The sequence below is a fragment of the Pseudorasbora parva genome, chromosome 2, assembly GCF_024679245.1.
Source record: "Pseudorasbora parva isolate DD20220531a chromosome 2, ASM2467924v1, whole genome shotgun sequence".
NCBI lineage: Eukaryota > Metazoa > Chordata > Actinopteri > Cypriniformes > Gobionidae > Pseudorasbora > Pseudorasbora parva.
The window spans coordinates 22,075,041-22,196,936 of record NC_090173.1 but is presented as its reverse complement, the minus strand read 5'-3'; the positions used below and the strand labels follow the sequence as shown (position 1 = coordinate 22,196,936).

The window sequence follows — 121,896 nt, the reverse complement described above, 5'->3', positions numbered from 1 at the left end:
ACATTTGCAAAGACATTAAGTTATTGTTACTTAATTATATTTAACTTAGCAGGTTGTATTTATTAAAAGTAATCAAGTAAATTTAATTTTAAAAGGTGACATGCTTCATGCCACAATGCATTCTGGGAGAAATGTATGAGTATAGCATGATGCACCCAGAATGCATTGTGGCATGAAGCATGTCGCCACTGTTGAGATTCATAGGATGATTCTTGATGCCTGTGTGTGAGAAAAACTTGCAGGAGTTCAAATTGCTTAGTGTACAGTCTTTTACAAAACGTATTCAACTTTTCTGGTTAAAACCGTGCTGGATCTTTTCTAGAATAAAACCAGGCTAATAGTATATTGCTCATACTCAGGTATAAGATTGGTGAATTAAGCCACTACACAATGATCATATTCTGATCATCAAGCGGCCAACAGCATCTGATCGTGTTTTCTCTGCTTTTCTTGCCATAACAAACCCAGATACAGGAGTGAGAGAAACACTAACATTAAAAAGTCATCAGCTGCCCAACTTAAGAAAACACTGATCACCCTAATGGTGACATAAAAATACTCTCAAATATTCTCAATAAGAGCTTATGTAGCTTTAGCTACCGTTAGTGTGATTAAAACTCAGGCTCAGTTAAAAGTCAAAACTTATTGAGATTAAGTCAGCCACATAAAAGCAACATCCCAAAATGACCGTCTCTGCCACCACTGAACAAGTGGGATATTTTTGTAAAACATAAAAAACCTGTGCACATTTTCAAATGCACTTTGCTTTTCAAATTAAAATGTACTTAATATTTTTAGGTGAATGTACTGTGACTATAAAACATTAAATAGTATTTGTAAATATATTATAAAATGTACTTTCTGCTCAGTTAATTTATTACATGAATAAATTGTGTAAATGTTACATAAGATATATAGTTCCAACTTAATCTTGATTTTACAATGTATAAATTGTAATGAATTAATGTAATAGATTTGACCATACCACAAAGTCATTATTTTCTGTCTCATTGTTGAAAACAGCTGATGGTGGAAAGTGTCTCATTATTTTTTTTGTGACCCCAATCTTTTGAATGGTAGTGAATCTAGTTGTATTTAATTTTAAATGAATAACTGTTTAAATGTACTATAATTACAACATGGGACTTTATTTGTTTAAAACTACTACGGTCCCAGAGGATCAGTTTAAGCATAGAATGCATTTATTTTAAAGCTTTTATAACAACTTAAGTAGCGGTTACAAAATTAACTGAGAATCTCAACATGTGAAATTGAGATAAATAAAGATGAAATATGTGTTAAGTAATAATATACACTTTCTCTGCCATGTAACATTTGTCAATTTTGAATAATTAAAATATTACGTCAAAGAAACAAATGCAATCAGAGAGGCATGTAATCAGAATCAGTTTTATATATATTTTTCCTTATAGTTGCAATTGATACATTAATTATTTACATAATTCATTCTCATTTCGCTAACAAGGGAAAAGCATTAGTACATCACAAAGTCAAACTCACAGTTAAGGAACTGTTTCATGTTGCAGGGCGTTCTAGAAGAGAGACAGACTTAAAAGTCAAACAACCTAATCAAGCAACCTAACAGTACTGTCATATCAAAAATATGATGTCCTAGACCAGAATATATTCTCTCTCACTTAAGAGAAATCAACTGCATTAAAATGATAGCACATGCAAAACCCCCGGAACTGTACTTGGGCCCATCTGAGAAAGTAAAACTTTGCTAACGGAGTAATTGTTTGGGGGGTTAATCACTCAGTAGAGGTCTAAGTGTAGTCTGCTTTTCCAAGAATAAAATGCATTATAAATGTACATGGACACAGTATAGTAAAGGCTGCCAGTTTGGTTGTGTTTAGCATGCTGTGGGAAACTACATATATATTTAAAGGGATGGATTTCAATAGATTGTTGCACTCTCATGAAAACTAATCTGAGCATAGATAGAACCATGGTGTCAAAAATGGGTGAATATTATCCCATTCCTCTTCTCCAGATCTGTACTGGGCAGCTTCATCCTGTTGCATATGAAGACACCAGTGACCACAGTATCCCCGGTAAAGAGAAGGACATTTGTAACAGTATCGAGGGACACTTTGAGCAGAGGCTGGTGTGGAACTGCTGTCTAAGCATTATGAGTGAAATTACAACAAAAAGTAGGTTTCTGTCTTGTTGAAAATTCAGGATTACAGAACAGATGTCTCTTTTGACACTCAACAGCTTCACAATTAGAGACAGACTTAAGTTCACCAAACGAAACAAACTCAAAAGGCAACCTTTCCCACTAGTGTTTGCCAGGCTGCCGATACTTACACCAGTTCAATAGCATTTTAAGAACATTGAACATTAAAATAAAACTTCTCTATATAATATGTACATTTCTTTAAAGTTGCATCCGTTTCTCTTGCTCTTATAGTATGGTTTTCAATTCATTATGAATTTGTATCAATTTAAGACCATATTCATTTTTTAAATGATTTCCATAATGAAAAACAAACATTTGATTAGGTGTTTTAATAAGGAAACAGTGGAACAAAAAGAAATGTGTGCATTTGCAAGTAAACCGGGTTGTTTTAAGAGTGATTTTATTATTATAATGAATTATTTGACTTCATATGATTTTTTTTTAGGTTTATCTCTACAATGGATGCAGCAGGAGACAGAGAAATATGGACTCAAAAGGTAGAGGCTGTGTTGACCTGCTAAGGAGCCGGCGTATACATCTCGGTCACTTACAAATGTACACACGCACACATACATCTATATGCAAGGCCCTCATTCCCCTTCCTGCCTGAACCTCTTCTCCTTCAGGGAAAAAAATTGACAGCAAAACAAGAGGCAGCCTTTGGCCAGCACACAAAGAGCAAGAGCAAAAATATTAACCAATCGGAAGAGACAGAAACTCTTTTCCCCGAGAGCAGATTTTCCAGGTTTTTTCCGGCTCTTCTTGCATCTGTGCTCGCTTGAGGAGTCCGGAGCTGCAGGTAAAGGGAAACGGTCTAACCTTTGCTTGCGTCGTACCCCTAGAGGGCACTCTAAGGCTGTGAGCTGCCCTGACTGTCTGGGTCGGTACCAGACGAGCTGGTGTCCGAATCAGAGTCACCATCGTTGTCCTCTGGCGGGCACTTTTCCCGCAATCGTCTCTGGATGGCTCTGAGACGGGTCAATAGACCCTGGTAGTCAAAACGGCCTCTCTTCTCTCCAAAAGGGTCCTGCAAGAAATACAAACATTAAACGGGGAACAAAAAGGAAATAACAAAATGTTTAGTATATTGATCTCCACAAAGGTACAAACTGTAAAGTTGTAAAACAGAAAAAAATTTTTTTGCTAAGACAAACCAGTGACAATTTAACCAAATTAATGTACAACTATATATACAGGTCCTTGTCAAAAAATGTGCATATTGTGATAGTTAATTATTTTCCATAATGTAATGATAAAAATTAAACTTTCATATATTTTAGATTCATTGCACACCAATTGAAATATTTCAGGTCTTTTATTGTTTTAATACGGATAATTTTGGCATACAGGGGCCGTTCTTCGTACCTCGCTTAATACATCCGAGATGATTTGACAGATCCCAGATCCTTTAATCGTGATAACTGATATCTGGCTAATTTGGTTCTTCTAACGAATTTGCGGATTGGATTAAAATATCTGGATTAAGTTATCGGAGATCACTGCTCGTGCCTGTGTTCCCTGAAGAGGACAGATGCATCGATACGCGAAACCACGATCAGCAATGCAGCGATTGGCTGGCGTCAAGACAACGTAATGACATCATATAATTAAAAAAGCCACCTGGCAAAAAACTTGTCAAAGAAAAAAAAAAAAAAAACTTTATAAGGAAACAGACAAACAAACAAACCAACATAAAAGTTAGATAAATTAAATATGGACTGTTTTGATGAACATTATTCATAATTATTTATATTCACGATTTTATAATACTGGTACACATTTTACATTTTTATTTTAATGTTGTAATTTAATTTTTAATTCAATTTGAAGCAGATGTGTTATGTGACAATATTAATTTAAGTTTCTTAACAGTCAAGATCAAATTATCTGCATCTCTTGCACTGCATCAAGCCACTCCCATAATATCCGTCATCACCCAAATTAATGCACGACGAAGATGCACAATTGGAATAATAGATGAATTCAATATAAAAATAAATCTCTCTTCTATAATAACTGGTTTGAAAACAACATTGTTTTAGTTAAACAACTTTTAAATTCAAACTATATTTTATTATCTTATAGTGAATTATTGGATAAATTTGGGTTTCCAGTTACACCAAAAGAGTATGCTGTTGTATTTGGTGCCATACCTCAACAAGTTATACAATTTGTAAGAGTGTGTGAAGTGATTCTTCTGAGGCAGTATATGTTCAAGACAGCATGTTATTCGGAGACTTTGACATTCTGAAACACAGTTGTACTAATAAACATATTAGGGCTAGTATAACAGGTGGAACAGCTACTCATAAAAGTTTATTGTGGAACAGTGTATTTAGGAATATAAACTGGAATAAAGCTTGGTGTATTTCAGAAGCATACTGCTTAAATAATAAAGTAAAAGAAGTTACACTTAATTTTACATCCAGCTAATAATGTATTAGAGAGGTTTCATTTAGATATTGATTATTAATGTGATTTTTGTTCAATAGAAAAATAATCTATTATTCATAGAAAGATACTCAAAGACTTGTAATATTCTTAAAGAATATAATTTTTTAATTTATCAAGGTTTGTATACTCTGGCATTTTTTTTTGTTTCATTGTTCTTTTTTATTTATTTATTTTATTTTTTGTTGTATATGTGTATTAATATATTTTCTTTGCTGTATTTTACATGTTTAAAAAAAAAAAAAAAAAAAAATTAACTGCACATTGTGTGTAAACCTCCAATACATATATAAAGTAACCATTCTATCACAATTCACAAATAAATCTCTCAATCAAGTGACTGTGTCTATAGAATTATACACAAATTTCACACAACATTAAAATATTATTTTCAAATAAACTTTTATATTTATTATTATTTTAAATTATAATTGCCCCTGGTTCAGTAATGAACTCTTGTAATAAAGTAGCAGTGGCTGGGACAGATTTTAAGTATCACCTCAAGATGCGATGTAATCCTGTTTACATGAAATAAGCAGGTTTAAGCTAACGGACCTGTTGCTACAACTACAAGTCCAGGATGAGCTTCAAAGAACCAAACAATCCGAGATCAAGCCAAATCGTCAACAATCAAATCCAGCTAACTGAGTTAGCCACGTACGAAGAACGGCCCCCAGCTCATGAAAACCAGCATATTTCATCCGACCAATAAAAGAAAAGTGTTTTTAATACAAAAAAAGTCAACCTTCAAATAATTATGTTCAGTTATGCACTCAATACTTGGTGGGGAATCCTTTTGCAGAAATGACTGCTCCAATGCGGCGTGGCATGGAGGTGATCAGCCTGTGGCACTGCTGAGGTGTTATGGAGGCCCAGGATGCTTCGATAGCGGCCTTAAGCTCATCCAGAGTGTTGGGTCTTGCGTCTCTCAGCTTTCTCTTCACAATATCCCACAGATTCTCTATGGGGTTCAGGTCAGGAGAGTTGGCAGGCCAAATGAGCACAGTAATACCATGGTCAGTAAACCATTTACCAGTGGTTTTGGCACTGTGAGCAGGTGCCAGGTCGTGCTGAAAAACCAAATCTTCATCTCCATAAAGCTTTTCAGCAGATGGAAGCATGAAGTGCCCCAAAATCTCCTGATAGCTAGCTGCATTGACCCTGCCCTTGATAAAACACAGTGGACCAACACCAGCAGCTGACATGGCACCCCAGACCATCACTGACTGTGGGTACTTGACACTGGACTTCAGGCATTTTGGCATTTCCTTCTCCCTAGTCTTCCTCCAGACTCTGGCACCTTGATTTCCGAATGACATGCAAAATTTGCTTTCATCCGAAAAAAGTACTTTGGACCACTGAGCAACAGTCCAGTGCTGCTTCTCTGTAGCCCAAAGTGGCTTAACCTGGGGAATGCGGCACCTGTAGCCCATTTCCTGCACACGCCTGCACACGGTGGCTCTGGATGTTTCTACTCCAGACTCAGTCCACTGCCTCCGCAGGTCCCCCAAGGTCTGGAATCGGTCCTTCTCCACAATCTTCCTCAGGGTCCGGTCATCTCTTCTCGTCGTGCAGCGTGTTTTGCCACACTTTTTCCTTTCCACTGAGGTGCCTTGATACAGCACTCTGGGAACAGCCTATTCGTTCAGAAATGTCTTTCTGTGTCTTACCCTCTCGCTTGAGGGTGTCAATGATGGCCTTCTGGACAGCAGTCAGGTCGGCAGTCTCACCCATGATTGCGGTTTTGAGTAATGAACCAGGCTGGGAGTTTTTAAAAGCCTCAGGAATCTTTTGCAGGTGTTTAGAGTTAATCAGTTGATTCAGATGATTAGGTAAATAATCATCTGTCACTGTACGATGCCACTATACTGTCAAAAGAGCACCGTCTTTCGGATGAGACGTTAAACCGAGGTCCTGACTCTCTGTGGTCATTAAAAATCCCCGAAATGTCTTTCGGAAAAAAGAGTAGGGGTGTAACCCCGGCATCCTGGCCAAATTTGCCCATTGGCCTCTGTCCATCATTGCCTCCTAATAATCCCCATATCCTCATTGGCTTCATCACTCGGTCTCCTCTCCACCAATCAGCTGGTGTGTGGTGGGCGTTCTGGCTCAATATGGCTGCCGTCGCATCATCCAGGTGGATGCTGCACATTGGTGGTGGTGGTTGAGGAGATTCCCCCCTTCTATGTAAAGCGCTTTGAGTGCCTTGAAAAGCGCTATATAAATTGAACGCATTATTAAATAGCTCATTTAGAGAACCTTTTCATGATATGCTAATTTTTTTAGATAGCTTGAGCAGTCATTTCTGCAAAAGGATTCCCGACCAAGTATTGAGTGCATAACTGAACATAATTATTTGAAGGTTGACTTTTTTTTGTATTAAAAACACTTTTATTGGTCGGATGAAATATGCTAATTTTTTGAGATAGCTGTATGCCAAAATCATCAGTATTAAAACAATAAAAGACCTGAAATATTTCAGTTGGCGTGCAATGAATCTAAAATATATGAAAGTTTAATTTTTATCATTACATTATGGAAAATAATAAACTTTATCACAATATGGTAATTTTATAGAAGGACCTGTACAAACTATAAATTATTCAAAAGTTTGGGGTCAGTACTCATATTTGGGAAAGAAATTCAATTATACTTATCAAGGATGCATTAATGTGATCAAAAGTGACATAAAAGACATTTATAATTTTACCAATACATTCAAATAAATCAGTTTTTTGTTTTTGTAAACATTCCATTCAAATAAATCAATAAAATCACACACATTACTTTTCTTACCAATCCCAAACTTTTGAACATACCATGTATTAATGAAAACTATTAAGATTTTATAAAAATTATACTGTGTAAATATTATGCTGTGTAAACACACACACATGTACGTCTGGTTCAATATCTTTGTGGAGACTCTCCATAGACGTAATGGTTTTTATACTGTACAAACTGTATTTTCTATCCCTTTACTCTGCCCCTGCCCCTAACCTACTCATCACAGGAAACATTCTGCATTTTTACTTTCTAAAAACTCATCCTGTATGATTTATAAGCATTTTGAAAAGTGGGGACCGCTGGCTGGTTCCCACAATGTAGGTAATCTCAGGTTTTACTATCCTTATGGGGACATTTGGTTCCCACAATGTAATATAACAAAGGCACGCGCGCACGCACGCACGCACGCACGCACGCACAATAGATAAAGTGAGCACAAAGATGATACAATTTAACCACAGTCTGATCAACAGTTCCCTTAACCATGTGTGACCTGACTACGAAATGCCTGAATACTGATTCATAGCAGGACTTGAGGACAATAACAACTCTGGAAATAGCTCAGAAATGGCTGTAGGCGAATGGAAACTGTACTCAGTGATTCAGCGAAACTCTAGTACTCTTTACTAGAAGGTATGGTAGTATGTCAGATTCTTTGTTCTTGCTGGCCTTTTGTAAATGCTGACATGAATGACTCACAGTTAAAAAGAACATTTGTAATATCACAATGCGAAATGTTTGCACAAGGCAGTATATGTAATGTTATGATGACAATCGAAATGACTAAATAAATTCACATAGCATAACGTTAGAAAAGCAAATTCGCAAACAGTTATTACCTGCATGTTCTGCCCTTGGAGATGCAGACGTTCTTTGCATACCCCCTCATAAAAATCATAGTACTCCATGAAGGATTTCTCCATCACGCTCCTAGGAACAGAAAAACAATGATCTTAAAAGGGTGTTTAATAGGCAAGGCAAGTTTATCTTCATATAATAAATAGTTGATTGGTCTGTGTTTTAGCATCATGCAAGCTTCCTTGGCTATTTTCATAGTGAATATATATATATATATATATATAAAAAGCAATGAAAAACAACAAAAATAAAATACAAATTTAAAATGTTTGTTTTAGAGAACTGCAAAATGCACTCAGGGTTGCCTATTAAAACATTTTTGTTTTTGATGAGTAATATATTTCCTAAGAAAATTGAACCATTTAATAAATGGCAATACTAATAGTTCAGTACAGGCAACAAGCCTTTAACAAAAAAAAACAAAAAACATGATTATGGAAATGGCTGAGGGATCATCACTCACCACAAAGCCTCCGGACACGGCACTTTACCCTCTAGCATATCGCACACAGCAACTCGCATGGTCTCGTGGCGAATACACTCGTTGTAGTTTTTGCTGTCACCTGGGTGTCTTTCCTAGCAAACAGACGAATAAACTATAACATTCACTGTTAACCAAATAAAACACAAATTACAGGAAGACCCCACAGGGACCTTCTAAACAAAGAATGTGGGAATAGTAGTACCTGCTCAAAGCCTGGCTCATTGTGGTAAGGGTTCTCCGTCATTAGGGACTGTATAGATATGAGAACAGAGGAGATGCTCTGAGCGGGGCTCCACGCTGGACCAGTCCAAGTGCTGTAGAAAGAAACATCTGAGTAAAAGCCCATTCATACCAAGAACACTAACTACACTGAACAAATTTATAAACGCAACACTATTGTTTATGCCATTTATCATGAGCCGAACTCAAAGATCGAAGACTTTCTATGTACACAAAAGTACATAGATACATATGTACTCTTAAATATTGTTCACAGATCTGTCTAAATCTGTGTTAGTGAGCACTTCTCCTTTGCCGAGATAATCCATCCACCTCGCGGGTGTGGCATATCAAGATGCTGATTAGACAGCATGATTATTTGACAGGTGTGCCTTAGGCTGGCCACAATAAAAGGCCACTCTAAAATGTGCAGTTATCATTCATCACACCGCACAATGCCACAGATGTTGCAAGTTTTGAGGGAGCGTGCAATTGGTATGCTGACTGCAGGAATGTCCACCAGAGCTGTTGCCTGTGAATTAAATGGTAATTTCTTTACCATAAGCCAAAGACGTTTCAGAGAAATTGGCATTACATCCATCCAGCCTCACAATAGCAGACCATGTGTTACCACACCAGCCAAGGACCCCCACACCCAGCATCTTCACCTCCAAGGTTGTCTGAGACCAGCCACCCGTACATTTGCTGCAACAATCAGTTTGCATAACCAAGAATTTCAGCAAAAACTGTCATGGATGAATCCCGGTTTTTACCGTACAGGGCAGATGGCAGGCAGCGTGTATGGCGTAGTGTGTGTGAGCAGTTTGCTAATGTCAACATTGTGGATCGAGTGGCCCACGGTGAGGGTGGGATTATGGTATGAGCAGGCGTATATTATGGACAACAAACACAGATGCATTTTATATGCACAAAGATACCGTGACGAGATCCTGAAGCCCACTCTTGCGCCATTCATCCTCAATTTTCACCTCATGTTGCAGCATGATAATGCACGGTCCCATGTCGCAAGGATCTGTACAAAATTCCTGGAAGCTGAAAACATCAGAGTTCTTGCATGGCCAGTACTCACCGCAAATGTCACCCATTGACCATGTTTGGGATGCTCTAGATCAGCATATATGACAACGTGTTCCAGTTCCTACCAATATCCAGCAACTTCGCACAGCCATTGAAGAGGAGTGGACCAACATTCCACAGGCCACAATCAACAACCCAATCAACTCTATGAGCAGGTGATGTGTTGCACTGCGTGAGGCAAATAGTGCACACACCAGATACTGACAGGTTTTCGACTGGATTAAGTTAACAGCATCTAAGTCCATCATGATTCCTCGATTAAATTTTAGTAGTTCATTTAAAAAAGAAATCCTCGATTGTGATTTGCCCATGTTTACATACTGCAGGTTGCACGTTTCTTCCAGCATCTCAGAACTGCCCCGTTCACATTTGGGTACGCTTATAACATTCATCCAGGAACGCAACGTGCGCCATTTCACCAGACTTGTAACATAAATAATTTATAAACTTAGGCCAACACAGGAGAATGCATCAGTACGTTTCTAAAGAAGTGAATTGTTGTTTGTCACGATTTCAAAATAAAAGTTTAAATGCTCGCTCTGAATTTGTATGCTTTGATGTCCACATGTTCTCGTTCAAGAAAGAAATGCGACAGTCACTGTCATATCATAAAGTGGTCAAATATTAAAGATTAAGTGGACATTTGAATTAAATGCTGTTTGGCTAATATTAAACAAGAATTTGATCATGCTGTATATGATGACACTAATAATCACCAGGCCGCTGGCGCCCCCTGCAGGCATTTATTTTAATATATAATGTATCTATTGTTTAAATTATGTAAATTGCATTATGTATTTTAAGTGTTGTTTCAGTAAAACCACATGATTACTTGCTTTTGATGCCTTATTTGAACCAATTGTTATTGCCTCATTGTTAATATAACCATCTATTTTAAGTAACTTTAATGGTTATTTGTGGTTTTTACCAAAAATAAAAATCAAGATTACTTGATTAAACGTCAAAATAATCAACAGATTATGCGATTACCGAAATAACTCTTAGCAACAACCCTTAACATCTTTATTTTGGTCATTTTTTTTATTTTTATTTTTTTATTGGAGTACCTCGTTTTTGTTGTTTCCTAATAAGGATTTATAAGCTGTTTTAAGATTATTGAGCTCATCTGTGACATTGTTGTTGCGGTAGTCCCAATTGGGAATGACATTTGGCATTACTAAGTTAATTAAAATGTTACTGGTTGTGTAAAAAAAGCACATAATATAGACCCCTGAATCTAATCAAATTGTAATCGTATAACAGATTTTTTTAGGCCCTGTCCCAAATGGCACCCTAAACCCTCCTCTGAGTCCGCACTTTCACGACGTAATGCCGCTTTGACTGCCGGGAAGAAGTCCGCTGCGTAACATGCACCAGTGCGGGCTCGGCTGAAGTGCGCATCGAGGGCGCATATCAACCTCAAAGAGGGCATTCGCGAGAACCCTTCTGAGACTTAAAATGACAAATGGGACACCTTACAGTCTCGTGGACTTAACGGACACGTGCAAGCAGTGGCCATTGTAAGTCCACAAGACCGAAAGTACACATTAGGTGTGCCATTTGGGACAGGGACTAAGTTTTGCAAATATCATACAGCTGGTCCAGAGAATCGATATCAGATCATATTTTGACAATTTATACTATATAAAATGTTTATCAGCTGGAAAGATATTCCTCTGAAATTGATTTCAACGATAACTAGATTTAGCATCCACACCACACTGCGGTCTACCGCAAATGCTTAAAATGCTGCAGCTCTACCAAGGTGGGTGGGTGGATTATGGCCACGTTAACACATAGACGGGTTTTTAGAGAAACTAATATTTACATAAACCCGCATAAATACGCCATCAGGCGCCATCATAACTATGCCACACCTATGGGCGGCACCGTAGGGATAAGGATAAAGCCATGCAAGCCAATCAGAATCCTCAAAATCAACAACAACGAATAGCACGAGCAACTTCCTGTTCCTTTCAAAACAACAGATGATGCGAGGTTCGTTTGTGTGGTTGGACAGCGAAGTGGAGTTAAAAGTGTGTGCACAAATGTATAAATGAGTACCACCTTAACAGCATCCATGATCAAACAAACTCTTAACATAGGGCACTCACATGACGTAAGCATTTTCTGGCACATAATGTTACGTTTGAGAACCTAAAACCCCATTTCTCCTAGTTCACACGGTAACACATAACTGCCGTTTTCAGAAATCAGAATATAGAATTTCAGAATATAGTTGTGGTGTGGACTTTACTATTCTCTAATAATTATTATTATTATATAGAATGATTATTAAAACTTTAGTTACTGTTATAGTTCAAGATATTGTCCTTGTTGTGAATGGGTCTTAACTCAGGAACTAAAAGTGACCAAGTAATATGATCTGTTAGAATCTAATCAAAGCCAAATGAAGAAATGACTCTTACCCGAGGATGCTCAGGCAAACTTTGCCGTTGCGGTAGAAGTTGGGGTTGAAACGAACGGTGTTCTGCCCTGTAGTGATGAGTTTGACGCGTGGAGGGTGGATGGGATAGTCAGGGGGACAGCGAAACAAGAAAAGGAAGAAGCCACCCTCATATGGTGTGTCGAAAGGGCCGGTGATGAGGGCGTGAATCTGTGGAGACAGGAGGAGGAGGAGGTGGAAGAGGAGGGTTTATTTGGAATAATATCCAGACACATACATTCAGTATAGCATATACTTTTACAGCATTTATTAATTTAGGACCATTTCTAATATACTTTTGTTCACTATTAATTCATGCTTGTACATAATACTTTAACAATGCATATACATATATTCACATACTACAGTTTAAATGTATGGGTTCTGTAAGTCTATTTAAAAGTTTTTTTTTGTTTTTTTATAATCTTATGCTCATCAAAGCTGCATTTATTTCACCAAAATACAGCAATATACACTCAACTAAAGGATTATTAGGAACACCATACTAATACTGTGTTTGACGTCCTTTCACCTTCAGAACTGCCTTAATTCTACGTGGCATTGATAGACTGCTAGGCTAGCCGAATACTGGATGTTTTTTTTTACTGAAAATTCTTTGTAAACCCTAGAAATGGTTGTGCGTGAAGATCCCAGTAACTGAGCAGATTGTGAAATACTCAGACCGGCCTGTCTGGCACCAACAACCATGGCACGCTCAAAATTGCTTAAATCCCCTTTCTTTCCCATTCTGACATTCATTTTGGAGTTCAGGAGATTGTCTTGATCAGGACTCCACCCCTAAATGCATTGAAGCAACCGCCATGTGATTGTTTGATTAGATAATTGCATAAATAAGAAATTTAACAGGTGTTCCTAATAATCCTTTAGGTGCGTGTATATAAACATCTTAATTTAAAACTTTTTTTTCTATTTTAATATATTTTATAATGTAATTTATTAATGTGATGCAAAACTGATTTTTTAGCATTATTACTCCAGTCTTCAGTGATCCTTGTGAAAATATTCAAACTGATATACAAATATACTGATGTGATGCTCAAGAAACATTTCTTATCATCACTGTTGAAAACAGCTGCTTAATGTTTCTGCGGAAATTTTCATGCATTTCTCTCAAGATTGTTTGATGAATATAAAGTTTATATTTATTTGGAATGTATAATCTTTTATAAAAATGTTAAAGTATTTAGTGTTAATTTAATGCATCCTTGCTGAATAAAAGTATTAAAAATCAAAACAAACCTTTGAACACTAGTGTATATGTAAAAATTAACAATAACCTAGAACTAATAGATGCTGTAAAATAATTGTTCATTGTTAGTTTATGAAACCTAATGCATTAACTGTGCATGTGCAATCAAAGACTTCTTTGTTTACCATAGTAATAATATAACAAAAGAAGGAAGGATGGAGGGAGGGAGGGAACACAGAAGAGATAGTGATATGCTGAAATATCACCATAATCATGGGGAAAATGTCTGCTGACGCTTACCTTGGTCATGTCGTGAGGATCAGGAACCACAAACATACCCGGAGGAGGCTCTTTGTAGATGGACATTATGTCTCTGAATGGAAGATATATATGGACAGAATTATTAAAAACAAAGAGGCATCACTCACATGAAGAACTATCAGTGGCAGTGTGCACCATTTTTGTCAAAGCACGAGGAGGAAGCAGAAGCCCTATACACACCCTGCCAAGAAAACCATCAGATCACTGAATGTCTGAGCCAAACTAAACAAACATAACTGACTCATTGTAACCGAGTGCTTTCATTTTCGTCTCCACATTTCCATCATTAGGCCTCCGGGGACATCTGATCAAATTATGCCAAGGCCAAAGTCCCTTCAGTGCCAAGTGATAATTCCCTAGAGTGGCAATATTGTGCCTTATAAATGCACACTTGTAACATTTGGCTGGAAAATGTGTCAGAATGCTAGGCTAGTAGAGATGACCTGGTCATTGGTTTGAGCAATACATGTTAACCGATATTTAATAACTACTTGAAAAGTTCTCAGTTCTACTGATAAATGCCATAAATTGGTGGATGTCTAAAGGATGACACCCAAACTACACAATCACAGCACTGTGCATTCATCAGAAAATAATAATGCTCACAGGTGAGTAAAGCATATTGTTAAAATAAATAGCACAATTTTGTATGCTTAATTTTCACCCAAAAAGTTATGTGTCGTCATAATTTACTCACCCTCAAGTTCTAACCCAGTATGTTTTTTTTTCTCGTCCCCCCCACAATAGATAGATAGATAGATAGATAGATAGATAGATAGATAGATAGATAGATAGATAGATAGATAGATAGATAGAAAGAAAGAAAGAAAGAAAGAAAGAAAGAAAGACTATGGGTAACCAAACCGTTGCTGGTCTCCATTGACTTCTATTGGGGGTGGGGGGAAAATGATGGAAGTCAATGGGGACCAGAAACCAAAATTCTTCTAATATCTTCTTTTGTGGTCAGCAGAAAATATAAACTCGTAACATGGTTAGAACAACTTGAGGGTCAGTAAATGATGACTGAATTGTAATTTTTGGGTGAACTATCCCTATAATTCCCAAGCAAAACATGCATACATAAGATGAAAATAAAAAACCTAAACAAATTTGCATTATTATTTTTGTTGTTGTCAAATTTATATTTGTTACTGTATTAAAAACAAAAGAAAAAACATAAAATCGTAATATATAAATCGGAAGTTCATTCGGCATTCTGACATATTTCCTTTCACCATCTTTGGATTAGGAAGTAAATATTCAAATAACACACAGAAGCTAACTTCTTTAAAAGTTGCCTTAACGTACACTTCCCAAAACATATGCAGACCCTTATGATAGATTAATATTACCTTTTTATCCGGAGAATACACTGCTGAGACGCCTTCTCGTTATCCCAGTCGGTGCTTAACGTGGGATCCCAGGAGGTGGCGTGAATTTGGGACAGGAGGCCCGCTCCGGCCGGGACTCCTGATACAATACCGGTCGGCAGGGATGGAGGAAGGGCCACGGGGAGAGTGGAGTCGAGGGCATGGGTCAGCACACCGAGTCCACTCTCCACGGCCGGAGTGATGGCATGCGCGATCCCGGGAGCCACCACAGACAGTCCGGTCTGTGACGGAGGCGGGGAGGCTGATGAATGCCCCGGTATAGAATTACCCAAACTCGCTGAGAACTGCGCTCCGTGGCCCTGTGCCGTCCCCACCGTACCGTTGGCCTCCTCCCCAACGCTATCCGCCATTATCAACGAGACCGTAGAATCCGCGAACTGTTTGACCAGCTGTCAGACCAATCGGTTTCTTTTGCAGTTTCTGTTTCTCCTCTCTCGGAGGCAAGTGGAGGAGGGCAGGAAGAGACAAATGACTCCTACATATTCTCCCTTTCCCCTCTTCCGACCTCAACTATAACACCCTATGTCGAGTGCAGCGCTGATTTTAATGTATTTTCCGATTTAGCAAAGCATTTAACATTCACATGAACGAGTAACGGAGTTTAAGGTCTAAACGCACATAAACGTAGTATCTCCTCGTCCGGCCTGGCCTGTTTATCAATGTTGTTTCATTTCTCTCCACTTCCTCCTCATTTAGAAGGGAATAGTGCCATCTAGCGGTGCACTCCTGGACGAGATTCAAGCTAAACGCCAGTTGGAAGGAATTTAAACGATTCTGATTCAATTAAAGATTATTTTAGTACATTTATTGCAATTCCTATTACATTATCCGGTCCTAAAGAAATCCAAAATGTGTTCAGCTGGCGAGGCGTAGAACTGGTAATTTGACATTTTGGTCGCGCTTGTTTGTTTTTCATTCGCTAAAATGAATCGGTTCATAAGAGTCATTCGTAAGGGAGTTGGAATCATCACGCTGCATATTTTTGATTCACTAAAAAAGAAAGAACCGACTCATAAGAGTCAATAATCGGTCAGACTCATTTTGGAGTCACTGCATGGCTCTCTGGACGCCATGCAATGGACCTAGCACAGCTCCACCTCTGTAGATTTACCGTTTCGAAAATATAAATTGTTAGTAAAGTAAGTTTTACTACCAAAACACATGGTTATTATTGTAATTAAACATTTGAAATCACAAATTAAACATGGTTTTGCTATACTAACCATAATATTTGTAGTAAAACAAAGCTGGACTTCACAGATGGCGGTGCAATGAGTAGACTTTCAATTACTGGCCTCCCAATTAAACCACATGTGCACCAGCTTGGCCAGTCAGTAATTGCTTTTGAAAGTTCAAAACAACCCAAGAGGCTGCTTTAACCACTTCAGCTCTGAAGCATATTTTGAATGATTATGACAATGCAATTGTGGACCCACAGGTGGGGCACAGTTGAATTGGTTAAACCATTATGTTCCCCCTAGCAGTCAGTAGAGCTGATAGAAAGGAAATGTGCAATTTATGTTAGTGTTCTGAAAGATGAACAATGAATGCACCTGCTGTGAACTTTACTACTTTAATTTTCGTTGAGATGTCAATGAATGGAACTTATTTAAGAGAACCATTTTATTAAACAAGGATATTTTAACTTTTTAACATAAGTGCACCACAAACTAAGTAAACTTGCCTGTGTCTCAATGCATACAATATGTAGATTCATAACAAGCTAGTAAATAAGGGAATAAAACAAATTGAAATGGGGTACAGTTAAATGGATGTTCAAGTGCAGTGCAAAACTCTAAACAAGTCAGAGCATACAGATTGAGTGCCTTTTGGGCAGCCAATAAGAGACAGTATGGAGGTTGAGAGTAAGTTAGCCAAGCCAAACTGTATCTGCATCTTCCGTCAACAGACTACACTTACAGCAGAAACAAAACACAAAAGCAAATGGATTTCAACCATTTATTCAGATGGTCTTATGTGAAGTGAGTTCTTACATAAAACGTTCAGATAGAGAAAAACAGTACAGGGGAACATAAAAAGGGGAGAGTTTCTTTTAGTTTTGTTGGAATGGCGATGCCACGGCCTAAGCTGCGTGTCTGACTTTCAATCTCCAGATCAAGGGAGCCGAACTGCTTTGAAGAAAAGACATCCAAGTTACATGGCGAACAGGATGAGGAACGCCACCATCAGACAGAACAGACCCATGGCCTCAGACAAAGCGAAGCCCAAAATGGCGTAGGAAAAGAGCTGCTGTTTCAGGGAGGGATTCCTGCAAATTAAGAAAAAGAGATTAGGCACAAGCTACATGCACAAAAAAAAGTTTAAAAGCCTAATTTCAAAGCTTGATTACCTGGCATAGCCAATAATAAGGCTGCCGAACACTGTCCCGATTCCAGCTCCGGATCCGGCCACACCCACTGTGGCAGCCCCAGCACCAATGAACTTGGCTGCTGTGTCGATATCTCTGGATACAGCGCTGGTCTGGAAGCCCCGGGTTACATTAAGAAGGGTCGCGTCGCTGATTGGCAACAGAGCTGCCTGAAAGGAAGGCCAAGAAATGCAAGCATGTGCAAGAGAAACAGCAGAAGTACTTCACAGCATTTACATAGAAGTCACTTTTTTTTACCTGTTCAGTTCTCGCTTCAGGTCTGTTGAACACAACTGAAACAGGCCGGGCCAAAACCCTGGATCCTCCACGGACCTGGAGAAAAAGTAAAGAACAAACTTTCAGAATGAGCTAAATGAACATCTATAGAATGCATAATGGTTCCTATTACCATGTTTCAATTCAAAATAATCTTAAAAGGTGCACCATGTATTTTGCAGTAAAATATCCAAAAACCACCAGGCAAGTGTTATATATTTTGTTCAGTTGAGTTTACAATATCCCAAATATTTCCCACCATTTGTAAATTGTGAGACAAATTGCCATTTTAAACCAAGGAGCCAGGATGTCTGACAGCGTCGCCTGTCAATTGTGTCATATCAGCGTTACCCTCGGTTTCCAGTTTTATTCTGCAGAAGCGCTTTACTCCTAGCAGCGTGAACAAGTGTCACAGCAGCCGCCAAGCAAACGCACAGTCAATTTTAAATGCACTCAAATGCATCTTGTATGATAAACCGAGCTGCGTTACTTCATACTCATGACTCATTGCGTAACAATTGCTCCCGCAACCGTGCTCAGCTCCACAACACTCGGTCCTGCTCTGCTTCATACTAGTTACATTAATAAAATCACATTCATGAACATGGATTTCTGTTCGAGTCCCATCCCGATTCTTTTCCACCGGCTGTGAGGAAGACCACATGTCCCAAGATTCTGAGCTCAAAACTGCCATCATCAAACTACGCCCATTTTGAATAGGCACTCTCTGGCGGACAGAAAAAATACATTGTGCAGCTTTAACCCAATCTTCCTCTGCTCTAGCTGCCAAATTAATCTGGCATTGCATACTATAAATAGTTTTGGCTTTGCATGAGGAGTTGCTTATGGTCCTATGTTCTAAATTATTTTGGATAAGTCTGCTAAAAGCATACATGTAAATTAAATAGAAGCATTTAAATAAATGATTATAAACATGGTTAAAACTAATATAGCCAATCATTTCTGTGAAAGAAAGAAAATACAAGACATTCTGAAACTGTCAATGGAATGTGACAGTATTTGAGCTTGAATACGTACCACAGCAGGTGAGGTGACAAACTTAGCACATGCGTACATGTTTGAAGCCTGTGGAGAAGAGATGTGAGAGGTGAAAAAAAGCACCAGTATCATCAAAATAGGATCACATCCCTAAAATGAAAGCCCATACAGTTAAGCACTGTAGGCAACAAAACCATGCCCAAACGAGAGCTTTATGCAACCTTGAGTGATCAAAGATGATTACAAATCACCTGCCATCAGTTCACTGTCAACACTCCACAAAACGGTTCAGGCAAATATTTATAAAAAACATAAATACAAGTGTTCCATCATTTCTGTAGGATCCAAACCAAGTGACAGATGGTCTGTATGGTCTAGCTTAAGGTCTTTCAAAAGGCTGATATTGACTGGTCACATTTGAAATAAAAAGGAGATTGTGCTTTTTCTGTTGCTGCACCACAGCTGTGGAATGATCTACCGGTCCACATTAGGCTCTCTTCCAATGTTGAAAGTTTTACATCAGTACTAAAGACATCTTTTTCACTCTTGCCTTTGAATTAGTGTAATCTTATTAGTTTGTGTCTGTCATTTTATTATATTCTCTCCTTTGTACAAGTTTTTCTACTTGACTTGAGTGATAAAATGTACAGCACTGGTCAGCTGTAGTGGTTTAAATGTGCTATAGAAATAAAATGCCTTGCCCTTGCCTTGTATACTATACATATAAGGTACAGGAGGACACAGAGGATGCTAAACTTTCTTAGGCCAAGAGCACATACCCTTAATTTAAGGTCAGTGGTCAAACATACGGCAGCATAAAGGTCATGTACTAACGTTACAGTTCTTACAACACTCAACACAAGCTTTTACCCACTCAATAAGATACAGACTTAAGGGCTAGTGTTAGCCATTAAATCTGAGGTGACTTGAGCCTGTCCTACACATTGTGACCACAGCAACTAAGCGCATTAAAAATAATAATAAGGACGTACTGAATATATCGGCCAAGATAAAGTTTACGTACGTTTGCTTAAATATAAATATTCATAGTTCCTTTGGATGATCATTTTGACCACTCATTTCCGGTCACCTTTTGAACAGTCGGAACATAAGGCCAATGCTACTTGCCTCAAAATACATTAAGCACAAATTGACTAATAATCGGTTCTAAGTTTATTTTGAGTCCTAGGCTTGAGGTGGTTAACCGCAAAAAGCTTTCTCGCGGACGGGCTGTAGAGTGAAGGTCACCAGCAGCTTTGAATGGCAACGTTACTTTCTTTAAACAAGCGTATATAAACTGTCTTACAACATAACAGACAAACTGTAATTGAACGCCATAATAGTATTAAAATGCTTGCACTTTAAAGGCATAGCGTTAGGTGCAGCACGAGCTTTCAGGCAGATACAGGCCCACTGCGAGTCAGACATTTAGCAAGTGTCACGAGCAACATGAGAATAAAACGTGCGTTGCATTTAAAATGAAATAAGTGAAGCTAATAAACTTTGGCGTCATTTCCCAGTTGCTCTTCGGGTTAAGATCTTAAGACGTGATCGCAGGCGGACTCATTCATTCATTTGAAATGACTTTGACAAGATGCTAGCGGAGCTTTAGCAACGCGCTGCTCTGAATGGCAGCCGAAAAAAACGTTATTTAAGTTAACGTTAGCCGGATCAGACACTTCCGCACATTTTCATAACTTTAAAAAAGAGAGGTCCTCACGATGTGTCTTTAGATGAAGGCTGAGACAGCCTGACTCACCTATAAGATCCAGCACACAAGGACCCGGGGTTACAGGGACAAGCTTGCAGCTAAAGGCAATGAGTACGCCGTGGAAACTGTCACCTTGTCATTTATAATCTTCGGAACTACGTCCTCGTTTGTGATTGGACAGAGGGTCACGCTTTCGTCCTCTGATTGGCTATGAGGTATGTCAATATATAAAATATACCTAATGATGTGCGTTACCAGGAAGGTGGCGTCTCTTTGATTGGTTTAAACGATTTAAGGAAGAACGCCGGGAAAGTCAGGAATCGCATCCCGTGTCCCCTGTTTCTATTGGATGATTTGGGTGGAAATCCCGCCTTTCATATTTCAGAGGACGGGTGACTGCAGTTGAATTTCATCTAAATGTAACACTGTTCAAAACAGGTAAACATAACACAGGGAAATGTGATTTCTGTGGGCACGAAGAGACGGTCGAACATATTATAATGTATTGTCAGAAATACGAAAGAGAAAGAAGACATTTGATCTAAAAAATACTAGAGATCAATACTACGTTTTGATGTAATGAGTCTTCTGCGAAAATTGTCAAAAGATAGGTGTTATAATGTATTGCTTCAATATCTTAGAGAAACTAATTTAAGTGAGAGGATACAATTTTTCTTTTAACAGGCCTACAATTGTCGACTTTCTGGTTCACACTCTATACCAGTTGGTGGCGGTAATGCAGCAGCTCGTTATTTGCCAACCGCCATTAAGCCGTGGAAGAAGAAGAAGCACTGAAGTTCAATAGCTATTGAATATCTCTAGAGGGCGACCTGTACTTTCTTTCTTGAGTGAAATGATAAAGTAGCAGGGCAGAGCAGGGATACCTTTCTTATGTGATTATAAAACAAGGGAAAAAAATCCATTCATTTGATCTAAATTCCATAAACAAATGTTCTTAGCATGGTCATTAATAAAATCACGACAGAATCACTCGCTTCATTCAAAAGACAGGTTAAAACTCATCTCTTCCATGAGCACTTAATCTTATCATAAAAAAAAACTCTTAACTCTTCCTCCTCTATTTTTCTTTTTTCCCCTCCCTATTCTGTTTTTTGATACTCTGAGTAATATCCAAATCTTTGTTTTTAGGGGTACTTTTTGCGTTTCTTTGGATAAATGTGTCTGCTAAATGCATAAATGTACTTGTAAAATTTATTTAAAAAACATAATTTCTCCCCACATATGTAGGCTACTTTATCTGGAGTAATCAGCTTATTGAATTCAAGAATAAAAATCCTTATTTTATAACACTTGGTTCAATAATAAATGATAGTGGGTTATTGCTGAATTATTCTGAATTCCTTAACACTTTTGGCATCCCAATCACCCCAAGAGAGTTTGAAATTGTTGTGGATGCCATAGTCCCAACTGGTATTTTAACTCTTAAAAGTGGCTGAAATCCACTATTGGTTAAAAAAATTCCTATTGGTCAAACTTTGTTGAAAACCTGAATTGGGGGAATATATGGAACTTTCCTTACAAACAACTCCTTACAAATAAAGTAAGCTACGTCTCTTTCAAAATCATATAAGTATTATCCTGCAAAGCATTATCTCCTTAGGTTTAATTTTGACGTACGTGTTAACTTCTCTTTCTGTGGAATATGTCCAGAATGGTAGCCTACATCTGTTCTGGCAATGCCATCACTTTCTGGAAAGATACATTACTGTCACACTTATTGCTGATTTTTCTTTGTTTTGGAAAAATGTAGGCTATACTGTTTGGTTTCCATGATAACGAGTAAAAACACAAAGAAATATATCTAAATAATCTATTGATCATTTTAGAGAAAATATCACAAAGCCAATTTTAGTAATTCTAAACCTTCTTTTATTGCTTTTGGTAAGGAGACGGAACAGTACATCAATTACATCCATGATTCAAAAAATACGGATGCTGCTTAAACCAGTCAGTCATATGCTCAATCTTTAATGTAGGCCTATTTATTTGAAACTCCCCCTGGCTATGCTCCTGTCTGTTATTTGTTGTTTCTGTATTAATGACTCTTTTTGTGTGTTCTTTTGTATTGTAAAGACTTAATAAAGTAAAAAAATAATAATAATAAAAAATTGCCCTTTGCCCATTACATAAAGAAACTCACCTGAAAATGTAGACCTGGACTTCTTAGATTTTACCACTCTTAAAGGGTTAGGTCACCCAAAAATGGAAATTCTGTCATTAATTGGCCTACTTACCCTAACACCCGTAAGACCTCCGTTCATCTTCAGAACACAAATTAAGATTTTTTTTGTTGCAAGCCGATGGCTCAGAAAGGTCTCCATTGACATCAACTCTTTAATCACACCTTCAAAGTTAACTGCAACATTTAACTTAACATTTTCTCAACTAGCTACATCTATCTGGAATATTATACCTCACTTTATCGTTTCACAAGTTGGTGGTTTACAGCATTACCAAACTTCCTTTGAAAATCTAATTTTAACAAAAAGATGCTTTTTGGAATTTATTAGGCTATATAAGCACAGTAAACAGGTCTTATGTCAATCTGGAATAACAAGCATATTTTGTATAGCTCTAAGTTTTATTTCTTGAGAAACGGTTTTGTTATTATATCTTTTTGGTAAGCCATCTTTTTGACCATGCATGTTGACCAATTCTGTTTTTTTCCCCTCCAAAATATAATATTCCAGTCACTCCTACAGATCCTGTAGTTATGGATGCTGCCCCCTCTGGTGTAAAAACGCTTTTTTAAAATGTATTTTCTATAATATAAAATGTAATCAACTTGCTCATAAATATTACCCTTCCAATTGCTATCTTGTAAACAGATTTACTTTTGATATGAACATATTTTGTCGTTAACATGCAGAGGCATGGTTTCATTTATTCTGTATTTGTCCTTGTGCAGCTTGTTTTTGGTCAGATTTCTGTTCCTTTGTCAATAACTGTGTTTTGAATATGTTTATTTGGGTATCCCTCTACATGCCTTATCATAAGGATCTATTTAATCAGCTTTTTCTTACTAGCTACACTGTAAAAAATAATTTAGAAAAAAAAGTTACCTGGTTGCCTTAAAATTTTGAGTTCATTGAAATTAAAATTTTGAGTTAATACAATGAACATTTTTTGAGATTCGATAACCTTTATTAAAATATTATTAAAATATTTTGTAAGCATATTGGGTAATTGTGTGTTTTATTTCTGATGACGCAGTGAAACATGCCAAATTGTGCTATTTTCATGATTTATCACATTTTTTATGTGGTTCAGATGCAATAATATTTTGAGTTTCTATTTATTAAACAAATTCCCTTCATTGTATCAACTCACATTTTTAATTTCAATAAACTCAAAATTTTAAGGCAACCAGGTTACTTTCTTTTTTAAGTTAAACCAACAAAAATCAACCAAATTTTTTTTACAGTGTAGTATTCATGAATGTAAATGATTTTGTCAATGTAAATATTAATTATAAGTTGATTAGATTGGCTAATATATGCTCTGTGTTTTCTGCAGTTTCTGCTAGAACATGCACAGGATCCACATTGTCACTGTCCTCAAGGAAGCTGTTACATTTGTTCAGGTAGGAATAATTATTTTCCCATGTCCCAAACATCATATTCAATGTTTTGAAGGAAAGATAACTGCTTAAAATGACGTATTTAAACAATTGTAAAACTTTTAAAATTAACAACAGTATTTGCATTTAACAATATACAGTCCATATACTTAATAACTTAGTTAATAAGACTCAAATTATAAATTAAATGAAACAATTTTTTTTACATGAAATTTATATTGCCAAATTCACCCCTGTTACAAGAATGTATTCCATTATGGTACATTTCACTGGAGGAGATATAACCTGACCATGCCCCATGCTTGAGTCTTTCTACATTCATGTGATATCTGACAGCTTCTTTTAGTGGTTGAGACTTGCATACCTTTGTCTGGTGTGAACTTCACCTTTCTCTATATAACTTTCCTTTATACTCTACCTGTGCGTCTATATCATTTTAACTGCCTGTCTGAACAAGACCTTTTATGGATTATGGGCATGATAAATCAAAATCTTTCCTCTCTACCCCTAAACCCTGTCTCAAAGTTGGAAAAGAAAACAAAAAATATTCTCCTAACATTTTTCACCTGGTCTCTGTATCTACGTATGAAACCACTGTACGAAACTCTAAAGGCTGAATTGTGAATTTCTTGGAAACCTGCCTTCAGAAACATGTTTATGGCACACAATAACATGATTTAGAACTGATTTATGATGATGAATGAATGGCCGATGAAAATTAATGTGTGGTTTATTAGCCTATTTGATATCTAAATCTTTAATGCATAGATGTTCATGCATATAAAAATGTAATTTTTGCTTTACTGCTGTCATTCATTTCAGGTTTAGTTATAGCTGACAAATTATATCACATTTCTCTGATTTCCATTTTGTGCCTATGTTAATAACTAAAATAGCCCAGTCACAAAATACCCTTGTGTCATTGATTAAACAGAAAATGAAGCAGAACACATCCCTCAAGTATATGTGTTTCACTGCACAGTAATTCATCCAAAGCTTCCTCGGACTTTTAGCATACTTTGAAGACATTAGATACAGTTAACAAATCACCAAAGGTGTACAGCATGAGATAAAACTCTAAAAGGATTTCCTCTGAGGATTTAAACAGAAATAGGCTAGTTATTTCATAAAAAGCTCCAATTATGTGCACATAATTTGCACTGAAACTCCTTTAATGTTGTAAATTAGTAGACTTTCCTTTTGGAATTTGAATATGAATTGACTATACTTTATACTATATATTGACTGATTGATGAGCCTATACTATTGAATATATATATGTTTGGAATATTCTATTTGAGTTCTTCTTTCATGAAGAACTTTTATTTCTTTTCTCAACAAATATATATTTGTTGAGAAAGTATAAAAGTTCTTCATGAAGGAAGAGCTAATAGAATATTCCAAACAGACCCTTTCTAAGAGATTAGCCGCTCTCTCTCAGCAGGAGGTAGATTTGATAAGTTTTACAGATGACAGGGGGAATAAATTACAGAACTTTACAAGCTAAAGCCGGTGAGGTTTTCCACAAAGAGCCACAACTGCATGAGGCACAGACTTATGCTATGTTTTGCCACTGGGCACATTCAGAATGATCTCCATAGTGAATGTAATTACATATGTCAAGTGCTTTATCCAACAAGCAATACAATACATATACACATTTTAAAAATGAAAAAAGTCTCAGTATGAGGATCAGGACTGTGCTGTATATTAATTTGCCTATATAGGCTAAAATACTTGCTAAATTAACAAAATATTCTAACTGATTAACTGGTAATGTTATATTGACCAAAAAGTTTGTACTGGTTAATACTACACTAAAATGCTGGGATGTTCCAACTCATGTCTGGGCCAAATATGGACAAATCCAACTATTTGGTTTAAAAAATCTATTAAATTGTTTTAAACAATGGTTGGATTTATCCATATTTGACCCAAACATGGGTTGAAACGACTCATGATTTTTTTTTTTACCAGTTTTTAGAGAGTAGAATAACCTTTTTTAACCCTTGATCAGTCCTTGGGATCCAGCTGACCCCACTAGATTTTTCCTTCATTTTTAAAGAAGTGTTCCCTTCATCTCTGGGGCATGGAACTCTAAATAACTGACTAAATAATCTATCTAATAAGCATGCACAAAAACCTAGCCTTGATTTGGTTGTTCTAAAGGTGTGTAAAAACAAAACAACAAAAATGTCCATTTACAGTCCTTGGGGTCATACATTGAAAATGATTGGGAAAATGTAAAACTATTATTATATATTTTTTCATTTTGTTTGTCAAATTTTTAAAAATATAAATATTCAATATAAATCTAAAAATGTTCTAATGTATGATCCTATAGCATAAACACACACACACACACACACACACGCACACACACACTCTCTCTCTCTGTTTTGCTATCTTTGTGGGGACTCTCCATAGGCGTAATGTGTTTTATATTGTACAAACTGTATATTTTACCTCCTTACACTAACCCTACCCCTAAACCTATCCATCACACAAAACTTTCTGCATTTTTACATTTAAAAAACCCAACAACATCCACTTCACTTGTGGAAAACGCTGGCTGTGGATGATTTTAGGTTTTATATCTTTGTGGGGAAATTTTACACTAGCCTACCCTAAACCTACCCATACACAAACATTTCTGGATTAAAAAACATCCCTTAGTCTGATTTCTAAGCTATTTTCCACATACATGTCAGATATTGTCATCTTTATGGGTACATTTTGCACACATGGAAACAAGGGGAATCCTTGATCTGGATCAGTTCCCTACTTCTGCCAGTAAGAGGCGCCTCTGTAATACAATATGATTGTCGACTACTTAGGGCACTTTTTAAAACTCTTCACACAGTCATTACAACATATGTGGGTAAACTGTCGATTGTTTATCATTGCTTTGGCAAAAAATGTATTCAGTGACATTTGTTTACATGCTCTTTTAAAAAAACCCAGCACAATGCAAAACTGAATAAGACAGAAATTTGCTCTATTTCTACAGTAATGCCATATTGATTTATATTCTGAATCTTAAAAATAGTATCCTATTGAACAAAATATTCCCTGAAGTGAATCCATTATGTGATTAATGTCAGTTTTTAAATGCCAACCTGTCTCATTCCTATGCTACGTGCCCAAATTTACAACATTTCTGGAATAACATTTTTCAGGTTTTTACAGATACATTGGGCATATTTTTGAACCAGATCCTATATTAATCATCTTTGGAGTTTCTGTAGAATTTTTTAGACTTACACGGATAGAACAAGATTTTGTTTCTTATATGGATTAATCTCTCAAAAAACTTGTTCTTAGGTTTTGGAAGAAAAAGGAAGTTCCAACTCTTAAATTATGGCTGACAGAGTTGACTGGCACACTACATTTAGAAAGAATTAGGTATACCCTAAAAGACAGGATGCTGTTATTTGAAAAAGTTTGGTCCCCTTTTATTTCTTTTCTGCAAACCTGTGATTAAAGTTGATCATGCATCCATTACCTGCTGGATAGCACTGGATAGGGTTGAAGTTGTGGGTGGGTGTAACTAATTAACATTCCTATTTAAATTTTCTGGTAATTATTATATCATTTTATTTTTTTATTTTATTTTCAGGTATATTTGTTAAGATGTAATTTTATTTGTTTGCGGAAAAAAAAGTGTATTTACAATCGATCTTCTGCTGTAATACCAAATAAAAACATCTAAACACAAAAAATAGTACTATCAAAGCAATAGATTGAACACCCACACAAGTGGTTGGTCTTTCAATTTCATTACCATCAAGGATTTTTTTTTTTACTGGAATCTAAATATTGACATAGCATATACTGCAGTGAATTATAAGCATTATACAGTATCATTCTTGTTTTGTACATTGTTTTTACAAAAGAAAACATTGTACAATGCTAATCTCTTAGGGTTAGATTTGAGACATGTATGGAGTGTTTTGTTAGTTTTAATGCATTTTGAATGTGAAATGAACTGCTGTGCCAAGTTGGTTAGAGAACTGTGTGAAGAGTTTTTTTTTTAAAAAAGTGACTGAAATATTGAGAAATGTATAGCAATTAAAGGACAGCAGCTTGAAGGCCTAAACATTTTTCAGATGGTATTTCAAAGGCTGTTTTCCACACATGTAGATTTCTAGAACAAAGTGGGTATAAAAAGCTTGAATTTGAATAGTTGCTGAACACAAACATTTCAGAAATTATGTCTGAAGTATTGAGTTACTGAGATCAGAGACCCTAACTATCGCCATTTTGTCCTTGGGCAAGGTACTCAATCCCTGTTTGCAGTGGATCTGTTTATGAATGACTGACAGCTGACACAAACAGGACATATCGCTACACCAAAAGGTGTACCAGCTTGGTCAACAGGTGTTAGGTTCCCTTCAGTCCAGCCCGACAGTAATTCATACTAATGTGGCTCTTGCTGAACACTTTTGTTGAAGAGCAACTGGAGCTGCATACATGAAATACACACCATAAGGATATTCTAGTTTTATTGAGTACTTAACTTTGTCACATAATTATAAAACTTCCTCCATGCTGAATAGCAAGACTGAATCACAGGTTTGAGAATAATTTACAAATAAGCAAAACAAATACAGCATAGCTCATTTAAAAATATATCTATATTGTGTATGTGAGTGTGTGTGTGTATATATATATACACACACACACACACACACACACACACACACACACACACACACACACACATTTAAATATAATTTTATAGATTAGAATATTTACAAAATGTAGCCTGTTTCACAAACATCACTTCTTAATAGTTTTATTAAGAAACTTTATCAATGTTTATCAACCTGAGAAATGAAACTGCATAAGATATTAATTATTGTTAGAATATTTTTTTAATATAATTTTAAAATCGTTTTGAAATCGGACCTTGGGTTACCATGCAAACGGTGCTCTAAATTATTCTAGTGGGCTCCTCCCCAAGTGGCGTCATCATGTTTCCTATTTATTTAACAACTTTATAATAAAAACCTTTTCTAATCTTGACAAAACACATCGTCGGAAAGGTCTGAGTCTTACGGTTCTATATCTGCAAACTGTTTTGTGATATTTGCACAAAAATATACACATTTGACACAGGAAATTGCATTAAAAAAATCAATGGAATTTCAATGACACCCGGTGCCTATGTATGGTACAGCGCCTAAACAAAATCTCATGGAAACTTCAATTTTTGCGATATCAACTTCAAATTTGGAACACAAATTTATTAGACATATGGCTTTGATTTGATAGTAATTTTCGAGTACAAATGATTTTGTAACATATATTTTATATTAAATATCTAGTACGGTATATTTGATTTACAGTAAATTTAAACTTCCATAACTTATTTATACTTTATGTTTTATGATTTCACTTGAGCAATACTCTGCTGACTGTCTTCTTTAAAATGAGACCAAATTTATGTCTATATTCCAAAGCATTCTTGAATGGCAACCATTTAAAGTGTCATGCAGTGTTGCTTCTCAAGTACATTTATCTTACTTTAAGGTCTTTTGAAAACTGGAAAACAAGTCTAAATACTATAAATTATACAATATATATTCTAGGTATTTTGTCTTGTTTTCCATTTTCAAAAGACCTTAAAGTAAGATAAACATACGTTCATTGAGTGTATGTATATATATAATATATATATATATGTCCTTCTCAAAAAATTACCATATTGTGATAAAGTTTATTATTTTCCATAATGTAATGATAAAAATTAAACTTTCATATATTTTAGATTCATTGCACAATATTTCTAGCCTGACAAGCCAGACCCACATCAAGATGTTTGGTCTGGAAACTCACCATAGGCAGGGCTCATTCCGAGGGGCGGGATAAACGGTTGTCTTTCAAACTCCCTCTGCACGCGATAGGATAGCGCTACAACCAACCAGAGCAACGAAGGTGAAGCGGAGCTCGCTGACTGATTAAACATTCGCCGTATCCGGTCGGCCAAACTCCGAACACATCTTCCCTTTTTAAGAATGACTTCAGTGGCGTTCTTTTTTCTTTTCTCAGAGAAAAGCTTAAAGGGGGGTGAAACACTCAGTTTCAGTCAGTGTCATGTCAATCTTGAGTACCTATAGAGTAGCATTGCATCCTGCATATCTCCGAAAAGTCTTTATTTTTTTAATAATTATATAAGAAAGATGCGCTGTTCCGAGTCTTTCCGAAAAAAGCCGAGCGGGTGGGGGCGTGTCGTGTGAGCGGAGCTAAATAATGACGTGTGCTCGCTGCTGCTATGTTGAGTCGAGTGCGTCGTAAAGCTGTCATCCCTAACAGCGGGAAAAAAACTTTATTCAAAATAAAAATATGGCTTTTAATCAGATACAGCCATACATCTATGATCCGGAATCAGACCCAGAGGCTGCAGTTGAACAGGAGCAGCAGCAAAAACGACTAGAGCAGGACGTCTGTATGTGGTACAAGTTACACTAACTATATAATATGCTTAGCGGCTTGTGTTATTTACATATTTATACTTGAATTATATCGTCGTATTTTTGTCTTTGAAGGTGTACATGTGGGAAGTGCGGTTGTGCACGTGTGTTTGTGTGTTTACGCGTGGTTTGTGTAGACAGTAAGCGGACTAAAAAAAACACAGACATTTGAAGCAGTCTCACTCACCCTTCTAACGTTGGGACTGCTCCATCCTTCAACATTAGGCGATTGGGAAAATCCGGCGTCGAGCTGGGCCTTGTTTATGAAACAGTCGGCACCGAAATGCAGCGAACAGATATAAACATTCGCGCAACTCAGTTGCTGATCCGGAAAAGCAAATTACATCCACTGTTGCCTTAACGCGGGGTTTTGGGGGAATCTGTGCAGGACTGTCTTGGTCTGGCAACCAAAAACGCACTTTTTTGGTGACATTGGTAATTGTGCACATCACCTGTCCAGCAGCCTACGAGCCAGCGCTTTGATGGGCGTAGCCTGTTACTTTTGCTCCCTCGCTCTCTCTCCCTCTCTCTCTCTCACGCGCTTCCGGTAGAATTGTCCGTAAGGCCCATACAAGGAAATTCCGCCCCCATTAACGTCAAAGGGGACGCATGATCTCAAAAAACTTGCCGAAACTTATGACTAACCGGAAGTAGTATTTTTGACAAAGAAATACTCCCATCAAACGTCCACCTTAACTTTTGAAACTTTGTCTATGTTTAGTATGGGATTCCAAGTCTTTAACAGTGTAAAAAGATCAGTATGCATGAAACAGCATTTCACCCCCCCTTTAACTCCAAGTCTTCCAGAGTCGCGGTCAGAGCTGATTCGAAAGACCACCGCCATTTGCCAGTTTCTGTGTTTACTAGAAGCACGCAAACGCAACTCAGCCGTCGTCATTATGGCCCTGCCCGCCGACTCTATACACGATGTGATTGGCCCGTCCAGAGTGAGGGGAATACAGCTCAGAAGGGTATTGAGAGTTCCTAGACGACACTTGCGGGCAAATTAAATTTGCTGCCGCTAGGGTGCGTCTAGATTTCTAGGCTACAATATTTCAGGTCTTTTATTGTTTTAATACTGATGATTTTGGCATACAGCTCATGAAAACCCAAAATTCCTATCTCAAAAAATTAGCATATTTCATCCGACCAATAAAAGAAAAGTGTTTTTAGTACAAAAAAAAAAAATCAACCTTCAAATAATTATGTTCAGTTATGCACTCAATACTTGGTCGGGAATCCTTTTGCAGAAATGACTGCTTCAATGCGGCGTGGCACGGAGGCAATCAGCCTGTGGCACTGCTGAGGTGTTATGGAGGCCCAGGATGCTTCAATAGCGGCCTTAAGCTCATCCAGAGTGTTGGGTCTTGCGTCTCTCAACTTTCTCTTCGCAATATCCCACAGATTCTCTATGGGGTTCAGGTCAGGAGAGTTGGCAGGCCAATTGAGCACAGTAATACCATGGTCAGTAAACCATTTAACAGTGGTTTTGGCACTGTGAGCAGGTGCTGAAAAACCAAATCTTCATCTCCATAAAGCTTTTCAGCAGATGGAAGCATGAAGTGCTCCAAAATCTCCTGATAGCTGCATTGACCCTGCCCTTGAGAAAACACAGTGGACCAACACCAGCAGCTGACATGACACCCCAGACCATCACTGACTGTGGGTACTTGACACTGGACTTCAGGCATTTTGGCATTTCCTTCTCCCCAGTCTTCCTCCAGACTCTGGCACCTTGATTTCCGAATGACATGCAAAATTTGCTTTCATCCGAAAAAAGTACTTTGGACCACTGAGCAACAGTCCAGTGCTGCTTCTCTGTAGCCCAAAGTGTCTTGACCTGGGGAATGCGGCACCTGTAGCCCATTTCCTGCACACGCCTGTGCACGGTGGCTCTGGATGTTTCTACTCCAGACTCAGTCCACTGCTTCCGCAGGTCCCCCAAGGTCTGGAATCGGTCCTTCTCCACAATCTTCCTCAGGGTCCGGTCACCTCTTCTCGTTGTGCAGCGTTTTTTGCCACACTTTTTCCTTCCCACAGACTTCCCACTGAGGTGCCTTGATACAGCACTCTGGGAACAGCCTATTCGTTCAGAAATGTCTTTCTGTGTCTTACCCTCTCGCTTGAGGGTGTCAATGATGGCCTTCTGGACAGCAGTCAGGTCGGCAGTCTTACCCATGATTGCGGTTTTGAGTAATGAACCAGGCTGGGAGTTTTTAAAAGCCTCAGGAATCTTTTGCAGGTGTTTAGAGTTAATTAGTTGATTCAGATGATTAGGTTAATAGCTCCTTTAGAGAAGCTTTTCACGATATGCAAATTTTTTGAGATTTTTGAAATTTTGGGTTTTCATGAGCTCTATGCCAAAATCATCAGTATTAAAACAATAAAAGACCTGAAATGTTTCAGTTGGTGTGCAATGAATCTAAAATGTATAAAAGAAAATAATGAACTTTTATCACAATATGCTATTTTTTTTAGAAGTGCCTGTATATATATATATATATATATAATTTTGCACGCCCAATTTTTCAGTTTTTGATTTGTTAAAAAAGTTTGAAATATCCAATAAATTTTGTTCCACTTCATGATTGTCTCCTACTTGTTGTTGATTTTTCACAAAAATTACAGTTTCATATCATTATGTTTGAAGCCTGAAATGTGGCAAAAGGTCGCAAAATTCAAGGGGGCCGAATATTTTCGCAAGGCACTGTGTGTGTGTGTGTGTGTGTGTGTCTATATATATATATATATATATATATATATATATATATATATATATATATATATATATATATATATATATATATATATATATATATATATATATACACATAATTTTTTATTATTATCATTATTTTTATCATTAACAGTTATGGGACTTTTCACAAGTTTCAGTATTGTGCTTATCTATATGACCAGCACTACTTAGGACTTTTACACTCAATTGGTTGTCACATAAATCACAAAACTGTTCTCAAATGCTTCTTCGTTCAACGCTCTGCTCTTACGTCTGCTCTCACCTAGTATCCTCTGAAAGTATAGGCAGTGTAAAATCAATAGATTCTTAACAGGCCAGCTAGGCTTATTTCCCGGCCTCAACCTTGACAAACGAGACAGTATGCTAATTGATTGGCACAGCCTTCACAATGTTCTCTGTGTGATGCTATGTGCAAACCATCCTTTAACACGGCCTCTGAGTATGTAGTGTTGATCACTACATCTGCCGCACTGAGCCAGCTCTTAGCACATGAAATCATGTCAATGAATCATCTTCATGGGACAAACTGTCGATACTGAAGATAGTATATGGGAGGCAGATCATTATGACAGAGTAGTCGGTGACAGAGAGATGCACAGGCTAATTTTAGCACAAGTCTCAGCTAGTCACGTGAATCTTTCACTGTGACACGAACATGTTGGATGACAGAGGATGCATGCTAAGGTTTCATGAAAAAAACACCAGTCATTTGAGTTCCCTGACTTAATTTACCTGCATATTGTGCGATATATAACTTATATTCATAAATGATATCAAAAATAAATGAAAGTGAGCAGATTTCACTTCCATATAATGTTAGCAAATAGCAGGGCTGTGCAACATTTAGTAGTGGTCCCCTTATTTTGTGAGTGAGTTTGAATGTCCGCAGGAAGTTGGGTTGGGATCTGTCTGTGCTGTTCTTGTCATCATGTAAAATGCAGCACATGATTAAACATTTATTTGTCTTACATGGACCTGTTGTTATATAAAAACTGCTTTGTCTTTAGAATTTTTTGAGCCAAATCTCAATATTGTCCTACACTATAGTATGACTGTCTCAAGCACAGTTCAATAAATTAAATCTTTTATACATCAGGCATAATTTGAAAAGAGTTGATTTTAGTAAATGGCAATAATTATTTTCATCCATGTATTTCTAAAAGTGTAGGAAATTGATACATTTTGTGAAACCATATCCTGATATTAAATCGGCCAATTCCACAGACAGCTTTAATTAGTTAAAGGACCTTACTGAAGCCCCCTGAGATGCCCATGACATGTGCACATGGTTATTTTTTGGAACCACTATAAACGTGTTAAAGGGTTAGTTCACCCAAAAATGAAAATTCTGTCATTAGTTACTTACGATGGCGCAAACCGGCTCAGAAATGTCTTCATTGACAGTAAAATCATTTCCTCTCTCAAGACCCATAAAGGCACTAAAGACGTCGTTACAAAGCCCATCTCACTACAGCGGCTCTACAATCATTTTCTGAAGCAACGGGAATAGTTTATGTGCGCAAAAAAACGAAATAACGACTTATATAGTGATGGGCCGATTTAAAAACGGTAAATTTTAAACGGTTTTGAATCAGTGTATCGATTCATGATTCGCGTGTCAAACTACTGAAATCACATGATATTGGCGATCCGAATCCTGAATCGATTCGCTGATTCATAACGGTTCAAATCTTTGTTTTGAAATCAGCGCATCAATAAGTCTTTATTTAGGGGTTTTTTTTCCGCACAAAAACTATTCTCGTAACTTCATAAAATGATTGTAGAGCCGCTGTAATGAGATGGGCTTTGTAACGACGTCTTTAGTGCCTTTATGGGTCTTGAGAGAGGAAATGACATTGGTGTCAATGAAGGCCTTTCTGAGCCATCGGATTTCAACACAAAATATCTGTGTTCAGAAGATGAACGGAGGTCTTACGGGTGTCGAACGACATGAGGGTAAGTAATTAATGACAGAATTTTCATTTTGGGGTGAACTAACCCTTTAAGTTTTTTTGCCCTTTGGTGTGACAACCATTAATTGATATATTTTTTTCTATTAAAAATGTATGTTAAACTACCTAATCATGGGACGTTATGCTAATGACAGTTCTTTGACTGACTCAAAAGGCTGAAACGTCTTATGGTGTGACATATAATGTCCACACTGTCCCACACCTGTACCGTCACACACTGTCCACACCTTTACTGTCACACACCTGTACTGTCACACACCTGTACTGTCACACACCTGTACTGTCACACACCAGTACCGCAAAACACCTGTACCGCCACACACCTGTACTGTCACACACTTGTACTGTCACACACCTGCACCGCCACACACCTGCACCGCCACACACCTGCACCGCCACACACCTGTACCGCCACACACCTGTACTGTCACACACCTGTACTGTCACACACCTGTACTGTCACACACCAGTACCGCAAAACACCTGTACCGCCACACACCTGTACTGTCACACACTTGTACTGTCACACACCTGTACCGCCACACACCTGCACCACCACACACCTGCACCACCACACACCTGTACCGCCACACACCTGTACTGTCACACACATGTTATTTTTTAAAAACATGGTTAATGATTTAACAAAATTAAATGTTATTTATTTATTTTTTTAAATTTTGGGGTGTCAAAGTTTTAAAGATATTTGCTCTGTCAATGATCTCTGTTCATTTTGTTGATTTAAAAAAATGTTGTTGATATTTTTTCTATCAAAATGTAATTCTTTCTTCTTTGACACATTTAAAGTTAATTAAAAATGTGACTATGTCCTGGTGATGTGACACATAAAAGAGCCACAGATTTCTTTTTATCTCAAAATATCTTAAAAGAGCAGTTTAGTATTGCTGTATAGGGGAGATCATCATCACTCATCAAATGTCCAACAAGTCCAGGGGAAAAAAATGTTAATCATAATTTCATGTTAAATAAATAGCACTAAATGAAAATAAGTGTCTAACAATAAAGATAAATCTCTCTCATGCTATTTGTATATTATTAAGAGTTTTTTTCTTCTCTTAATTTTTGCTGTCACACCATACCATTTACGGTACAGTTCAGTAAAAAAAAAAAAAAAAAAAAAAAAAAGGTGAAAGCTTTGATTAAGTTGGTGACCCCATATATTTTCTCAAACATCAGACTTCACAGACTTCACAACATATAAATATGTGTATTTTTTCTTCAAAAGTGATGTTTTATATTGGGATACATTAGGTCTTGTACTTCTAGTAATGTAGGTTTGATTTGAGATCAAATTTATGATTGTTCTGTTATTGTACCTCTCCTAATGGATACCAGTGCAGACGATGACTAGCTCTGAGTGTGTGTGTTCATGTTTTTCTATCCCGGTGGGGACTTAAATGCACACAGGCTCATGGGGACTCATGTGATGGGTCTTTTTGTGTGATGAGTAGGTTTATAGAGGTAGGAGTATATAATATACAGTTTGTACAGTATAAAAACCATTACGCCTACGGAGAGTCCCCACAAAGACACGTGTGCATGTGCTTGTGTGTGTGCGTGTCTATGTTTTTTGTTTTTTTTGGCTTTAGAAAAAGAAAACCTTTTGAGTCCACAGACCAGCTGCTCATTTTTGGCTCAAGAGGGAAAACGAAAAAGAGACAGATGGGGGAGGGAGACACTAGGTTACAGCTTCTTGTAAATAAGGCTCAGCCCATCCTTTTGATGTAACACTTTCACACACGCACACACAGACATCTGAACAGTTACACTCACTTACATGAATGCATATCTAATGTTGGACACAAGTGACAGGTTTGTTGGGCTCCAACAGCTTAAAACCGCCTAACTGCTGCGTTCAGGAAGTATTTAGCCACTCCATGATAGCACAATAATAATACAGAAAAGCCACATAATCAATAGAACTAATGCCTCCTATTCTTTTCACAACCATCCCCCACAAACCGTTCCTCACAGACATCAGCTTCATCCGTGTCAGCGCAGTGAGCAAGTGCTTTCCCGAGGAGCTGCTGCTGTTTTTTTAATGGGCTGAGAGGGATGTGAAGAGCCTGAGCAGTCATTCAAAGTATTATTACACTCCTGGGCTGTGCACTGCCTGCTTGGCCCCCTTGCTGAGGTCGTGGAAGATGGATGGCTCGCTGGAGCAGCAATTAATAATGTTTTTACAAGAGCAATGGAGGCGTGTGCGAGCCATGGACGGATTGGGCAGAGTATTGAAATGTGCAGGTGAATTGATTGGCCCTTCGGATTTCCTGTAGAAATCATTTGGATTAATTGAAAGCACTGGAAGGGGGGAGGGAAGGCACGGGGTGTGTATTGATTTATAGGCCTCACTCAGAAGAAGAAGAGGAAGAGAAAATGGCCACCTTGCTCTTGGAGACATGAGTTGGTTTCAGGCTGGCTGACAGTCATTGGTCTAGTATTGTTAGTAAACTCATCCAGCGCCACAGGATGTATATTCAAACGCAGTATTTCAACTAAAAACATACTGCTCGGATAAAATCATTGCTGCGATGGTCCACTCAAATAATGCTTAGTAAACATAATTTGCTCTTTATTCTTATTATCTTCCTCCCTTTACATGTTTCCATCATTTGCAGTCAACATTTGCACACTGAGGCCAATGCTAGCCAGATGTACCATTTGAATACACGAGAGCTTTTTTGAAAAGGTTTGTTAGTTACTCAATACGCCCCCTGTGGTGTCAATGTGTTACTACGAGTCTCATATGTTGGCCACTGCTCGTCGTCACTACCTCTATAAAGGTAGTTACTTAATTACATTACCTTTACATTGAATAATATAAATAAGTAAAAATATATTAAAAATGTAAATAATATCAAATATTTATAAGAAATAAGAAATAAATATGGCTTATATATGGCTTATAGAAAACTCATTTTTCTAATCCTATAGGAATCAAGGGAATACATATTAATAATATAATGAATTATAACTTTTAGAACTTATTAACTTTATAATTTGTACAAGATTGAACAAAGTGGGCTAAATTATGTAATTAATGTCCCCAATAGTGTCAGTTGAATGACAGTAGGCTACAGTATACAAAGAATTTTTTTTTTTGTTGTTCATCTGGAAAAAACAGCTGCAAATATATATATATATATTTGCAAGATATATATAATATATCGACCAATAGAGGTTCTGTTCATCTGGTAACATTTACATCTACTTACTTTATGTTTGTACAGCGAATATGAGTGACTCTATATTGCCATCTTTAGCTGTCTGCTTACAGACAATGTGATGAGACCAGTTAAAGAATAAACTACAGTGGCACCAGCGTTTGTTATTTGACGTGTCTAATGTTTGCTCACTAAGCTAATTGCAAAGTAGGATCTGCCTATTTATCCTGCTCTTCTAGAGATAAGAATGTTCCATTTAGGTCCTGAAAATCAACAAACATCAAACTATTTTTTTTTAATAGATGTTATTGTAAGTATAAGGCTTTGCTTCTGTCACGGTTCTTTTAGTTTAGACTGAGTCTCACCACCCTCTTCCTGAGTTAGTCGTTTGTTGTCTTGGTTGAGCGGCGCTCATTACCTCCCTCATTATCACATGTACTTAAGTCCTGTTCTGTTTGTGTTTCATTGTTTTGGTCTCGTCTGTGTTACGTGTGGTGTACTTTCTCCTGCCTTAATCTTCGTGTATCTTTAGAATGATCAAGTAAAGCGATGGTTTGATCTGATTTCACCTTCAACGTGTTTTTCTAGACCACCTTTTTGTGACCGCTTCTTTCCATTTTTCAGTTTTTAAAATGAGACACCTCTTGATGGGGGCAGCATTGCCTCCTGAATAAACCAATAAAGAGTCTCTTTTTATGTTCATCACAATTCATAATCATGCAAAAGCTGTGACTGGTTTTTGAAATAAATGTGGGGTTGTTTTATTATATTAATTATTATTATTGTGAGTTTATTTTTGTAAAGACAGTATACAAACACTAAGAAAAGACTACACCGCGATTATAGCACCGTTAATTTTCATTTAAGTTCCCTAGAAAGGCTTAAAAAAGAATAATAATAACACAAAGGTATTCAAAAGTGTTATTTTCTTGAAAGAAAATTAATTCAATTTATTCATAAAGGATGCATTAAGTTGATTGAAAATATAAATACAGACATTTATAATTTTACAATTTTATCGGGTTACACTTTATTTTAAGGTGTCTTTGTTACACTGTCATTATACATTTGAGTAATATTAATTAACTTATATTATGTAGGGTTTGGATTGGTTTAGGGTTTGTTGTATGTAATCATAGTTATTACTACAGTAACTAATTACATGTAACGTGTAACAATGACACTGCAAAATAAAGTGTTACCCTTTTATTGAACATAAAGTGAGAAAAAAACCAATGTGACAACTAGCTTATATTGAGAACAGGTATATGATAAATTATTGCCTTATTCATTCAGCAATTGCTATGGCCCACACTAAAATATTTTTACAATCTTTTGAGATTTTCTAAATGTGAGAGATAAAAAATTATAGATTTAACATTTCTTTTATGACAACTCTGAAGATTTTTAGCATGGTAATGGCCGTGTTAATGTATTTGGTCTTGGCTGAATAGATCTGCTACGCTGCTGCTGAATGGCTTCTGCTGTTGACGATTGCCGTTGTTGTTTTATTATTGCTGCTGCTGCAGAGCAAGTTCACGAACATGGTACTGCCAATGTCGATACACTGCTATTCTGCTATGTAAGACTGCTGCACAAACAGCATATATCAATTGCCCATTGCAGATCTGTTCAAGTGAAGATGGGGAAGGTGAATGGTTTCAGAGGAACTCTTAAAACACGCTGCAGACTGCTAGCGAATGCTCCAGCCATATGTTGAGCAGAAAGCTCATTGGCTGCAGACACAGATACATGAATCAGTCAGCTTGTGCCAAGTAGTTAACGCTGTGAATATTATCAGTTTGCGTTAAGGAGCCATCAGCCTCTATAGTGCCATCTTTTCATGACAGTACTTGGCATTTTTGTTCCTGTAGTGTGCTGGAGAGTGCCGCTGTGTGTCCAATACAGCACACTATGCACTAACAGATCTCATTCATGAACAACCACAGTTCCAAAGGTGACCGTGGGAAATCTCGTAATATATCCTGTGGTCATAAGAGACTTAAGAATAAACGTAGCAGATAAGAGGCAAGAAGAAATGGTGATAATAGTTTGGACTGCATGATCACATGATGATAAATCACAGAAAAGTTATTGGATGTTTTCTGTCAGCTCGCATTTTGATTGGGTTACAGTTTCGTTCCACGTTACAATCTAAAGAGTTTGTGTGCGTGATTTTTCCTAAATATTGCGTTTTATGCGAGATCGCTGCAGCCCCGACTTTCTTCCAAGCAGATTCAGTCACTCATAACACACCTCACACCTAAGAATCCCCAAAGAAAAATCTAAGATAATCTGCTGTATAAAATCAGGATAATTGAGACTAAAATAAGCCCATTATCTTGTAGTGTCTGGGTGCCTTCAGCTTACTCAAATATTTTAAGTTAAGAGTAATTAATATGTATGTGTACAAAATGAAAATCTGACAGTTCTCCTTATTTAAACTCTTTATAAATATTTTTTTTTATGTAGGCCTAATTAATTACCTCAAATTTGATGCAAGCTTGTCCAGATTACATTGCATCAGTCTGGTGGTCAAAATCACCATATATTCCTGCTTTTACCAAGCCGAGGGAGAGTGAGTGCGTAAACGAGGGACAGTCAAAAAAATGATACGTTGGATTTACTTAATTTGTCAACAGGTTCCACATAATTGGGTTATGTTGAATTGAATTAACATTGTTCATTTCAGTAAACATAATTTTTGTACATAAAGGTAATTCAATGCCATTTAGTTAAATCAGATTAACATTCTTAATTTTGTCCAAAACTATTAAGTTTTATTACTCTAAAATTAATAATATAAAAAAACAAAGCAAGTAATCCAGTTTAATTGATTATTTTATTAGTGAAATGCTTTTTTTTAAAAACATTTACAAAAACCTTTTACATGACAAGCTAGATGGTTTTGTTACATCTATATCTATCAAAGTAGTTGTTTTATATTATTAAAACACCTTCAATTGTGATTAGCAGATCCTTAACCCAAGCACATGCTCTACACTTCACCACAATGGTAACGTCCAAAAACGCTAACATAACACAAACTTTTAAATGCCAACATAACAAAACATTAAACATTAAAAAGTATCTCCATGTTCTCATCTTGTTAGAAATGCATAAAATAGCACTTTATTTAAACATTAACTCTCCAAATTCAGCCCATTTGCAAAGCATGATGGGAAGTGAAAGTCCTGTTTGATTGGGTTACTTGATTGAAACATGTTATTTCAAAATAAAAACAAGTTATGTCAAAGAGTAATGGTTTCAAGTCAGTTTAACATGAATCAGTTACATTTGAACCAGAAACCTGATATAATGGTGTCAAATCAAGAAAAATTGGTTAAATAAAGTGAACAGCATCATAAGTTAATTTTTTTTGAGTGGAGGTTGTGAGCAGAGGGTAAGATGTGATGCCCAGGGGCAGGCACTGGTTATGGCCAGCTGCCTGTCTGTAAAGAAAGCGGCTGACGCTGAGGCAGGCAGAAGCAGTGCTCTCCGGTTACAGTACCTGTCTATAAAAACCACTCCCGTGTCCAGCATCCCTCTCCTTCCAGACCCCCCAGGGTTCCCCCCAAATAGTACCAACGATGAAAGCCGTGTCTTGGGTTGCAGCCTCTACAAACCCGGCCTGTTTATGAGCCCTCGTTTGATGTCTGCGCCTGGTTAAGGGGCGCTCGCACCCAAATACGGGTGAGTTGCGCCTGGGTGGTGCATGGAAATTTGCACAGAGATACTTTAACTCACGGGAGGGCCCTTTAAACATATCACTCACCATCACTAAAGCACTGTTTTTCTGTATTTATCTATTTGATGTTCAAGGCCTGGTCAGTTGTTCAGTGTATTATATGGATATAATCTCCCTTTCAGAAATGATGCCTAATGTCACATGTACGTCCATCAATTATAGTATAAGCAATTCTTTAACAGAAACCACAGGCTAATGTGCAATGTAATCACAGATTGTCTCCTAAGGGTTAAGATCATCCCTTTGTACCCAGTGCACCAGCTCAAGCCCTGTTAAAATATCTCACATTCCCCATGACATTCAAGAGGCTGCTGAAGGACTCAGAGCCGGTGGAGTTAAAGATCGGGCTCTTGTGTAGTTCCAGTGAAGGCGGTTTATTGCAGATTTCTTTACTGCATGCTGGTGCACACCTTTTTTTACAACGCAGAGAGAAGGCTTAACGGTTGGGGAACGAGTAATAAGTGGCATGTGAATGATGCAGGTTGGTCTGAATGAGCCCCCTCTGATGCTGTTTACAAGAGCTGAGCCTTTTTTAAGACTCTTCCTCAACCGCAAAAAGTCAGATCGCCCTCTTGCTTAATTACTATCAGGGTGTATGATTTTTATGGGCAGGCCAATCACAATTCAATTTAATCCTGCCTATTTTATTTTGACAGTTTTAGGAAAGCATAGCAGGATTATTTGTTTATTTACTTAGATTGTTGGTGTTTTGAATTTATTAATTTATTCTGTAAGATCTTCACCAGTGATGACAACACATATGTTGCATATTTGTTGTCTTTGTATTATTTTGTATAGTCTTGCGGTCTCTTTTATCCAAAGCAACGTTCAAGGACATCACAATTTGTCATCAAAGCCAACAATATTTGCAGCACACAAAACAAGTCCCAAATACAAGCTATTGGTAGGCTCCACAATAAAAACAAGAAGTGAAATGAAGAATAGAGGCATGAACAGTAGAAGGATAGTTCACCCAAATATTCTGTAATTATGCTCACCCTCATGTCTTTCTATAACTGTATGACTTTCTTTTATCTGTGGAACACAAAAGAAGATATTTTGAAGAATGTTGGCAAACAAACAGTTTAGGCTATGAATGAATTCCATTATATGCTAAAAAGAGAGAGAGAGAGAGAGAGAGAGAGAGAGAGAGAGAGAGAGAGAGAGAGAGAGAGAGAGAGAGAGAGAGAGAGATTTCTCAGATGATTTGTTTTTATATTCCTGAGAAGAAAGTTGCAAACTATCTATTTAGAACATAATTGGAACACTTTTAAAAAGTCAAAGTTCCATTTAGAACCAAAAGTTGTTTATAGTCTGATGTCATAGGAGCAACATTAGTTCCGTTGGACTAAGAATGTTGATGCACAAGAACCGTTAATAGAAATGTTTTTTTTTTTTTTTACGAAGTTCATGTTGAGAAACAGTTCTCAATATACACTCTCAGAAAAAAAGGTAGAGTGCTGTCACTTGGGGGGAGGGAGGTGGGGGATAACCTATGGTACAAAAGTGAAAAGGTACCTTACTCACCTCTAAATGGTACACATTAGTACCTTAAAAGGTACATATCAGTACTTTAAGAGTGCGAATTAGTACCTTAAAGGTACATATTAGTACCTTTTAGGTTTTGTACCTTAGGGTACCGCCCCAGTGACAGCAATGTACCTTTTTTCTGACAGTGTAGGCATTGATTGTGCTGCACTGATTACAATTTAGATACCAAAAGAAACCAAATGTACCTAATTAAACCAAAGATATCGGTGTTCCAGTCTCAGAAAACATACTGTATAATAATAATGACAAAGATATTTTGATAATGGTGTCAATCCTTTAAATGCTTGCCAGGAAGAATCTGCTCTGATGTGTGTTGTTGACCAGTAGATGGCATGAGAGACAGCTTGCATGGATGGGGTTTCTGGATTTGCGGGTTGTTAAAGCAACAGCAGAGAATTCAGCGATTTACATGATTTGACTATATCTAAAATTAGTTTTACGCAGCAGAGTATATTGTTTAAACAACTGTTTAAAAATCAGCTCTTTAGGAAGCTTTAATCTGGTAGTAAATGCACTAAAGAGAAAAAGCTTTGAGCTTTCTTTGATATTAGGTATTCCTGTCACATTTTCATCACATTGTATAGTATTATTATTTAGTGCTATTATAACTGTTGCTAAAAATTCAAAGAACAGCATCAGCAAAGTAATGCAGGGCTCAGACTCCATTAACACGCCAACAGTGCTGAATAAATCTAACCAGAATCAACCAAATCAGCATTTTGGACTACTTGAAAAATGAAAATAAACCTCTATGTAAATGTATTTGTTATTTTGTTATCAGATATGATCTGGCTGTCTATATCTTCACTGTATGAGATACAAACCTGAGACAGGCAAAATAGGCCGTGAGTCTGTGGTAACATATCCGTGCACTTTCTCTTTCACTGTAATAAAAAGAAGAAAATTATCTCACAAAAACAGTCTAAAACCTCTTTCTGCAGTTTCCCAAACAGTCTGAAATTAAACGCAGGTGTCTACTCTCCGGTGGAGACAGTCATTGTCACAGCAATTTAATATTTATTGTCTTTATGTCCTTGCTGAAAGTCTATTTTATTCAGTCTATTCTATTTTATTGTATTGTATTATACAATTTAACAGTATTGGCAACCATTTTTAACATTTTCTTTGCAACCTTTTTTGTGTCATCATTATCTGGAAATATTCTGTGCAAAACATTAATGTCAATAAAGTACATTTCAAATTGGAATTGGTAAGGCTTAACAAAAATGGCAACTATGGCCATTTTTTATAATGGCCATGCCAAGCCAAACTATATTATTATGTTTACACACACACACACACACACACACACACACACACACACACACACACACACACACACACACACACACACACACACACACACACACACACACACACACACACACACACACACACAATATGGGATCAAATGTTTTAAATCTGCTTTACAAAATTATTTCTATACCTGCAACCTCAAACTTGTAGGTAAGATCACTAGTGCCTGAAGTTGAACAGAATATTTAAAAACCTAGGCTAATTAATTTACTGAAAACATAAACATTTAAATACATATAGCCTAGGTCATTAATTGAGCAGGCCTATGCCTAGAAGTCAAACATTAGAGTCATTTCAAAGTAATGAAGAAAAAGTGTTATTTTCGAATCCCTGATGGAAACAGCAGAAATATCGGTTATAGTCTAATAAAAGGGATCGCCCTACCTGGCTTCAGGAAGTATTTTAATGATCCCATTAATTTTCTCCAAATATTGCTGAAAATTCTTCAATAAAGTAATCTTCAACCAGCTCCAAGATTACCCCCCCCCCCCCCCCCCCCCAAAAAAAAGATTTGACAATGCGACAAGGCAAAAACTATTCATATGTAGGCTAAATATAGTATAGCCTACCTTTCCGGTTTGAAACAAATTGACCATAGGCCTACCTATGTAACCTACACTGAAAAGAAAGAAGAAAAATGGCTCACAACTTGGCTAGCAATTACTCAAAAAACAGTACACTCTAAAAACTGCTGGGTTAAAAACGACCCAAGTTGGGTTGAAAATTGATAAACCCAGAAATTGGGTTGTTTGAACCCATTGAATGGACCCATTCAAACAACCCAATTTCTGGGTTTGTTCATTTTCAACCCAACTTGAGTTGTTTTTAACCCAGCAGTTTTTAGGGTATTTTCTTAAAACCTAAAGCATATAGTCATCTTTTAGAATTTGTATTTAAATGTATATTTGAGCGTACCAAACGGTCACTAGTTCCCTGTTCTATTCAATTTACTCACTTCAGTGTTCTGCCCCACAGTGAGTAGCGCATATGGTTGTTCACGATCAATAAAATTCACTGTTGACAATCAACTTGACCTTTTTAGAAGCGCATGTGCCTGACGAACACCGGTCTGTCATATTTACAGTCAGTTTTTATTTGTATTTATTTATTGTATGGTCGTTTCCCCCTAATATTAAGTAACCAGATAGAATGTTAGATTGTGATGATACAAATAAATAGTTAAAAAGTCATTCATTGTGATTTCTGGATTTTTTTAAAATTTAGATTATGTCTCTCACAGTGGACAAGCACCTACGATGACAATTTCAGACCCCTCCATGATTTCTAAGTGGGAAAACTTGCAAAATAGCAGGGTGTTCAAATACTTATTTTCCTCACTGTATAAAAATGACAAATGTTAATGATATTATTGTATGGTGATATTAAAATAATGATATAGCATGCTGTAACGTAATATTGCATTTGCATGTTTAGGTTATTTTAAGTCCATGATTATCTCATGTTTCTGTATACCAAAATGTGAATTGGATCTGAATGATCAAGGGGACATCGCTGCTTTCATCGTTATAGTTTTATTATGGTTATGGTTACAGATTGAAATGTTATTGAATATTTATTTCTATGCTGGTGTTCTTGCCAGAGGTGTCACACTATTTGATCTGATTTCTGCTTTGTGAGACTTGATTTTTGTTTTTGTCTAATCTTTCCACCATTCTTCACTTTTTCACTACAAAACAAGAATCCTTAAACGGTGAGCATATCAGATCAAGACCATGCAGTCAACTCCACAATTGGCTTAGTAAAGGTTATTGAAAGACATCCAGAATAAGAGGCAAATTATTTTTTTTAAAGAAGCTGATAGTCAAGAAATACTCCTAAAATGTTAAAACAAAGAAAAAAAGCTAAAATGTGGACTAGGAACAGTGAGATTGGACAGTTGGTGGAGCATTAATGAAACAAGTTTATCCAAAAGTATTGTATTCATAGAATTACGTTTTCTTAAATATAGTTTAGTTATTAAGGTAATGTTATTATCACTTACATAAGCTCAGCAAGAATGTCTTTTTCCAGAGCAACAGTGCATAGCTTCAGACTCTAGGACCCTGGGAGATCCTCATGTTCTGTAAAGGCCCATAAAATTGTGGCATGTCTCATTGGCAGGCTCAGTGTACTCTTCAGTTACTGGTGTGTGATTCCAGCTTACCAGTTCATAGCACGCACTGATAACACAGAAACCATTGCTTTTTAACACACATCAACAACATATACAACCACATCAGTTAGCCCATAGCATTCCAGACTGCAAAAATTCCCACTGACATGCATATCTTGCTGTTTATGCGACATTTTAACAGACACAGATAATGTTGTGGCGGCACTTAACAGGTTGACAGAAGTCAGACATTGCTTTGAGGCATATGCTGTCAACCACAGGACACAACCACAACTCTGTATGTACATTAACCCACATATTTATTGTAAAAGGATGCAAGCAGTTATATCAACAAAGAATTTAAACAGTTTCCCAACCGTTAATAAGCTCAGCACAAAACTACACGCATATAAACAAACATTTGGGACTTATTGCTATAATAACATAGTTGATTAAGCAATGTTACCCACGCTTATGAGTGCAGGAAATCAGAACGAAAGTGGAAGAGAGATAAGCTTCAGATTTCATTTGAGATGCTAAAGGAGTGCCTGGATAACTATCAGAAGACAGTAAAGGAGGTACAAATGTAATTATTTTCAAAAGTAATTTCAACTAATACTAATCATCCAAAAGTAATGTTCGATATAATTGAATCTATTTTAAACCCCTCAAGGAATGTTATGAGAGTTGCTACACAAAAATTGCGAAGAATTTATGTTTTTTACTCCAAAATTTGAAGATCAGGAGTGCTATTGTACCTTCAAATTCCCTTTTATTAACTAATCCGGATCGGTCTAGCGTTTTTATAATTTTGAACCAGTCTCATCAGCACAGCTGGCTGACATTGTCTCCAAAATGAATGGAGGTAGCTCATCTCCTCAAAGGTTTTTTTTTCCTTCTGTGAGTTCTAGCCTAACGGGTATAATCAATCTGATGAGTCGAGTACCAAACAGTTTCAAACGTGCAATTCTTCATCTCCTAATAAAAAACCTAATTTGGATCTACACTCTATGCTGGGTTAAAAACATCTCAATTTGGGTTGAAAATGGACAAACCCAGAATTTGGGTTGTTTTCACTGGACTCAAACAACCCAATTTCTGGGTTTGTCCATTTTGAACCCAACTTGAGTTCACTCAATAAAAAAAATTGTTGAATGAAATGAACTTAATTCAATCGAGCACCCATTATGCATCTAATCCAATCAAGTTTAACTGCTGCTTGGAATAGTTTATGAACACAGTATACATTTGTAGATTAAATGGGATTTTAATTGGTCAGTGTAACTTCTTTGCAACTAATTGAAACAAAATGTTTGTATTGTGTTAGTCTAATCAAATTGATCCTTATTCTCTCAATGTCAGTAAAGCACTTCAATTCAACTAAAGTCTGCCTTGTTACATCAACTAATGTCTTGTTCAGGTAGTGTAATGTATATCTATCTTGTTTCAATTAGACTTGTTTTAGATGACAGCACTGAGCAGCATGACATTACAAAAACTTCAGTAATCTACAAAAAAAGCACAGAACACATGAAAACACAATACAGTCTCACTCCCTATACTCGTCAAATGTCTGACGCATGGTCAAAGGACCCTGGTGTCAGTTTTGACGCACAGGGTACCCCTATCGTAATTTTTCGACGTACTGGGTAATCCATAGCCTAGAAATCTAGACGCACCCTAGCGGCAGCAAATTTAATCTGCCCGCGATTGTTGTCTAGCAACTCTCAATACCCTTCTGAGCTGCATTCCCCTAACTCTTGCCTGGCCAATCACATCGTGTATAGAGTCAGTGGGCGGGGCCATTATGACGACGGCCGAATTGCGTTTGCGTGCTTCTAAACACAGAAACTGTCGAACGGCAGTCTTTCGAATCAGCTTTGACCGCGACTCTGGAAGACTTGGAGTTAAGCTTTTCTCTGAGAAAAGGACAAAGAATGCCACTGAAGTCATTCTTAAAAAGGAAAGATGTGTTCTGAGTTTTACCGACCAGAAACGGCAAATGTTTAATCTATCAAGGAGCTCTGTTTCACCCTCGTTGCTCTGGTTGGTGTAGCGCTATCCTATCGCGTGCAGAGGGAGTTTGAAAGACAACCGTTTATCCCCCCCTCGGATTGAGCCCTGTCAATGGTGAGTTTCCAGACCAAACATCTTGATGTGGGTATGGCTTGTCAGGCTAGTATGCAGCAGTCCTCTAGGCGAAAATGCCTTGTTGATGCTAGAGGTCAGAGGAGAATGGGTCGACTGATTCAAGCTGATAGAAGAGCAACTTTGACTGAAATAACCACTCGTTACAACCGAGTTATGCAGCAATGCATTTGTGAAGCCACAACACACACAACCTTGAGGCAGATGGGCTACAACAGCAGAAGACCCCACCGGGTACCACTCATCTCCACTACAAATAGGAAAAAGAGGCTACAATTTGCACAAGCTCACCAAAATTGTACAGTTAAAGACTGTAAAATTTTTGCCTGGTCTGATGAGTTTCGATTTCTGTTGAGACATTCAGATGGTAGAGTCAGAATTTGGTGTAAACAGAATGAGAACATGGATCCATCATGCCTTGTTACCACTGTGCAGGCTGGTGGTGGTGGTGTAATGGTGTGGGGGATGTTTTCTTGGCACACTTTGAGACCCCTTAGTGCCAATTGGGCAACGTTTAAATGCCACGGCCTACCTGGGCATTGTTTCTGACCATGTCTATCCCTTTATAACCACTATGTACCCATCCTCTGATGGCTACTTCCAGCAGGATAATGCATCTTGATGTGGGTCTGGCTTGTCAGGCTAGGTAATCCATTGATTTCAATGAGAAACCTAGGGCATCATATACAGACGTGTTGGGCATGTGAATGTTATCATCATGATTAAATTTATTGGATTATAATTTTTCCATTATTGGTTATGACATGATGGAGTGTGATTCTCAATTTAATCAGCCATCACAATTGTATTTACATTTATTTACGCTATATGCATACACCCTTGAAACAGTAGTCCAACCCCATCTCGCCCTAAACCTACCCATTTGCGTATTATATGATATAAAACACAGACTGTAACAGACAACAGGCACACTTTATTGAAAAAGTCCAACTATACCGAGGCCAAACGACTGAATTGTGTGAAGAAAAGACCCAAAAGCAATCACCATCCGCGCTGCACCCCGGCGTCACACTGAATATGGACGAGCTGGGAACTCCATTGCTTTCAATGGGAAAACTTTGCCGTGAACATTAGACGGCAATTCTGTCGGTATGAAATCGCGCTGAAGAAGTCTCATTCAGAACACATCGCGATGTTTGGCATCATCACGTGTGCCACATGTTGGTGAGTAGTCATATATATTATGTCCTAATGGTTGATATAAAGTATTTTCTGCTTGTCGTTATCGATCATGTTCAGTTCAGTCACTGCATTGTATCTGTCATCATCTCCACTGAGGCTTTGCATTTCTTTGCTTTCTAAATAAACACACCTTACTAATAGGGTGATTAAACACTGTCACTTGACGTGCTATAGACCTTTAAACAGTTATTCATATTTAATAATAATTACCAGTGTAGTTCCAACGTGGCATTTGTAGTAGAAGCACAATAAAAAACAACACTTGCCATGCTTTTACCACAGTATTGGTAGTTTTAATGTGATATTTATTGTAAATAAACAGTAACCACAACGATTACCATGCTTTAAATGCATTTTAATGTAAAATCCAAATTTTGTAATGTAAATAGTATACCTTTTCATGCTATATATTATATATTATTATATATATATTATATTTTTTTTACCTGAAAAGACCAAAAGGGTCTCTTGGACTCAGCCCATTCTTGTTTGTGGAGAAGTAACAAGAGCATTTGATGAGTAAATACTGATATACTAAAAATATTCAACTTTACCAATGACGGGCTGATTACAGCAAGATTCGATGCAAATCACTATAGTAGCTCTTGTGAGGGTCGACTCTTAAAAGAGCTGTTGAGTTTGATATTGTAGAGATCTTTTAAACAAAAATTAATAAATAAAAGTAATCCTGAAAGACAGAAAGAAAGAGGAAATTGTATTACATTGCATGCAAGTTGTGAGTTCATACATAACTGTTTCTTTCTGTAAAAAACGTTGCATAATGTTATGTTAAATACATTTATGTAATACGTTCACAGATGTGTGCATTCCCATTATTAAAAGTATATAATAGCAAGCTATATCATATGAATTTGTTTGAAAATGTAGATAATTCACTTGATTTTGTGATCACGTAAGTTATTTATATGAAAATGGGACGTTATCAACAGTGATACTGATCTGATTATGACAAAATAATCAAATCTATGATCTCATGTGACCGAAGTGGCTTTTTGAGGCTTTTGCATCTGAACTCTTCATATACGCTTATGTAGTTCGACACTCGTAAGACCTCTACTCATCTTCAGAACACAAATGAAGATATTTGTGTTGGAATCTGATGGCTCAGAAAGGCTTTCATTGACACCAATGTCATTTCTTCTCTCATGACCCATAAAAGGCACTAAGGACGTTGTTACAAAGCCCATTTGTCCATTTGTTTTTGAAAAAGTTTATAACATTAGGTGTTTCTCGGATAACGTTAAGTATGAATGAGTGCGTTTCCATGCACGTTCTTAAGCCGATTATGCCTAATAAGCCGACAATGAACATGGTGATGTAAACGCGATAATTCATTTTCTTTTATCGAAGTAAGTTCATAAACGGCGTAAGGATGAACTGGTTGGGACAGGTAGTTTTTTGCCTCTTACCCTGATTTTGCCCTGCATGTATAAACACATTAACCTGCTTTCTGTCGGCTTATTAAAGTGTGCATGTGTGATAGGTGACAAAAACGCAAACTTAGAACAGATTTAAATGCTTCCAGACAGAGTGAGCTAGAGTTTTGCCTAAAATATGGACATATATGACAAACGCAGACTCTTTTAAGACCCAGAAAATTGTAAAGATGTGTTCTCATCTCATGCAGCAGAAGAAAGCAGAAAGTTGGAACCGCTCCATTTTTCATGACAAGCCGTTTTGCGAATCCTGCATTGAACTCGTTGAACGATTGTGGAAGCTTTCCTCTGTGAAAATGTGCAGGACAAGAATTTCGGATATTGCCATCTTTGTGGGGACATTTTGTCTCCATAACGTAGGGATTACCAGGCCACACACACACAGACACACACACACTGGAATTCAGCCTCAGGCATTATACCTGACATATCAAATATGATAATCAACAAAAACTCATGTAAACTTTAAAACATTTTAAAAAACATTTTGTCTAAAGGATCAAATAATCATTTTCCATTTCCAAAAATTAAAATGTTAATCAAATTAAAATTATTTCATACAGCAGGCTTTAGAGGGTTAAAAAATCATTTTGATTATTACAATTTTTTCAAATAGTTAATTCTGTTAAATTGAAAGGTAAATTGTTTTCATTTTGATCCAGTCATGATTGACAATTTTCAGAAAAATTATCAAATTCATCCACATTCAAATCTCTTATGTTACAGTATGTTGTGGAAAACAAGAAAACCATGAAAATAAGTCTGATCTAGCAGAAACCATTCCCCTTTCTCTGCTCTAAAAAACTGGGACAATAAGACATATTTAATTTGCATGCATGAACATGACCATTCTGTTCCATTTCAGTTGGTAACTACGATGTACGTCGTACCGACGAATTGGGATTACTTCTGGGAGCCCCTATCATCTTCGAGATATAGAAAACGGGCCAATGAACATTGGCGTGCGTGCTTTGCATATCGCACCCGCCCCGCTGCGCGGGTATAAAGCGGTTGCCACGCACTGTTGTCATTCACTTGAAGCATCTGACTGCCTTCTATCTAGCGAGAGAGAGAGAGAAAGCGTGTGCCGGGGGAAACACGGGTGACGTGCCATCCTTTTCAGGATGTCTTTCCACCCGTGCGTTTCTGGATGTGGTCTTTCCTGGTCGTTCCCCTGGTAGTGAGGAGGGAGGAGCCACCAGGTCGCCCGCGCCCAGGCACGTGATAAAGCGCTTGTGACCGTCAGCGGGCGACCTGGTGGCTCCTCCCTCCTCACTACCCTCGATGGCAGGCAGGCCAGGGGGTATGAGGGTCTCCTGCCGGTGGAGCGGGTCGTCGCAATGCAACTGTGTCCAACATCCGCCTCTAGCTGGCACGGTGACCCGAAGCTCCCGTCCAGGGCCTGTAGAGTCTCTTCCAGTCTGACCGAGAAGGCCTACAGATCCTGTGGCCAGGCCGCGTCCGCCCTGCATGCCATGGCGTTGCTTCAGGTGCATCAAGCACAGGCACTCATGGACATGCACGAGGGTAGTCCTGGCCCAGAGCTTCTCCTGGAGCTCCGGGCGGCGACGGACCTCGCCCTACGGGCGACAAAAACCGCCGCCCGTACTATTGGCCAGGCAATGTCCACCTTGGTGGTCCAGAAGCAGCATCTCTGGATCAACCTGGCCAATATGAGGGAGACCGATAAGACCCAGCACATCCTGCCCCGGCGGCCCGCTGCTGCCTCCACCCCGCCGCCGGTGGCAGCACCTCCGCCTGCCCGTCACCGAGGGCGCCCGCCCGCCGCCGCCTCGCTCCCGCCGCAGCCCAGCAGCAGCCTCCACCCGAGCGTAGGCGTGGAGCCGGCGGTGGGAAGGACGCTCAGGCCGCTGCCAAGCCAGGTGGCAAGCGCCGTCGTAAGAGACCCTGAGACGGGCCACCCAGAGATGGAGGATCCTGCTCGACAGGAAGTGGCAGCAGCACCACTTCCTCCCCCCGGAGGAGGGCCAGGGGCTCCACTGTGACAATCTGTCCCGCAGTGGTACCCAAGACTTCACAAAAAGTTTCCAAAATCTCTGGGTGCCAAGAGAGCGCGCTTGGCGGTGTTCAGCGCTTTCATGCCTTGTCACCCTCAGACCCCTCTCCAATCACCAGCAGGGAAGCAGGTAAGTGTTGCCATACGCACGCAGACCCCACCATGGGCCTCCTCCGCACCGTCCGGGTCGGGTCCCTGCATGCCGCTGCGCTGCCCCGCTGCGGGCACGTCTGTGGTGCCATTAGTCCCGCTGTTGCGGTCGCTGGGAGCCTGGCTAGCGCTCCCAAGCCCATCCCGCTGGCTCATCCACACCATCAGACTCGGCAATGCGATTCAGTTCGCCCAGCGTCCCCCCGAGCTCAGGTGGTGAGCCTACAAGCGCTGCCTTCGGAGGAGGCAGACCCAGCCCTGGCTTTTCTTTGTCCTGTCCGAGCACTTCAGACTTATGTGGACAGAACGCAAAGCTTTAGGACCTCAGAGCAGCTCTTCGTCTGTTACGGAGGACAGCAGAAGGGGAAGGCTGTCTCCAAGCAGAGGATGGCCCACTGGATAGTGGCTGCCATTATCTTGGCGTATGAGTCCCAAGAAATTAGGGCCCACTCCACCAGGGGTGTAGCCTCTTCCTGGGTGCTGGCTCGTGGCGCCTCGCTGTCAGATATTTGTAGAGCTGCGGGCTGGGCGACACCAAACACGTTCGCTAGATTTTATAGCCTACGTGTAGAACCGTATCTTCCCGTGTACTCACTTCTCATAGTCGGTAGCACCAAAGTGCCCGTTCTAGTGTCGGCTTGCTGCGCCACTCCCTTCCTCATGGAACGGATACATTCGCTTATATGCTCCAGTCGAGTTCCCCAGTGTGGCGAACCCTGCCGAGTCCTCCGCAACCCGTGGCAGTCAGACGTGGCGGAGCGTCTGACGCCAGGTCTAACACTCGTATGCATTGTGGAACTTGTGTTAGGCTGGGTTCCATATGTAGTGACCCCCACGGCGGTCCCATATGTGTATTCTCCATGGTACAGCTCCCTACGGCGAGCCCGTGTCCAGACTTTCCCAGCATTATCTAATAGTCCACTGATTGGGTCTTGTGGGATGGCAGTGTGACTCTCCCTGCAGGAAATTCCCCGCCCGTTTAGACGGGGTCCGAGGGACTCCCGCAGGGCGCTGGAAGTGGTAGTAACTGTGGCGTTTTCCATAGGGATCCCAATTCATCGGTACGTCGTAGTGACCGACTGAAAGGGAACGTCTCGGTTACGTATGTAACCCTCGTTCCCTGAAGAACGGAACGGAGAGGTACGTCCTGTCGCCACAGTTGCTGTACCATCACTGCAGTTCGAGCCACGGGTTCGGCTCCTCAGTGAAAAACAACAGTGCATAGCGATCGCTTCCGCTTTATACCCGCGCAGCGGGGCGGGGTGCATGTTCATTGGCCCGTTTTCTATATTTTGAAGCTGATAGGGGCTCCCAGAAGTGATCCCAATTCGTCGGTACGACGTACGTCTCCGTTCCCTCCTTCAGGGAATGAGGGTTACATATGTAACAGAGACGTTTTCTATAAACTGCGTGTTGCAAAAATACAGTATGGCCTGAAGGAGGCACTAGCTGGAAATAACTAGACCAATGAAAATGATTCAGGTCAAGTCTGTCCTGTCTCTAGAGAACCAGATTAACAACCACATCTATCAGGTAAGTCAACCTGATAGGGATCCATGGTGCTGGTACATTTCCCTAAAGCTATGCAATACAGCTGTGAAAATGATCAGCTCACTGAGCAGGCTGTAGGGATACACAGATTTGTTTTATTTTTTTATTCTTTATTTGATTGTTTGCATCTTTGTTATGCGGTTTTAATATTGCCCTGAAAGCTGAGCAAATAAAATCCTCCCCTTATTTCCAATTGTTACAACCTGTTTTATTCTCCCTCCAGCAGCATTTTTTAATTGAACTGGTGTCTGATGTTGAGTTGATGTTGCGCCCACCCCTACTGACGATTACCCATTTCCTTGTAATGACTGTCATATGTTGCTGGCTCAGAACATTTAAATTAATTAATATTTCCCTAAAGAATATCATATTGTCCCCAATACCTGGTATGTTTATTATGCAAGTTTATGATTTTCTCGCCACATGTTTGTCTTTTCCTTCTGACGGAACAGATGTTTCACCATATAAAACTATTTGTAGCATTGCCAAAATTCACCATGTTATGAGTCTCGATGACTTAATGTTTGAAAGCACAGTATCTTTATAAAAATATTGTGCATTCCATTAGAATCTAACCAAATATATCATTAATATGATTTTTGATGCTGCAGTTTTATATTAATCTTGCTGCCACAACTTGCATTTGCAAGTAAAGACATTTCTGAAGGCATTATCGTAGTTATTATGTTAGCAGGTTTCCCAAACAAGTTGGCTATAGTTTCTACCACAAAGATGGAGAGTTTTCGTTGTAAGTGTGTATATGCAATACATTTGAAGCTTTTGTGCGAAATATATTATTGTAGTATTCCTCTCCTTTTTAGTTTAGTTTATTTTAGTTATTAGATACACTATATTGCCAAAAATACGGGGACAAATCGTATCCCTTCCAAATCATTGAAATCAAGTGTTCCAGTCACTTATATGGCCACAGGTGTATGAATCAAGCACATAGGCATGCGCTTGTACAAACATTTGTAAAAAAAAAGAATGGGTCGCTCTCAGGTGCTCAGTGAATTCAAGCGTGATATCTTGATAGGTTGCCACTAGATATGTCTAATGCGATGGGTGAAATTTCTTCACTACTAAATATTCCCCAGTCAACTGTTAGTGGTATAAGCTCAAGAACAGTGCGTAGAGAGCTTCATGAAATGGGTTTCCATGGCCGAGCTGCTGCATCCAAGGCTTAAATCACAAGGTGATGTGCAAAACGTCAGATTCAGCCATGCAAAGCATGTCCCCAAAAGCTTATGGTGTGGGGTTGCTTTTCAGTGTTTGGGCTTGGTCTCTTAGTTCCAGTGAAAGGAACTCTTAATGAAATAGCATACCAAGACATTTTGGACAATTTTTTGTAGCTCCCAACTTTATGGGAACAGTTTGGGGATAGCCCCTTCCAAAATGACTGTGCACCAGTGCAAAACCCAATGTCCATAAAAACATGGGTGAGTGAGTTTAGTGTGGAGGAACTTGACTGTCCTGCACAGAGTCCTGACCTCAAGCCGACAGAAAAACTTTGGGATGAATTAGAGCGGCGACTGTGAGCCAGGCTTTCTCGTCCAATATCAGTGCCTGGCCTCACAACTGAGCTTCTAGAAGAATGGAAGAAAAATTCCTGTAAACACACTCCTAAACCTTGTGGAAACCTTTAAACCTGTTTTATGGGCCAACTCCATATTAAACCCTACGGATTAAGAATGAGATGTCATTAAAGTTCATGTGCATGTAAACGCAGACATCCCAAAGCTTTTGGCAATATAGTGTATCTTACATTAGACAATATCAGTTCAACAGTTCAGTCTTTTCCTTTGAAGTAGATGTCAGGACTTTGAGGACCCCAATATTCTGAGGGAATAAAATGGGCCAAAAATAGTGGGTGGAGTCTAATGTGATGCTGCGGTTTATAGTAAATATCGGATATCTGAAATTAGGCTTCCATAACTTCACTTGGTATTTGATTGTTCTGTCAATCATAACATAAAATCTGAAGACAAATTAACACTTGCAAGTTGGCAAAACTTAAGGTAATCGGTTACATCAAACATTTTAAGTCAAGAAATTAAAAGTTTAAGCCAAACTGCCATCTTTTTATTTGTACTTGTACACTTTAATTGCTCTTAACTTTAAATATTTGGGTAAGCTAATTCATACATTTAACTTATAATTATCATGTAATGTCTACTTAAATATTTTTAGTAGTGGAAACTTGGCTACCTTTAACTAGCTAATTGTGTAATTGTAGCATTTGTTCTCCTTTGAAATCGCAGCCCAATTTCAGTTCAATTTAAGTTTGTCTAAAGAAAAAAAATCATAAAATTCAAACCTCTGAAACAATTAAATTACTTATTTTTTGTTGTTACTTGTTCTTATGGTAATTAGTTATTCAGTTTACTTAAGATTGAAATATTTTCTTTAATTAAAGTTTACCCTATTAAAACCAATAAAACCAATTAAATAATTTGAGCATTACGGACCATTTTTATTTTATTTTTTAAATTTAAAATAATAGTTTAAGAATCAAAAACTTTTTTCAGTAATGCAGCCCTTTTGACTTCTCAAATCTATATCTTGATTACACTTTTGAATTTAGTTTTGACATGGTCTTGCTTTTATGGTTGCATGGCTGTTTACAGTAAACAAATAGTGTAAAATGTTTCTTTTTGCTCCTATATTGACATATACAATGCAATGTTGTTTGTGCACATCTTGCATAAAATACAGAGTCTTTCACTCAATAACTTTATGGACTTATGGTTTGCCAAATTACTTGGTTATCATGAAATCAGAATGGGCAGTTATTTCTTTTATATACTATTGTATTATTTATTATGAATGATTTATCCATATTTATTTTTACACGTAAAACAACTTCCCCTCCCTCTTTGACATCTCTTTTCTGATAATGTGTTTACTGAGGCAACTTGTCACTTAAATGACATCTTACAGCAATAGCAAACCACGGCCATCCAATACATTTCCTATGGATAATATCAAGTCTTGCCCTACTTTTTTTTCTTGTTCAAGAAGCCGCTTCACGCAAAATGTCAACTTATACGTCACAATAGGAAAGGGAAAAAATCAGTTTATTGCCAACTTTAAACTTTGAGGTCACAAGTCTGAGAAGACAGAAATGTTCTGACTGAATTATTTTCACTATTTAATTTTTTACTCACTCTGAAAAGACAGTTAAAAAAAGACAGACAACTTGACAGACAGATTTCATCACTCCATCTCTATATCTGAGTTTTACAGTATTTAAATAGCTTCAGTTGACACAGGCCAAGCCTGTAGATTTTACTGCTGCAATAAAGCTTTGTCCTAGCAACAATATAGATACATCATACATACTCATAACTCTCTTACTTGCTTTCCTTTGCTTTTTCTGTCTTAGAAGTATGTCAGCATGCACATGACTAATTATGCTATCAGCGAATGGTATGAGATTACAGATCTGAGAACAATACTGAGGCTATCCTGCAGTGTTATTTAAGGAAAGACAAGGTCAGATTTTCATTTCTTCAAGGACATGGTGGTGATAGAGGAAGATTCATTGATGATGTATAAACTGTGTTTTCTGATATTTGTTTGGGGAACATCTTAGGTAGTTTAGCTACAAACCCGATTCCAAAAATGTTGGGACACTGTACAAATTGTGAATCAAAAAATAATTAAATAATTTACAAATCTCATAAACTTATATTTTATTCACAATAGAATATAGATAACATCAAATGTTGAAAGTGAGACATTTTGAAATGGCATGTCAAATATTGTCTCATTTTGGATTTCATGAGAGCTACACATTCAAAAAAAGTTGGGACAGATAGCAATAAGAGGCTGGAAAAGTTAAATGTACATAAGGAACAGCTGGAGGACCAATTTGCAATTTTTTAGGTCAATTGGACACATGATTGGGTATAAAAAGAGCCTCTCAGAGTGGCAGTGTCTCTCAGAAGTCAAGATGGGCAGAGGATCACCAATTCCCCCAATGCTGCATCGAAAAGTAGTGGAGCAATATCAGAAAGGAGTTTCTCAGAGAAAAATTGTGAAGAGTTTGAAGTTATCATCATCTACAGTGCATAAAATCATCCAAAGATTCAGAGAATCTGGAACAATCTCCATGCGTAAGGGTCAAGGCCAGAAAACCACACTGGATACCCATGATCTTCGGGCCCTCAGACAGCACTGCATCACATACAGGAATGCTACTGTAATGGAAATCACAACATGGGCTCAGGAATACTTCCAGAAAACATTGTCGGTGAACACAATCCACCGTGCCATTCGTCGTTGCCAACTTAAACTCTATAGGTCAAAAAAGAAGACATATCTAAACATGATCCAGAAGTGCAGCCGTTTTCTCTGGGCCAAGGCTCATTTAAAATGGATTGTGGCAAAGTGGAAAACTGTTCTGTGGTCAGAAAAATCCAAATTTGATGTTCTTTTTAGAAAACTGGAACGCCATGTCATCTGGACTACAGGACAAGGACAACCCAAGTTTTTATCAGCGCTCAGTTCAGAAGCCTGCATCTCTGATGGTATGGGGTTTGCATGAGTGCGTGTGGCATGGGCAGCTTACACATCTGGAAAGGCACCATCAATGCTAAACGGTATATCCAACTTCTAGAACAACATTTGCTCCCATCCAGACGACATCTCTCCGGGAAGCATTTTCCAACATGACAATGCCAGACCGCATACTGCATCAATTACAACATCATGGCTGTGTAGAAGAAGGACTGGGTACTGATATGGCCAGTCCAGATCTTTCACCCATAGAAAACATTTGGCGCATCATAAAGAGGAAGATGCGACAAAGACCTACGACAGTTGAGCAACTAGAAGCCTGCATGTTTTTTGAGATGTGTTGATTTAAAATCAACTTATTTTCATTTTTCAATTATACATTTTCTCAATTTAAACATTTGAAATGTCATCGGTTTTGTATTCTGAATAACATATTGAAATTTGAAACTTCAACGTCATCGCATTCTGTTTTTATTCACAATTTGTTAATTTAAAATTTAAAAACTTTTTTTGGAATCAGGTTTGTAAATTAATTTTGCATTAAAATTAATAATTTTACAATAATTGCATTATCTGGACAATTATTGTAAAAGCACAAATTTACGCTGAATTCCTTGAAATGCCTTGACTGTAGTCTTAAATTTTCTGCCTGCAATGTACGCGCCACAATATTCATAATTTTGAATAATTCTCAGAATTATCTGACAAGAATTATTTAATTTATTAGGAATGATTTAATATTATTTAGGAGCATAAGCAAAATAAAGGGTTTGAAGCATTGTTTAAGTTACATTTGTACTGCTTGCCATGTCCAAAAGAAGTAATTACTTCACAACCACTATAATATATCATGAATATGTGTGAGCGTTACACGTACAGCCGTCATTATCATGCAACCTTCTCCTCTCCCATCTCCCATGGCCTCATGGGATAGTAAAGTGTCCATCATATTCCCATTACAGAATCTTTCCAGAAGTAGTAGGTCATCCTTGGACTTTTTCCTTACTTTATGAGTACTGTGAATTCTGACATAGTTTTGTTGCATATTGTTTTCCACACACTGAAAAAAACAAGTTGGTTTTTGCACGCATATTATAACTAAGTTAAGTAAAATGAACAAAGATGTTACATGAAATCTATAATACTAAATGAAACCATACTTTTAAAGTGTATGTTTTACTTCAAACATTTAAGTAAATAACACAATAGATAATGTGTAGACACCATAGAAACTTGGCATCTGAACACAGAGACCTCAATACTTTGTACACAATATATAGGGACGGTAACATTCCATGGCTGGTTTTAGAGTATGAATGTGTCATTTTGAGTAGCAAATGAACTCCAAATGTCTCAAAATGGTTGATATTTGGACATATGGTTGACAAAATTTACTAAACCTAACAACAAAAGTAGTGACAGTTAAATACAGCTGGAAAACAGTGAAAAAGCAACCTCATTAATTATTTAAGCCCCACTGCATGATGGCAACACCAGTTTCAGAAAAGTATTAATTTTATAACGTAGCTATTTATGCTTTATTTTCAACAAGCTTACTTCACCACAGAACCAATTTTATCAGTGTATATAGGGTATGCGATTTTGGATGCAGCCGTAGTTTTTCACACCACATTTATGTTAAAGGGGTGTGACATGGAACACACTCAAAGTGGTTGACCAATCACAACACACTGATCCAGCCGAACAATCAGACCACATTATGTTTTTTCGGAAGGAGGCGCTTTAGAGAGCCAGGAACTAAACAAACTGGGAAAAGAGGTGTAAAATATATGGAAAAATAAGAAATATTTTTGAACGGTCAAGCATGGAAACCTTGGAAACCTATTCTAGAAGTGCCCAAAATCAAGGCTTTGAAAAAGGGCATAATAGGTCCTATGTAAAAATGCCCATGTCTGCGTTCTTTCACGCAAGTAAGATACTTTTGCTAAAATTAAATAGCTAAATGTAAAATAACAATAAATACTGAACAATATTATTGTGAATTTAAGAAACAGTCATAACCTTAGGGGTTTTCTTTGTGCAGGGAAGTACTTTTACGGGACACACGCTTGTATATTCATTGGCTAATTGCTTTAGGTGGCTTCAGGCGATCTTTCAGATGCAGCTGTGGTTGTTGGCAAACAAAGCAGCTTCAGTGTGGCTTCCTCGTCCAAAAAAAAGCTTTCTTTGCCCACCTATAAGTTTACTTTGTTAAATTGGCCATCTTACTAATAGTTTCAGCTATAGCAATATGAGAAGCTCAGTGCATGATTGTATGATGGAAATGTTACACTTAGACATTTTGGCTATTACAGTTGTTAACGATACATCTGTTTCACTGTATAAGATAGACTGCTGGATTTCCTGAAGTGCTAATGTGTCTCTGAGAGCTTCATAATTAACTTAATTTCCTTTTAAACTTATTTGGGTTTTCCCTCATCATGTTTCTCTATTTAATGATGAAGTGTGTGAGCAGAATGTAGAGTATTCTTTACTGTTACTCCTTTATCTCCCATTCTTGCTGCATTTGGCCTCTTGAAGTGAATATAGTCTGGGCTTGATGTTGTCTGAGCTGAGGGGACGAGAATGTGAATATATGTGGATAGCTAATGCTTGGTACATTAAATATAGGTCTCTCATGTTCAACTCTTATAATAATGTTTGTTGCTGTTTAAGTCAAAGATCAGCACTTTTGTCCTCATTATGTTTTGTTCATGTGCAGGCAAAAAGCAGCAAAATCAGGATGGGTGGCCAGTGACAGTGTGGGAAGTCCAGCACTGGAATCTGCTTGGAAAAAGCTAAGTCATTTACAGGCGCAAGTGGAACAGTATAAATACACTACTGTATAATAAATTATTACAAATTAAGGGAGAAAGTTCAATTAAAAACATACATTTTAACATTAGATGTTGATTTTTCATGGTAAATCCAGTATTATACGTAATTATATTTGACCCTGGACCACAAAACCAGTCATAAGGGTAAATGTTTTGAAATTAGGATTTATACATGAATACATAGCTTTCCATTGATGGTTTGTTAGATAGGACAGTATTTGTTACTATGAACTATTTAAAAATCTGGAATCTGAGGGTGCAAAAAAAAATCTAAATATTTGGAAAATCGCTTTCAAAGTTATCAAAATTCCTTATCAAAGCATATTACTATATTTTATATATATATTTACGGTAGGACCGTTACAAAATATTTTCATGGAACATGATCTTTACTTAATATTTTAATGAGTTTTGGCATAAAAGAAAAATCGATCATTTTTGACCCATACAATGGATTTTTAGCTATTGCCACAAATACCTGTGCGACTCATGACTGTGGTCCAGGGTCACACATAGTTTATACAGTATTTGATATAATTACATAATTCAAACATTTTAAAAAGAAAAAGTAATTTTTTAAAACATTTTTAAAATGTTTAAATTGTTTGAATGGTATTGTATATTTATTATTCTCTCATGTTTGACAATGAAGATATCAATCACAAGTAATTATAATTAAATGACAGGAAAAAATTGTAATCCATTACCTTTTCATGAGAAAACACTACAGTAAACAATTAGTAATGCATTACGTCCAACAACTTTTTAAATCAAAAATATAGTAAAAACAGTAATGTTGTAAAATAAATTTTAAAAAAGTTAGCTATTTCAGTGTATTATTCTGATGGCAAAGCTGTCACACAATCCTTCAGAAATCATTGTAATATGCTGATTTGGTCCTCAATAAATATTTATTATTATTATCAATTCTAAAAACAGTTTCTGGAAAAACATTTCTATGCAAACTGTGATACTTTTTTTAAAACCAGGATTCTTTGAATGAATAAAAAGTTCAAACAAACACCATTTATTTTTTAAATAGAATTCTGTAAAACTACTGCAAATGCAACTACTTACGTATGTCGCTTCTGAACTACCCAATATATATAAAACTGATTGATCTGTGTATGATGCATTTTGAAGCAACTTCCTTAAACTATATTAAAATGTTTAAAAAATATTGATGTTTGGCTGCGTTGATAATGTTCTTAAAAATAAGAAGAGGCGTATTTTAATGAATATATTTATAACTATATATATTTAGGGAGATCTTCATCATGTTAATGTGTCCACCTCTAATTCCCTCAGGGCCGAGCCAGTATTAGGAGCAGGAAGTTGTAAAAATCACACGGTTGTGCTCTCCAGACAAAAGAGGATCCGCTACTGTGTGCTCAATCGGTGTTCCCACACTCCCCAGAATCTCTTTACAGTCTGTCCCAATTTACCACATCCCTCACAATTCACAGGAGCAGCCGTATTGTTCCTTTACTGTAATTTCCCACCTATTGCCAGGGCTTTACTGCAGACGTCACCCATTGAGTTATTGGCAGACTCTGACAAGGCACTGCTAATGTCTCCAATGATAAGCATCCAAAGTGTTGGGTTTTACACCCCTAAACATGCATAAATGGGTTATGTTCACCCATATTTACGATACATTTTACTACTATTATTTTACAAATACCATGTTTTTAAATGCATTCTGTCTAAAGTAATGCTATGATTTTCCTTGAAAATAACACATTTTAGTTTTAACCTCAAAAGAAATTGGTAGCTACGTACAAATACATTTGAATGTAGAGATGCAGCTCATGTTGTTATAAGGGTTATCATAACACAAGCCAGACGAGGTTAATTTACACTGAGGCACAGATTGAAAAGCCTTTCAACTAGACTTCACCTGTAGCAGGTGGAGGTAAAATAAGCCAACACACCTGGATATGGAGATGTTCACCTTCTAACTGCTTAATTCCTAATTTCTAGTGGAGTGTGTTGAAAGCTGTCTGTGTTTGGTTGTATGTATGTGTTTTTTTTCTTAAAATCAACTAGTGTCATAAGTTCATAGACAATGGTAGCAGTGTATTAAACAATTAATTAATATATACGCTGTAAACAAATTGTTGAGAGAACATCCAAGGCAGAAATCCAACTTAACGCGTTCAGATTTTTAAGTTCTCTTAATTATTGTCTTAATAATTGTACTAAGTAACAATACTTTGTTTTGTCAATTTTAATTTGTTTGTTTTACTAAAATGCAAAACGTCTGAATTCATCAAGACAGATTTTTTTGTTTGGTAAATTTTCATTTAGTAACACAACTAATTTAAATATTGATAGCTGTATATCGACTTATATGCTGTCTTTGTTTGTAAAGGAATAATCATCCAAAAAAGCAAATTATATCCAGGAGATCATTTTAAACAGTCAAACATACTGCAGGCCTCAACACTTGAAACAAAAACCTCAAGAATGGTGACAATCACAGCAAATAACTAACAATAATGACTATATATATATATTAAATGAAGTCAGCAAACAGCAAAACAATAATGTTTTGCATGCTGGGAACTCACAAACTCTTAACATTTCAGCAAGTTCTTTGTTCAGAGAACTGTTTGACTGGGAAAACATTTGGAGGTATTCTCTTGGTCTCACATGAGTTTTGTAGTTTCAAAAAAAGTTGTATCTAAGTATTTGAGACTCGAAAGGTTTTGTAAACTGGAACAAATATGGTATTTTTTTTATTGTATTTTTTTTTTTTTTTTACAGTAGACACTACGGTTCAAAACATTGGGTTGGTGGGGTGTATGCTTGCTGAGGCTGTGTTTATTCAACCAAAACTAGAGTAAAAATAAACAGTATTGCAGTTTAAAATGTTTATTTTTGTGTATTTTAAAATGTAATTTATTCATGTGATGGTAATGCTACATTTTTAGCATTGTTACTCCAGTCTTCAGTGTCACATGATCCTTAGAAATCCTATATAATATTTATATTTCTATATAATTTTTATATATAAAAAATGTCTTATTATTATGAAAACAGTTGTGTTGCTTAATATTTTTGTGAAAACGTTATTTTAATGAATACAATCAAAAGAACAGCATTTAAAAAAAATATTTTGTAACAATGTAAATGTCTTTATGGCCACTTTGATCAATTTAATGCGTCCTTGCTAAGTTTTTTTTTTTCAAAAAATGTTTTTTACTGACACCGAGCTTTAGTGCAATAGTGCATATGCATACAATTATATGTATTTATAAATTCAAGACAGTCAGTGTCAATTTTGCTGCCACTGTATGTCATTTTATGCATTAATTCAGGCTTTTTACTTGCACACTTGCAGACATTATATATTAAAGCAAGATCTGTGAGGCTCTGGAGTCTCAGACACCCCTGTCCACCTGTTGATGTTTTGTCTGGTAACAGGCCGTTTGATTTTAGATTTTCAAGATCATAATTCAGTAGGTTGTGTCTAGCAAGGAGTATAATGACAGGAGCTTTGTGTCTGTAAGTTGATAAGTAGTCTTTAAGATTACAGTGCTGTTTGGTCAACAGGTTGGTGTTAAACCATGACAAAAGTATTGGTGTGAATTACAAGAGCCGTTTTCAGCTATGAAGGCTTGAGGGTGCTAATGAGTAGAGCATAATTGTTTTCTGTTCTGCATAGCCCTAATTATTATTTATTTTTATTAAGAACAAGGCAGAAATACGTTAAGTAAAATGTTTACATAAATATTTTAACAGTCAATTTTGTCATATATATTTTTGCAAAACATATATATGTACATAATGTTCAGGTGCAAAAATATCAATAGATGAAAAATGTTGAACAAACTTCAAACGATCAAGTGTTTTAAGAAAGAAAACAAAATGAAACTATATTACAGTAAGATATAGAAACAAGAAAATAGTTCTTCACAAGTGACATTATCTATATTCTGAATAACTGTACATATGCATAAATACAAAACAGCCTTAAACGTTCATTGTATGGGCAAAAAAAATCATTTTGTATCCCTCAGTAGAAATAAAGTAGATCATAATGAGAGCGAGTAAATAATGATAGAATGTACATTTTTGGGTGTGAACTATCCCTTTTATCATGGTAAATGCACCTCTATCCAATTATCCTGAAGCACTGCCAAAGGTTTTGGGCTGCGGGCCTGTCCTGGCTCCCCCTCTAGGTTTAAGCAGGTGGTCCGGTCGCCAGTGCAGGCAATGGTGACAGTGGCATCCTGCGGGATGGTGCATTGTCTGGACAGGGGAATAGAGAGCCGGCTGTGGAAGACCACCTAGCCAGGGGTAGGTTGAGGGAGGGAGGTGCAAAGTGTCCACTGGCCTTGTGGTGGCGCTGTAGGGGTTTGAAAAACCAGAGAGGCTACCCATGCCAAGATGAGAGTACAGATGAAGGGGTAAGCGGGGCAGCAGTGGGTAGGGGAGTCCAGTAGCCGCCTGACTCACCATGAAGGCACACAGGTTTGGGTCCAGTGGGTTAGGCCAGTGCAGACTGTGACGCTGCCTCTTGTCCTTCATCCTCCTGTTCTGGAACCAGACCTATAATGAAAGGGTGATAAAGGGTCTTAGTGGAGGACACAGCATGTTGGTGGGATTAGGTAATGGTAGATGTAACAAAATGTTCGGGTTTCATCAGGGAAGGCGATCTGGTGTCTGATTTTATGGCTTCTTGGCGTGTCTGCAACCCTCAGTCTCACAAACAATGTTCTCTTACATGAACTCCAAATTAAAAATGTACTTCATGGATTGCTGAAGTTAGTCTAAACTTAAATCTTAAATAAACACTTTTCACTTCAAATTTGTAATGCTCTTTAAATGCTGCCTGTTGGGCCACTCACACACTGAGTGTGGCATGAGATGGTCTGCTCTGTGAATTACCTTTATTGTGGTCTCGGGCAGGTTAAGCGCTGCCGCCAGTTCGCATCGTCTGGGTCGAGACACGTAACTTTCATTGCAGTATTCTTGCTCAAGACGGGTCAGCTGTTCCCTCGTGAAAGCAGTCCGGTGCCGCCGACTGTGGTCTATCCCATTGAGTAGTGAAATACGAGGGCACTCTTCCTCTCCTTGATCACTGTCAGCATGAGCAACAGTAGACACTGGCGACTCCCTGCCCTCTGCTACTGAAAAGTTTACTTCACATTAGGCTTTCGTTTAATTTGAGCACATCACATTTACAATCAGAAAGAAGGGGTTTTCATTAAAGTTGAGTTAATTTGCTAGGCTAAATAAATAATATTTAATTCGTCAGCAGGTCTAGCCTAGCCTACTTGACTTCAATGGAAACGGCATGAAAAAAATGTATAGCTACGTTCCTCTCGGCTTGCTGTTGAAATATGGATTTTGTAGGCTACTTACGCATTTTAACGTTGATATCACGTCTGCAATCCCGATATTCCCCAAAATGGATTTTTACAAACTTCTCATAGTCCTCAAAACAGTCCCAGACCAGGCCCTACCCCAAAAAAAGGGAAATTCTCTCTCGTCACCGCTTTTCTTCCAAGCCAAGTTCGTTTATGAAGGGAAAGATGAGTTGTTTTTGTAGTCGCTGTCCACCCCCCTCACCTCCGCATCTTTCAGGTCGTCCCATCTTGAGTAGGCTACTAATGAGAGACGCGCTCTATCCGCTGAGGCGCCGCCGGGGCGCGCGGACAGAGGGAGGTGTTAAATTGTCTTTGGTCTCCGACCGGCCTTTGTACTTTTTTGTTATGGAGAATTAAGATCGACCTCCCTTGCATACTGTCACAGTGGCTTCCCCGTTGAGATAGACCAACCCTTATTGTTCCTTGGTGTTTGATGTTTGTATTTTTGGAAGTCAATCATTAGAATCCTTATGTCCCCAAATTGCAGAGGTTTACAGTTTATAATAGAGATGAAAGCGTCTCAGGAGCAGTAATATGTGAGAAAATGTATTTATTTATATAAAAAGACAACTAAGTGGGAAATCTTATTGCGAATTTGAACATGAACTCATTGCCTTACAGTACAAGCGACGCATGCTTACGTTATTTTACGTTGAAGTAGGCTATAGCGACTGTTTCCTGGTCGCTAAGAGCTCCAAGGGATAGTTTACCCAGAAATTATGATTCATGGCATCATACCCATCTTCATGTCATTTAATTTGAATTCATTTCTGTCGTCTGTGGAAAAAAATGTGTTGTTTTTTTAATGTCAGTGAAGTGGAGTCCAATGTTATTTCTTCACAATGTCGTCTTTTGTGTTCTGCAAAAGAAGGATATTCATACAGGAATGAACATGAGGGCAAATAAATGATGACAGAATTTTCATATTAGGTGAATCATCACTTTGCATAGTTCTGCAGTTACCACTGTGGTTGAGCTTGTTTGGACACTAAACTTAAGCTAAGGTCATTTGTCACTCGGATAGAATGTAACATTTATGTATCAATGTATCTATTTTTGAAGTTTTATATGTTATTTAGTGTGATAATTAAATACAACAGTTATGTCTTTATAAAGTCATACTGTATGCCTATCTTCTGCCATTTAGCTCATATATTTTCCCGTTAGCCTACTGTTTAAAATAGCGGTTTTGGATTAGAATAAGGTCCATTATTAAATTAGGCTATTGAGGCTTTCACGTTTTGTTTTACATTGCCCAGTATTTATTTAACAACAAAAATAGCTGCCCTGTCATTCCATCTCACGACCGAAGTGGGCCGGTACGCACCGGAAAATCAAAATTTTAATCTACCTTCACTTTTCTTCCTTACCGGCAATTTTCACATGTTAACGGTGCTCTGACCGTCCCGCCGCCGGTACGCGATTTCAACCGAGGTGGACAACAAAATGTCGGGAGTACCGGCACTTTTTCCCCCACTTCGAGCACTGGCACATCCCGAATTCATACAGGCATACGCATGCATGCTTCCAGTGGCGCTTCAGATTAGCCTGATGTCAAACTGACCAATTGTATTGTTATAGGCCTACACCTTTGCTTTGATCACTTGTCAGTTAAGGGAAAGGCTCCACTAAGGCTGTAGCCTGTATCTGGAGACTGGCACAGATGTCGCGTTGGGGTGACAGAAATTGCGCTTTCATGAACAGACAAACCCGTGTGTTGTCTGTACTTCAAACTACTCGGTTTGGCTGTACTGAAACAACACTGTCTGCATTGATAATTGTTGATAATCCCCCGTTACTGATCAGTACTGCGATAAGCACAGTTTGTGGGCGTGTCCACTTTGGGTCCTTACAAAAACTGCATGAATATAATGTCAGCAGGTACTGCATTTTATTTATTTATTTATTTTACGTTGAAACGATTTTATTTCGACTATAGTTTTATATTAATTATCTTTATGCTTACCCATTGAATAAAACAAATGTATTATTTGAAAGTGCATTTAATAAGCATATTTAGGTAGCTCCATTAAAGGGTTAGTTCACCCAAAAATGAAATTTATGTCATTAATGACTCGCCCTAATGTTGTTCCTCACCCGTAAGACCTCTGTTCATCTTCAGAACACAGTTTAAGATATTTTATATTTAGTCCGAGAGCGTATCTAAGTGTATGCACACTATACTGTCCATGTCTAGAAAGGGGATAAAAACATAATCAAAGTAGTCCATATGGGACATCAGTTAGTAGTTACAATCTCTTGAAGCATTGTAAATACATTTTGGTCCAAAAATAGCAAAAACTACAAGTTAATGAATCAGTTTTGTCTTCTTTTGCGCTTTTGTTTACAAACCTCAAATAAAGATTCAAACGGTCGTGAATCAGTGTAGTGATTCATGATTTGGTGTCAAGCTGCTGAAATCACGTGACACTAACGATCCGAATCATGAATCAATATGCTGATTCATTACCGTTTGAATCTTTTTTTGAGGTTTGAAAACAAACCCGGAAGAGAAGACAAGGCAGAATAAAGTTGTAGTTTTTGTTATTTTTGGACCAAAATGTATTTTCGATGCTTCAAGAGATTCTAATGAACTAACTGATGTCCCATATGGACTACTATGATGATGTTTTTATTCCCTTTCTGGACATGGACAGTCTAGTGTGCATAGCCTACACTTGCATATGCTCTCGGACTAAATGTAAAATATCAGTCATTATCAAACAAATATCAGTCAAATAGAGTCATTAATGACATACATTACATTTTTGGGTGAACTAACCCTTTAAGTTCACTTTAATTATTTTAACTAATTATTCGAAAGTTCAAATGATCTATCCAATCATGATGCCATTCCAACAAGCTGTCAGCAATCAGTAATCAACATGTCTACCATTCATCTCAAGTGAGGATCACATAAATGCCCAGTCAACCCACCAATGTTTCTTGATAGGTTTCCAGTATCCCTCAGCACCACCCCGTCTTCCTCAGATGCACCTGGTTACGCTCTTAAACCAGATATACGGAGGGAGTACTCTGGATTCGGGCCAAAAACCGAGCTCGGAGCCCTCTCCTCGGACAGCACGCCAAATACCATACTATTTATCAATTTAAATTATCTGATTTATTTATGTGAACTCGTGAAACAGTTGCATTTTAAATTATTTATTTTGTTACCTTAAAGGACAAAAAATATTATTATATGAATAAGAAAAAGTATATTAAATTATGATAGGTGCGTTTCATTGCTCGGCAGCCTGCGCGTCCTTTCGCTTTCATCCCCCTTCGTCTTCATCGTCTTCCCTCAAAGGTTTAAATCTGTTCCCTATGCGCAGCAATGTAACCACACAATATTGTTAAGCTGTATTTTATTGATGCAGATCAGATGCACCTTACCAAACCCCTAACAGATCATATTAGTGTTGAACACAATTTTTTTGTTTTTTGTTTTTTTTGCTCTGATGCAGAACTTCCAAAATGCATATCGAGCAAATCGTGACGTTCTTGAAAAATATTTTATGTTTCACATAGGTATATGTTTTTGAAGTATAGACTATAGCACGGTCATATGTATCATATTTATCACATTAAAGCAGGACTTGCATCACCTGTCTCAACCGCTTTTATATTATATGAACTCATTGTAATGCATATCCAAAAGGCTTTACGTTTACGTGAAATTATAAAGTAGGCTACCCTAAGGGTGACAAACTGCCATTTCTCAGTTCTGTTGATCTGCACTGTAGTTTCCTGCTCCAACGCAACTGGCTGTATAATGTTCAAGTAAAGGTCCTGATGCGCTGGTTCAGGTGTGTCTGACAATGCCTGAAATTTTAACTATACGGAGCAGAAGAGAGTACCTACCTACTTGCTTAGATGGTTTATGCTTGTTTCAGAAGATTTAAAAAAAAAATGACAAACTACTTACAACAACAAATTATAGGGTAAGATAATCATTTGAGTAACGTTTTCGAGGAAATTTTGAGCGACAAAGATCGAAAATGTATTTTTTAAACTTCTCAATAATCTATTATTATGCTAATTATTCTTATAACTTTAGTTTAAAGATTTCTTAGTAGGCCTACTTCTTCTCCATTGAATATCAGAAATAAGACATTTACTTGATTAATTATTATTATTTTTTAAAGTTTTAGTGTCAAGCAGTTGTATCCCTAAAGGTATTTTTTCTGACAGTGTAAGGCTGATGTATTTGTGTTGTAGCAGTTGTTTTAGTAATACAAGAACATATACATTATGATAAAGATGATTTAAGTTAATGTAACCCACATATTTACATGCTATTCATTACAATGAAGTTATAGTCATCTGCTGCTTTATCAGGTATCATGTCAATATATGCATAATGCACAGATATCATTAACTAGCATCTATTTTGTGCATGTAAAGCGCATTTTTTTCGGAAATGTGCATAAAGTTTTCCCTCTCAGATTGATATTAATATCGGTCATTGTGCTGTGACAGGTTAATCTAGGAACCTTTTTTTATGTATGGGATTTTATGACTAATGTATAGACATTTTGATAGCCATTTTGATAGCCAGCAGCCGGATTTTTACTAAAATGTACATTTTAAAGAACAATGCATTCTGCACAGACGTCAAAGAACTTTAAGGCTTAAAATTCAGATAATGACATCAAACTGTCATTTTTTTAAAAGTATAATATACTTTTTTCCCCCATAGAATCCTTATACTCCCTTGCCATCGTAATTTGAAGCCCGTCTCAACCTTGCAATGTCTTTCCACAAATTATAGTTTTATATTATGTATTTAAATAATTCTGGTCTTAACAGCAGATGTCTCCCCTCTTTATTGTGGGTCTATATCATCCTTTTTAATTACTCTGAAACCTCTGCACAGAGATTGTGTTATGTGATGCTAAATACATAAATACTATACATTAGAAAAATTGAAGCCAGTTTTTTCATAGATACCACTGTTCTTAGTCATATAAGCACAATGTCAGAGGTAACCTGGTGTTCTGAAATTCACATGTTATTGTCAAAAACTTCAGAACTATGATCCAATTAGGATGATACACTGTCCTCACTTCTGTCAATATTTCCTAGTCTACTAGATAATCACGGTTTCACAAACTGGATTTTCTGGATTTTATTTTTAAAATGCATTTAACTGGATGGAATTATTGATTTATTATTATTATTATTATTATTATTATTATTATTATTATACATGCATAGCTTATAGTGACGTTTCACTAAGTGGTTTGAGTGGTCAAAGTATTGTTGTGATTGCCATTTAAAAAAATGCAATATGTGAATGCCATACAACAGAATAGGTTACTGGGCAGATTTTGACCTGCCATAGAGGAATATGAGTATGAAACGCTCATTGATATTCTTGTTTTACATTCTTTATCTCTGTCTCCGATAAACTGGAAAGTAATGACAATGGAAACACTTTACAATAAGGCCTCATTTGTTAACATGAGTTAATTTATTTAATATGAATTAACAATGAGCAATACATCTGTAACTGTATTTGTTAATCTTCGTTACCGTTAGTTAATAAGCAAAACAGCTGTTCATGGTTGGTTCATGTTAGTTCACGATGCATTAACTTGTTAACAACTTTTGATTTTACTAATGCCTTGGTAAATGTTGAAATACATTAACAAAGAGTAATACATGCTGTAGAAGTGCAGTTCATAATTAGTTCATATTAACTAATTTTAACTAATGAAATCTTATTGAAAAGTGTTATCAGGTGTCTTTTGATTTGTAATGTGGTCGTTAATTTGCGCGGTTTGTATGCTTAGATAACTTGGTGCATGTTGTGTGCTAACGTTTTGCTGAAGTGCATTGGTAACCCCAGCCAATGATATTTTATATAAAAAAAATTATATGAGACAGATTACACTTCTCAGTTTTAAATATAAAAAATTCATCACAATAATTGGTAGTTTTATTTGATTAAAATTACTTCTTTTTTGTTGCAGGTAACAGGGTTTTGCTGATCACTATAATAATTCACCGTGTGTTTCATGTAACTATTCAAACATTTTAGACTAACAGATTAGTTTACATAAAAATTAAAATTCTGTCCTCATTTACTCACCCTCATGTCGTTACAAACTTGAATCACATTTCTTGTTTAAATAAATTGCGTCTGTCTCCATATATTGTTTAAGTTAACGGAGTCCAAGTCCCTTTGGACCCCAACTTTATTCCAAATATGTTCTTTGTTGAAATTGCACTATGCACGATACTCATGAATAAATCATGTTGTAGCCTTAAGACGCTTTATTGAAACATAATTTCTTCGTGTAAAAAACAAAAACAAAAAAATTCAAACGGATTTCAATTTAAAAAGGAAAGAGTTAAACAATTTAAGCATACTGAATTTGTTATAGTATTATGGTTATATAAAACCATTGTAGTGAAGGACGATTTCGAGAATTTAACTTTTCTTGTCGTTTCATTTGAAAATCTGCACCGAAATGTTCGTAATGTTTTGTATGTGTGTAACTCTGCAACAGCTTATGCTGTTCTCGTGGCATGGACCACCTCATTAGGTATGTAGGCGTCGTGCAGTGTAAACATAAATGGTTTGGTAAAGACGGGCGGAACGACTCATTTTCTATGGTAGGCAACCTTGCGTTTTACTTTAAAATACATTTAGTTTGTGATATGAACTCCTACATCGGTTAACGTGAAACTTACAACAGCTATATAGCTATGTACTTTCGCTTATTGCGCTGTCAGTTCTCTTAATGCGTATATCCTTATAGCTATCGATCATTTGAACGTTGCTGCTTCCATTACGTTGAAATTGTTTTAAATATTGAATTACTAAGATTTCATTATAAAACTTACCCTGTCCACAATGAATATGCGCCTGTCTTCTGAAGTTGTAAGTTAATTCATGCTGTACGGACTGTACACAGAGTTTCTTGTGAGACCCCTTGCATGTGGGCAGGGCGTTTTACAATTAAACCATTAAGGCATTTCCTAGGTACAGTAGCAGCCTCGCACAAGCACAACATGTGCTGTGAGGTTGCTTAAAGCTCTGACAGAAAAAAAAACCGAGTAACAGCTGTTTAGTGGTAATGGGAATTCATTGACGATTCACAGTGTTTTAACAACATGAAAAGCTTGTAGTGAATTATTTTTCCCCTGATTTAGGACAGATCTATTGCATTCCAAGTAATGTAGCCTACATTAGATTCTGAATATGATGGTTTGAGTCATTTCTTTGAAATCTGAGCAATTGTGTTTGCCTGTAGGCCTTTTTATTATTGCTGCTCTATTTGGAGACCTTGAACTTGGATAGTTTGCCTAAGGAGGGACTGCTTCTATCATTGCCTCCTAAACAGGCCCTTCAGGGAGGGCTATACTCATCCCTTTAAACTTGGCCTTGACCTTGAGGGCCTTGCCTGACCTTTATGTCTGGGGAGGGGTGTGTGTGTGGGAAGGAGGATTAAAGGAGAAGCATCTTGTTGTTCCCTGAATTTTCCATGCACAATGACATGCATTACATTTTAGCCTCTAAAAATATTTAAAAATATCAGTATACAAAAAATGCATACTATATAAGGTTATGCAAACTATCTAAGGGGGTAAATATAAAACAAGCAACACATGACCTGGATAATGTACATATTTAATATACATTCTATATAACAGCAAAATATGTTTTTTACATTTTCATTATAATTTTTGTCAGTCATATTTCTTTATTTTTGCTCGTTTAGAGAAATTGTTCTTGTAGCGTTAATAATTTTACATTTTACTTAGGCTACAGGCGAATCTCATTCGAGTTTAGATCAAATTCACACGAATTTTGTTCTTGATTGTTTTATCTTCTTCCCCGGATCCCAGTTTCCAGAGGTGGAATACTAATTGTGAGTGTCTTGTTTGAAGAAAAAGAGTTTACGGTGTTAGTAATTTACATTAAACATGTTTTAAGGGATATATGCACTGATAGAATGTGAAATAAAAATAGGCGCACACGTCGTGTATCTAAAAATGTTTAAACACCTTGCAAACTCTGTAATAATAATCTCTATATTTTGTATAGCTTTGTATAGATTTGTACAGCTTCACGCCTCATTCTATATTAGCGATAGAGACATTTAAATAACCGAGGGAACAGTTTTAAAAGTGATGGAACCGCTTTTTGCCTCTTTATTTCAGCGGATTGTGTCAAGTATTTCATAAAAGGGTTCGAGGCGTTGTTCAAGCTCATGTATGAAACAAGTTATGATTTTTCATTTTTTATGGTAATGATAAATAATTTATACATCTGGCACGGCTGATTATGGGCCTTTAAAATGTCTGTAATGATTTAAAGGCATTTCAACGTGTGCTTGGCCAATGTGCAATTAAATCCTAAATAAAAAGTATGACCCATTTAAACATTTCTATTGCTTTTTGCAGTGAGATGTTGGGAGAAATAGTTCGTGATGATCAGCAAGGGAGCAGCCATGAATATATACATATAAATTCTATTATTTCATGTAGAAAGTAGTACGCATATATTCAGTGCGTAAAATATCATAAGATATAAAAAAAACTACATATAATATGTTATCAACATAACCTATATTGTGTTGAATATTTGTTGAAAAAAAAAATAAAATAAAGTACAGCTTCTTTCAAAGATTTAACATTAAAATAACAAATAGCAGCAGACTAACAGAAGGTTTTTTCCCCCACAAAACTAAAGATGAGATGCTATTGCTCATTGAGTAAAATAACATAAATTAAGTGTATTAGAGGGAATTAATACATAAAGGTAATGCAAGGAATAATTTTAATATAACTTTTACATATTTAACTCGGTCTCGACAAAAAAAAGTGAAAGGAAAGAAAAAAGATCTTTGACATTCTTCAGTCAAGGTTTATTTTATGCGTCACGTGGTGCAGCTGTTATCCAATGAAGGCACTGCAATGCAGACTGTAGTTCATTGCGTCAATGCAGCTGTACCAATGTAACTGAGTGTCCTGCTTCGGACTTGAGTCTTTGCAACATAATTTTCCGTCCGAATGGTGAGCGTGCTATGACCACCTCCCTGGTCCTGAATCCTCGCTGGGCGGACACGGTTATGTTTGTGTATGAAAACAATTTGGATGAGCTGAAGAACATGGAGGGTCTGGTTGGAAGCGGCAATTTTGCAGCCAACCAGTGCAGGAATCTGATGGCCCATTCGGCTTTGAGTGGCCACCCGTCAAGCCTGGTCCACGGCTCCAGCTATTCAACAGTAGACGTGTCGACTTCAAGTTCTGCTGAGTCGGGCAAGCAGTGCACCCCCTGCCCAACGGTTCCACAGGCCTCGTCCACCGGTCCCATCCCGTACGGCTACTTTGGCAACAGCTATTATCCTTGCAGAATGGGGCGGGGTTCCCTCAAGTCCTGCACGCAGCCGAGTGCACTCAGCTACAGTGCAGAAAAATACATGGATACTCCGGTCACATCTGAAGAATATCCTAGCAGGGCTAAAGAGTTCGCCTTTTACCACAGCTACCCCAGTCCCTACCAGTCCATGGCCAGTTATTTGGACGTGTCAGTGGTACAGACGCTTGGAACGGGAGAGCCGCGGCACGATAGTCTCCTGCCTATGGACAGCTATCAACCTTGGGCTCTGGCTAACGGATGGGGTAGTCAGATGTATTGCTCCAAGGACCAGAGCCAGGCAGGTCATCTCTGGAAGTCTGCGTTGGCGGGTACGTTTTAAACTTTATCTAGACTGAAATGAGTGTTTAAAATAAAATAAATAATATTTAAAGCGTTAAGATTTAGACAACGCTCTCACAAATATCCAAGGATATTTACTCTTCTGGTCAGATAGAAGACAGCTTTTATTCTAGATACAGCTGTGCAATTTCAGAATTGCCATTGTGGCTTTATTTTCTGAAGCACAGACATAGGCTACAACACGCTTAAATAAAGGTAAAAATGTACTAATCAAAAAACTTCTACAACGATGTTGTTAAATGGATAAAATTCGACAATCAAAAAATGCAAAATTTTGGTGAAACCTAGTTTAGGTAGACAATGAATGTGCCCATTATTTAATAAACCTCTTTGTTATTCGTTCCAGATGTTGTGGCCCACCAGCATGAAGGGGGCTCATTCCGTCGAGGTAGAAAGAAGCGGATACCGTACACAAAAGTACAACTCAAGGAACTGGAGAAAGAATATGCAGCCAACAAATTCATCACAAAGGACAAGAGGAGAAAGATTTCAGCGGTAACCAACTTATCCGAGCGTCAAATCACGATTTGGTTTCAAAACAGGAGGGTTAAGGAAAAGAAATTCATTGCCAAAGTTAAGAACAGTGCGCCATAGAGCAAAGCTGAATTTTTGTTTTTCACGGTGACTTCAAATTAAGAGAAGCAAAAAAAAAAAAGTCGTCGCAAGGACGTTTCTTGGACTGGGGGCTGAATGTTTTCTTTTCCCAGCGTATTTACACCAAACAAAAAATGGATGAGACTCAAAAATGAATAATCTTAATAAAATGGAAAACATTAAAGGACATTAAAGCTTGTACATAACGCACGTGCCTGCCTATATGTATCTGTGTTCGTTTGAAGTCTTATAGGCTTCTTTTAGCTTGCATTTAAATGTTAGGTATGTCAATTGTTGTTGTTGTTGTTGTTGTCCTATACCTTATTACTCAATACCTGTCAGTACCTATATACTATGTTTATATCGCTTGTAAAACATAATAACATATATATCACAAACCTTAATAAATGTGTTAATTCCATTCAGTGTTTTTTTTTAATACAAGTATAACTAAGTGTATATGTTTTAAGCAGCCAGGCGTAATGACTCTTTTAAGTCCTCTGTTGTCAAATTACTAATGTCATTGCTCACACCGTGAATGAAACAAAACCGTTTCCGACATTTTTTTCCGAAATAGTTTAAATACTATTTGCAGCACTTTACTGGCATTTTATCAATGTTAGGCGGATGTGTGTGTTGACAACGCTTGTTTTATTTTTGTGTAAAATCGCATTAATCAAATTTGGTCGATTCTGCTGAAATATCGCCCGTTATTGGAGCCTTTGTTCATTTAAGACCTTTATTGTTTTACAATGTTAACACATAGGCTATACAAGTTAGCTCAGAGCGCCTTAAAATATATTTGTAAAAAGTTTATAACAAAAATGTTGTTAAAAATTTTAAGCACTTATGTATCCTAAAATGTCCTATTATAGAACTTAAATAGGCCTAGCGCTATAGAGCGGGAGTGTTTTGATGTTGGAAGAGAAGGAGAGGGCGCTTGACTACAGAAGATGTAGGTACTAAATCAGCCCTTAACCTTGACCTTGAAAGTCACATGCTTAAAGATAAGAAATAGCTTTTGCCTCTTTCCTGAAACAACGAATATCCAAGAAGACCATTCAAACTGCATCGTATTTCCTTCACAGTTTGCCTGGGGGCTCTTCATGTTTCAACGCAACTGTCTGTCAATTCCCTCAAGCCTAATGAAACGCTAGGGGTTTTATTCGGGTGCTGCATGCATGCATTAATGAAGACAGCGTAATTTGGGTGCCTTCTTATTCTATATATAAAGCAGTAGGCATATAATAACTCCTGCGCTCAGAAATGTAAAGTTGTCCTCACCATTCTCAGATTTATGCACGATTATCTAGTTTATAGTCTCCAGCAGGCCTAATTTACCTTTCTGCTCTAGTCCGAACAGTTTAATTGTCAGACAGTGAACAGATCCGCACCCTATTGCCTTTGCAACCTGCACTTAATGTCGGTCTAGATTAGTAAGGGTGTAAAAGGTCTGTCGTTACTCAGCGGCTTCACGTTGACACCTTCGGCAAGCTCAATCCACTTTCAAGTAGTGCTTTTCCTTCTTTCCTTGCTTAGCCTACATCCGAAGCGGTTAAAGCTCGGCATATACATATATTCTATTCTACGTGCATCAATTTAAGCAAAAACCAATTGATGCTCATACTGGTTTAATTTTAAAATGAATAGATGGTAAAGTTCTGCGTTGGTCAGTTCTCGTAGTCACTGCGCAATTTTTACAGTTTATAATTTCCGTATCTCACCCAAGCATAAGTAGACCTAAATGCACATTTTGAAAATACATTTTGAGCATCATGTCACCAGGATGTTAATGTTAAATCTTGATGATATAAATCTAAAATATACGCTTTTAGCAAACTATAGTATTATATGCACAGGGGTATTTTTTTTTTTTTTTTTAGCTCCTGGCGTTATTTCGTGTCGACTTATTCAATGTTTCAATCGGAACATAGCAAATAATCACACGAAAGTGTATAGCAATTTTAGCCTTTCTGATTCAATAAAACGCTCTCACCTCTGTTGGACTGCAGTAGGCCTACATTTATTTCTTATTATTGCCCCAAAAAATACATTTTGGTACATGTTGCTGGAATTCTATTTTTTTTTTTTACACAAATTGATAAATGTACCTTCCTCACGCAGCTCAGGGGGCCATAAAATGTCCAAGTCCTTCCTACCACTTCTAGTTAACATTGAACTTGACAAAAGCATTCAAACAAACGGTGCGTCTGCGTTTGAGTTTACATTGTGATTTAATGGCGGCTCCTTTTCCCTCTTTTGAAAACGCACAAAGCGCAGAGCTCTCCCAATTTCAACACTATCAATAAAACTTCCACTTTTGTTGAGAACTAGAATTATTTGTTTCTTGTGGCTCTAAAAAAGGTTTGTTTTCTGTGGGGTCGACGTGGATTGAGAATCCATACATACAGACACAAGTTTGCTCAATTCCGTCTAAGATGAAATCAACACGATCACATAATCCGTATCAATAGTACGAGTGTGCAATCTCGTGGAATGTATACGCCAATAAAACCTTTGTACAGACCAATATGTAGGCGAACATAAAATGTAGCCTAATTGAGTCTTTGAATATTGAATTTAGGCCTATGTTTTTTATGTGAAGATTCATACTACATGCTATATATATATGTTTGTAAAATTAAATTATTATTATTATTATTATTATTATTATTATTATTATTATTCAGTTATTTGTCTAACAAAAAAATGTGACAAGATAGCGACGAGATTTTGTAGTTTCTGCCAGGCGACCTATTTTGGTGAGGAATTTCAGACTCATCTCCCTCAAGTTCATGTCCAGCTCCCCTCCTCCACGTTATCTGTCGCCTCTATAGCCCTAAAACAACTCTTCCCCCACGTCTGCATTTCGGACAGGCTTTTGTTAAGCGGCGGACTTCACAGTTGAACTTGAGACATCTTGTAAACAATAAGTAGTCTGGACCTTGTCTGGCCAGAGGTTGTCAATAGACCTGTAGAATAACGCGAGGCCTCCGGAAAAAGGGGAAAGGAAACGACTTCACACGAAAGGCCTCAAAAGAAGGAGAAATGTTCACGGTCAAAGTGGATTGATATATTGCCAGTGTTGTCATTAGATTTTGTCAGCGCGTAGCCAAACGCTGGCAAACATCTTTGCACTAACGGTCAAGTTCAAGTAATTACTTAATTACATTTATTATTATTTTTAAATTAACATAACTTAATTGCAGGTTTTCCTAACAAACTGGTGTTCAGAGTGAACATACTGTAAGAAAACTCTTTACATTGCTCTGCTCTAATTTTCTCTTATGTCCCAAGTTTTCATGAAATTTATATTTTCAGGATGAACATAACATATTGAATTGTAACTGTGCTAATTACAGCCCAATCTGAATGGAAGGTTGATGAGATCTGTATGGATCATTTCAGAATAGATGCTCTCTTTTAACCTGCTTAGGGAATCATATTGAATTATGCAAACACGTCCTAAGGCATCTACATTTGTGTATAAATAATGCGAGACCAATAGAACTTAAGGGTTTACCGTTTTTATCACTAAAAACAGAAAATGATGAAAGCAATGGAGTAAACCGTTATATCCTAATTACTCTGAAGACATCTCTCTGCAGATTTTTTTTTCTTCAATATTGAGGTGATTCATGGAGGCTAGGTTGAGTGCATGTACCATGCTTCTGTAGAACAACATGTAAAATTCTTCTAAATTAACCTTTGTGTTTATTATTTATTTCGTGTTCGTATTTTATTTTATTTTATTGAGTTTCCGTATTGGCGTAGATGCTTTTCACGAGGAGCCTATTTGCTTTTATTTTTTAACTGCGATTTTTTTTTTTAAATTATTATTATTATTAATGATAGTCTTCCACTTTTATCTACTACTTTAGAGATACGTATACATTTTTTTTGTAATTCAGTGGAATCCGGTCGTTATTTGCCCGAATTATTTAAATGATTCTGACACGAACGGTGAAGGATTTTGAAATGACAGGGTTAAGTTGACGAAACTAGTTCACAAACTTGGGTAAATGTCAAGCTGTAACTAGTGCCTGAGCCATTTTAAATGCTGAACCATTAGCAAACTATTTGATTTTCATTATACCGTGGAAAGCAGTTAAAATTACGAATCAAAGTCCCAGAGATTTTCTTCCAATTTAATAAATTGATCCATCTGGCAAAACTAAAAGAAATATCTTGATTGTGTATAGTCGCTATATTGAGCACTCTTTAGTGTTGCCAACATTTCCATTTAATATATGTGACTTAATTTTCTTTGTCTTGAAGTGATGTCAACAACAGAACCATTTACGAGCCTCCTTTTCCATTCATTCATTATCAAAGCTGGATATGACTTTTAAAGCATTAAAATTCCGAGAAATGCTATCACGCCTAAATAAAACCCAATACCCGTCATATATTAAATTAAATGTAAAAAAACAACAACAAAAAACACTTTTACATTTTAGTTTTTGCTTATTTTAAGTTCTTAATTGAGAAAGGAAGCACGGGTTATAATTGATCAAGAATGCGGGTCCCAATGCCCTTTGATGCCCATGTCTCTTTTTATTTATTCCTCTCCAAATTAAATGGTCTAATAGTCAACCAAGCCTTTTTTATTTTCTTCGTTCATGTGAAGTCACATAGTCACATAATAACGGTGTCTTTAGTGAATGAAAAGACTGCCAAAATAATTGTTTATGAATCAATTTTTCATTTTAAGGCTTAAAAGAAAGAGTGATTTTAGATTAGTGACGATAATCTTACTGAACACATGATGCTTGATCAGCTATTTTCTTGGTGGAGAGAAAAACCAACACGACTATACAGGCATTAACATAACTGAATGCCAGTAAAATAACCAAATGTATTGGCATGCAATATGCAACTCATGTGTGAAATTTTACAGGCCACTACAATTATGCTGACCTTATAAATCGGAGTTTTGGAAGAAACAGAGTTCTCTGATACGCGAGCTCTAATTTATTCCATTATTTTCTGTGTCACTGAAATCGTTATGACCAACTGTATTGGCTACCAATTGTTGTAGGGGCATTGCTACAGGCGAAGTTTCCTTTCTTGGTTTTTTTTTTAAAACATTTCCTCAAACATACGTATTGTTGTATTAAGTAGGATACAATGGTGCATTTTTGTAGGCCTAATTTAATTTCCGCTAAGCTTTTGCTAGGCTTACAGACCCAAGGTCCAATAAATTCATCACGCTAATTCTACACACATATCCACATATTTTTATATAACTGCTCCCGGCTCGAAGTTCAGACGTTTGAACACCCGGATGGTTTGTGCAGGGATCTGTAATGGGCAGCTGCATAAGGCCGTTGGCATTCCAAGGATGCGATCCAGATGTCACAATCTGCGCACATAAATGTGACTGTACTATCTGCAGTTAGATGTCGAGGTAAGAACCCGTGGCTAAATGAACTCGATCCCATTTTTCTGTCAAGTATAGGCCTATTTCACGTATTTTTGTCCGATTTAGTGCTTTAGGATGAACACATGCCTTTATCTTGGGCTGCTTTTAAAATGAACAGCAATATTTGTGATTTGTTAGGTGCTTCTCGATTGGTGTTATTCTATCATTTATCTCTGGTTGTAGGGATACGTTCAATTAAGGGACTATTAGGATTAGGACTATAGCTACATTTTCAGATATTAATTTTGATCCAGGAACATGTCTTGGCAAACTCAAGGTGAATCACATCATTAGCACAAGCACTCATAATAGGACTAAGATTATAATGTTCTTTGTTTTGGCAGAAGAATTGCAAATGCATAAATAAATAAATATGGAAATGCATCAACACTGCACATTCCACAACTTCACTAACTAGCGTCAGAATTTCAAGTTCTAATTTGTAACACGTGATCTATACTTGTTGGTTCGGGGGAACGTCGTATTTAACAACGTAAGATGGCGTTTACCTGTCTGCCTCTTAGCTACTCTTTAATTTAGGACCAGTGAAGTTGTGGAATGTGCAGTGTTGATGCATTTGCGTGAACATTGCTGGCATCTGCTGGTGATAGATTGTTACTGCTTACAACTCAGAGGTTGTCCCGTTCCGATTTATTGAACACTCGAATTTGCTTTGTGTTGTGGAATGCAATGTCAGTTCATTTTAATTTTGGAAGTAATGTTTGTTTATGTCTATCAGGATGCCTCTGTTGGAGAGCACACACACACACACACACACACACACACACACACACACACACACACACACACACACACACACACACACACACACACACACACACAGAGAGAGAGAGAGAGAGAGAGAGAGAGAGAGAGAGAGAGAAAGAGAGCGAGAGCGAGAGCGAGAGAGAGACAGAATTCTTGGAGGTTTGCCCTTCACAGTCCAGCAAGGTCACACCAGATTTCATTGTGGAGCCTCTGATTTGAACACGACTTGGAATTTTACGATTCTGAAAAAGGCGCTTAGTCTCTCGGTGACGACACCCACTGTGGGGTTTACGGGAAGCCTCTTTATTGAATTGTTCTCGCTCTGATAGTCATCCAGGACATTGGGCGTGTGTTCTTTGACTTAATTGTCTATTGGCGGCTGTAAAGCGTCACTGAAATACACAATAATAAAAACTTCACCCATGTCCATTGGTAGAGATTGTCTGTTCGCATATAAATTAAATATTAAATTCAAAGCTTTATTAGAGATGAATAAAAAAAAAACCTCAATTTACAATTTATTAATTTAGAGCTCATTTTCACAACTCCGCTTTTTAAGATTTTATATATAATTTCCTTTTCCATTATTGATAGGCTACCTCTGTAAATGCAATAATTATATAAAACAAAAAATTAGAGTCAGACCATTCTTAACGTCAACTTCTAGCTAGGTATTAAATGAGTTCGCTTGTCTACACAAGTTGGGTTCACTCCAACTCCAACATTATAATGTTGGTGAACATAAAATGTAGACTAATCTACCGCATGTAGTGAAGTCAAATGAGGACATTATAATGTTTCAGACAATTGGAAATGGAAATGTTCACTTTCTCATTTTCTCTCCACCTTAGTTTGTCTCCGTGCTTGTGTAACGTTAAGGGAACTTTTAACTGAAATTATAGTACAATAGCCCCATCTCGTGGTCATTATATGAAACAACAGTGTTTTCGGACTGTGTCATGCATTACGATATTGCTATTTATCGGATTATGGCATGCATTATCAAGAGAGTCATTCATTTTGTTTCCTTTTTGTCTTTTTGGAAGCTTCCATAGGCCTACATTTCCCAATTGACTTAGTCTATAACCGTTGCATGTGCGTTTTATACCATTTATATATATATATATATATATATATATATATATATATAGAGAGAGAGAGAGAGAGAGAGAGAGAGAGAGAGAGAGAGAGAGAGAGAGAAGCACTGCATCAAGCCTATCATGCCTTTATCATGATCATGACTTTACAATAGCATGATTATAATTCTTCTAATCATTGCAAACACCTTTGCATATTGACTAAAAAGTGTAACTTCTGCTTTGGATGCATAGTCTGTTGTAACCGGAATATTCAATCTATAATCATGTCATGTTTGGTCATCTAGAACCAGTCCCTCATATTTCATAAACAAATATTGGTGCAGCACATTGTCATGTTACTTGCAAAATGTTTCTTATTAATGTTTGATAGGGACAAAAACTATACTGACATGTTAAATATCATTAATTCACCATAGGCTGCATTATATATATATATATGGTACTTAAACCAGTCGAGTAATGTATACTTGGGTTTTATTGGCAACAAAGGCATAGCATACAACTAGTTCAGATTACAAAATTGTTTTAAATATAGTTCAACTAATTTTTGGACATTAAGTTAAATAAAAAGTAGCAAGAACAACTGCTGTATTTTACAGTTTATGCATGACTAAGCTAAATTAAACTGGATCGCATATTTTTATAATTTAAATAGATTTTATTAAAATAATTTAAAGTACCAGGTATCTGATTAAGAGACTAACACTTGAGTGATGTCTGTATTGGTCACAGGTGGTGGTATGGAGCAGTGTTTAGTTTCTCTTTGGCATATGGATATGGTCTGCAGCATCCTAAATCATAAATGGTCACATCCAGCAGAGAGGGAGGCACCCAGTGCATTTTTTTCCCACTTGTGTAAATAGAGGGTCTTGACTGGCTTAATGCTTGCTTCCCACAACTCTTTTAGCACCATTCAGTTGGGTAGTAACCCAAAGTGGCATAAATATGTCATTGTTTACTAATTCTATGCAACAGTGCACTTAAAGTAGCCTAGAGAAAGAAACTAAATATGAATATCTGAAGTAATCAAACCTGATTTTGTGTTTATTGGAAGATTCCAGTCGTTTTAGCACAACATTATCTTCACAAATCAATCTGGTTTTAATTTGACTGGGTTTCACGTATTGCTTGGAACATAATGCGCCATTGAACAAAAAGCGCCATTTTGACATTTCTTTGTGATTACGCTGCCTCCTACTGGCGAAAGAAAGCCAAAACCAATAGAAGAACGCTTTGGAGGTGTGTACAATCGGAGGATGAAATTAAATACACTGTGTCATAAACCAATAGTGTAAGTTAACTGTTTTCCTGATTCCAAAGGTCAGAAAGATTAGCAGTTAAAGGGGTATGATTTATGAGAAGCACATTTACAGAACACCTTATTCTGCAGTGCGAGAATTAAACATTTGATTTTCCCAAATAAAGCTTAAATAACATTATAACTTTATTACACTATTCACTATTTTATTGTATTACATTATTTCCTGTTTAGACTAGGCCAAATAGTAGGACGTTATGGGAAAAGGTCTTAATATGTGCTCTTATAGCCTATGCATTTGTTTAATTACTTTATTGTTTAGGAAATAAATCCAAATAGATTATGATTCAAAAATAATAACAACGTTCCATTTGTGTGTTTGTGTGTGTGTGTGTGTGTGTGTGTGTGTGTGCAGTAATTGCCATAATTATTTTTGAATTGTGTTGATTTCCCCCTCATGATTTAGTTGAACGTCTTTGCGCCAATTTCAACGCGTTTAAAAAACCTTTTTTTCTTTTTCTTTTTCTTTTCCCTTTTCTCTTTTTTAACAATGTATCCAATGTTACAAAACCGCACATGAAGGTATTTATTTTTTATATAAAGCTTTTTTTTTCTTATTTTGCAAAAAAAAAAAAAAAAAAAAAAAAACGTTTTTAAATAGCTTACTTCACTGAAGACAACAGGACGTACATCTGACATTCATAAATGAAACCATGCTGATCTGATCAGATATGTAGCTTAATGCATTTGAACTTGTAATTGTTTGCAGAACTGGTATGGATCTTCGCACAGTTGTAGGTTTGTCTTACCGCCAATATATTCGCTTCGCATCTTTTGAGGATTAAATGCAAAACATTAATGGTCAACGTTTTGTCTCCAGCCTCTGCACAGATGTGCGTGAAATTATGATTTTTCTAAATCACATGAATAAATCTGTGGTGCAGCTTTAAACACACACACACACACACACACACACACACACACACACACACACACACACACACACACACACACACAAACCCATAAACCCATAAACTGGGTTTTTTAAAATATCATTTAACCCAACGGTTGTGTTTGTCCATATTTGACCCAAATTTGGGTGGAAACAACACAGCACTATTTTTAAAGTGCATTTCTTTAAAAAACAAAAAAAAAACAAAAAAAAAAAACACACATAAAAACATTTTGTATATAGTCCAGCCGATGCAACCCCCCCCCCCCCATTCTTGCTACACCTTAAACAATTCTGCAAATCCGACCAAAGGATCTGTTAATTATTCAACCACAATCTTGAACTTTAAGAGGAAAAAAACTAGAATTAACTCACTCCCCTCTCCCCGACACATGCACCAGACACATGCTATTTAGAGACGGCTTGGCAGTAAAACTTTACAGCAAATGGAGTGGCTTGGTTGTCATGGCTACAGTTATACGAGTTTGACCGAAGATCCTCTCACCATTTGGAAGGGGCCAGCGATTCTGGTTGCGATTATAAAACTGGAATGTGTAGAATGTTAGAAAATTCTACAAGATTCCTTTTTTTCCTCCTTGCTATTTATTAGTAAAAAAGGAGTCGATGAAGAAAGTCTCTGGGATGTTCTTAAAACACGCGTTAGGCATGCCAGTCAGAACATATTGAAAAGTTTTAGTGCAGCACACCAGACAAAAAGTAAACAATTGCTCGAGACAGGTGATGTCAACGTCAAACCATTACTGCAAGCAATCGTTAGTGGGACATGGAAAGCCAAAGGCCTTTTTCCCGCCGAAGCGATTTGGATTTATGAAAACCTATTCCATTTTTCTTTCTTTTTTTCCAGTTGTGAGAGAACGTCGGCTTAAGAACAATGTAAGTAGCCTATAGGTTATATTACATTTTTACATTAACTGTTTTGTACAATGTTTATTGTATTGTGTACACTCGTAGCCTATAATTGTTCAGCAATGATTATGAACGTGAGCCTGCTCTTCTGTAAAGGACACATGCAGATATGTTTGTCCTTTAACATGCATTTAGCAATGAAAAATGATGACGATATTTCGGTGCTAGACATTGAGATAAATGTGTATTGTATCATACGCGTCGTCAATTTATGTTATAAACTGTTTTCTTGCATTATTTCTGCACATAAATAATTGTAAGTAGCTACAGCATTTCTTTACACTATATCGGGCAATATATGAACTAAATGACTCACAGTAGCCTATTGCTTTAGATCAAATTAAGTAAATGCTGTATTTCATTTAGAAAAAAAAATCGACATTGCGCGCGAACCTCGGTTGTCCACGGGTTTCGTTCAACCAGAAACTATAATAAAATGTTTATTTTGTCGTCTAATAGCTTACTGGATTGTGTCATAAGCAAGTAAATAATTTGGCCACAAATCCTGAAGTTAAGCACGTGATTTGGACTTGAGGTTCACGTGTTTGTATTGAAAAAAAGTGGGCAAGGAGAGCAGTACAGACCAATATATTCGTAATGTAGTATAGGCTAGGCCTATAAAAAATAAAATTAAAATAAATGAATAAAGTATTTAGCAAATGTAACATGTGGCTTGATTTTATTATTATTTTTATTCCTCACGCATTTAAATGATTGTTTGTTGTGTATCAACATATATATATATATATATATATATATATATATATATATATATATATATATATATATATATATATATATATATATATATATATATATATATATTACTATTTACGGTAAAATATGTGAAGGTAAACGACTTCACATCACGTCGTAGGCCTGTATTTAAAATTATAATTTTAACATTGTTTATCTAAAGAATGCAGATATTTTTAAGACAAACTTCTTTGAATAACTAACGTTTACTATAACTTTTATTTGGGCCTCTCTCAGTATCTTGTTTTCTGAAACAAAAGATTCAACTAAACCATTTTACTGAAAAATATTTGTCCAAAAATAAACCCTATCAACAAAGGTTGCTATTTAATTTACGCAAAGAATCCGTTTTATTAATCTTATAGATTATATAAACGGATTTGTCATTAAAGAAAGTTTAAGAAATATAGTAACAAATGTAATACGCATAAAGGTGCTGTTAAGCAGGCAAACTAAATTAATTAATTATTGACAGCATTAATTCATTATTATTATTATTATTATTATTATTATTATTATTATTATTATTATTAATAATAATAATAATAATAATAATAATAATAATAATAATAATAATAATGTTGCTATTATAGTATCATAAATGTATTTATTCTTCTTATTATTATGATATTATGATATTAAATAGTGGCAGCTATAATAGTTTAAAAAAAAACAACAACATTGTGTCCATTTACGTATATTTGTGTCACTCATTTTTAGACTATTTTAGACTCACTTTTATATATAATGTCGACAAAATCTAGGCCCATAATTTTCCTTTTGATATCAGAAAATAAAAAAATATTTCAATTACGTATTTTTGGTTGACTATCAATATCAAATTCCGCACACAAACCAGAGTTCAAACCAGTATTTTTTTGTAATACATATATGGTGAACCTAATTTCCAAACAGTGCTAAAATGTACTATTTCGTTCGCATTGAGTAGCTAAAATATTTATCTTCAATACGATTGTCTTCATGGGCCCCTTTGCCAATATTTTCCCATGGTGTAATGTTGGTTTAAAAGAAAGGTGAAATCACAATGATTTGGGATGGAAGCTAGATGAAGCACTTGAATTAAGCAGTTCTGCAAGGGGAGGAGCTTGCCCGTGAACCCCAGTCAGTCCCTATTGAGCTCGCAGCAGAAGGAAACGTACGTGCGCCATGGTTGAAAAGCCAATTGTAAGGGACACTGTTGCTGTGGCCCAAAATATGCTCCAGCAATGTCATGCTCCAAGACATTCTCTGCGGTGATTGTTACACTGTCTAGAGGGAAATCTTTCGATAGCCCAGGTAAGGATCCTTTGCGTGGGGCGTACGGAGGCTCGCGTCCTAGCTGGACTGCCAAGTCCAAAATAGCGGGACCACCCTAGTGTGTTCGATCGCCTTCCAGACAGTAAAGCAGATTCAGACATCCCCGGTTCTGTGAGCCATGGCTCTGCCGCGTCACCAGTTTCTCCATGGAGCTGTGAACTGGGATGGAGAGCACTTGAGTCCTGTCCAGGTTCCTCATGTCAGCGCGTGCCCCTTCACCGCTTCAGGTCGAAAAGAGGACCCATTCTATTTTACTCTGGACCCAACAGGGCAAGGCAGGCAGCCTCTCGACATCTCCTCCTTCAGCAGATTCGTGACAGATATGGGCTCTCTGAATGGTACGGACAACCATCGCCAAGAACCGGCTTTATTCTCCGGACACAAGCTCTTATCACTTAATACCGAAACGGATCCAGAGAGTCCGACGCAGTCTTCCCACTCAGACTCCCAACAGTTGCACAGTCAGCCGTTCTCCGCGCCTCCCTGTTCAGAAACTGACAATAAGCCTGATTCGCATTATTTAGCGATGGAAAGCACTAAATACCCAAGTCAGTGGAGTGAAAGCAGAACCGGCAGAAGCCTCATCACCACACTACGCATCAGTCAGAGAAATAGAGACGACATAGAGCCGAATAATCTCCAGACAGACTTTACCGAGTGTGATAAAACTCGCAGAGAGAAGACACAAGGTGGGTAAACAAGGTTAAAATAGATAGCGGTGGAAAAGGCAAGCCCATCAAAGACCAAAACAAGGTTTTATTTTTTCCTTTCCGAAAGCAATTGAAGGGTGTAGCCATTGAGACACAAAGAGAACCAGGGTTTTAGAATGAATTTATTGCACCGAATTACCCTAGACAGACTAAATTGCACGTCGTTTCTCAGAACATCAAAACAGCGGAAGGACCATTGTCAACTGGAAACTCTGGGCCAGGTGTAGTATTGCTTTAGGACATTTTTTTTATTGAAGTGAAAAGAATAAAGTCACTTTTGGATTCAGAACTGGCAGTTTAGTAGCCTACAAAATTAGGGATTGTAAGGAGAATATATAGGCTACAAAGATAAAACAACTTAGATTAAAACAAAACATGGAGAGAGAGAGAAAAAGTATATACCAATACAGCCATTACTGCGTTTTAGGGGCTAAAAAACGTGGCAGAGGCCTAAATGTACACTAAGGTGTGTGTGTGTGTGTGTGTGTGTGTGTGTGTGTGTGTGTGTGTGTGTGTATGTGTTAGGCTTGACAGTTCTGCGATTTTACCTAAATAGCCTATCTTGAATATTCTATATTATGCATTAAATTTGACTAACCCAAAATGTGCAGTATTTCTTTTTCATTATTTCCAATTTCTTTTATGATGGAAAAACCTATAGGGGCCAACAGATGCTATGCGATGTTATTGAAAGTTACATATTCAAATTTTAAAGGGGAAGTGTTTGGAATGTGAAGGCCAATACTTAAAACACACAATTGTGTGTGTGTGTGTGTGTGTGTGTGTGTGTGTGTGTGTGTGTGTGTGTGTGTGTGTGTGTGTGTGTGTGTGTGTGTGTGTGTGTGTGTGTGTGTGTGTGTGTGTGTGTGTGTGTGTGTGTGTGTGTGTGTGTGTGTGTGTGTGTGTGTGTGCGCAAAATATAAAGGATTTAAGTCACTTTAGCTGTTGCAACGCTAAAATGTTTATTCATCTTGTGCATCTTTCTCTACTTTTCCCCTCGTTTGCTTCGTTTCCCTTTCCCCCCTCTCCCAAACCAACACAGGCAGTCTGTGCTGACATTATTTCCTGTCATAAAATGTCGGACACAGCCAGGTAATGGCCGCGAGCGTCAAGCTCAGTGGCTATTTGCTCACTGTGAAGGGCGACTGAATAATAGCCTTGTCTCTCTTTCTCTTTTTATCCGAAGACGTGACTTTAGAAAACGCTGCAAATGGCTGGCTGTCGGCGAAAGCAGGGAGGAAGAAACGATGTCCTTACAGCAAACACCAAATCTTAGAGCTGGAAAAAGAATTCCTATTCAACATGTACCTGACTCGCGAGCGCCGCCTGGAGATTAGCCGGAGCATAAATCTCACCGACCGCCAGGTCAAGATCTGGTTTCAGAATCGCAGGATGAAAATGAAAAAAATGACTCGAGAGCACCGGACAAGGGACCTTGGCACAAGTTTCACTGTCTAATATGTTACGTAAGACGGTTAAAAAGAGCGCACAAATCATTGCAGCTATCATTTGTTGCAAATGGAATGATGCAATTGCTACTTCTGATGGATTAACGGGAGGAAGCGATCAGTCAAACCTTAGCTACTACGGTGGTTCACAACAATGTGTGTTCTATAAAGGAAGTTTAAGGGAGATAAATTTAATACCTTGCACGTAGAACAAAAGTGTAGCGAAATAAGGAAACACGTATTTGGCCATTCTGTGTAAGCAACTGGCCTACTTTTTAACAACCGAATAAGTTGAATTTTTTGAAAGGCTATGTTTTTATACAGGTTAAGAGTGTTACAGCGGTTGTGTTTTTCCTTTAACCGTAGGCTAGCCTATACCTATCTTAAATAACTATTTGCGGACACTCCCGAGTAGGCTAAACTACATTTCTTAAAGGGAATTTATTGTCAGAGGAGCAGTTACATCAAGCACAGGTACTGTTGTTTTGTTTTAATGTTGTTTGTTGTCTAGTTATATTGGCTTGAATGAAAAGGCACAAATGTTCTTCTTCTGAAGCATGGTTGAATGTACTTAAACTGTGATACATACAATTGCTGTGTTTTGAAAAGCAGTGAATTTTAAATAAAATATTACCCTAAGTGGCCATAAAACGTTTATTCGGTATAGAACCGTGGCAACTTTAAAAATTACTCAAATTAATTATGTATTACTGCAGTGTTTTAATTTTGTAATGAGACAGAAAGTTGTGGGGGAAAAATAGACAAAAAGTGATAATATTCTATGGCTGTCAAATAGAATGCTTTAAATTGTGAGTAGCCTTAACCTTTTTATTTTCCCAATATGTTTTATACAGTTCAAGCAATTATTCATGACAACCTAGCTTGGAGAGACGAATAACCTAGCTATTATCTATTCTTTAGTCTTCTAATTAATGTTAAAGGCATTCGGCAATTGTCCAACATAGCAATTCCATAACTTTAATCAGCTGAATGTATATTAGTTATTATGTTTCTAAGATATGAATGAAACTATTTTGGCTAATGATATTGGATGAATAGATTATATTAGACAAGAAGACATTTGAGTTTAATTTGAACAAAACGGTTTGAATTTGATTGATAATCGTATCAACTCTTAAAGAAAAGGAAGTGCCCCCCCACCCCATTTTATTAGGCTATTTAATTTTTAACCAGAGATATAAGTGATAAAAAATATAACGTAAGTGTTCAGTGTTTTTTATTCAGATGCTAATTTTATTGTCTCTGCATGGGATACATTTTAAATGGAACTATTTGAACTTAAAAAATGTGCGCATCTGGATTAATTTTAAATTCTGCTCTCAACTGCACTGATTCATATATTTCAGGTTTGCATAATTAGTTCTATATTTTAATGGCCGGCCATTTTTTGAACACTCTCTTGAGCATGTGTAGCTAATAAGTTTTAACCGAACATATCTAGAAAAGAATGTGAGCGATATATGTTGAAAACGTGTGGTAGCTATGTTAATTTTCACTGTGAATTATAGGCCTATTTATTATTAAATTTGAATTGTGTTATGAGATGTGCTACATTTGTATAGCTTTCGGTTTATTAAAGATTGAATGTATCACTTTTATTATTATTATTATTATTATTATTATTATTATTATTATTATTATTATTATTATTATTATTATTATTATTATTATTATTATTATTATTGACTTTTGTTCTGTCCGAGAGTTTAAGATGCATAAGAAGTAATCCCGAACATATGCTGATATTGCTTGACTTGATACAGTTCCTCCTCTTTTGTCTTAGCGAGTCTTTGAGTCTTTGGTGAACCGCCATGTTGAGATGGGACAATCCCCAACGTCATTGGCCAGGCAGGGGCCTCTTTTTACAACAGGGGGCAATAGACCTTTTTATTGCCGACAGTCTGGAGAGAACCGGATATGCTTGTGAACTTAAATTACTTTATTTTCAAACAACGCCTTTAAACAATTATCGCTATTCCAGTATCTCTTTTCTCAGCAGTGGGTCAGAATGTTCCAGTTGATTTCTTGAATTTTTAACCAGCGTCCTCTAATACGGTTCCTCTTCTAAACGGTGCTCTGTGAAAGGACATATAGCACTGAAATATGAGTGCTCATCTGGTTCATCTGGTTCAGTACTTTTGGACGCTAGACTGCTGGCAGCCTTTCGGGGTCTTGCCTTTGAACACGGAGAAGACCAAGCTGGTCTGTGATTTAGGTAGTTTCAAGTTGTTGGGCTGTACGTTTAATTTCACAGGAACCTGAAACTGCCTGAATTGCTCCAGTTAAACGCACCATTGTCCGTTCGACATGGACTGGGGAAACAATGTAATCTTCACTGAAAATATGGATTTAATAATACTTGCAACTGAGCGATTCTTACGGATCATGCTAATGCTATTTCAGTCAAGATATCGTGGTTTCTTTCTTTCTTTCTTTCTTTCTTTCTTTCTTTCTTTCTTTCTTTCTTTCTTTCTTTCTTTCTTTCTTTCTTTCTTTCTTTCTTTCATTTTCAGAATAGGGCTATTCCTTTCTATCACTGATATTTCATCAAAGATGAACACTTGGCCTACTTTATAAATCTTTTCACCCACGGCATTTCCTCGGCAAAGTCTTTCGATTTTTTTTTTTTCTTTCTTTTTTTTTTTTTGTGTGTGTGCAGATTTTACTCCGTGCAGTGAGTTGAGTAGTTTACTGTACATTTCTAAAACAAATTTTAAGTTTTAGAAATTCTAACACAATGCCATAATTATATATTAGAATATTTTTTAGAACAGTTAATGTTAATTAATTGTGATCACTTGTGAAATTCTGAATATACACTGCAAGATGCACGCACACATTTCATATATAATATTTTTTGCACGAGTCTTCCTTTTAATATGTGAAGAAAGTTGTGTTTATATATATATATATATATATATATATATATATATATATATATATATATATATATATATATATATATATATATATATATATATATATATATATATATATATATTCCGGTTTGTGTATTTTCACATTAAGATAAGGCGTATACTCTAGCCTGCTAGTTGATTTTTCTACTTGATCGTTAAAAATATTAATAACTTTAAAGTTTACATTTTACAGTTTACAACATTGAAATATGTTGTAATTAGTAGCCTAATACAAGTGTATAAACACTTAATAAATATTATATATAGGCCTAAATAAAAAGGATGTATAAATTAAGAGGATATAATATATGTCTCTCTCTCTCTCTCTCTCTCTCTCTCTCTCTCTCTCTCTCTCTCTCTCTCTCTCTCTCTATATATATATATATATATATATATATACATATATATACACACACACACACATGCTGTAGAGAGAGAGAGAAAGAGCGAGAGAGAGTGTGTGTGTGACATTTGAGAGAGCCACAATTAATGGCTAAAGTTTGTCATATATAGGCTTTATCATATAATAACTTTGATTAACTCATTAGAACAGTTGGGAAGAGCTTGTATACAAATCCTCTTAAATTTACATTGAATAGTGTTTTCAGTTTGTGTCGTAGGCTAAAGTTTGCGGAGTGCCTGCTTGTGGTGGCTAAAAAAATAGCGGGCAACAATATTCTGACAATTTGTCAATACATTGCTGAGGTCACTGGTAAAGTGAAAACTATGGATGGAATTTGTGTGTATTTATTATGTAGCATATTTAACGAATGCTTACAATAGGAGCAGAACACATTGGCATATAAGTTAAAGGTGAAGCGTGCTGTTCTAGTTATGGTTCAGTCTACATTGAATAAACGAAGAGACGTGCTCTTACAAACAGAGCACAGAGCAATGCAACAGAGTTAATATTAAGGCAAGGTTTTGACAGCGGGGCAGGCTTATATTAATCTCTTTTTTTGCTGGTGCATTGAGTAGGCCTGTTTTAAGAAACCTGAGGACAAAATATCAAACATATTACGAGTAGGTAGGATACTGAGTCATGCTCAGGATCTAAAAGACTGTAACCCTATACGATATTCAAAATCGGCCTTACGTGTTAGTCTTGTGAATAGTTTTATATTTGCATATTCATATTCTCAGTGTTCGGCCTCTCCGTATATTTGAAGTGTGTGTGTGTGTGTGTGTGTGTGTGTGTGTGTGTGTGTGTGTGTGTGTGTGTGTGTGTGTGTGTGTTCCTTGTTCACTTATATAGTAAAATATGAAAATTACTCACTAGTGAGGACATTGGACTGGTCCTCACGAATTTAAAAGGCTTATAAATCGGCCAAAACATGTTTTTATTAAAATCTATTGTTCTGCACGTTTCTTTAATGGGTAGGTTTAGGGATAGGTGTTGGGTCAGGGGATAGAAAGTATCATTAGCCTGATATAAAATCAATGGACGTCTATGTAATGTCTCCACTATTATAGGGTAAACAAACCTGTGTGTGTGTGTGTGTGTGTGTGTGTGTGTGTGTGTGTGTGTGTGTGTGTGTGTGTGTGTGTGTGTGTGTGTGTGTGTGTGTGTGTGTTGTGTGTGTGTGTGTGTGTGTGTGTGTGTGTGTGTGTGTGTGTGTGTGTGTGTGTGTGTGTGTGTGTGTGTGTGTGTGTGTGTGTGTGTGTGTGTGTGTGTGTGTTTGTATGTCAAAGAGAGAGAGAGATTTTCTCAAATTATTTAGGCTACTTATTTATTTATAGGATTATGTGGAGTATAAATAATTAAATAATCAGTAGGTCTACTTCTTCTCGAAGCACGATTTCCAGTACTAAAATAAATACTTATTAGACATTATAAATGTCCTTTTGACATGACATACAATTTAGCTTGGTAGTAGGCCTATATGGTAGGCTGTATGTTCCACAGTATGCAATTATTCCGGCTACAGTTCAAATTTTATGTAGGTCTAATGAAATATCTAAATCGATGCCTGAAGTGTAGCATTTAAAGCCAATTTTAATATTGTTTCCCTCTGTGTAATTTCAACACAAGACAGACTTTCTGGAATTCATAACGTGTAGCAATGCGACACTTTTTTTTTTCTTCTTCTTCTTTTTTACAGGGTGTTGTTAAATGCCTTTTGAAAACGGCTAGGTTGTGATTTAAGTATATTGCATTTCTTGATGTAATTACCATTTTAGTGGTTTAAGTCATTATATAGCGCAACTTATTGCACAAATGTATCTCATTATGCAACTTGCCCTGTTTATGCATGGTTACCCGTGTGGTTAATAAAATTAGCACGAAGCCAAGAAGCCTATAGCTATATCTAAAGTCTCAAAGAAATAAGATGGTAGATAAGATAATAGTTATTTTAATTGTCTTTTTTTTCTTGAGTTCTTCTTGAGAACTCAAACCAGTGTCTGTAATGGCTCTGTAAATCAGAAACAAAATTTGCTATTGGTCCTTTTTGCTGATGCACAACAGCACCATAGACCCCATCATTCATTCGTTTACAGGGGAAACTATTTATTGGACACGGCCAAAATGCACAGCAAGTGCTGAAATCACTGCATTATATTGATGGTCACAAGACATTCAAAACAGACAGTGAAATCCTTTCCGAACGTATTACTTTATAATTCATATTTCTGCCACCAAATGTTGCAGAGAGAGATAGTAGAATGAACGTGTGTGTATTTGAATAAAGCAGCATAGTGATAAAATAAAATAGGAAAAAAATGTTTATTTTGAGTGTGTGAAATGAGCGACTGGATGGAATACAGCGGAGTTGTTCACGGTCCTCGCCACAGGCAGTATATCAGGCCTATAAAAATCAAAGCTGCCTGATGTAGTATTTTATTATAGTATTAAACGACCAAAAAAGTTCAAGTAGTTTCTTCCATAAATACAAGGGGATTGTCGCACGGTGGTGTTTAATACCCTCGTTAAGAAAAAAATGACTGTTAATTTCCCAATAAAGCTGTTCATTATCTCAACCTACTACTATTACTTCAAGAAGGAAGAGGTTTGCCTCCTTCGAGGTTTAGAAGTTTAAACACGTGGGGGGTATAAAATATTTTAGGGGGGGGGGGATGTCTGAATAAACTTTATAAGCAGACGTCACTGGCTTATTATTATGCTTTTTTGTGATGTTTGTTAAAATCCTTTTTAAAAATATGTCTATTAATTGTCTATATGAAATAATTGTTGTCATATGTGAATATGATAAAGCTCCCATTCAGTACGTATGCTGTAGATCACGTTATAATACCACATCAATTCATTGGGGGAAAATGTTCTCTTACTTATTATTGTGGGCCATTGCCCCGCATATGCATTTTTATAACGTCAAAACGTTTCATAATTTAAGCTGACATTTTACCGACTGCTTGTAGATATCTGGAGATATATGGACACACTCCCATTTTGCATATTGCATAAACAAGACAATTTATTTAGAGGGGAAATATAGTACAGAGCGCAAGAGGAGGAGAGCTCCGTACAGCCTCTTGGCGGATTGATTTACACCCCATTGACGCTTTATCAGGCTCGCGAAAAAAGTCTGACCAATCACTTCGCTCGGAGCGCACACCACAGCAGCCCGGCTCTACTTTGTTGGCGAGCGAGTAGAGAGGAGTACCGTAAAGAGGGGAGTAAAGCACATTTCTATTGTACATGTTTTCCCTTTAATGAACAGTTCGTTATATAATGTCCGAGAATGTCCATTTCTGGAACTCTAAGCAACTACTATGTCGATTCTATCATAAGTCATGAGGGAGAAGATCCGAACGCGCCCCGCTTCTCCAATGTACAGTACTCCAGCGCTAGACAACCGGGACCCGGCGAGCATCCCGAGTTCCCCTCTTGTAGCTTCCAGCCCAAGCCTCCAGTGTTCAGTTCGTCATGGAGTCCATTCAGTTCCCACGCGTCCAATGGCTTACCCGCGGTCTACCATCCCTACATACCGACGCAGCCAGTGCCTTCAACGGATACGCGATACCTCCGCACATGGCTCGACTGTGCACCGAGAGCAGAGCCGCTACCCGGACAAGGACAGGTCAAGATGGAGCCGCTCCTGGGACATCTCGGGGAACCACCAAAACTCGTCGGGCAGCATGAGTTTATCTTGGAGTCCTCTACAGCACGGGAGATGAATTCTGGTCACAGTGCCGGATTTGAAGACAATAAGGACATATGCGAAGGCAGCGAGGACAAAGAGGGACCGGATCAAAGTAAGTTATAAACCTAGGAAGTGAACACTCTGTAAAGCGTTTTATGCTGTCATAAAACTAGAACAAAGCAATGGAGAGCAACAGACACCTTACGCAGCCAAGTATGATCGTGTGGGATTTTCAAGTTTTCGAAAGCATGTAGTGTTTCTTTTTAAGATCGAATCTGTGTTTTTACACAGATATGTAGGCTATAGCATGGCTCTGATTTAGCCATGCTATACATGTATAGCATCGCTAACTACTGTTTAGATTTTTGCCCTTTTTAAGTCATACAGAGATTTCACACAATTTTAAAATCAGCTTTAATGTTTCCAAATCATTGCCTATTGGTTGCGTTTATTCCATTCGTAAGTAATTTTTAGTTTATTCCTTCTCTTTTTATCTCTGTTAGAGTCGCTTATTTGCGCGTCAGTGCACTTTAGTGCACCAAGCAGTTTTAGGTCGGCTGTAAATAGCTTTTTGTGCAGTGACTCACCAAAGTGTCTCTTGGTTATATTAAATAGTGCAAATGCTCGTGTTATGTTTAGTATAGCTGTTGGTTGGCAAGAATATGCTATTTCTGAATCTTCTGTCTGAATCTTTATTTAAATCTCCCTAAATCTATCAATGTAGATAATGACTGTATATAAACTCTGAGGTCCGGATTTAGTTTAGAATACCACATAATAAATGTTAGCATTGCATGAATATTTTTTTCAAATATATATCTTGCTGTTAGGTGGGAGAGGGGTATGTTGTCCCCTGACCTGTTTGCCATGTTCTTGAGCTCCCTTAAGAGTGAGTTTGAGCCGGTGCAGAGAATAATCCAAATAATAATTCTCGCTCATGACATGTAGGCATGTTTATTGCTGAGGTATTCAGTATTCATTTAGAAATGCGGCTACATTTTTGGAGATTTGTAAAACGGTCGTTTTCTGTCGCGATTAATTAGAAAATCCCATTGATTTTAATCCATGAAATAGGCTGTGAACTAATGGAATTGTGCGCAATAGAAGTCCCCAATGTGCTACCCCGGGCGGCATTCCAGAATAAACTGTAGGCAAAGGCAATGATGTTGGGAGTTACATGCCTCGCTTTGTGCTCATGGCTGCCTATGAAAAAAGAAAGTTATAGCCCTCAAGTTTATTAAGTTATAAGAGAAGCCAACAACCCCATCAATCGTACGTGAGCTCTTTTGGGAAACGTTGCGTTAACATCTTAGGGTAAAATACGAATTAATCCAACCTTGGGCAAATTCATTATTAAAGGCCCTAAGGCCAGAGGTCCATTGTCTTTGAAAACGTTTTCGATCAAATTGCCTAGAGTCATTAAATTATTCTCTAAACTTTGTATAATTGGTGGATTTTGGTTCATATTTCTTAATGGAAACACACGTCACTTCAAATAATATAGTCTGACCCTCTTAGTGTTTCGTTGTTAGGGATCATGTCTCGAACAGTCGCAAAGCACAGATGTGTCCGCGAGGCCTGTAGTTGTCATGACACGCACATTAATCATTTTAGATGCGTGTATGTCATTCCATCATTATAAAAATACAAACGCGTCATAAGATTTAGAATATCCTAGAAAGTTGATGAACATGTGACGTGTATGTCTTAAAGCAGAAGCGATGGAGTTCCGCGCATTAAATGGGAAACATCTACAAGTGCTTAAAGGGATGCATGTGTTTTTCTCACCTGCTAGTAAACACCTTTCAAAAATTTTGAGCCCCTGAAAAATTGAATCATGTGCCAAAGTTGAAGGTTTTTCATGTACTTGTGTGCACTTCTGTGTGCTCTTATGAGGCACAAGCATTTAGAAGAATGCATGTTTGTCCAAAAATCTACCCTTGACGTCACTGAACCAGGTACCGCAGACAGGTGAAAAGCTAAATGTTGAAAACAGAAAATGTTGCATACAAATCTCGAGCCACTGTAACATTCAGCTTCTAAGTGTGCATGTTAACAAAAGTCAGCACAACGGAAATTTTTTAGCCTCCCATCTGCATTCCCGACCAAACCACTGAGGGAGAAGACGCCTCGTTAGAGATGCTCTTCCTCCATAATTCATCCCACATTTCTCCCTAAAAAGGAGATAATCTCATGTCACATGTGGCCGCATTTTACAGTGCATTCCAGTATGTTTAAACTCCCTGTGGAGCTCAAAATTCAATCTTTTCCCCTGCAAGTCGTTTTCTTATTTCTTTAAAAGATAACTTGCTTATCAAATGATCAAATTAACTAAACGTGGTATTATTTAAAGCTTTAACATTCTCAGTTACAGGGAGATGCATTATATAGACTATCACATGTGAACTTAGATGGCCTCTTGTACTAAGTTGTTGCTTACTCGTGGCTGCACAGTTTAGTTAGGAGTAGAATGTTTTTATGATAATCTCAAGTTAATCATTTGAACCTGCTATGCTTTCCTCATTCTATTCATACATCAATGTGTTGGGTTTCATGCATTTATACGTGATGGCGCCCAGAGCACTTTATTTTAATAATATTGATCGTCTGCGTGAAGGCTGGGACTTTGAGTGCATTGTGAAATGTTTCATGTTTCATGTTTCATGTTTCATGTTTCATGTTTCATGTTTCAAATTGGAATCTGTACTAATATTATGATCTGCCCTTCTTATTTTTTTACTGTCATTTGCAGACGACCCATCTGCCAATTGGTTACACGCTCGATCATCCCGGAAGAAGCGATGTCCATACACGAAATATCAGACCTTGGAGCTAGAGAAGGAATTTCTGTTCAATATGTACCTCACCCGAGACCGGAGACACGAGGTAGCTCGCCTGCTGAACTTGACAGAGCGACAAGTAAAAATATGGTTCCAAAACAGAAGGATGAAAATGAAGAAAATGAATAAGGACCAGCCCAAAGAATGATAACGCAGACTGGTGCCAGGCGTTCAAGCCTTCTACGAAGAGCCTTTTAAATCTGGAAGCTGATGCAAGAGTGTTTTACTGCATCAAATGAAAACGCACTCGCAGCCCATTTTCCGTATGACTGGACAGTGTTAAGCATAGAGTATAAGAAAGAGGTGAGACGACGTAGAGAATGGGGGGAACGTCGTGCCATCTCTCCCTACTTTTATTGCATTTTATGACTCGTGTGAAAGAAACGAACACTTCATCAGGAAATAAACAGGTGATAAGGAACTGGTCTCAACAGGCTAAGAACAGCTGAAAATTGTGCTTTTTATAAAGTTGTTCTCTATAATTCTGCATTTTTCATCATTCCTTTTGCCATGGACGTGTACTGATAATGTATTTTAAAAGCATAAGCCTCATTCAATATACAAGGGAAGTTTTGCTTATCAGTAAAGCATGTTCACTTGTTTGCTAATCGACGTGAGCTCTCTTTTACTTTATTATTATTATTATTATTATTATTATTATTATTATTATTATTATTATTATTATTATTATTATTATTATTATTATTATTATTATTATAAGAGGGGAATAAAACAGCCTTTTTGCTCGTTTCCTAGTGTCTATATCATGTGAAGCAGTTAAAGTCTGTGTATGCTAACAGATTTTTAAAAACCTTTGAAGTTTACTATATTATACACTCTTGACACTTGTGTGCAAAGATTTATGGCAGATGCACACAATAAAACGTCACATATGTTGGTTGATTAGAATATAAGAATAATAATGATCATTTCCAAATTTGCTCTCAGATCCTTAGCTTCGTTCAGTAGTGTTTGTATCTTTTGGGGTTAAAATCAAGAATCAACAGAAGTAATTAAACACAAAATAATTTTGTTGTTTTAACTTATTTTCAAATATCCCGAAATAACCCTTTTGAAAATTAGAGTGCAGGTTCCGAGTGTGTGTATTTGTAGCGTGCCAATAACAATAGAATTAATTCGTGCTTAAATGTGTAACAACCTTTAATACAGATTCGGTCGCAGTTGTTTACAGAAATTTGCGCATGCCTCGTATTGTGTAGTTTTCTTATGTATGTGTTAATGGATACGCTAGTATTAATTCGAAGTTGTTTTATGTGCGGAATTGTAATTTTAATTTATTGTAAATAGGTTAATAGTTTTTTGTTTTCTTTAATATGAATGTTTCATATGTTGTAAAAAGAATTTCAAAAAAATACGTCATACTTGAATAAGCTGATACGTATCCTTTTCATTTTTCTATTTTGTTTACACGTTCCATTTATGTCCAGAATCATGTACTTTGTACATTGTCAGTGATGTTTTTTCTGTATTTGCTTGTTCCTTCATATTGCTTCATTGGTTTGGAGAATTGTTTTATGTTTAATGTGGTTTGCCTTTGAAATCGAGCGAGTTCATCTCCAAATTTCAAATACTCCTTAAACTGTTAGGCCATTAACTCAACTGTTTCCCATTTTCTTTGACGCACGTCAGTCAGGGACACACACAGCTTTTTGTGCTATTTTTTTAACGCTTGTTTTGTGGCTTCTGTGCATCTATTAAAAGACAAATAGAAACATCACCAGATTTTGAAGACCATGCAAAGGCCTACTTTAACTCGCAACACAACGTCTAAATTGGTTTTGTTCAGGACTGCTCCGTCTCTTTTTGTGTTCTTGTTTTGTTGTTAATCTGTGCTATTGCACTGTTGATGCTGGACTCATTAAAAGTTTACATATAGACCACACAGGTATTGTCATTTCTATGGACACAAGTAGGTTAATAGGCACGTTGTTGAAAGATACCCAAATACATTATGAATTTTGATTTAATGTTTTTGTTTCTAAATGTGTGCACAATCTGTTGTATCACTGCAACTCCCTCGAAACCTAAAACCCCTTTATTTAATTAAAACAAATGTATGCGTCTACACGTAAAATGTGTAGGCCTATGTGTGATCGATACTAGCCATGGACATACATTTAGGTTAAATTAAAGTATTATCTGGTTTAATTATTATAGCTTGTGACAAAGGTATTCTTTACAATGCTTTTGATTGAAAAACAGCCCAAACGGTACCTCATCCTTTTGTGCTAGGCTAGTAAGCGACATGCTGTAGTGCTCCATTTGAATGCATTTTATGATGAGAGTCATATGTTGTAAATATGTTATTGTCAGCTCGAGTATTCATCTTGAATCAAAATGAAGAAACGTGCAGCTCATGTGTGGAAAGAAGAACGACTGAGAATAATCATGACTCATCTTTGCTTTGGCTCTTTCTTAACGCGTTATTTGATTCCCTTGTGATATTAGTTGTGTTATATTTGGCTATACCGCATCCTCCAGATGCAAGTTGTGAATCAAGAACCAAGAAGGATATTTTGCCGACAGAGGCGAATAAATTATGCAAAAGGGATAAGGTAGGTCTAGCCTATATGTTTCATGGGTTGACATTCTAGATTCTCAATAATGCAGGCTAAGACCCGACTGTTAGAAACAAAAGAGTAAACACTGTAAAATGCAGTGGTCTTAATTGACAGTAGGCCTATTTGTGGGGCATTTTGTTGTGAAATGAAAAGTAAACTGATTTAAAGTTAGATTTAAACAGCCAAGATCTTACCTATTATCAAACTGAAGCAATTGCATATTGGAAGATAAAAGGATACGACATTCAACAGATTGTACTAATTAAATATTTTTGAAGACATTGCCAGTTGTCCTGGCTCACAGATGTTTGCTCGAATGCCTATTCGTCACATATTAATTCAGCATAAGTCTGTCCTGATGATTCTGAGGGATGAGGAGTTATTTTGAATCGTGTCACACCATTAGCGCGCTTTATTTTGGTGTTTTGAAAGGAAACAAACTGCAGAAAGGATGTGCGCTCGATGTTCGGAGGAAATGGGAAGTCGACTGTCATAAAAAAGAGAAAGAAATTCAATGTGGTGTGCCGCAATAAAATAATATGACTGTAATAAAACTTTATAGGGTATAAATTTCTGAAGGTTAAGAACTAAATGGCTGTAAAGCAAACACTCCGCGAGAAAAAAAAGGAAAGAAAATGTGAAAAACGTTTAAAGCCTCTAATAACTGTAAGGCAAAATAATTTGCGTAAACACCGTGTCTCCGTTGGGGGAGTCTGTTTTTTCTTCTCTTTTCTCGCATTTGTCGTTTATTGTGTACAGCGTTTGTTCTTTAGCCGTCCAGATTCCTTACAGAGTAGGGGGTCGGGATGGGTGAGATCTGGACTTCCACATGAGAGCCCTGAGTCCAATTCAATCGACGCACACCCTTTGTTCCATTTCCGAACGCACTACTGCCCTTATAGCGGGCCATAAACTGCCACAAAAAGGATTTCTGGCGAGACGTCTGGGATGACCAACGTTAATTTGTTTACAACCTTTGGGACCGGGTTTGACCACGCCATTTTGTAGGCACACATCCGATTGTGTCTTGGTAACAAAGGCCGGTTGCTACAGAAAAAAAATTAAAAAAGGTTATATCTCTCTAATACCAACACGATGTACATTACTTTCTCTATCTGTATTCTATAGAAGTGTATTGTGTTTATAATATTTTCTGAATTATAAATAAAAATAAATATGTGAAGAATTGTGGCAATTTGGTGATGTGTATTTTTGTTGTAGGGTAAATGACCATTGATGTAAATAATAATGCAATTAAGCTTTCCAGAAATCCTAATATTTTTTTCTTTCTTTCAACAAAATAATTTTCTACAATTGATCTCAGTGTTCGGAAGCATAAGCCAGTTAGTATTGACAAGTAACAAAAGTCAACATGATGATTATGATGATGATTATTATTATTATTACTACTAATAGTAAGCTAGTTTAAGTATTTTAGTGATGATGGCGGAACACTAGTGCACAAGGGCACAGCCATAAGGACAAGTATAAGGATTTACGCATGGAAAGTTACATAGCCCGAACATTTAATTATTTTTATTTATAACAACGTGTTTGTAATTAAAACTTAAAAGCATTATTATTATTATTATTATTATTATTATTATTATTATTATTATTATTATTATTATTATTATTAGTAGTAGTAGTAGTAGTAGTAGTAGTAGTAGTAGTAGTAGTAGTAGGCTAGTAGTAGTAGTATTAGTAGCAGCTGCAGTACCCTCGGATGCGCATAGTATAGTATAGTATTACATAGTATTAATATTACTTTGTGCACTGGTAAATAAAAATGAATAAGAAGAGTTCAACACAAATAAAAATTAAAATAAATTGTCTCAAATATCATACATGGTCGGAACGCTACAATTTGAGCCTCCTTCTGAATCTTAAATCTTAAAAATATTAGCGAAATATTGGTAAGAAAGAAACGAGACTTTCTTTCATTCAATTTTTTTATGGTTTAAGATTAGTGTTAGTGTTTTAACCCAATGTAAATTACTTTTCATGTTGAAAAACCACACAAGACTAGATCCTGGGGGTCGGTTTTAAATGGATTCCTTGTTATAGAGAATTAAAATAAGTACTTTACATCATTGAATTTGCACTTACTGAGCTGTTAATTCGCTCATTCTGTTTTTATGTCCGTTGTTTATAGAACCATTAGCTTTTGAACTTCCGTCTCATTACAGCTGAGTTTGCTCATGGAGTAACACACAATTGCCACTTGATGGCAATGTTGTTCCATCAAAAAGAGACTGCCAGCCACCCTCCACCCCCAAACCGGAAACACTGGGGCCAAAACATTTGCCGACATGTGCGGTATTACACTTGACTAAAGTAAGGTTCACACAATTTCCCTCTGTCACCGCGGAGCTTTTGAAAGAAAAGAAGAACATTAACTTCAGAGGATTCTTTAATCTGTATGATAAAGGTCCAGAGAAACAAGTAGACTGTCTTTTCCTTTTTATTTTCTCTTTGAATAGCCTACTAACAAATGTATCTTTACATTTTAGGATATACAAACTTTAATACAATAATCAAGAATATTTTTTTGTAATTCTGTAAAACCCTAACAATATGCCCTAACATTTTTTTATGGAAAAAATCAGCTGGGCTTATTGAGAATTATAGTAGCAAAGTTGGAATAAATTATATCACTATTATCTGCTCCATTTTTATATGATCCAAAAAAAAAATGTTTTAAATTATAATATATATGATTTAAATAAGATATCACACAAATTTGGGGTTTGAAAATGTTTTATTGACAACAAAAATGATTACAAGAAAACAAGAACATGTTGGCTACAACACCATACTATGACACCATTATTAGATTCAATATTTACTGTTCACAACAAAATGTCTGTCATACTTTGACGCATTATAATGTGACTTTTACATCACAATTTAGCATGCCGAAATTGTAGTGATGTTTTAGTAAAGCTGAATCGAGTTTTTTCAAACGGGGAGGTTCAAGCTTGGTGATCTCGTTGTCCCTTTTTTAATAGAAGTAACGTTTAATAAATGTAAAAACAAGATGTGATTAAGATCAGCCCGTAATATAAAATGTAACATTGTAGGCTACATAGCCTAACCAATGTGTTGAAATGTAAATACTACGCCTTATATTTAAAATATAGCTTAATTACATTTAATTATATTTAACAAGACTGGATTGTAGACGCAAATAAAGTTGTAACGACAAGAAGAAGGAGCATTAGTTCATGTGTCATATACATTTGAAAAATAGATAACTTTTTTGAGTATGAGTAGCTATATAGGCCTAAGGATACTTTTAATATTTGCAAATTTTTTTTATTTTTTTATTTTTTAGAAAATACGAAATAATGTAGAATTCTATAATAATGATTCTACAATTAGCCTATAATTCTATAATTTCCCCCGAAACATTAATTAATTCAGAAAAATTTAAAACGGTTACAAACATGGTAGAATACATGGTTGTTTGTTTATTTATGTACAGCTATTTGCTTTTATTACCATTAGAAAATTATATGCACGCTACTTTCCACCCCTTGGATTTTCTAGATATGTTAATCAGATTAACTTTTACTAAACATAATGTCAAACTGTACGAAAAACAAAACGAAAAATACAATTACTATTTCTCTATGGATACAATTCGGATTGAAGCATTTACAGCACTGGTCACGGAACCTCGTAAAAACCTAACAGCTTTTTGATGCACTACGTCAACAACAAACAGTAGGGGCGTTTATTGCATTTCATAGTTTGTTAAACCATTTACAACCAGATTTGCCATTACACCTGATGTTCAGTCCCATTTCGACATCCTCATATCTCTGGAAATATATTTATGGAAATACAATGATCAAAATATTAAATATGAGCATCTCACTTGTTTTCGATGCACGAGCTTCAGTCGCCGCAAATGATGGTTCTGCTAAATTAAGCGTGCTTGTGGTTTATAGGATATGTTTGAACTGATACCAATTAAATAGTATACTTTTTTAAAACTGGCCGTCTCGACCCTGACATTAAAAAAAAAGAAACTCGACCTCGTTCGAGATTTGGAAATTAACGACTAAATATGCATCACTTTAAGTTGTCTGTGATGAACATGCAAAAAATCAATCTTTCAGAGGGGTTTGGAGAGGAGAAGTTGAGTGGGGGAGGGGCAGATGCTATGCACTTGATCTGATGCAAAGAGGCAGATTTCTCATTAACTTACCCGCTTGAACATATTAATGTGCATATTCTCCCCTCCTCTCTCTCCCTTGGCCCCCCTTCTCTCTCCTGCTACCTCGCGCTCTATCCCTCTCAGCTCTCTCTCACTCGCTTTCTCTTTTTCTCTCTTTTTCATTCTCCCGCTCCCTTCATATCAGAATCGCACAGAGCGTTGTCCGTGTTGGGATGCGAGAAGCCAATGGAACGAGGATCCGATAGAAGATGCAAATGATCTTGAAAACATACCGCAAAATATGAAACTACTCGTTTGCAGCCGAGTAAATCATAGAAAACTGGTTGGGAACTGGCACCGGAATTCACCGGGATTGTGATGCTGGAACTCTACAGTGGGAACATGCCTATGGAAGCTTTAGATAAGTTGTTTTAACAAAGGTATACAAACGCAAACTGTTAAGGTATTGGAACTCAACGCTTTTCTGCTGCATTGTTTGTTACACCAGTAATTGTGCAACTGACAACTCTCTGAAGCTACGGCGCTGATATAAAGACATTGAAACGCAAACTCTTGTAAAAAAAATCAGCACCAACAACAGCATCAAAAGATGAGCTCATATTTCGTCAACTCTCTCTTCACTAAATACAAAGGTGGAGACACTCTACGGCCGAACTATTACGAGTGCGGATTTGCTCAAGACCTAGGGACGAGACCCACCGTCGTGTACGGTCCAGGCACCGGGGCCACTTTCCAGCATGCCCCTCAGATTCAGGAGTTTTACCACCACGGCGCATCCACGCTCTCCGCAGCGCCTTACCAGCAGAGTCCATGTGCGGTGACTTGTCACGGCGAACCGGGAAACTTCTACGGTTATGATGCTCTCCAGAGGCAAACACTTTTCGGTGCTCAAGACGCTGACTTGGTTCAGTATAGCGACTGCAAACTCGCCACGGGGGGCATCGGCGACGAGACGGACAACACAGAACAGAGTCCGTCGCCCACACAGCTGTTCCCGTGGATGCGACCTCAAGGTGAGCCTCGGTAGACAGAAACGCCGGTCAGCTCATGATGTGTGTGTCTGTGGAAGTGACATAAAACCTGAGTTTTATTCGCGAAAAAACAACAACAAAAAAAAACTCACTGCAGTTTAGGTTTAGAATTGCATTTCCTGTGTGTGAGAAGAGGGGGACAATAGCTGGTTTTATTGTTTTATGGTGTTCGAAACTTGTGAATCACTTTACAGTTTAATGACCCCGTCATAGAAAGACAGGAGTGTGGGAGAGAGGAAGAAGAGGGCGAGAGAAAAGCCCATTCTCTTTTTGCTGCTTCCATGTGTGAGACTTTGCCCCACAGCTGATCTCTCACTTCTCACTCAGGTCAAAGTTTTACTGCAGCCTTTAACGACTTACAGTGAGCCTCGAGTTTATTTCACTACACAGTGGTCGTTTGCCTAATCCTTTGAACATGTCAAATAGTGTGTGTGTGTGTGTGTGTGTGTGTGTGTGTGTGTGTGTGTATATATATATATATATATATATATATATATATATATATATATATATATATATATATATACACACACACGCTGGACAAACTGTTTTTGATGACTCTACTGTGGGGTTAGCGTCGTCCACTAGTGTGTGTTAGTGTTGTGCTACTAATATTTTTAATGGTGGAGCTTTTTACAATAATTACTGTGTTAGACTGTGGGGAGTCTCCATGGTACACTAAAAGCCTACCCATAAACTAATAATGTAACGTGAGGATGTAGGCTCATGTAGATGTTTATTTTGCGTAGAGCTGCCTTTGTGGATTGTTGGTTCACAAATCTGTTTTAAATTGATTCTAAAATTACGATTTGGTTCGTGTTTTGAGCTCTGACTAACATATGTAAACTTATTTATTGCCAGTAGCTGCCGGACGGAGGCGAGGCCGCCAGACCTACAGCCGCTATCAGACGCTCGAACTCGAGAAAGAGTTTCTCTTCAACCCCTACCTAACACGCAAGAGAAGGATTGAGGTATCACACGCTTTGGGACTGACAGAACGACAAGTCAAAATCTGGTTTCAAAACCGTCGCATGAAGTGGAAAAAGGAAAACAACAAGGACAAGTTTCCAAGCAGCAAGTCTGAACAAGAGCAGATCGAAAAAGAGAAACGGGAGAAAGAACAGGCATCCGGGACACAGTCGGCCGGCGAAGACGGCGACAAGGCAAAACAAATGTAGAGCGGATGCGTGTGTGTGTGTGTGTGTGTGTGTGTGTGTGTGTGTGTGTGTGTGAGAGAGAGAGAGAGAGAGAGAGAGAGAGAGAGAGAGAGAGAGAGAGAGAGAGAGAGAGAGAGAGAGAGAGAGAGTGTGTGTGTGTGTGTGTGTGTGTGTGTGTGTGTGTATACATGTGCCAGTCAATCGAAAAGGCAAGAATAAATAGGGAAAATAAAACACAGACAATGATGAAGAGAATAACGGTGTTTGCATGGGAGGTTTGTCAACGTCTCATAGAGACATTTTAATCAAGCCGAGTTGTTACAGCTTCAACTCGAGGAATGAACAGAAAAAAATGACTGGGACTAGACAAATTACTGTAAACTTGATATGGTGACCACAGAACTTCAGGAAGACGAAGGACATGAAGCCTTTCTACTTTTTACCTGTTGTTCAGCGAGTATGATAGTGTTAAAGCTAGTCTCCTTTCTTTGTGAAATAATTATTGTGAAACTTATGTTTCTATTGTTAGGATATTGTCATTAACAAATACCTTGGCAGCTGTATAGTTTTAAGTTAAATGGTGCACTTTTAACTGTTCTCACTTATATGTTATGATGATGATGACGTAGAAATTAATGACTTCCAACAACATGAAACTGCCTATTTATGCCGTAGAATATCTTTTTACACTTCTTTGGTTCTTCTTAAATCGATGGTATTTTTGTTGTCTTCCTTTCTTGGGGTAAGCATGCGCACAGTGGATTATAAAAATGAATAAACATAATAAAAAAGAAATAAAAAAAGTCATGTGACCCATTGTTTACTGTGGATCAAATTGTTGTCGTTCACGTTTGGTGGTGAAGTAGTTTATTAGATGAATATATGTTTTGTTGTCATTCTTAACTGTATTCTAATGTCTAAAACTGGAGGCACCGGAAGAAAGTGGACACAATAAAGTTTACAAGCGAGAATCTGTGACACCCTGTGTCCTCAACATCATTTCAAGTTAATCCGAGGTCCGCTTCGGTCAAAAACTTTTAGGAATCAATATAAGAATCTATATAAGCACAGACATTGATTAGTATAGCTACAAATAGCTAATGATTACATATTTCATAAAAAAAAAACTTGTAGTGTGGTCTGATTTTTGATTTATAGTAAGATAATTGAACTAAAAGAGTAGCCACACATGTGTGTGTGTGTGTGGGGGGGGGGGGGAACCACATAAAAAAAACACCTCATAACTATTTTATCAGACCCACATTGTAACACGACACGATATTATATACCACTAAATAGAAACCGACTATGTATTATGGTAAATCTATATTCTACATACAGTTTCACGTGCTGGACTGTTAAATGTTAAATGTTGTAATCTAAATTATGGGAGCACATGCATCATATCAGGTGAATTACTGTCGTAAGAGTATGTGGGCTCCTCAAACATCCAGAGAGTGGAAGTTCCACGACAAGATTCAGAGTTTTCGCGTGAACATGCATTACCAATAACTAAGGAAAACTATTTGGGATGCACTGAACCAGTCCGTCGCCATAGCAATGGCTATTGGTGGTGACTGTTTAGGCTATATGGATGCTTTGAAGCAGAAGCTAGTAAGGGCCCGATTCATTATGCTCTTGACACGGACACACTGTAGCTACAGGCATTGCACAAATGCAGTGATGAGATTGGGGCACAGCACCAGTGACGGTGAAAATAGTGTTGAAAATCAATACAGAAATAAATAGGTTTTTTGTTATTTGTGTGGTGCCCTTCTAAACAAGGAGGCACGTTCCTAAATCTGAACAACCTGAACTCATTTATAAGTTTGTACATCCTACAATTATTTATTGCTTGGCACGGATTTAGGTGATTACAGAAACCTTCTCAACAGCCTATCGATTTGTGTGTTCTCCTGTGCGTTTGTGTTGACTGTAGGTATCGTTGGCTGTAGGTGAATAATTTAACAAATTTATGTGGATGGTCAGCTGCGCAGTCCTTCTCCACATTAGACAGGACTCCGGGAAGCTGTGCACCCATTGGAGGATATTTCATCACGTGCTACCCATCACGTGGCCCCTGAGGAAAAAGGGGTGATTTTTGGTGTAAATCTAGACTGTAATTCTGTAATATATCACTGGACCTCGTAAAACCGACACTAAAACTTCTTGGCATATAAATCACTTCTCAAATTATGAGTTCATTGTATTACGCGAACGCGTTGTTTTCCAAATACCAAGTGGCGAGTTCAGTCTTCTCTAGTGGCGTGTTTCCCGAGCAAACTTCTTGCGCCTTTTCGTGCAGTTCGCAACGGGCCAGCGGCTACGGCTCGGCTCCTACCGGTGCACCGGTCTCCTCCACATCTTCTGTCTCCCTGTCGAGCATGTACACTAACGGTGCTAGTCTTTCCAGCCAGACTCAAGGCATGTACCCCACTGCGTATGAGCTGGGAGCTGTCTCTTTGAACATGCACAGCTCTCTGTTTGACCATCCGAATCTACCCATGGTGAGCGCTGGCGATCTCTGTAAAGCGCAAAGCAGTGGTAAGGAAGAGCAGAGGGGCCACCATCAAAACAACGAAAACAACCTCCGAATCTATCCGTGGATGAGGAGCACAGGTCTGTGAAAACTGAATGTTTCTTAAGGACAGGGGTGTGCCTGAGGGGGAGGGAAACAGGTTAAGGGGAGCGACCAAGTCATTTCAAATAGTGTTCTTTTCTTCAGATCTTTTTATGACTAATTAGTCGCCATAATTCAAGACATCCTATTACGTAGTATTTCGCGTTTTGTGGAAAAGGGAGGGGACGTTATGAGAGGTTTAGACGATTTATGTTTAGCTTTAACAAATATCTAAGATTTTGCTCCGATTTTGTGTCATCATGGTTGCATCCACCTTTAAGTTAGTTAGGAAGATGAATCCAACGTTAAGTTAATATGTTTGCAATCACTGGCATTAAAAATCCTTATATTTTTTATGTAGAGGGCGGGGCCTTTTTTTTTCTAGGGTATGTTACTGCTGGGTGGGCCTTTGTTTTAAATTACTGTAAGTAATTTAACCGTGTGTGTGTGTGCTGCTGTACATGTATGTGCCTGTCTGCGCGCGGCAATGTGTTGGAAGTTTCACAAAACATACTACTCGAGATCTGCATCTAGTTCCCCACTATTCGCTGAACAAGGGTTTTTAACAAATCGTCTGCGTTTTGTAGTAGGCTAGTACTTTTCACTCGTAGCCACCACCACGCGTCTCGGCTGACACATTTGAAAGAAGGTCGACAAGTTCTCTTTTAATGATTTTCTGCGGCCTCTCAAGACACTCCCCACGAGCACCGACGTTCCTATCAGTCAACTGTCAACTTAGGGCCCGTCTTCTCTTGTTAGCTCCCATGTAAAAATAAAACAACATAAATAGTTTTGAAACAGATACCTCATTAGCAAAGTTGTTGACATTTACTGGCAGCTAGTCATTGCAGCCGATGGTGCATACCTTTTCGTCCTCAGTCAGTGTGAAATGCCATTGTCATTTTTATGAAAAACGTATGGGTTATAGATAATCTATTACTGTTTAAGTACAGAGAGACATTACTTTTTAAGGTATTTTTATTATTTTAAATCATTTTAATTGTGAATAATACCAGAAGCTATTTCACTTTTGTAAATCAAATTTCGATTTTAAAAATATTTAAGAGAAATATTTTAAAAGTTTTATTCATTCATTTATTTGTTGTTTTTAAAAAGATTAGTCCACTACCATGTCTGCTGTATAAAGGCCATATATCTGATACTCCAAAGCCGGTTGCATGAAAAGAAACCAGGCCCTACAATAAACATTCACGAGTGCATGAAGACATATAATCACAAAAAGTAATAATTTTGCCCCTATAGATTTTAACATATCATACATATATGTCGGGTCTTGCACCCCCAACCACAGGGTTTTATGTCTTACTATTTACTAGGGCCAGCTGCCTTTTCCGTTGATTTCGTGCTTTAGTTTGATATTTCACATAGATGGTCTCTGTCCCTCGCTTTATTTCTCTTTCACTATTCACAGACAGACACATTCACACAGAGCAGATGAAATTCTATTTCCATGTCTATCATCCGGGAAGCTAAGTAAGTCAGGGACCCTGAAAAGTGATCGAGCACAATGCACGTCCTTGTTTTAACTCGTGTAAAAGCGTTTCGTTCTGCGAGAACAGACATAATTTATGTAGGCCTATACTGAGTTCATACCCCTTAAAGAATGAAATAGTGCTATAATTTGCTTGGATTTTAATACAATAATTATATTTCCTTCTCTCTACTCTCATTCCTTCTGATTTTCACCCAAAGTCTTCATGCCTTTGCACATTTTGTGCAAGACATACTATCAACAAGATGTGTCACGGCGTTGCAACACGGAAGTAAAGATACAAACGACCAAGGAGTGCAATAAAAAAAAAAAAGTTCAAAAAGCACAACGCAGTACCCATTTGTCGACAGTCTGCTGGAAACGGAAACGCGGGGACAGCAAAAAGTCACTGACCGTGAATAGGCAAGGTTGTGAAAGTCTAGTTAGTTTTTCTTCTCTCTAAACGTACAGCTAAAATATGGATACTTTACGTAGATGGCTTCTTTATCTAAATGGATATACGAACACTTCAGCGCATATATGTGTAAGGAACTAGATCATGTTGTTGACTTTGATCATGTTTAGAAGGAAGTCTGAACGGCAGGGCTCCATTATAGACACGGGAGTATGCACGCCAGAGAAGAAAATACAGCAGAGGGGTATTTGTGTACTTTCATTTTGCTTTTTAATTACATTCCACTTTTATATTTAAGATGTATTTTTACCTTTCAAATTTAAGTTTTGATACGCAAAGTTGTCTGCATGTATCAGTTAAAACGCATGGTTAATTTGCATAGGCCTATGTGTTTGTTAATTCTTCTTCTTCTTCTTCTTCTTCTTCTTCTTCTTCTTCTTCTGATTATTATTATTATTATTTACTAGGCTATAGTTTATTTGACATCGGTGTGAGGAATAAACATGCAAAATATAGGCTAATTTATAAGCCTTCAAGCCACGTTTGATGACTAGCCTACTTTTTAAATCTCAGTATTTAATTTAACTAATTTTTCCTGTGCAGAAAAAAGGATAATAAGACGCATCTAGCCTACTTATTTACAATCACTAATCTCAATAGCAGAAACTGTGTATGCATAATCACCGGCCGCTTTGTTATGGGAAGATAATAACACACCTATACAAGAATCAAGCAGCATGTGTGTTGAAGCCTCTTTTTTACCATATAGTGCTAATACTAAAAATACTTGAATATGTCGAATCTGTTGTTTTACATCCACACGCTGCAGTATTCCCTTTTTATCTGGGCTTAAATCTGGGTGTTTTTTCGATAACTATATGTCATATGTAGCGAATTATTGGTTATTTCGTTTTCATTCAGACCAAACCGGATTAACAAAGGCCTTTTTTTTAAAACCATCGAAAAAGATTTGAATATTTCTTAATGATTTTAATTAATTTTTCTTCGTTAATAGTGTTTTTGGTAAACACATTTTAATGTTTGTTGTGCTTTCTGATCCTCCTTCCGTTCCCACAGGTGCGGACCGGAAAAGAGGCCGTCAGACATATTCCCGCTATCAAACATTAGAGTTGGAGAAAGAATTCCACTTCAACCGCTACCTTTCACGACGGCGTCGTATAGAGATTGCACACGCCCTGTGCTTGACAGAACGCCAGATTAAAATCTGGTTTCAAAACAGAAGGATGAAATGGAAGAAAGAGAACAAATCAACGGGCCGCAGCTCTCCTGCTGCTGACCAAATCGGGGTCGACGAGGAAGAGGAAGATGAGTAGCAACGCAAGTGGCATACAAATAGACTATGCTATTTACTAACGATTCGACCTGCTTTAATTCAGGATTGAAAAAAAGATCCTACTTAGAATACTGTGGGCAAAGTGTCAATGTCGTTTACCCAAGTAACTTTGTGTTAGAGGAGTTAATGTCTTAGACGCGTATTACAAGTCATTTTAAAAGCATTTTAATATGTGATACTCACTGTATTGTAGCCTAAATTATCTATATAGATAGGCTTAATACTAGTGTTGATAATACTATATCATATATTTGTGACATGCATATTCGTGCCTAAATTCGACCTAGTCACATGCGTTGTGAAACAGAAGGGAGCTAATTTGTTTTTTATTTCTAATTTTGATAGGCCTACTCATGTTATAGGCATATCTATGTGCTACTTTTTGTATGTATCAGCATTTCCCTCTGTTCATAAGTGTGAAAATAAACGAGATGTACAAATACAAGATGTTTACCTTTTTATATTTACAGATGTTTACATTTTCCTTTTCTGTATTCTTTACTTGCTTTTCGTTTCTTGTCAGATTAAAATCACAATAATGTTGCCAAAGAACCATGAGATAATGTGAATACCACGAGCAAGTATTTATATATTTTATAAAGACCCCTGTTTAAAAAAAAAAAAAAAAAAAAACAGTACCTTAAAAGACCCTGAAATCCGCCACTCTGTAGTGACTGATAATAATAATAACAATAACAATAATAATAATAATAATAATAATAATAATAATAATAATAATAATAATAATAATAATAATCATCATCTTAGAAGCAACTTATCTTTCTCGGTGGTTCTTTATTAGTTAATAATGGCTGTTTACTACCAGGTTAAACATCTTTGATATGTTTTTATTTATTTATTATTACTTAAATGTTTTGCCAGGTTTTATAAATCCTTTAGATTTTTGGGGAATTACAATTGTTATGTTGTGGACAAAATAATATAATTGGGAAAAAAATTAAGCTTTTAAAATCTTTTAATATCTATAAATTAACAATTAGTATTTAATGTAGCAGATTCAGTAATGATCAGTTGTCTCACAAAGCAGTTTAAAAATGAGGACCAGTTTATTGTTTGTCTTAATCTAGGCTATAGACCCAATATTATTTTGATTCGTCATTGTCGTTGCTTCGTGAACATCAGTTCAATGGTTTTTGTTTATTGTGACTTAATTTTTTTCTCAGGTCAAGCCGAGTTCTTGTAGCCTAGAGAAGTGACAGGTTCTGTGTCGTGTGAGACCAAAAGAAGGCGTTTATATTATGGGGTTGTAAACTAATGTGTTTAGTGCATCAATAAAAAGCCGGAAACGCCATAAAAGGGACAAAAAATCTGTAGAATGGGAAAACGGCCGGTCTTTACTGGCTTCAGATCTGGTAGCAGCAGTTAGTGTTTTAGGGACAATACCTTTTCCGATTTAGACAAAATGTTAACACTGTAAATGATCCATATTTTTATTTGCTTGTTTTAATATAAGCAATCTCCAAACTTGGATTCTAATCTACTTTTTGACGCATTGCGAAATGTTCGTGTAGGCTATATGTAGTTTAGTGCAGTGTAGGCTGTATTGTAGTCTAATACAGTGTAGTCACTATTACCATAACGTGACAAATGTTTTTGCCCTAAATCTTTCATTCTGATTTTTTAAAAATGTTTTAAATATAACCAGATAGGCCTTCGTGTACGGTATGCCATCGAGAAGTCTTTTTATTTTTATTTTTATTTTTTATATATCTTAAATAAATAGGTATTAAAATAATTATATTAATCGGCTTATTCTTTTTTTCTTATTTCATATTACTGTAGCTATAAGATATTATACCTGTGCTTTGACCGTAATCGCTAGGGCATATTACAAAATAAAGAGCAAACATCCTCTTTGCAATTAGACACTAGCTATATCCAATCTTATTAAAATTAATTTGACTTAGTCAGTAACCAGTTTATAGCACCGTAAACCTATAACATCACTGTTGTAACTTTGATCTCCCTTCATTTGTGACATTGTTTTAGGTGTCTTAATTTGATGATAAAGCTCATCCCTGCGAATTGCCTTAATTATATGACAAAAATATAAAGCCGCGTTGGTGTTATATTTCGGCTTCAAAAACACAAATAACACGTTCAAGCCTGCTATCTTACATTCGACTTTTTAAGATAGCTAAGTAAAGCAGTGCATGGAAACAAGCACGAAAAATATGAGATTTTCCTTGCGATTATATAGGGAAAAGATGGCGACGGCAGAGCTACTGCTGTTAAAACAGTCATGAAGAAATGCAATAAATTCCTTGTTGTTTTATGAAAATTTACAACTTTGTGATAGAACTTTATGAGTGCCTGGGTCCTGGGATTGGCCGAGGATGGTCATGTGGACGAGTAACCGTGAACATGAACTTTTTATGATTTCCCAAGTGGTTATATTGCAGCATTCTTTTGGCCGCGGCACTTAATGTAGCTTCACTGTGCTCCTTAAAGGTTCTTGCTCTTTTTTATAGTATATTTTGGCCAACAATGAAAATCTATACAGTCGGAGAGCATTGTTCAGGCTGATGTTCTCAAATGGATCAGGGAGAGAACAGCCTCCTCTCCTCTGCTATGCTAATGTGGCCGCCTGTGATTGGGATAACCACTGCGATGGAGTCTTATTGAGATCTGGACACGCAGTAGGGTCTCATCTAATTTTTCTTACGGGGGTCTGACTCCTGTTGACTAAAGCGGGTTAAACGGATGGAAGCTGTGGTGCCGCTGTTATTTTTTAACTGCTTCGCTCTAATGGCGGGACCAAGAAGAGCAACAGGACTTACCGAGCGCGAGCTACGGCGAGAGGTTTGCGCCTCTCTGTCCTGGTGCTGGGTGACGAATTATCAACAAAGGTAAGGCTGTCATTGTCTCGCAACCGCTTCGTTTCTCTGAGGTAAGAGCTCGAGCAAGCCTAATCATGTGCACTGATGGATGTAGCCTACTACTAATAAGCCGCGCGTGCACAACAGCTTAGAAGTAAACACCTTATCTAAATCCAATTATTCATTTCCATCTTGGGTGGAGCGGAATACGCGTTTTGGTGCCTTTCCATGTGTGTGTGTATGTGTGTGTGTGTGTGTCTGTGTGTTTGTTCTTTTTTTTCTGGTCAGCGCTAAAGTATTAAGTCCAATTGCATGGTGTGCATTTACAGAGATTCAGATGTGCGGGTTTCGGGGTTTTTCACTGCATTACTGTACCTATTTATGATATGGAGCGCAGTCATGGCTGCGGCGAGAGGGCGAGGTTTGAAGAAGCTGTTGTCTTGCCAATAGGATCTTAGTTTTATACAGGCCACCAAAATAATTTACGTGAAATGCTTTATTCAGTGCGGCATTAAAAGTTATATAGATGGGGCAAAATGC

General features: G+C 37.1%; 9 protein-coding genes and 1 long non-coding RNA gene across 11 annotated transcripts in view; 7 read left to right on the top strand and 3 right to left on the bottom strand.

Moving 5' to 3' along the window:
- Positions 1 to 1,396: 1,396 nt before the first annotated feature.
- On the bottom strand, positions 1,397 to 16,180 carry ube2z (ubiquitin-conjugating enzyme E2Z). The gene is made up of 7 exons (XM_067460488.1): positions 15,430 to 16,180; positions 14,057 to 14,129; positions 12,530 to 12,717; positions 8,986 to 9,097; positions 8,763 to 8,875; positions 8,281 to 8,371; positions 1,397 to 3,230 (listed from the first exon to the last, which is right to left on the bottom strand). Exons 1-7 carry the CDS (start codon positions 15,816 to 15,818, stop codon positions 3,054 to 3,056), a joined length of 1,143 nt encoding a protein of 380 aa, XP_067316589.1. The 5' UTR covers positions 15,819 to 16,180; the 3' UTR covers positions 1,397 to 3,053.
- A 1,233-nt stretch (positions 16,181 to 17,413) lies between these two features.
- Positions 17,414 to 20,979, bottom strand: atp5mc1 (ATP synthase membrane subunit c locus 1). The gene is made up of 5 exons (XM_067460475.1): positions 20,871 to 20,979; positions 19,151 to 19,198; positions 18,095 to 18,169; positions 17,819 to 18,006; positions 17,414 to 17,737 (listed from the first exon to the last, which is right to left on the bottom strand). Exons 2-5 carry the CDS (start codon positions 19,187 to 19,189, stop codon positions 17,623 to 17,625), a joined length of 417 nt encoding a protein of 138 aa, XP_067316576.1. The 5' UTR covers positions 19,190 to 19,198; positions 20,871 to 20,979; the 3' UTR covers positions 17,414 to 17,622.
- A 201-nt stretch (positions 20,980 to 21,180) lies between these two features.
- LOC137094621 (uncharacterized) lies at positions 21,181 to 64,616 on the top strand. The gene is made up of 3 exons (XR_010908688.1): positions 21,181 to 21,260; positions 24,360 to 24,426; positions 63,314 to 64,616. It is a non-coding gene; the product is annotated as an uncharacterized lncRNA (long non-coding RNA).
- A 2,703-nt stretch (positions 64,617 to 67,319) lies between these two features.
- Positions 67,320 to 69,412, bottom strand: eve1 (even-skipped-like1). The gene is made up of 3 exons (XM_067428844.1): positions 68,802 to 69,412; positions 68,325 to 68,566; positions 67,320 to 67,985 (listed from the first exon to the last, which is right to left on the bottom strand). The coding sequence occupies exons 1-3, from the start codon at positions 68,803 to 68,805 to the stop codon at positions 67,557 to 67,559; spliced, it is 675 nt and encodes a 224-aa protein (XP_067284945.1). The 5' UTR covers positions 68,806 to 69,412; the 3' UTR covers positions 67,320 to 67,556.
- Positions 69,413 to 71,608: 2,196 nt separating this feature from the next.
- Positions 71,609 to 79,557, top strand: hoxb13a (homeobox B13a). Its single transcript, XM_067460442.1, has 2 exons — positions 71,609 to 78,511; positions 78,889 to 79,557. The coding sequence occupies exons 1-2, from the start codon at positions 77,848 to 77,850 to the stop codon at positions 79,134 to 79,136; spliced, it is 912 nt and encodes a 303-aa protein (XP_067316543.1). The 5' UTR covers positions 71,609 to 77,847; the 3' UTR covers positions 79,137 to 79,557.
- An 11,915-nt stretch (positions 79,558 to 91,472) lies between these two features.
- Positions 91,473 to 95,308, top strand: hoxb10a (homeobox B10a). The gene is made up of 2 exons (XM_067460454.1): positions 91,473 to 92,328; positions 93,536 to 95,308. Exons 1-2 carry the CDS (start codon positions 91,758 to 91,760, stop codon positions 93,805 to 93,807), a joined length of 843 nt encoding a protein of 280 aa, XP_067316555.1. The 5' UTR covers positions 91,473 to 91,757; the 3' UTR covers positions 93,808 to 95,308.
- Positions 95,309 to 99,827: 4,519 nt separating this feature from the next.
- Positions 99,828 to 104,367, top strand: hoxb9a (homeobox B9a). The gene is made up of 2 exons (XM_067428843.1): positions 99,828 to 100,951; positions 103,592 to 104,367. The coding sequence occupies exons 1-2, from the start codon at positions 100,438 to 100,440 to the stop codon at positions 103,825 to 103,827; spliced, it is 750 nt and encodes a 249-aa protein (XP_067284944.1). The 5' UTR covers positions 99,828 to 100,437; the 3' UTR covers positions 103,828 to 104,367.
- Positions 104,368 to 109,542: 5,175 nt separating this feature from the next.
- Positions 109,543 to 113,483, top strand: hoxb8a (homeobox B8a). 2 transcript variants are annotated; one of them, XM_067460411.1, is made up of 2 exons: positions 109,543 to 111,460; positions 112,340 to 113,483. In XM_067460411.1, exons 1-2 carry the CDS (start codon positions 111,037 to 111,039, stop codon positions 112,654 to 112,656), a joined length of 741 nt encoding a protein of 246 aa, XP_067316512.1. In that variant the 5' UTR covers positions 109,543 to 111,036; the 3' UTR covers positions 112,657 to 113,483. The 2 variants fall into 2 exon arrangements, with proteins under 2 accessions (XP_067316512.1, XP_067316520.1); XM_067460419.1 differs by having other exon boundaries at positions 109,547 to 111,460; positions 112,343 to 113,482.
- A 1,258-nt stretch (positions 113,484 to 114,741) lies between these two features.
- Positions 114,742 to 118,961, top strand: hoxb7a (homeobox B7a). Its single transcript, XM_067428842.1, has 2 exons — positions 114,742 to 115,254; positions 118,240 to 118,961. Exons 1-2 carry the CDS (start codon positions 114,831 to 114,833, stop codon positions 118,494 to 118,496), a joined length of 681 nt encoding a protein of 226 aa, XP_067284943.1. The 5' UTR covers positions 114,742 to 114,830; the 3' UTR covers positions 118,497 to 118,961.
- Positions 118,962 to 120,937: 1,976 nt separating this feature from the next.
- hoxb3a (homeobox B3a) overlaps positions 120,938 to 121,896 on the top strand; it is a 52,538-nt gene continuing 51,579 nt past the window's right edge. The window contains exon 1 of the mRNA XM_067460302.1: positions 120,938 to 121,386. The gene's annotated coding sequence lies outside the window, so the exon portion shown is untranslated. The remainder of the gene's footprint in view (positions 121,387 to 121,896) is intronic.

Bases quoted from the DNA above. Each gene is read 5' to 3' on its own strand.
- hoxb13a (XM_067460442.1), top strand. From the start codon at position 77,848: ATGACCACCTCCCTGGTCCTGAATCCTCGCTGGGCGGACACGGTTATG. The intron at 78,512-78,888 runs GTACGTTTTAAA...TATTCGTTCCAG, and splicing joins CTGGAAGTCTGCGTTGGCGG to ATGTTGTGGCCCACCAGCAT.
- atp5mc1 (XM_067460475.1), bottom strand. From the start codon at position 19,189: ATGTACGCATGTGCTAAGTTTGTCACCTCACCTGCTGTG. The intron at 18,170-19,150 runs GTACGTATTCAA...CTTTTTCTCCAG, and splicing joins TTGTCACCTCACCTGCTGTG to GTCCGTGGAGGATCCAGGGT. The intron at 17,738-17,818 runs GTAATCAAGCTT...CTTAATTTGCAG, and splicing joins CTTATTATTGGCTATGCCAG to GAATCCCTCCCTGAAACAGC.
- ube2z (XM_067460488.1), bottom strand. From the start codon at position 15,818: ATGGCGGATAGCGTTGGGGAGGAGGCCAACGGTACGGTGGGGACGGCA. The intron at 14,130-15,429 runs GTAATATTAATC...TCTTCCATTCAG, and splicing joins TGTATTCTCCGGATAAAAAG to AGACATAATGTCCATCTACA. The intron at 8,372-8,762 runs GTGAGTGATGAT...TTCTGTTCCTAG, and splicing joins CCGTGTCCGGAGGCTTTGTG to GAGCGTGATGGAGAAATCCT.
- eve1 (XM_067428844.1), bottom strand. The intron at 67,986-68,324 runs GTAATTCACAGA...CTTTCATTATAG, and splicing joins TGCCCGAGACCACAATAAAG to GTCTGGTTCCAGAACAGGAG.
- hoxb9a (XM_067428843.1), top strand. From the start codon at position 100,438: ATGTCCATTTCTGGAACTCTAAGCAACTACTATGTCGATTCTATCATA. The intron at 100,952-103,591 runs GTAAGTTATAAA...TGTCATTTGCAG, and splicing joins CAAAGAGGGACCGGATCAAA to ACGACCCATCTGCCAATTGG.
- hoxb10a (XM_067460454.1), top strand. From the start codon at position 91,758: ATGGCTCTGCCGCGTCACCAGTTTCTCCATGGAGCTGTGAACTGGGAT. The intron at 92,329-93,535 runs GTGGGTAAACAA...TTTTATCCGAAG, and splicing joins TCGCAGAGAGAAGACACAAG to ACGTGACTTTAGAAAACGCT.
- hoxb7a (XM_067428842.1), top strand. From the start codon at position 114,831: ATGAGTTCATTGTATTACGCGAACGCGTTGTTTTCCAAATACCAAGTG. The intron at 115,255-118,239 runs GTCTGTGAAAAC...CCGTTCCCACAG, and splicing joins TCCGTGGATGAGGAGCACAG to GTGCGGACCGGAAAAGAGGC.
- hoxb8a (XM_067460411.1), top strand. From the start codon at position 111,037: ATGAGCTCATATTTCGTCAACTCTCTCTTCACTAAATACAAAGGTGGA. The intron at 111,461-112,339 runs GTGAGCCTCGGT...ATTTATTGCCAG, and splicing joins CCCGTGGATGCGACCTCAAG to TAGCTGCCGGACGGAGGCGA.